The following is a 131,996-nucleotide window of genomic DNA, read 5'->3' on the forward strand; positions in this document are numbered from 1 at the left end:
ATTGTCAGAAGCCCTCACTTGCGGTGAGTTGTTGACACAAATGTATGCATTTCCATTGTCGGCCCTGCGTGCGAGGTGTACTTGAGTGAGACCACTCGTCCTTAATGTGCGTGAGAGGATAATTGCGATCCGTTCACGCCAGTTAAGAGCTTTCAGCTGACTGCACGCCCATTTACTCCCCGCTGTCAAGCTGTGACGATGACGTGTGGTGATGAAGATGATGATGATGATGATGAAGGACAGCGAGTGCACGTAATGTTTGGAAAGGAGTGTCTGACCTCTTTGTTCTGCTGCGTCTGCTGCCACCTCCAGCGGCGGCGGAGTGCCTCCCGCTCCAGCCCGTGGTCCATCAGCGTGTACAGGGACTTCCGTAGCATCAGGTCCCGGTCGTGGAAGCCCCACATCCCTGCAAACCAGACAAAGGCAGCACATTGGTTCGGGCTGGTTCCCACCTCGGAGTAGTCTCCTTCGGGCCGTCTCTCTACTGAGTCCCTAAGTATTCCGATATGGACGCAAATATTACAACTTATGTGAATTTGGCTTACGAAAATTCCATTCACTCGCGTTGAGCCTACAAAGATGTACCAGTTTTGTACCCATTTTTCATTTTGGGTGTAAGTGGATATTAGGACAAATATGCAAAATAGGCCAAATATTGCTTTAACACTGCTAAATGTCGTCTAGTATCATTCTATTCATCTGAAGGACAGAGGGCCGATGGCAGCTCGAGGCCGGAGCATCAGAAGCAGACAGTCTGGTTCTACTTATCCCGCCACACACATCTGTCTGCTGGCTAACTGCACTGGGCAACAGGTCCGCCTCACAGATGCTTCATAAAGCCACATCACCAGCTGTGTTCCATACACATGTGGCGCTCCGATTACACCCGTTGATAGCGCAGAGGCCTCTCCATGATCACATGGACTGTGCTTCTGGGGCTGTTCAGCCCAACGCTGACGGCCTCTTTTTGAAAACATCAGGATGGAGATACATGGTACGTGAAGTATATTATAGCTGGAGTGAGTGAGGGGTCTTGGAACCCTGCCTGGCCATCACTTACAGCCCAATTAATTTCCCGTGCTACAGCTCTTCAGCGGGCAACGCGGAGGCCCGTGTAATACGCACCGTTAATGCCGTGAGCTGCAATTAGCCGTTGAACTAACAATAGTGCTCCCATAATGAATGTTAATGGAGTGTGAACGTCTGCTGTAGTGGTGTGCCTGTGTGTGTGCCAGTGTGTGTGTGTGCCAGTGTGTGTGTGTGTGTGTGTGTGTGTGTGTGTGTGTGTGTGTGTGTGTGTGTGTGTGTGTGTGTGTGTGTGTGTGTGCTTTGTCTGGGACATTTGGGGTACCCACCCAGCGAGGCAGCGTGTAGCAGGCAATTCCCATCCCCGCTGGTTGCCAACGGTAACAGACTCTGGCAGTTTGGGCCCACCCTTGTCCACCAATTGAGACGACCTGGGGAGAAGGAGGGAGGTGGGGAGGAGGAGAAGCAGGAAGTGTTTGGTGTGCGGCTGTTTGGAGTACAAACACAAGCACAAGTGGCTGGGCCCGAGCACCAGCCTGCCCGGCGGTGAACTATGCGCTGTGGAAAACACAGGGCAACCAGCCCGACTGACAGCCTCCACCACCACGAATTACAGCACCTTTCCACATAATTTGAAGCCATTGTAGCGTGGGAGTGGCATGACAACTTTCTTATTATTCACTCACTTATGGGTTCAAAAACAGTTCAATCCGCCTATCCCCCAGTCTCACAGACATATGATCGACATGTTCCAATATGTTGATGTCTCAGGTATCGGTTACGCTTTAGGGGATCCAATCACGGCAGGCACATTAACAGTCAGGTGTGGACACTCCCAGGTCGGGTCTTGCCTCTTATCTGTTGTGCCAGAGCCCATCCCGGGGTGGTCGGGCTCATACTGTGATCGGATCTTAAGAGTATTGTGGCGGTCACCATCAGGGATGGGTGTGAACAGATAACTGGCTACTTTTTAAATTAAAACCACATCCCATGTCCTGAATTCAGTCACATGGCTCCCAGGAGGCATGAGATGCAACCATGAAAATTAAACGTGACAAATTACAAACTGCTCTTGAGAAAGTACCGCATGATTAGATCGACCGGTTCCGCATAATAGTACAGTAAGTTTCATAATCAAAATGAATAGGTTAGAACATTCGCCAAGAAGCACATAGATAACAGAAGCAAAAGGTCATATCTGTGATCTGACTACAAAACATAAAAAAAGATTCCAGGTGAAATGTGGTTGATGTCTCAAATGTTAGGTCTGACTCCGCTGTGAGTACGCTGTGTGTGCTGTGTTCCGATCCGGCGGCGCTGATTACAAATAATCAAATTGAAATGACAAGTTGTAATCTAGGCATTGAGTTTGTTATGGAATCATCATAACGTTGTTTATGTGCGTGCAGCTTCGTCTGTAAACCTCCTTCTGCTCGAGGATCAGTGCCTCGTCCACTCCGGAACCCGCCCACCCAGGTAGGGGGTTAGGCCCCGCCCACTCACCAGCATGCTCCAGCGCCACCATCATGGACTGCTCTATGAGGTCCCTCTCGATGAAGCCCCGGAAGTCGTCGCGGTACACGGTGAGGTCGGGCAGCTGGAAGGTGCACAGCGGCATGTCCAGCAGGTCGCAGGCGGTGGCGCCCGTGCTGGACACGTGCGAGCGTGCCAGCGACACGATGGTGGAGCTGGCGTGAGAGATGCCGCGCGATAGGCGCTTCTCCGTTGCTGCTGCAGGGGCGGGACAAGGTGGCCGCAGTGAGCTTGGAGGAGCTGTCATTTGTTAGTCAAAACAAAATGACTGTTAAGTGGTTGTCCTTGGTGTTGAAAAGCTTTTACTAAACACTAAAATAAGTTGTGAAATGGGGCCTGTTACGTGCAGACTAGACTGTAGCCCTGGTTCACTACGACATGGCACGTAATCCTTTGGACACACATTTATCATTTTATTTACCTAGTCTAAATAAAGCCTAAATAAAGATTTCAGATAGCACCATAAACACAGTATAAAGCAGGTCATAACCAGGCCTTCCTGGGCTTGTTCCATCCCTCCCAGCGCTTCATCCTCATGTATACGTTACCGCCAGTCAAACTAAACATGACTTAAGCAGTGGGAATGTCACAGGAATGGATTCTTTTGACAAGTAAATGTCAGTATGACTTAAATACAGGCTTTTTCCCTTCACACCGCACATGCTTAGCACCAGCATTCATAATTTCCTTGGCAACGGCACCGCCTCCCACTTGCTTCTAGAAGTGTTGCTATTCCTAACTTGTTTATGAACCACACACACAACAGGACGGCGGCGGGGGGGGGGGGGGGGGGCGGGGCTTCACCTTGCACAACTTCCTCCTGCCGCTGCAGCAGAGGCCGCCCCACGCGGGCCATGTCCTTCTCCGCCGGGGGCGGGTACTTCCTGTCCTCACCGAAGGAGTACGGCAGGTTGCCGGCGTGCACCTGTCTCAGCTGCTCGAAGTCGCTGAGGGCGGCCGTGATGTCCCAGTTCTTACCTGTGGGGGGGTGGGGGGGGGGCGTCCGGGAGACAGCAGGGGTTAGGTTAAGACAGGTGAACGGCTGACGCCACTACGTTGAGTGCGAGTTACGGCGCGTCACGACGCGGCCACTGCACACCGGCTCGGTGTGTGGATGATGTAAAGGCCACCAGCGCATTCCGCTGCGTGGGTGAACATCAGGATGGGGAGCAGGCTCCTGCGTGCTGCCGAGGCGGCGCAGTACGTTACAGTTCCCTCCTGGAGCCATATGGAGCTTATGCTGTTGCTAGGTAACAAGAGAGCGGAGTATTTGGTGTGTGTGTGTGTGTGTGTGTGTGTGTGTGTGTGTGTGTGTGTGTGTGTGTGTGTGTGTGTGTGTTGTATACCGTCTGTTAGTGTATCATTTACTTACCAGCAGCCTTGAGCCAAAGGGGGTAAACTACCATTTAGCTGGATGCCCCCCCCCCCACACCAAGACACCCACACACTTGAACTGACTTCCAAGAAACTAGCGTGTCTCAGAAGCCTTTTTTAATTAGAACTATTTATATACCATTATTATATAAGTGAGGTTTATTTTGTATGTGACCACCTTTTAACACAGGTAAAATACTATTGCATAAAGAAACACAATCCTGTAAATAATGCATAGTGTCACAATTTCCCATCATGCCTTGCGTGGGTACGTACCCTCCAGAAGATCCCTTGCCAGTCCCGGTTCGGCTCCAGTTGAACGCACAAATTCGGACAGGACTGTGTCCATATCCACGGTCATGTGATCATGAAGTGACAGGGCGATGGGGGAGCATCGGAGCGGAGGAAACTAAACCCAACTAGACAGACTAACTGTTCACTGATAACAGTCCTGGCCACAGCAGCCAGGAAGGTGGAGGAGGAGGTGGAGGGGGAGGAGGAGGAGGAGGAGGAGGAGGAGCCGCTCTCTACTCCACACTACGCTGCCAGTCACACCTGGAAAAGAGAACAATGCCGTCAAAATCTGTCGGTCACCGGTTCTGGAACCTGTGTGGATAATAGCTTAAGACAAGAGATGACATGCCGTGACGGGAGGTGAAAACAAGCCCAGCCCCCCACACCTGACATCATTGTAAATCAAAGGGCCTGGGTGGGGGGCTCGGGCCTTTTGCTTTGATCGAACTGACCTTTGACCTCTTTGACCTTGAGCGGTCACATCACAGTGTTGACATCGACACAACTTTATGTATGTTCTATTACATTTGCTGGAAGTCACAGTGAATACATTTTGGTAATGACTGTATTCCACTGGTACTTTATCATCCAGTCATCAGGTAATGGTCATATTTTGATACATTGTAAGAGTTAACTGTGTGATTAACTGCCATTTCTTTGACTGGGACATTAACCGCATTTGCAAATATTACATAAAGTGGAAATACGTAACAGCCACCCCACCCCCTCAATCTTAAGATGATGAATGACTCCAAGCCGCGTATTGAATAGTCATAGTGACGCTAAAGGATGCTTGTGGTCAGCTATTCACCACAAGGACAATTCATCTCAGTGGTGGCTCTGCTTCGTTTTAGATTCCACTTGCTAAGTTTACCATGACTCACTCTCTCCTCTGCACCTCCTCCTCCTCTCTTTACAGCTGACTACACTTATTTCATGTTATTGTGCGTTAGTACTACTGGGTCAACTCTAAGAAGAGGAGAGCAGATAGCAATGAACACAATTCCCTTCATGACTCATTTAATTCAGTTTAAAATGTATCCAAGTCACTTCCATTAAGGTGTTTGTTAATTATGGGGACAATTAGTCTGAGTGGGTGGACATTAAATGAACCAACCAATGACCCATTATCACAGCAGTGGGGCTTATATTACTTGGAAAGGAAGTGGTTGGTGCTTCGTTATTGCCAAATCCTTAATTATCCACTCACGCCCCTTCTAAGCTTACTTCCCATCCTAATATGCTGTTTCAGTTGGAATTGTAACGCAACATAACGACAGCTGAATATGTTGTGAACGTGGTCTTTCATTGTCTTGAGGGAACGATGTGAAGAGAGCATTAACAGTGTGTCCTCCATACACAGCTATTCAAAACAGGAGGATGCCATGTTATTACCGTCAACACCTACTGTACCTGTAAATAAAGACTGCCGGACATCTGACTCATATTGCAGATTTGAATGTGTTCCCAATGAAGCAAGGCAAATGCAACACATTTAAAAATACAACGTTACCAGTCCCAATATTTCCCACATGTACACTCCTTTGAATAGGAAATGATTTACAGAAAAATGCCCAGCAAATTCAGGAGCGTTATGGCAGGTCTGCAATGATGTCCTTACAAGATACAACCCCTTATCCCCTAGCCAGATGTGGAGGCTAATACATGGTAGCTAGCATCACACACCGGCGTCTTCCCACCCATACAGCGGAGGCCGAGCCAGGTAAACATAGACACACTGTTCCCTGCCTTTGTTCCAATCGGAGGATGGTTCAACTATGGCTTGGCGGTCGGGTTAGACCCTGCAGCTAGTGGGACGGCCTGGGCCAATGATTTGTTGTCCTGGCCGGCTGAGCCTTTGTCTGACAGGGAGGAGGGGAGGATGTTACGTAACTGGAGCTGCTGACAACACGTGGGTTGAGCTGAGCCGATCCCATTGCCAGAAGTGAGGCCTGGATCATTAGGGCCGGCATGGATGTCACCACACCCTGGTGAGGTGTCACGGTAGGTGGGCTGGGGAAGAGGGGCCCATGACAAGCACATCCGTGCTGCTGATTCCAGCTATGGAAGTGGGCTTGGCATGCTTGTTCCAAGCCCACATTCGTATATATTAAGTCAATGCCCATAGTTAAATGCCTTATTGTGCACCACCAAACTGCTGTGATGTGTTTTGTCTGGCATATACATTTATTTATATTGGCCTATTGTTGGTTTATAGATAGAATATTGTCATCCCAACCCTATATTGCGACAGGAAGGTCACAAGGCTATTGCTACATCAATAAATACAGCAAAGCATCATTAGATATTAATCCAAAAATCACATACGCAGCTCTATGAGCTAAGGCTCTTTTTTCACAGAAAAAGTACAGTTTAGGGCAAAGTATTATACTGCTTTAGTACACACACACACACACACACACACACACACACACACACACACACACACACACACACACACACACACACACACACACACACACACACACACACACACACACACACACACTTTCCACAGCAGAGCCATATTGAGAGGGAATTGTCGGCGTTGCTGCTCTGACATTGAGTAGAGAAAGATATGGGTCTGTGTTGTCGGTGTCCTAATGATGTAGAACACAGGCCAAGCTGCCATCACCTCTCTGTACTGCAGCCAAGCGCTAAAACAAGATGAACAAGATTAATGACCACGCAAGTTAAGTGCACGAGCTCCATTTAAAACTTTGAATCGCCGCTGTAACTCACGCCAGGCAGCCATGCAGTCATATTCAAGAACGTCAAATAAATGATGTTAAATAATAACCATCTGATTCAAAGTCGTCGCATCAAATATTAAAAACAACAACTTGCAAATAATAGATTGTTTACGTGTTGAGGATATGATAACGGCCTAAAGGACAGGCCAATTGTCCTTCCAACAGACTTCTCTTGGGAACTTAATATCTTCTCTGCATTAGCATGACAGTATACTAGATGACATATATATACACTAATCACACCAAAGAGATTTTATCCCATTTTTGTACTGCAACTTAATCACACATTATCTTCACGTGTGTAGACAGATAGAAACAGATCCATTCATCACAAATTCCCAAGTCATAACTAGGACACCATACTTCAAATAACTGTTTTGTTCAAGGTAGATATTGAGATGGTCAAAATAAGTATGGATCGTCAGTTGATCACACAAAAGCATTTTAAATAACAGACGTCCTAGAGCTAGCACAGAACACATGGGACACAGTGATGAGAGGGAAAACTGTGGTCGACCAGTAATGGCGGTCGGTGTAGAAGGTGTTGCAAACACCGATCCTAACCCTCAGTCATACCTCCCTGTGCATTCATGCTGGGTCACACAATATGGTGGCCTACATTTACAAAACACTGAGAAACAGGTACACTTGAGATGAAGGGAAACTAGCCCAGGGTGTCTTCACGTGAAAAGATTCTCCCCTGCATTAGCTATATCTTTGTTATTACTTGCCTTGTGCAATACCTTTATTTTTATAGCTTACTCAAACATCTTTACCAACGCAATACCTACCTACACTTAACCACTTGTAGTGATTCATGGAAAATAGGCAGCAGAGAATTCTTCCATTACCGTAAGGAGCTGAGGAAGGAGTCCTTGAGTGTCACTGCTCCTTAGTGTGTCTTTGTTATGCTTCCATTTCACCCCAGGACACAACTTTGCCTTTCCACAACCTAGCTAAACCATTTAAAGGTAACTGATTTAAGGACAATAAATCACGCTCTAAAAACAGAAGACGTCATCCCCGTAGCTCCGGGAGAGTGTTGAACTGACCGTTTGTTCCGTTGAAAAATGCTCAGGGAGAGAGCGATAACCAGCTCCATAAATGTGTCAGTGTTTTTTTCAGCTCAACTCAGATAAACTTTTCCTGTGATGGTGGTTAATATGAGGCACATCCGTCTGCCCTCATAACATCATATGAGTAATGAGATAAGGGGGCCTAAGCAAGCAGCAGTGGAGGCAGGGCTGGGCCACGCAGCCCAGTGTTGAGTTGGAGAGCATGACTGTAATGTGGGTTAGAAGGTGGATGCAGCATCCCTGCCCTGGTTTCCTGGAAGCCAGTGGGATAATAGGATGGAAATGGGACACTAAGAACAAGTATTCTTATTAGTCTGATCATTAATTATTGTGAATATTCTTTTGGAGTATCGAAATTGCTTAGTATTTATTTTATATGAACTCACCGGTACCTTGATAACATGTAACGTAACGTTAGGAACTTTTCTTTGAATCACTGATATTAAGTGATTTCAAGTGAATAGGGGCTATGCTGTCTCTATGGATCTCGACTGATTGCCAGACATTGGGGGCTGTTATCTCTGGATGTTCACAGACAGGGCTGGGCAGCATAACAGGCACGCCATCGCTTGGGGGATAAGGTAAACAACTTGAACGACTACTGAAAGATGACCAGAGATAAGATTAACAGCAGAGAGAAGGAAAACAGAAGGCGGGTGTGGTGACATCATGGCGGTCCTTCAGCTGGCTGGATCTCAGTGGCAGTGATGTAGTTGAAACCGGTCAGCCAACACCGACTGGACCATTACATAATCTCACAGCTCCCTCTCAGTAGCAGGAGGGGGAGGAGATGGGGGCTTTCTGTGGGGACGGGCTGCAGGGTGAAGGAGGAAGAGAAATATGCAGGCTTCCCTGGAGGTAATATCTGCTGAAGCGTTAAGAATGGTTGAGTGGAAGTATTGGCTTAAGGAAGGTTTAAATGGGTACATTTGGGTTGGGTGTAGGTCTTAGGTGAGTGGTGGGAAAGGATTGGGGAGAAAGTGTACATAGCTGCCCCAGGGACACCAAGCCTTTCACCCAGCTTGCCTCCTGGGTGTGTGCAAAATAGATAGACACTCAGCTTAACATAACAGCAGACTCACAGATCTACAAATCAACAGATCACAGATCGGGGAGTAATGCTATAGACACTGGGACTTGGGATTGGTGCCAAAACCCATACCTGATAATGAGCTGTCAGTGAGCAATTGTGCAATCAGCTGATACCTGCATACATTTGATCAACTGTCGTGTGTCATTGACTATGCCATGAGCATCGGATCCTTGCTCAGGATCTGCGATGGGTGCATAGAGAATTCTGCATTCCTCGGTGAAGAAAAGGGAACAGGAGGATGCGTTGGAATCCCTCCATCAGGGGAAAGTGATGGCTTTTGCCTGTATTTCTTATTCTTCTATTATAATAAAAAGATGTCACCATAGATTCACAAACACCCATATTAACCAATGATAAACCTGATAAATGACAGTGCTGCTGGTTGCGGGACGCAAGGTTTAAGTGTGATCCCTGTTTCCAGTAGGCCTCTTGCGCGTTCCAACAAAAATAGCCTACAATACAATATCACATATAAAAGGATGCACCATGTCCGCCAGCCACTTTTCGGTTGGCTGGCGCCATACTGTTGCTTCTGTTCTACACAATCACTGTGTAGGTACCTTTGATTATCAAGTCACGTGCTAATGTCACCTATAGTATAATCATTTGTGCATGACTGATTGCAGTGGCACAAGTAATCCAGAGATGATTCTGCACAACTACTGGATGCATGTAGGGGAAACACTGTAGTAAACCAGAGCTCAAGACGTATGAGTAATCGGACAGAGGGATTCTTTGGTGGCTAGTTGGAACAAAAGCCTTTGTTCTAATAGAGCACATGTTTATGCGGAGCCGGACAATGCTTTCTTTATTACAGCGACGTAATGAGCTGGGGGTAAACACAGCACGCTTCAGTGAAATAACTCAACACTGTATGGAAACAACAGCTACGCCACTGGAACACATGAGAGCCAATCCTGACATTTTCTGCAGTAATGCCTGGGACCGCCGGCTGGATGTGTCGTGTCTGAACTCAATGCCGGGTTGTTTTTTTTTAAGGGGGAAAGAGTTGCATAAGCGTACAATAAGCATTAGGATCAGAGCAGCGCGTAAGGTGTTAGACTCCAACAGAATGAGGCTTTGAACGACTACACAAGCTGACACGCGGCTCCCCCAATAAAATTGACTCAGCCAGGTTTTATACAAAACACAATGAACTCCAACCCCAGTGCTTTAGTCAGGTTAAATACCAGAGACATCAATAAAGGTCAGGAATGTATTGGCAAATACATCATGTATAATTAATTAACATGCAGCTTGTGAGTCTGCATACTGCTGTGCTCGTAAACGTTATCAGTGACCGTACCACCAAGGTCTTCCTGCTCCAGGGGAAACTTGTTTGGCCTGTACAGAGGTAAGGGGCTAATGTTTTTTTGCGCTTACCGACATCCAGAAAATCAATAGAGTAAATTAGAGTTTGGCCGAGCCCTCAGATGGATGGAAGTAGCAGGAAGGGGGGAGGGGGGGGGGTGGCAAATTGGCAAATAAATCAATGAATCAATGAGACCCAGTGAGGTTAAGTCTCTTAAACCAAGCTCAGCAAATGTAAACAACACTAGTCTATTAGTGAACACTAGTTTTCTTCTTTGTGTGAATCAAAGACCACTTAAACATTTCTTGGATGTTGCAGAACCCAACTTAATGCATGGCCGCCATTCGTGTCCGAGTTCCACACAGAGACAAACATTCACGTGAACACGCCCACAACGATGATGTCAGAGATTCCAGAGCCATGCCACCCTCCCGCAGCCCAGACCGGACCGGCCCAGCGGCTGTGGAGCTGGTCCAGTCACCGCTCAAATATCTGCCTGCCGGCCCCCACGACTCCCCCTTCCCCTCTCTGCTCCACATTCCTATGGCTGGCCATTCAACTAACACATCCATACAACAACCCACTTCTTCTCGATCGGGGATGAACACCAAGAACCAAGAAGGTTATTCCACTCCTGCAGGGAAAAGGATCGAGATTGAATGTTTATTAAAAAAAAAAACTGGCAAAGTAGTAGTACATACTGTAGCTTAACTGTAGGACAATTCAAACAAGCCAGTGCCCCAAATAACTCAACAAAACTATGTGAGAGATGGCCTAATTGGCATTCAAATTGTGGCTTAATCAAAGAAAACAGAGAGACCAAACCAAGCAAGTGACCTCATGTTGTAACACAGCCTGCTTGATCTAATTTTCCTTCTTGGTCAGTGAACTGCCTCCCGGCGGCCCGCACAGTTGTCCTACACTAATCCAGTGCCCACACTGAGCCTCGCTCCAGGACAGCACTTGTGCTGCAGTTGGACATTCTCATGGTTCATGGTGGACAACTACTGTACTCCGGCCTCTCACTGCCATACGCTGTAGGGTGCCGATAGCAGCCAGGTTCACCGAGTTCAAATGGCCAGGGACAACGCTCCCGAGTGCTGCTGTTTATTTAGCAGAGTGTCTGAAAGGTGATGTCATGCTGTAGCAGGGAACATTTGCCCTTCGGCTCTGTGATTCACTCGGTGCGGTGTGTTCCTGTGAAATCCATGCACAGCATTCCTGGGCCTCTCTCTCTCTGCGATGCTGGCTGGGAACTCCACCATGCAGAAACACCAAGCATTACATTTCGTAGGAGAACGGTTGCCCTGTGGGCCATCAGGTCATAGGAGATCACGGGTCACGGCCACCACACACCACTGGATATTAGGGGTAGGAAAAATAATTGATTCTTCGATGCATCGCGATTCTCTCTAGAACGATTCCGTCATTATAATCTAAAACAAATTAAATAAAAAATAAATTGTATTTTTTTTTTAATTAAATTTGTTCGCCTGCTGCAGAGTGCTACAGAAAACTCCTTTCTGCCTGCGGGTTCTCTGCACAGAGAACCGACTTTATCTAATATAAAATATTAGATAAGGTAATTCATCTGTTCATTGTCTTTAATGATCATCACACAAGTAGGAAGTGATTAGCAAACTCTGAGTAGCAAATTCAGATGACTATATATATTTTTGAAAATCCTGCATGGAAATGTACACAAAAAAATTGTCGAGATGCATCGATAATCGTTTTAGAATCTAACCGTTGACAAAGGTGACCTCTGAATCACAATCAAATTGAATCCTCCCAGTACTTCATCCGAGTCTCCTGAAGTTGCCGCGCAGGCGCACTGTGTAGACCTCTCGGTCCTATGCGAACTCCTCCGGCAGCGGAGCCAGCTCCTCCGGCTGGACCCCTCTGGCAGCGGAGGGGTCCGCATACGACCGAGGATTCCGCATACGACCGAAAGGTCGGAACAATGGAGCGTCGGAGAAATTATATGGACCCGAAGTGAACTGACAGCTGTCTACTGAAAACAACTTGTTGCCTCATACGGCAACAATCGCTTTCTCTTCCATGTCGCGTTTCAATCTGGACAGGGTCAAAGCCAAAGTTCCTTTCTCCCCATTCCTTCTCCACCATGACCAAGATAACCCCCACTACGAGTCTTTACTTGTTGTGGAAGTACCAGTGAGTCTGAGAACCCGCCGCAGTCTTTAAGATTTATAATATCAGAGAATATCCGTCAGTTCGGCTGCGGCGCAATGAATGAATAAAGGTCGAAATTACTACTTTACAACCTTGTTGATGAGCAACATTTAGAAAAACATGTACTTTTAATTCAGCCTTGGGTGAAATCGAAGTGTATTGTGTACTGAATGCATGTTGATGATGATACACTTCTTATAGGGGGTAACTAGTCTACATTTGGCACGACTCCGGCTTCCTCCATCTTCTGCGCCACCTTTTTAAATAAATCACTGTTCCTCACTTTCTGACGGAGACAACCATATATTTATAAAGAAATAAGAATTCTTTATATGTCTATGGCGACACCATGACAACAACACGACTACCGTCTCCTTCTACTTCCGGCTCACGGCCCCAGAAAAGAACTCGAGCATGCGCAAAACGCAAAATCCAATCCGCAAAATTCGATTGACCGTAAAATTAAAAATTAATTAATTAATTTGATTGACCGTATACATGCACGCTTAATGTGACTATCAATCGAATAATCTAGGGGTCTTAATCCGGAAATGTTCCTGACAAATAAGCTGTTTACATGCTGAACCCTTGTTTGATGTTAAAAGTTGCACTTTTGATTTTTGCTTTTTGAAATACAATAAACACTGTTACACTTTTTGAAACTATTTCAGTTTGTGTAGGCGTATCAGTGCTTTCTGAACATATTGAACACTTTAAAAAATACTGTGATAATACGAAAAACGTGATAATTTTGGTCACAATAACCATGAGGTTAAATTTTCATACCGTTACATCCCTACTGGGTATGCCCTTAGTTATTGAGCAACTTCCAACTGCTGGTGAATTCACACTGGTAGTGTAGGAAGAACAGCAGAAAAACATGTTTTGCTTATTCCGTATTCTTGGATTTTTATAACATAACAGGCCCATCTTGGTAGTGCAGAGCCGAGTGTTTCCAGATCTGTTCCCAGCAAACCCAATTGAGTCAGGCTTCAATGACAGCCTCTGGAGCAGAATGATGTGGAAAGGCCTGCTGCCACCCAGTGAAGACAACAATGACTCCTATACTGTGCTTTGGCTAGTCATGCAATGCCATGTTGACATCTGCGTGAGGGGTCAGGTGTTTAACCAACACTCTGTACAGCACATAAACTCAAACAGAGCATTCTATTTGGTAAATGATACAACTGTTTTTTTGTATGTTCTGGGAGGCTGGAAACTAAAAGTGCAGACTCAGTGTTAGAGAAGTCACTCTTCTAGGGCTGGCTGCCTCTTGATCGTTGTCCAGCCTTTGTGTCCATAACGTCTTTATGTCTCTGTCTCGGAGGCTGCCAAGCTTCCAACCGACTTTGGATGGAAAACTTTGAGATGACCATTTAAATCTGCACAATGAGGTTTATTCTCTGCAACATTTTTTGCCATTTCTTTTCAGTGTCTGAAGTACCAATCCCTTCCACCCACAGGGATAATATAATGAAATACAATTGCTTACTATGAATATGATTGTCCATCCCTTCAATAGATGGGATGAAACTGTAAATGAGGAATTATTTCAATTTATTCAGTAAAAGGACAGATCACATTGGCAAAGCTAGGTGACAAAGGAAACTGCAATATTACATATTGTCGTTTATAGGATTTGCACTGTTCTGCTTCAAATCCAGAACAGTATATGAACCTATATCCCCAATAAAAAAACAGCAAACTCCCATAAAGAGTAGACATTGGCCACTGGATCAGCCCTAATAGATTGATTTCCAGATAGAGCACGGCAAGTTGCAAGCACTTAGCCGTCCTCACATGTGTAAACTCAATGCAAAGCTGGCTGACGGGTTAATCCTGGAGGCCGACCCCAGTGTGGTGTTCTGCTAATGCTCATGTGAATCTCCACGTGCTGCGGGGCCGGGCACACCCAGAGGCGGCCATACGTCAAAGCCCCGTGTGATGTCATCCAGGGGGCGAGAGGCTGCTCATCAGGCCAGGGTGTGGGATTACGGCCCTTCGTGCCATGGGGACACTGGGGAGATAGACTGGGACTCATGTTCAGGATTCAATCCAGGAATCGCTTAATGCCAACTCTACTGTTGCACTGTTGAAAGTGGCATTTGGTTTCATACACCCAGTGAAAGTGGAGTTATTGGTCTGGGATAGCTCTCGCCGACACTCCCTCGTTCCCCAGCCAGGTACACTGACCAGTATGATGGAAGTCATAGGTTTATATGCCTTGAGGTGTTCAATGTCAGGCAGAAAAACACAGCGTATTCAAATTAGAATTTCCATACGGTGTGTTTTCTATCATTTGGTTGCTGCTTCCCAAGACAAGGGCCTTGGAAATAAATGTTTCAGCAAATGATGCAAGTTTGCCGACCAGAAAAATAGGACATAATATGTTATGCTGCAATAGTTTTTATCTGCTTTAGCCAATGATTTGGTGATTAAGTTAGCCTTAAATAAATTACATATAAAATAATTACTGAATGATAGAAGTATCTTTGAACAGCTGTCATGACATTGCTATTGCTTGGTCCATAACTGGATATTTAAAACGGCATTTATCCTTGTATTCAATTAAACTCAAATGATGCATGGATCATGACCTTTACACAGTAACCCTAGTATGAGGCTGACGCAGCACTATAACAAATATGTATACCTATACAACAGGTCAAAAGCACTGCAAACCAAGTGTGACACAGGCTTGAAACACACCACTTGCGAAGTCCAACCAGCCTACAACAAAAGGATACCTGAACTTGCCAAGATCAACAACAGACCTACCAGCCTACAACAGCACACCTAACTCTACAGAGACCACCAACCTACAACAGGCCACCCAACACCACACAGAGACCATCAGCCTACAACAGTACCCCTAACTCACCAGGCTGAGTGTAGCTACTGAAGTGCAGGTGAGGCTGGCAGTGATGGAGGTGAGGCTGTGATTCTGGGCCTCTCCAGCCTCACATAAACACCCCTGGGCGCTGGCTGGCTGCTGTGTCACAAGGCTGGCAGGCATCCAGCTGGGCTGGGGAGGGTGTGGCTGCAGAGAGTTTTTATGAGTTGCTGTCTGGGTGCGCGGGCCTCTCTCTCTCCCTGAGACAGGCTACCTATTGATCGCAACCTCACTGTTGTAGTACAGGGACAGAGCCTGGTTTCTCCCACCTCACACTGACATCTCTTCCTGTCCTCTTGCTAAGAGACACACTGGAGGATGGGAATTCACAATAAATGTGTTCTTATTGTGACCTTATTGTAATCAGAAACTTTGCAGGTTTGAGGTGCAGGGTGTGTTAATATTGCGCCTTACAGTTTACCACACAGTAGTCTTTCATTCAGCATGTTTGAGCTGAACTCGTCACATCATGTAAAAGTGGTTGGTTTGTCCTACTAACCTGGAGAGGCCAGCCACTATTTACTTATTAATATGACAGTTTGCAGCAAGGAACCTATGGGAATAGCCGGGCTGCTAATGGGCTTGGCTCTACGACTGACACTGGACCCCTCGCACACGCACACACACACACACACACACACACACACACACACACACACACACACACACACACACCAGCCTAGCAGCTGTTGGGGGTCGGCCCAGTGAATGGATGACTTTAAAATTTCATATCCTTCGGCTTGCTGAAGCAGCATGGTAGCCGGCTTAGATCCAATATGGCAGCCATAGTGCCAAAGCACAAAGAGGTTTGGTTATATGGTTAGAAACAACATGCTACAATGAACCAATGGTGGATCCAAGTCAACAGCTCACCTGTATGACTCGACCCTGGAAAGGAACATAACGGTCTGACTGCTGTTGTACTCTCGGCCCACAGGAAACAGTTCTAGAATGTTGCTGCCAGGCCTTCAGCTGTGACCAATCACATCAGCCTGAAGTTCTTTTCGCACCAACCCTTAACCCCTTTTATTACTGGGTACTCTATACACAACTTTAACCATGCCCTTCTTAATCCAGTTCATACAACACTAGACACAAAGCTGTCTTACTTCCAATAGATCATCGACCGCACCTTAAGAAATGCAAAGTGTGTAACAAATTAAAAATGCATCCTACAGCCTGTCACATGGTTTATTACTGGCTGCATATGAAGTCATTGGCTATGTACAGGTTTTTGTATCATGTTAAGATTCTCACATCAATGGGAGGTCCCAAGCTAATTATCTTGAATGAGTCAAGGGGCAATTATGTTGCATGATACACAAATGCATACATTACTTGAAGCTCATTAGTCTCAAATTCAGCATTACAACTCCAATTTGAACCCTCACAACTATTGTGTGTGTGTGAGAAACTAACTTGAATTAACAGTTGCCACTGTTCCAAAGTGTCTACAAGTTAAGACAAACTCACCAGCCACTGCCCATTTCAACAACAATGGTCTGTTGGTTGATACGAGTCACCCACAGTGCAAGACGCTCAATCTGGGCAGCCTCCCTTCCTTGCCACCCTTTGGGCGTGTGTTTGGCATTTCAAACACCCGGCAGTCACTGAAAGGAAACACTACAGGTGGGAGGGGACGTTCTCGACCACAGCACAACACCTCCCTTCTACAAATTCCACAACGCCTGCAGTTAAGAGTTTCTTATACCCTTCAGTGTTCCAGATTCTGGGTTTTAGTTAAGGAAGCAACAACACAATATATTAATTTGTATTTGATAGTTGTGTAAAGTATAATAAAGACTGGAACATGTAGATGAATTCCTAGGGGAGGGGGGCTCAGAAGCAGCAGACAAGCTGCACATCTAGGCCAAAGATGTCAGAAGAACGTCCACCTCTGTCCTGCTTCAGTGTTGACAGTATATTCTGTGCTTCAGCAAACAAAAGACTCCATAAATGCAGGACCTGAATAATTCAAAATAGAGCGTAACGCAACCCTGCCGTTAAAGTGATGTTAGAAATAGGATAAACACACGCAGTATTGAAAGAAGTAACATTAACTAAGGACTGCTACGATAGGGCAACGTTAGGATACCAACTGCTGCCAGCATGGGGTTGCACATACACGCGTAGTGGCTACCGTTGTCAGCTCCGTGCTGTTTAACACAAGCATAATAACTAAGGGGCTACGCAGGAGCATCGTATTGTGATTATTCTGCGCCGCTCCCTCGTTGACATCACCCGTGTCCTAAAGTAAAACTCTGGGTTATTGCGGTGGTTGATTATATCAATGAATCAAACACCCAATGGGACTTTCACTGCTTGTAATAAGCCCAGTCACTCACTCGCTGCAACTTTACAATAGACATTTGCTTTACGTGGAACTTGGAACAATAGTTGCATGAGGCTAACGCAATGCTAACCAACCAACTCCCACGTCTTCTGCTGTATAAGCTGCAGTTTCACCAGAGTGCTGATACCTTGTCCTAAAATAATTGAATTATAGCCAGCTATAGGAGCCGGGTATATTCGAGACGAAAATACACCTTACAAGACACACAGCACTTACATAAACATCTCATGTGATCATACGGAATGTGTTGGTCGGCGTTATTCACAGAAAATGCATTCGCTCAAATAACAGATTTTAACTTACTTGATATACAATTGGTGAAATGGTTTAATTATGCATATTCTATCAAACTATAGTACAAGGTAAATAGACAGGACCATGGCATCAGGCTAGCGAGCGGCTACCTCTAGCCAGTAGCTAACATTAGCTAGTGGAGTGCCCCTTGTCTGCTTACCTTAAGCGGCCTCGCAGATAACATTTCATCGGTTATAATAGTTTTCCAGGACTTGTGAGCTCCTCGATGCAGTCTTCGTAACAACGTCCATGAGAGATTCACTTTTTGTACTTTTCACGATAACCACTCGAGTTAGAAATCCACACTGGACCACCAACAGCAAAGTAATTCTTTAGCCACTTAAAACAACAACAACGTCAACCACAGCGCTCAGGCCCGCCCAATTAAAAACGCTGACCAATCATTGAAGAGAACATACTTCGCTGACACTCCGATCGACCAATGATGGACTTATGCGAATCTGAACGACGATGTCCAGCTTTATACACAGACACGGTTTAAAAGATGAGTAAACAAAGTTCAACATTGCAATGAATCCCTCAATTTACCCTTTAAGGCAATCGTAATCTTACCTTAAAAACTGAGCATTTAAACAAAAACAAAAAAGTCAGCCAATGTTTTAACCAGGGTGGTCCATCAAGCATTATTGAATAATACTAATCCATGTTCCCAAATACAATTATATAAATAAGATGAATATGAACCATAACTTCAGATATGTTTTACATAAGCAGAACCAAACAAATATTATACAACAGGCGGAATTATTTGATGGATTAAGTCATCTAGATGATGCATGTTGCTAAATAAAGCAAATGGCACAATTTCTATTTTTAAAAGTTTAATTTGACCCCTAGTAATAAAAAAAATAATCCAGTGACATAAAAAGCATATTACATAACCAAACAGAATTTTGAAAACCCCCAAAACAAATTCACTGTTAAAAAAAAACAAAAACAGGTGACTTCCATATTACGCAGTTCAGTTGGAAAGCTATATGGTTACCCTTTCTGCAGAAAGCTTTTATGTCACACAAAGTTACACAAAGAGACATTTACGTTTAACCTGAACATAAAAGCGCAAAATCGCTTAAAATGATGATCTTGTTGGTGGATGACTAGTTAACTGCCAGTAAGCCTAATGGAAAGCCTCTCTGGCCAATTACAAGCAGGCAAAAGAGATCAGCGCCGCCTCCTTTCTGGGCTCCGGCTACGCCTGCGTCCACCACCCCTGTAGAGATAAAGAAAGTTTTACCATAAAGCCAAGAATCAAGGTATGATAATCATTATTGGATGAAATAGACAGTAGCAAAAACATACACAATATGCAAATCAAACACATGGGGGTTATCCTAGTCCTCCGCCAAGTACTTTGGCAGAGGCAGCACAACCCAGAGCCACACACTCACCTCCTCTTGTTCTTGGGTGGCCCTCTGACGAAGCCCCAGTCCACGCTGATTGGCTGGCCCATGAGGTCCTGGCTGTTCAGACCCTCCATGGCCGCCTGTGCTTCCTTGTAGGTCTCATACTCTACCAACGCGTAACCCTGGGAAGGACAGAGCAACGGCAGGGCTCACACACCAACTTTCAAGAATAGTGTTTATACAGCGCCCTTCAAGCACAAAGGCCATTCAAGTGTTTTGTATTTAAAAAGGACAATAGTATAAAAAAAAGTTAGATGTATATATTAAAAGGTGAGAATAAATATGCCAATGAAGACAAGCTTTAATACAAATCTAGGGCAAACAAATTTTTTCGGATAATAGATAATAAATTGAATATTAATCATAAAATGGTAGCAATTGCTCTGTAGCTGTGTATTTTTATTGTGCACTAGTTTCAAGCAGGTGTTTCTGTGCTAGGATAATAAAAGGCTGCCCCCTAGTGGTTGAGATCGAATATACCATGCATTAAAACATTCCGCTCAGATGGAGCAGAAGTAGTATTCACTGAATCAAATATAATTTGATTCTTTATATTCACATCGGTGAAAAGACGGATGGATTACTTGTATATAGCCTAGTAAAGAGAAGCTTTAACTGCGTCCTTTTACCAAATATTTTGGTCAAAGAGATTTACTTTTCAATCCAAACTAGTTCAACACATATTCGGATATAGCTTACACATTGACTAGTTAAAAAAAAACCAGCCCTGCCATGACAGTTATGTATCTGTTGAAGGGACTATGGCCTTTAAATCCATAACTTAGCAAGCCAATAACAAATTAGACTTCATTCATAAGCCTATGCTTAGATATATAGCCTAGAAGCTAACGACTTATTAGTCGTTAGCACTGCGGTTAGTGGAAGGAGATGACTGAACCGAGAGCAATGCATGGACAGCAGCACTCACTCCACAAGTTTTTGCTCTAGTAGAAACGAGTAGGCTCTCCGCCTCATGCATCAGACTTGCTTGGAGTCCGAGTCGCACTACCTGATAGTTTGTAACTGTGCTCTGATTCCATATGTTAAGTTGTCATATCTCATATCATATCATACATCTAATCTATACGGAGATCCCAGATGGCCATCATAATTGTTACGGGTAACTGTTCTGCATCAGTCAGGTCAAATTTCTATACAAGACTCCCTGAAATGCAGTTCAGAAGGTTTCACTCATTCTCAGTTACTAACTGCACTTGGGTGACTGACGAGCAGTGCTGAAATTACTCAAAAATGTAAATAATAAGCCGGCAAGCTTAATTTCCAGCGCTGCCTACAGGGCCAACTTAAGTTAAAGACACATACAACAATATTACTCAGCCAAATGGTACCTCAGCTGATTCCTTTCCATCGGGAATTGACGCAGCACTTTTAAATGCGGGTGAACATAGGGAGGGCTGAGTGCATACAAATACTCTCAGGCAATGTTGCTATACAATTAAACTAAACATTGTATTGTCTATATGCTTATATTTCACATCAATCCCATTCACCAGGTATTAAAAGCAACATTCCCCAAAAGGTGAGTGGTAGTAAATATGGTGAACTGGCATTTTTTAAAACATTATATTCTGTCACAATGTTGGAGCCCATTTGTAAAATTTAAACAGTCTGACAGAAACTTTTACCAACTAACCTTCAGATAGCCTGTTCTTCGGTCAAGGTTCAGGTGCAAGTTTTTGATTTCGCCAAACTCTGCAAACTTGTCATGGATGTCCTCCTCTGTGGCTTCCTCATGAACTCCAGTCACAAACAGGATCCAGCCCTCCACAGCTACATAGGAGAAACAAGGAACAGTTTAATGATACACATCTGCCCTGATGTTCTGAAGTAATTTAAATGAAATGCACAGCTTTTATGTTTAAGACTATTATAAAATGGCTGCTCATACTAAGCCAACAAATACAAAGGAGAGTTTATGGTTGACTTGATGTGCCGTTTGTCAAGAGCGCCGAGAGTCCACACACGACCATGGTATTTATATAGTCTGCGTGGACGCACTTTGCTTGTGGAGGTTCTAGCACGGCACGGGTCTTTATCGTATGAGCAGTTCATGCACGGACACTTGCATATAAGGTACATTTTCTAAATTATCCCTGAACAAACAAACAGCTCTAGAGAGGACATCAGAATCCCTTACTTGTTAGCTATGAACTCTAGTTTTTCAGACTAAATACTATTTATAAAAATCTATCATCACTTGACTAACCGATGCTGTCCTAGATTACATAATTTTGGAAGAATATACTCGCATTTACATTCCAGTGTAGCTTCTCCCATGACTTGAGTGGTAGGGTTAAGGGGTGGAATACAGCTGGACGCAATCTGCAAACTCACCGCTAGATACTACTAAGTCCAATACATTGCACCTTTAACATTATACTTACAGCGTTGTGGGCCAGGCTCATCACCGTCCTGTTCCACTGTATCATAATCCTCCTTGATTCGGGAACGAGCACCTTCATCCGCTAATGATAGACAGACATGCATATTATTACATACATTTCATAAACCACATACAAGTTTGTTTTAAATCAAGGTCACAGAGAACTCACCTGAGCCAAAACCCCTTCCCTTCCTCCTCTTCGCCTTCTCCTTTAACTTGTGGATGCTCTCTGGAGATGAAATCACGAGAAAACACATTAGAATAGGGCTAGGTGAAGTTTCGTTGTAGTTTATTTGCTTCTTGTAACTTCCACCAGACGATCTTTTTTGCATATTAGGGAAATTGGCTCAGTTAAATACCTGTGGCTTTCTCCCCATTAAAACCACAGATGTGTTATTTGAACCAGCTGTTGCATACATTATGGCATTACTTGCTGACTCTTGAGAATAAACAATAGTGCTGTAACATTTGAGAAATTGGAATGTCAAAACTAGAAGAAAAAATATATAGTACATGTTCTGAAAATGGCACTATTAATTTACTTTCAAATGTTTGCAATATATGCAACGTTTATAATTTAGCTCCTTGGCACGATTCACTTCTTTTGAATAACGCTGATTTATTTAGCGTAAATAGTTAGCTCACTGGTACATTCCGAGGGTATTTACATGTACGCAAATGACCACAAAGACAAAGCATAATATAATAACCCTTTAAGTAGTAGAATTCATACATCGTAAATAATAATAATGGGTAGCGCTGGAGGCATGCTTAACGCATTAGCTTCATTGTAGCATTGGTTTGAATGGAAAATGATAGCACATTAGCAACCTAAGCATTAGCATGCTAAGGCCCTGCACCACGCACCCCGATGCTTCTGTAGCGTGTTTCTACAAAGAACCCAAAGAGCCAGAGCTCCACTGCGTGTGAAACCAATACAACCAGCACATTTAACCGACTGTAAATGAACTTAAAGTTACCATCACCATCCTCATCCATAGGAAAGTCTTCGCCTCCTGCTTCGTGAAGATCTAAAACGTCCGCCATGATGTCTGTGTATGCTGTTCTCTGGCGCGCATGTGTCTTGCGAACTTGTCTGTTCAGTGTTCACGTCGAGTAGGTACGTTCCACCAGAGTTGCCAGATTGTGGTAAATTAAGTATTTCTAGACGCAAACATTTCAAGATGTATTTTTTTTAGATAATAGAGGAATCTGGAATATATATATATATATATATATATATATATATATATATATGTCATACGTGAATAAAAACCCGTGTAATTTCCCATTTTATTCTGTGGTCTAAAAAGTCTATCTGTCATTTAATTTTTTACTGGTCTTCATGCAAAATATGGATATTCATTAAGTCGAGTACAGGGCTCTAATTGATGTGAGATGAAAAGTAAATTGTGAAGAAGTGAGGTTATAAGTTTGCTTACATAAGAATAATTACAGAAGTATCATTTCTATGGGTAAAGTTAAATACCAGTAGATGGCGTTATCGCTTCACCACTTTATTTGTTTTTGGTCGATACGGTTTCTTCTAAACATGGTGCTACACTGATACCAGGTTTCATGTAGGATTTTAATGTTCTGGACCGTTCTTCGCCGTATAATAGATTGTAGTAGACTTATCATATAGGACTACAAGCTGTTGGCCTAGGGCCGTCTTTCTTCACCCCTCACAGATTATTTTATATTTATGCCTTCTCACTTCTAAATGGTTTACAGACCAATCCCATATCGAATCCCACTTATTTTAAGAATAGCGTTGATGTACCTGTTGACAAGTAGTTATTCAGCTCACTAAAGACATCCACCTCACTTTGAGTCATCAAGCATAGAAGAAGCATACACTATTTTGTAATGTGAGTAAAAGGCTTGATTATAGGCCTATGGATTAGGTGAAGGTTAGGTAGGCCTACTGTTAAAAATGGCGAGAAGCTACGGTTAAATGAAGGTAGAATAGGTAGCAGCATTATAACATTGTCACTATAAATGTTTTGTAACATCAGGTTTGATTCTGTTGCTTTTTTCCAAATCGATTTAGAGAGAAAAATCCCTGGCTTGGTTGAGCCGTGGGTGGATGGTTTTAGATACTCTTCATTTCACTGCTGTGGTGAACAAGTTACTAAAAGACGAAACAAACAAAAGATGGCCTCATTGTATTGATGTATAGGTTTGAAAGGTGTGTGGTGATTATAGGCTCATAATTACAGATGGTTGAGTTTAGGTACTAAAGGTGCTGTAAGATTATCGATTTTTTTTTAGGTATTAAGTGGGGATGTTAACGTTCAGATATTAGGTTGCAGATGGTTTAGTTTAGCTATTAGGTTAACATGGTTATGTTAAGGTAGGCCTTACTTTCCAAAATAATATTCTTTAGGTATTTGGTTAGACTTGGGTAAGGTTAGGCATTGGGTTACAGATGGTAAAGTTAGGTAAGAGACGGAAGTTTATGTCAGACACGGTTATGTATGTATTAAGTTAGAGATGGTGACGTTGAGCCTTCCAGTCCCCCCGGACAGGACACACAGTACCAAACTGTTATTGATGCAAGACTCTATACAGAGACTCTGTCTCTATATAGTTGGACAGGAGAACACATCGGTGAGCATGTTGTCCATTCTTTGGCAACTCTGTTGGAAGTGACTGATGAGCCAGTAAGAACTCTCCCTCTTTCACTATAAAAGCCTGTTGCTTCTCCCTGGTCAAGCTACAGGTTCAGGTGAGTCTCAAAGAAATCCCTTTTCAGATTGTTTTTCCTACTTTTGTGGACCAGTACAAACAGTTAAATCAGTGCTGATAGGACTAGTAGGTTATGCTTTCTGTTATGTAAACTTGAATGTACATAAACAAATGTATGCCAAATATAATGTGTGGTTTTACTTTACACGTCGCCTTGAAAATGGGTTTGTGGTTTCTCTCATTCACCAGTTTGGTCAGTTTGGTCGGATACAGATGGTGAAGACCAAACTGGTGATTGAGAGAAACAAACTGTTAGGTAACCTAATCCGACCATAACATTTAAACAACATATAGTGGTAGTGTATGTAGTAGTGGGGTATAGTTACTGAATAATGTAGAAGTATACATGGACGTATTTGGTTAATTTGTAAAGCTTTTGAAAGACATTTGGATGGATTGAAGCATCAAGTATTTATGTGTGTGTGTGTGTGTGTGTGTGTGTGTGTGTGTGTGTGTGTGTGTGTGTGTGTGTGCGTGAGTGCATGTGTGTGTGTGTGTGTGTGTGTGTGTGTGTGTGTGTGTGTGAGAGAGAGTGTGTGTGTGCTTGATATATCACAAAAATGTGTGTACAAGTTCAAACAGGTTTGTAGTGTTTTTCTTCGGTAATCGTCATAACCTGAAGAGAGTCATGGCTTCATGACTTTATGGGTACAACTACATAATAGAGAAGGTTAAGGTACACCAGCACAGTAACTCATGCACAGGTGTGTGTGTGTGTGTGTGTGTGTGTGTGTGTGTGTGTGTGTGTGTGTGTGTGTGTGAGTCTATGTGTGCCTGCGTGATTGCAGTCTGACCTCTGGACTGAAGCCAGTCCCTGGGGGACAACTTCCAGGTGGAGGAGCTAGTGCAGCAGCCGTTGGCCCAGACCAAGGCCCTGCTACCCTCACAGTGATGCCGGTCATCGGTGCCTCCCAGTTCCAATCACAGATCAGGAGGACGAGGAAGAGGAAGAAAATATTGTTTTTCCTTGCTAACTTTCTATGTATAACTGTGTGTATAGCTCAGTTCCCAGTTCCGCACTGACAAAACAATTATTATTTTGTATACTTTGTGCCACGGCTGATCTATATTTTATGATCTACGTTTCAGATGCATTTTTCATTTGTTTGTGTGCATGTTTTCCAAGTTGATTGATGGATGAAAGGGCAGAGGTCAAGACATAAGGCTAGATTGAATTGTGAGGGCCGATTCATGGAGCCGTGGTCATTAAAGAAACCAGTCAATATGAACTCAAAATATTAAGCAGGGCTGAAAACCGATTTCTATAATTTGTTATTCAATATTCCTGAGTAGCCAGTCCACAATAGATGGAATCTCATCCAATGCCGGGAAAGGCCAGGTTGCAAGGACAGATATATCCTACTGTATGAATACATTTAACCAATGCAACAATTCACAGCAAATGGCACTGAAATAGTGAAGTCTCTGACCTTGAAAATATCAAGAGAGCCTAGTTTTATTGATTTAAATCTTTCAACATTTCAACAATGTTTCTCGACTACTTGATGCAGAATGATTTATATTTGACATAAGCCTACATATATTTCATATATATTCTCATTTTATAGCACTTAAACTCGCTGACAACATTAATTGTTGTCAGCGAACCAAAAGGATAATTTGGCAAACCAACAAAAAGCTATTTGTTTACAAAATCACGAACATTGGAGCTGTTGTTATCATAACAAAATCAGACATGTCATTTTTGGCACAGTTTATTAAAAAAAAGGCAGTTTTACAAAATACAGCAAAAATCTTCACAAACAACACTTTTTCTTTATTTAATTGGCCGCAAATTGTTACGTTTCTGGTTGTTTTTGCCGTTAAGCCGCAAGGAAGACGATGACTTGTTGTCGGTTAATTTACAGAACAACAAAATCACTAGTCTTCCATGCTGCAGTCGACCTTCATCTCGACCTACATAACAAACATCACTATTCATCTCCTACAAACCCGACTGGAGCCTATATTTCAAATAGCTCTCACAACCCACCAACGTATCAGGAATGAACCACTGACCATGGGCCAGCTAAACTCTAACCATCATCCAGAGAACGTTCATTAAAATGAGAGCACACTGGGCAGATTTTTTTGAAACATTCCAACCGGTGTCGATCTAGTGGTTGGCTCCGTTGCTAAGAGACAAGACTCACTCAAGGTGGCCTCCTTGAGCTAATGCAGGACACAACACCACCTCCTGAAACCTTGGATGCCCATTTTCTGCTCAAAACTTTCTGTCATCTTCAAACAAATTATTTCCACTGTCGCAAGCTTTTATATATGTTGAAGGCCGGAACATTCCAGTTCACAATGTTCTTATCCTTGTCCCACGAGGTTAGGGTCCGGTTGGCATCCCACCCAGAAAGCATCTGAACGACCTGCTGAACAAGAGAGAGAAGCCTAGAGCACACTTGAGGCTGTAACAATGGCGTCTGTCTGGGGTTACAGTTTGGTTGTTATTTTCTTTAATATATGCTTGATACAGAACATGAAGACAATAGAGCTATTATATCTTTAAGGGGAAAATCACTTGTTTTCCTAGGGCGTTTCTATGGCATTCCACTTTAGGAAAAAATATGTTCAAGTTATCTTTATTGGGCTTTAAAAATACACAGTTTTAGGGTTTCAGAAAACACTAGGCCATACAACATTATATAGTGTGCTGCTTTCAATGGGCTGAACCACTGTTGAAGGAAACAGTCAGAATCAGAGGCATTCAGCGGAGCAGTGAAGCCCCCAGACGAAGGCCAAGCAAGGTGGAGGTGGGGCTGGTGGAGGTTTGATGGGTTATCTCTCCGGACACACTGTGCGTTCTCTGTGCCTTGGCACGGGCACACACACACACACACACACACACAGATACAGACACACACACACACACACACACACACACACACAGATACAGACACACACGCACAAGCACACACACACACACTCATATTCAAGCACTTAATTACACACACTGAATTTTCTAAATTATCATTGATATCAAATTTGATTGATATCAAATTAACTCCCCATTTTCTTATTTTGATCCACATTATGAAATGCATAATTTTTTACGTTATTTTAATCCTGCCTCAGCATCAACACGACAATAGCCCAACACCCCAACAGAAAATGTTATATTCATTTGTGAATGAAGTGAGTGAATACGTTGAATTACTGCCTCTATGTCAGACAACAGTCATCCAATGCATCACATAGGCCTTGGTCGCTTTTAGTTTATCTGTGGCTGCTGCACGTACAGTAGTGGAGTGGTGTGGTGTGGTGTGGTAGCATTGAGGTGTGGTAGTGGTATGGTAGTGGTGGGTAGAGGTGTGGTGTGGTGTGGTGTGGTGTGGTGTGGTGGTGTGGTATGGGTTGCTTGTGGTGTGGTGTGGTGGTATGGGTTGCTTGTGGTGTGGTGTGGTGTGGTGTGGTGTGGTATGGGTTGCTTGTGGTGTGGTGTGATATGGTAGAGGTGTGTATTCGCTGTGGTGTGGTGTGGTATGGGTTACTTGTGGTGTGGTGTGGTGTGGTGTGGTGGTGTGGTGGTGTGTGGTGTGGTGTGATCTGGTATGGGTTGGTTGTGGTGTGGTAGTGGTGGTGTGGTGTGGTGTGGTGTGGCGTGGGTGTTTATCTGTGGAGAAGGCTTCTGGCGGTGCAATAACCTCCAACGCAGCCTCAGACAGAAACCGGTAAACACACACAACAATCAATTCCTCCACCTCTCCTATTTGGAACTTCTCCTTCACCTGAAGATTGATTTAAACAGCCTAATTCCTCTGCTCTGCCACAGTCTGTGCTGATGCTGGCTTCACGGAGAAGAGATTTGTATTCACAACGAATACATCAATGATAATAGTAATATCTTTAATGTCTTTAAACCTCTTTGTGTATTGATGGATAACAGCTTGACATGGATTACCTCCTCTTCAAGGTGGTCCTCACATCCTTATTTCTTTCTATATATGGAGAATGGACACTGGAATATTATACTTAAAAATGTCCAGTGCTGCTCTATTATAGCCTTGAAGATCATATGTATGAAAATCCCACATTGGACGCAGGCGCAAACTACTGTACATGGGAGAAGGTGCAAGCGTTAATTAACGTATGTAACAGTGCACATTTGCACTTATATACACATGTTTTTTTACTTAATTATATCAACAATAATTTCATTCTTTCGTATTTTCGCATTTTTCTTGTGTGTGTGTGTGTGTGTGTGTGTGTGTGTGGGTTTCGTGTCTGGTCCACAAATTCACGTTCATCCAAGAGTGTGAACTTGTATTCGCTTCAATGCACACATATGCTTCATATGTTTTTACCGGCTCTACGTTTCAAACCCGGTATATGATTGAGAGTTCAGGTCTAGAGAGTACATTATCTGGATTGTGCGGTGTCACGCCTGTGTAACACAGTATTCAGGGCGGCTGCGGGAGACACAATCTGTTAGAGACACACAATCAATGACACAACTGAAAATCAGTTGGAGACACAAACACACTAACACACAAACACGGTCAAGACCAAACTGGAAACACATTCTGATGGTCATGGAATAAAAGCAATAATAAACCAAAAATGAAATGGACATACCAGAGTTATTCATTTTTACAATACATTAGTCTACATATGTATATGCAAATGATTAATATTACACACAGGAATAGAAGGCTCGATTTGTATCGCCATGCACAATTGCTGTACTTACTAGGCACCTGGGGTCATCCAGAAGGTTTTTCTGATTGTGGGTGCTTGAGGAGAAAAAAAGGCTTCTTTGCTGAAAATAGCAAATGCTGAGACTACACTAAAAACGCTGCCGACCAATTAGAACATTCACACACAAAAGAAGCCGCATAAAAAAAATGTTGGACGCTCGTCAAAACAATGCTAGCCACTGGATTGTTTTTGAGGTTGAAATGATGGGCCAGTCCAGAAATGTCCCTGGTTTCCAGAGACACCCAGGAGCTGTTCCCTGTCCTTTGGCCACTGGAGAACACTGATGGATATGTTTTGCTGGCATGGATTTTGCTTTTAGTCTGAACTGACAGACAGCCCACATTCACACAGGTGCTTTTCAAGGAAATTGTGTAAAAGTGACGTCACTGAAAAAAAATATCTAGACCACTACCCTTTCAATATAAAAGTCCCTCCCACCAACCCATTTTTCTCTTTCTCTTTATCTCTCTCTCTCTCTCTTTCGCTTTTACAATCGGTCAATGTAGTTTAACCTGTCTAAACCTGCTTTCTGTCACTGTATACATATACACAAAGTCCATTTTTTGTGTAATAAACATACATTTACAGTATGAATGGGTATCTGTATATCTATTTATCTGTCTGTCTCTTTTCAAAATATCCCAAACATATATTACTTAGTTTCCTTTACTCTCAAACTGTCTCTCTCTCTCTCTCTCTCTCTCTCTCTCTCTCTCTCTCTCTCTCTCACACACTTTCTGTCTCCCTCTATCTCTCGCTCTCTTTCTGACCCATACACACACACCTACAGAAAAATACAGGTTAACACCACACAGAGTACATATTAAGTACACGTGTGCTATTTTGCTGCTGACTGCGACCACTGGACTCAACGCCACAACCATCCTCATTGGTCTTCATTTTGTTTGTTCATGCCGGCGTAGATTCATAAATGTGACTCACTAAATTAAGCTCACCCCAAATTTAATACTCATACTGCGATGCGCAGTACAGCTTCCTCCCTAATGCTGAAACACCACTTTGTGAAATTACAGTACAATTTAGAAGTACAAACAGGCAATTCGGGTGCTCAGCCTCGGCAACAATGGAGTGCCGGCCTTGGTGATGGTTGCTAGGCAATGAAGGAAATACAATGTCCTCCTTGGAAACCAAAGGCCCTTAAGTGGACCGACAGGGACGAGAGCACATATGCTCAGAAAATAGAGCGACGCAGGGAGAGGAGAAAGAGCAAGCGAAGCTGTGCACTTCTGTGTGGACACTTTGGACTGAAATAATGCTGTTATGGTTATAATGCGGGTGGGGGTTGCGGGGACGGAATCGGCCAGCGGCCAGCGCACGGGAAGGAGACGAGACATGTTCGAAGACCCTGCTGGATGCTTGATGAACTGCGGACGTGATTGTATCGTGAGCCGCCCACTGTGTGTTTGCAGACTGTATGGTGTTGGGAGATAGGGGGAGATGATGTTTCCAATGGAGCAATCTATTAACCAATCTGTTCGTCAATAACACCAATCAATAGTAGCCTGTGTCTGGCTGGTCGGGTCGGCCTTCTGAACCTGTTGGTTTATTTCCCCCTCAATCCACCCCTCACACAACTAGCCAACCATCCTTGCATCCACAATGCATCCATCCATCATCTATCCACCATCCCACCATCAATCATTTCATTCAGATTATGATTAAAGATATCACTCAAAAAAAAACTATATTTATTATATATTATATATTTTATTATAAAAGGTCAAACGTAAACCAGACTTCCCCTTTTTGGTATCATAGCATTCACTAATAAAAGCGCTTGACTGATTTTAGACAGACATTAATAATGGAGAACTTGAATAGGATTTGTGATAAAAACACATCAGCCTCTTTTGCAACCTCTCAGAACCTCTATCTGGGATCTGTATCCAACTATATGCATCCATATATCTATGTACGCATGTATCTATCTATCTATCGATGATGAAGAGGATGAGGATTAACTTCTGGGTGTGTGCCGTCCCTCTCAGTGCTCCCTAACAACCCTGGAGCTACAGAGGAGCCCTGAACCTCCTGCTCCCCCCATCCTCCTGCTGCTCCTTCCCTGATCCCCCCCACCCTGCCATGCCTTTCCTCTGCTGTGTTGTGGATGGACTGGAGCATCCACTTCAACCCACCTCTATTATTTGCTACTCTTGTGGCCTGGCCCCTGAAGTGCTCCACTCAGTTAGGGCCTGTAATGTAGATTCCATTTTAGCTGCTATTACGACCCCATCCCATACCAACAAGCAGGTACCCTCTCTCTCTCTCTTCCTCGCTCTCTTCCTCTGTCTCTTCCTCTATCTCCCTCTCATTTCCTTCCATCCTCTCCCTCTCTCTCTGTCTCACTCTCTCTCTATTTCTCTCTCTCTCTCTCTCTCTACCTGGGGGGGGGGGGGCAAAATTAAGGTTGATAATTATTACATTACAATTTTCAAAATATATAAATGAATTACAAACAGGTCCACCGTTATTATTTGTCAATTGCGAATTACACTCCGATTTTTGCATCGGAGGTGGACCCCGGGGGCCAGGGCAGTTGCTAGGAATTCTGGGCCCCCTGAAAGAATATCGGTGTGGGCCCCTCTACCCCATTCATTGTCACCTTAAATGTTCTTGTTTTTCAGTGTTCTTGACGGTGCCTGGTGTAATACACCCAATTTGTTTCCTTTTTTACATTTAATGACTTAACAAGTCAGAGTATTATTATGTAAATTATGTATTATTAATTGTCTTATTCTCATTTCCCTGATTTGAACACGTTATTACACCTCTGATTGCAAATACATTTTCAATTAACCACTCAACAAATAGGTGTGGGTATTTTATTGTATTTAACAATCAAGCACTGATATGCAAAAAACAAAGTGTCCTGGCTCAAGATACTCCACAGGTAAATATGTAGCATTTAACTTAAATGTGCAAGTGAAACAAAGAGCACATGGAATACGTTGTTGTAAAACAAATATCAAAAACAACAACAAGCCTCATCTAATCTCAATTAAAGTTTAAATTGGCTTGTTTGTTCACTGTAAGTCTCATCGCTCACTCACTTCCGATGAGGAAGAACCATGGGAAGAACCAGGCACATGCACACATAGGGCCCTAGGGGTGCTTGAGCCCCTGCCCTTTTTGTGTGCCCTCTGAGTGTTCTTCTTCCAACCCCCCGTTAACAATAGCGCTCGTCCTCGTCCCCCCTCGTCCCCCCCCCCCCCCCCGAATAGCCCGGAATAGCGCTCGAAGAACGCACCGTGGTGTGGACCAAACCATTTTTTAAGAAGGGGCCAAGGGGATTATTGAAATTCTTAAAATTAGAATATTGTATGATTTGTGGCTTTGTTTTAATTCATTCATATGAATATATATTAGTTCAGTGTATGCTAAATCATTTTGTCATAGAGGCTACTGGGGGCTGTGTGTGGGCCCTAGCGGGTTGTGGGCCCAACCTTTCCCCCCTATACGACGGCACTGCGTAGGGCCCCCAAAAGCTTAGCGGAGGTTCTGCACACACACTCTCTATCTCTCTCTTTCTCTCTCTCATTTTCTCTGTGGTCCCATCCATCTCTCCCTTTCTACATCTTATATCTCTCTTTCTCTCTCTTTCCTCTGTATCTTTCTCTCTTTTTCTCAACGTACACAAGTTGATCTGTTTTTGATATTCCAGTGTGCATTACAGTTTTTCTCAACCGTTTAAACACGTTTTCTGACTATTTCAATTTCTAAACAGAAAAGAGTTAACCATTTTGTCAAAACTACACAAATCTCTTTCAAAATGAAACACTGCAATCAAACCCATGTTCTCTCTTCTCAAAACTGATTATTTCCACCAAAACGATAAACACAGCTATCATATGAATATCTCTTAGAGCAGTGGTTCTCAAATGGGGGTACGTGTACCCCTGGGGGTACGTGAAGGCACTCCAGGGGGTATGTGAGATTTTAAAATATACATATTTTTTTAAAAAGTAGCATCCATGCAAAACTCCTTTAAAAATAATTATTTAAAAAATATTTCAGGAAAATATAAGTATAAGTTCATAAAATGAATTTTATATTCAGTAGGCTATTCAATTTCATTATCCTTAAAACCCAGAGTCTCCCTCATACCAGGATGGTTAGACCCAACCTGTCATATGCCACCTGGCATCACCTGTCAATCACTTGGATCAACGATGGAGTCGTGGTTGAAGCGTAGCAGCAATTCTTTTGAAAACACGGAGGGACAAGTGGCAAAGGAGGCCAAAACAAAAATGCTTTGCACTGGTTAGGGGGTACTTGGCTGAAAAAATATTTCACAGGGGGTACATCACTGAAAAAAGGTTGAGAACCACTGTTTTAGAGAGCATAAATTAAACACTGGTGGGATCAATTTAAAACACTTCCATCAAAATACTGTTTACATATGTTTTGGCTTCATGAGGCCATGTTACATGTTCAAATGTATACAATTGTTTAGAAATAGCTTCCTTTTTTAAAGTTTACAAAATAGGATTAAATAATAGGGTCCAATCCACTAAACAATGGCACAAAAAGTATTTTGTAAGAAATACATTTTAAATGGAATTATGAAGGACATTGAGAAATCTGTTATGTGATTTGGGTGGCAACAATGGTGGCACAATACAAAGGCCACTCCAGCCGTATCCAACGTATTGTTCAGGAACACGCAGGAGGGATCTGCAGGGAATAAATGCAAAGGTGTTGAACTCTGTAACACTTGCTATCTTTTTAAACTTTATTACAGTAAATATCAAACAGGGGGGGAATTAATGGGAGATCAGGTCTAGAGAGGGGGAAATTTTATTTTCAAACTATCTATGCAAAACACGTGCTTAGCCATCTCTATCTATCTAACTTCTATCTATCTGTCTGTCTGTCTGTCTGTCTGTCTCTCTGTCTATCTATGTGTTTATAAATTTATCTATCTATCTAATTCAATTTCAAATTCAAATTCAGAAAAGCTTTACTGGCATGGGAAACATTACATTTCTAAAGGAGGTGAAAAATCAGGCCAAAAGAAAAATAGGAATTAAGACAAATATATAAAGTAAAAAACTCAATATATTCATATACAATGAATTGAATGAGAATAAGAAGAATGAGAATATTGTATACTAAATCAATAAAAGTCAAATATGTAATACTAAGAGTATATTAAAAAAAAGTCCAGTATAAAATATCTCCTATAAACAGATAAAGTAAAGATACAATGTACACACAGTGTATTTACAGTGTGGAGGAACTGTGCAATAGTGTAATCCTTGTGACCAGACAGAAAAAGTTCAGTTTCATAGTTACAAAGATGTGCGAGTGGTTAATGCCCAGTGGGATGAGTCTGTTCATGAGGAGTTTGAGGTCCTTCTCTCATTATGACAGGTCACGAATTGTGCTGCTGTAATTACACATTGTTGTAGTTCTCCCAACAGATATGGCAGTTTGTTAGCCTCTGGAGTGTTTCCAAAATCCTTGCATGGCTGTGTAATCCGTGAGAAGTGTGTGTTCCTGACGTCTTTGTATGACTGGTAGGTAGACATTTAGTAAGTGGAGCTTGGCTGGTTGGTTTGGTGTGCAGCAGGAGCACAGATGTCTATCTGCCTATCCATCTATCTCTCACTATATCTATTGATCTAACCTGCTGATATGCTCTCTTGGCTCACGTGAGTGTGGATGTGAATATATGCTGCACAAATAAAATGATTATCTTCTGGGTGCGCGCAGTCCCTCTCAGTGCTCCCTAACAACCCTGGAGCTACAGAGAAGCCCTGAATTTCCTGCTCCCCCCATCCTCCTGCTGCTCCTTCCCTGATCCCCCCCACCCTGCCATGCCTTTCCTCTGCTGTGTTGTGGATGGACTGGAGCATCCACTTCAACCCACCTCTATTATTTGCTACTCTTGTGGCCTGGCCCCTGAAGTGCTCCACTCAGTTAGGGCCTGTAATGTAGATTCCATTTTAGCTGCTATTACGACCCCATCCCATACCAACAAGCAGGTACCCTCTCTCTCTCTCTTCCTCGCTCTCTTCCTCTGTCTCTTCCTCTATCTCGCTCATTTCCTCCCTCCTTCTCCCTCTCCTTCTCCCCCTCTCTCTCTATTTCTCTCTCTCTCTCTCTCTCACTTCTCTCTCTCCCTTGCTTTCTTCCTCTCTTTCTCTCCCTCTTTCGCTCGCTGACACACACACACACACACACACACACACACACACACACACACACACACACACACACACACACTCACTTTCTATCTCTCTCTCTCTCTCTCTCTCTCTCTCTCTCTCTCTCTCTCTCTCTCGCTCTCCCCGGTCCCATCCACCTCTCCCTTTCTCAGTTTCTTCGATTTTTCTCTCTCTTCCCACTATATATCCTTCTCTCCCCCTCTTTGCTCTTTTTCTGGACTCGTCATACTCTCAGTCTGTCACTCTCTCTGTGGATCTATTTCTTGCACTTTCTCTCTCACTCTCTGGACATCTTTCTCTCCCCTTTTCTTGCCTCTGTCTTAGTTTTTCTCTCTCTCTTTTACACACTCTCTCTCAATTGCTCTGTCTGTCAATCTATCCGTCCTCCTCTCTCTTCCTCTCCGTCTCTCCATCTCTCAGTCTCTCTATTCCCCCCTCCCTCCTTCAACCACTCCATCTCCCCCTCCCACATCTCCATCCCTTCATCCCTCCTCACCATCCCTCCCTGTCTCTCTCCCTCCTTTCACCCATCCTTCTCTCCCTCCATCCCTCCATCCATCCGTCCATCTGTCGGCCCGTCTGACTCCTGGGTTCCCATCCCCTGGTCTGAGGACCCCAGGGAGCCCTGCTGCAAACTGCTTATTCAACAACCGGCCGCCGTAAAGATATGTAATGACATTTTGGAAGCAAAGAGGGCCTGTGTGGTTTTTAACTCATATTTAACGGCTGTCAGCCTAAAGAGCCTACTATCCTAAATGGGGATGGGGAAGGGGGCGGGGGGGGAGCTGGCTACCTCTCTCCCACTTAAGACTGAGAGCTGTCTGTGCCATGAGATCCATGATGCGCAGCCTACTCTATCTATTCATAATGCATGCGCTATAGTATGTAGTCATAATGTATACACAATGTATCCACATGAAAGGTCTATGATATGTACACACAATCGAACCAATCATACCAAGTATATACCAAGTACACAATCAATGAGTATAATGTACTCAATACTATAATACTACCACCTACTATATATAGGTGCACAATCTAGACATATGTGTGCACTAACCATCTCTATACACACACTCTATAAACAAAATAAAAAAAACAAAATCTATCCATGCATGTACACAACAAAACAAGATTATGAATCAATCATGTTTTTTTGTTGTTTCTTTTACAATAATATTACGGTCCTGTACTAGCTGCAAGGACAACCATCCAGTTATTCAGTCTGGGTTAAATAAAGGACTGCGGACCTTAAAACAATGAATAATTGAATTTTCAGAGTATAGTGCCTGACATCAATCAGCAATGGCAGCCAATTCATAATCAATCAGACTGCTTTTATACAATATAGTAAAACATTAAATACACTCAACGTAATCCCATGGGTTAGTAATATCTCTGATCAGATGTTTGGATTCAACAGCACTGGGCTGTGTTCCAATACTATTTAACTCTTTTTCAGAGGCTTTTATCCAAAGCCATTTACATTGAATTCAGCAACATGTCACTGAGCAGCAGGTAGGGGAGGAGATTTGAGATTTGAACCCACAACCTTCTGGCACAGCCAGAAGTGTACGTACTAATAACCTCTCTGTACAATGGACACAATGAGTGGGGAAGTAGCTCTACTTCATAACACTTCTTCGTAGGTGAGAGGGTGACATCCAACATGACACCCATTCACCAAAACAACCAAACCATCACACAGCGGTCAAATCCAACATTAATATAAACATTGTCTGTCATCGTGGTGAAACGAGAGCCCGCGTTTGAAGAAGACAGAGAGAGATAAAATGATCAAGACCAAAACCGAAAGAACCGGAAAAAAAAACCCAGAGCGTTCTACAGCGACTACAAAATATTGATGTGAGGGAGGCAGCGTCTGCCATCCCTCTCGGAGTGGGGTCCAGCCACTGAAATGTAAATAAATCTACGAGGGCAGGGGGTGGCTGGGGGCGGTGCAGGGCTCCAATTACCTCTCCTCACAATCAGCAGCCTTCTCATGGTGCCCTGGAGGCCCATTCCTGTAACGCTAGCATGCTGCAGAGAGACACAAATCACCGTCCATGCTCCTTTCCTCCCCCAACCCCCCCCCACCCCAAACCCCCCCACCTCCCCTCGCCTCCCCTTCCTCCCTCTCTCCCGTGCTCTCATTCTCTCCCCCTCCATTTATTTGACTGGAAATCTCCACCTCAAAGATTCTGTTCAGAGTCCCTGTGGTTGCTGCCTTTTCTATTTTCTTGGTCTTTCATTCATTCTTTCATTCTTTCTTTCTTTCATTCTTTCTTTCTTATTTTCTTTCTTACACAGGACACAGTAACACTCAAACACACAAACACACACACACACCAGACACACACACACACACACACACACACACACACACACACACACCAGACACACACACACACACACACACACACACACACACACACACACACATACACACCAGACACACACACACACACACACACACACACACACACACCAGACACACACACACACACACACACACACACACACACACCAGACACACACACACACACACACACACACACACACACACACACACACACACACACACACACACCAGACACACACACACACACACACACACACACACACACACACACACACACACACAACCCATGATTGTGTTTTTTAAACCTCATACAGTCTTTTGTGTGCAACAAATGAGCTGCTATGTGGTGCAAACTTCACAAAATACAATATCAAAATACACACAACAACAAATACCCTTTGTCCCAAAATGCACACAGCACAATCATTTTTAAAAATGCAGTTTTTTGTTGGCTCCAAAAGGATGGGGCTGTCGGATAATGACGACAAGCGTATCATTTTACCCCCTGGTCGCTCCACACACACACACACACACACACACACACACACACACACACACACACACACACACTTGCACACACACACACACACACACACACACACACACACACACACACACACACACACACACGCACACACACACACACACACACACACACACACACACACATACACACACACACACACACACACACACACACGCACACTGTTGTTGTTGTTGATGATATCTTCCCTGCTGATCAATGGTGGTGTTGAGCTCCAATCGACCGAGGCGGTCTGGGGGTCCGGGAGGGTTCTGTTGTGATCTGTACAGGCCAGCCAGGTCAGGGGGCTCGCAGGGGTTAATAGAGGGAAGGTAAACACAGTTACACATGATACAACACAACACAACATGGTGGACCACACACCTGCAACATCACTGGGTCAACCAAACCACTCTTCTTCCTCCCCCTCTTCCTACCTCCTCCTCCCTGTCTTCCTCTTCCTCCTTCTCGTCCTCCTCTTCCTCCCCCTCCTCCTATACCTTCTCCCTCTCTTCCTCCACCTCCTCCTCCTCCTCCTCCTCTTGCTCTCCATCTCACCTCCTCCTTCTCCCCTCCTCCCCCTCCTCTTCCTCCCCCTCTCTTTCAGGTGAAATGAGGATCTAAGTGTCAGCGTGGCTAATGCTGGCTTTCAAGGAAAGGCTACAATGTACCATGCAGCGGTCTTGCTATCTTCTTCAACCCTCATCCCTGTCCCTCTCCCCTGTCCTGTCTATACAGCCACAAAAGCCCATTGAAATTATTTTTCAGGTGCACCTCTTAAGAGCATGTATTAGGTAGGAGAAAGCATGTATTTTTGTTATTTTCTAGTTAAAACCATTCTACATGCTTTGTGTGCTCTGTATTTATATGAGAGCGCTTTAAGCTTCCTGTTCACAGATGAGAGAGGGTCCTTCGTCCCTTTACATCAACTGGGAGCCCCTGCTCGGGGTGGATCTGGTGTTCCGTAGTATAGTCCAGGTTGACCCTCAAGACCATTCGGTCTGTATCTTAGCTCTGTAGGAGGCTTCCCTGTAACATGGATGTGGATCTAGGACCCAATCTTTATAAGGTACCTGTTTAGGAAAGGGTCTTAAGTTCTTAAGTTACCCTTTATGGGGGAAATTCTTTCTCTGCTTTTGACCCATCCGGGAGCCGGTGAACACACCCGGAGCAGTGGGCAGCTGCAGTGCAGCGCCCGGGGAGCAAGTGGGGGTTTTAGGTGCCTTGCTCAATGGCACCTCATCCGTGGATGAGAATGTAGGTGAGTGGTGCACAGCCACTCTTTAACTCCACAACCATATTTTTGCCTACCGGTCAATCAAACCGGTCGGGATTCAAACCTGCCACCCTCCGATTACCGATCCAACTCTTTAACCAGTAGGCCACGGATGCCAGAGTGGCTTGAATCGAGGCAGCTTGTGAGCGCAATGTCAGGCGACTTTTATAAATTGCCATGGTTGCCATGGCAACCGTAAAGTATTGTGTTTTAGGCGTACAACGCTGCCCTGTACTGATAAATTAAATTAAAGTGCCTGTGCAAAAACTTTCACCAACCACTGCCTGGTGACAGTTTGAAATTATAGCGTTTGAAATTATATATAATTATATCTTTGCCAAATTACTTTGACTGCACGGTGTTACATGAAACACACATACAGTATTTCATGATGACAAGATATTCCATCTTAGCAAATGAAAGATTTGGCTTGCTTTTTTATTTGATTTAATGTGCAGAATAATTGACATCATAGTTAACCTTCATGAGTACAGACAGAGATATGAGTTTGGCTGCAATCCCCAGCACAGCTCTCTCTCTCTCCCTCTCTCTCTCTTGCTCCCTCTCTTGCTATGTCTCTCTTCCTCTCTCTTCCTCCTTCTTTCTCCCCTCTGCCTTTCTCTCTTTCTCGCTCTCTCTCTCTCTCACTCTCTCTCTCTCTCTCTCACTCTCATTATCTCGCATCAGATGTAGGAGCCTGGGCTCCGCAGCAACTCTTGTCCTGTGTGTGTGTGTGTGTGTGTGTGTGTGTGTGTGTGTGTGTGTGTGTGTGTGTGTGTGTGTGTGTGTGTGAATATGTGTGTGAATATGAGCGTGTGTCTGTGTGTGTGTGTGTGTGTGTGTGTGTGTGTGTGTGTGTGTGTGCATGTGTGTGTGTGTGCGTGCTCCCTCCTGGATCCCCCCCCCCCCCCGGTCCACTGTGTATCTTCAAGCCAGTTGTCAGGACGTGCGGTGCAGCATCAATCTGCTGTGATTACTGCCAGCAGACAGGGAGGGCCACCCTCCCTGTCTGCTGAACTGCTCCATCCATCCTCCTCAATTGGCAGCTTTATGGGTCAATCAGAAGAGGTCCTTTCAGCGGGCCGAGTGGGCCTGCGATGGCACCCAACAATGGGCACCATTTGACATTTGATGTCGCCCCCAGGGCTAGCTATTGTGCTCCCGATTGGCCGTCCCAGCTAATTAAAGCATTCTGCAGCGTTAATGCTGCCTGTGCCATCATTCAGTTACCTATTCAGCGATTACTGCCTTCATCTGCTTCCCCATCCATTATCTACCGGTGCCGTGATGAATATTTAGACTTTTATTTATTTTTTCATTTTTACACTGTTGTTGTTTTTTTTCATGGCCTCCTGACTTTCGCAAAAATACAACGGTGTAAATCGATGTTTTCATTTAGTGAAAATACTGGAATAATAATTGAGCAATCATTTTCTATAATTTTTTATTTTAGAAAGTTTTGGTAGTTTGCTCACCCGTCAACTTCATCATCAGCCCCAATCATTTCTACCATTAAATATTAGAATTATCCTCATCTCTGTCATTCCTTCCAATGGCCTTGGAAATCGAAGATGAACTGGGAGGTTCCCGACTAAAACGTCTTTGCAAATTAGTCAGGGCGTTCACAGGCTAATCGTCAGTATCTTCCTCTCCCTTTATCGATTTCTCTGAATGTCAGTTTTTTCAGCTGCTTATTCTACTTCGCTAAACACACACTCACACACACACACACACACACACACACACACACACACACACACACACACACACACACACACACACACATACACACACACATACACACACATACACACACACACTGATAACCCCCCCCCCCACACACACACACTTCCACCAAGGGGTAGCCCATGAGAGGGCTCAGGTGGCTGGTCCCTGAGGGCTGGATCTGGATTGTCTAGGGTGCCCTTGGTGTCTAGGGTGTCTAAGGTATCTAGGGTTCCCTTGGTGTCTAGGGTGTCTAAGGTATCTAGGGTTCCCTTGGTGTCTAGGGTGTCTAGGGTATCTAGGGTTCCCTTGGTGTCTAGGGTGTCTAGGGTATCTAGGGTTCCCTTGGTGTCTAGGGTGTCTAGGGTATCTAGGGTGCCCTTGGTGTCTAGGGTGTCTAGGGTATCTAGGGTTCCCTTGGTGTCTAGGGTGTCTAGGGTATCTAGGGTGCCCTTGGTGTCTAGGGTGTCTAGGGTATCTAGGGTTCCCTTGGTGTCTAGGGTGTCCGGGGGGGTCTGGGGGGTCTAGGGTGTCTAGGTTGTCTGGGGTGTTTAGGGGGTCTGCTGTGGTGTCTAGTGTTTCTTGGGTGTCTTAGGGGTCAGGGGTGTTAAGCCTGCCTGGGGGATCTTGACCGGCCTGGAGGACTGGACCTGGCATGACTTGGAAGGATTACTCAGACTCCACCTGGTCGCCATAATAAATCCTGAGTTATTCAGATCACACAACCATCACCACCAGCACAGCCAAACAACCAGTAAAACCACAGCCACCAGCAAGATTGTTTTCATTTCCTACGGTGCCACCATTGTTCAAACCACTACCTTCAACCAGATGAGTTTATCTATGACAATAAGTGATGATATTAGGTAGGTAACTATTAAGTAAGTCAATTAAATAGTTAATACTCTATGTATTTAATACTATGTATTTATAGCAGGTAGGGCCATTCAAAGTGTAACACACACTAAACTCATCAGTCACAAACACACAAAAGTCAGGCACAAATGGAACCAGCACTTCAACACCTTAGCCAGGAGCAGCCCAGCATCAAACCAGCAACCCTCCAGACTTCCTGCTCCAGCTTCTGAGCTACTGTTTAGCATAATGTGGAGACCAACAGTGCATACCCCTTCACACTGCACTGCAATCTGTTTTAGGACAGGCATTGTGTTCAAGGTCACAGTCCACACAAATAAAAAAATATAAATTAGAACGCACGCACGCACACACACACACACACACACACACACACACACACACACACACACACACACACACACACACACACACACACACACACACACACACACACACACACACATACACACACACATAGACACACAAAACACTCATTCACACACATCCGGGATTAATAAACAAATTCATACAGATAGAAACGTTTTTTATCTTAAATGATTATTATCTTATCTAAGGCACAAGTTATCCTACTAATGCTTATTCGTTATTTCTGAGTCTCATACAGCGGTTATAAAGGAATCCAGTCATTAGGGAGCATCTTGCTCCAGGGTGCTCACAGGCAGGTAGAATATGACGAGGATAGCAGTATATTGTCACAGTCTAACTCTATCGCATGGCGAGGACCAACCCACCTCAGAACCAGCTTCATCACGTCAACAATGTAATGTGCAGTTAAACAGAGAATTTCACATTTTAGTTTCACCGTCACATTTTAGTTTTTCAGTTAGTAGTAATTGTATAGTAATCGTACCCCCAACATCCACACTCCTGCAGCCTGCCCCCCCCAACCAGACCGCCGCACCCTACCAGCATCAACCACCACTCCCAGACCCTCTCCTCCAGCAGCCTGACACCCCCACACCCTGCAGCGCTGCTTGGGTTTCTGCTCATCTGCATGGGGCCCTGGCGAGCCTCTGGTATCCACTGGCAGCCCACTAATGAGCCAGCGAGACGGGCAGATATGGTTTCACCTCCCCCTCCCCCTCCATCCACCCACCCCTTTTACTCTGGATCACTCCATCCCATCGATCCTGGGTTTACCCCTGTGAGTTACACACAAGCACACACACACAGACACATGCACACACACACACACACACACACACACACACACACACATGCACACACACACACGCACGCACGCACGCACGCACGCACGCACGCACGCACGCACGCACGCACGCACGCACGCACGCACGCACACACACAACACACACACACACACACACACACACACACACACACAGGCATGCACACTTGCAAGCACATGTGCACACACATATCTGCATCTCGTATTAGGATCGTAATAGGAGCAGGCACATGTGTGAGTATGCATGCATGTACAGGTAAGAACACAGAAGGTTGTGTGATCGAGACCAAACAAAAACACAAAAACAAACACACAACAACAAAGGTACATACACACACAGACTCTTAGGCATATACATTTATATGAACAAAGATACAAACACCCATAGACACACACACACACGCACACACACACACACTGACACAGAGACAAAGGTCTGGGAATTACAGGCTGGGTGTTGATGATCCAGCCACAGAGGCATGTGGAAAATAAGAGGAGAGGAGAGGAGGAGAAAAGGAGAGGAGAGTAGGGGAGGAGTGGAGGAGAGGAGAGGAAGAGAAAATGAGAAGAGGATGAGAGTAGGGGAGGAGGGGAGGAGAGGAGAGGAGGAGAGCAGGAGGAGAGGACGGGAGGAGAGGAGGAGAGGAGGAAAGGAGAGGAGGAGAGAAGGAAGGGAGGGAAGGATGAAAAGAGGAGAGGAGGAAGAGAGGAGTAGAGGAGAGGAGAGGATGGGATGATGGTAGGCGAGGAGGAGGAGAGGAGGGGAGAGGAAGATGAGGTGGAGAGGCAGTTGAGGAGGGAGAGGAGGAGGAGGCAAGGGGAGGAGAGGAGAAGGAGAGGAGGGGGAGGAAGAGGAGAGGATGGGAGGATAGTAGTAGAGGAGAGGAGAGGAGTGGTGATGAATCTGAGACGGTTCCACCCTTGTTTTGCTTGGTGGTATTGACCGGCCGAGCGGGATGTTGTCTGATAAGCAGGGCGTGTGTGTGTGTGTGTGTGTGTGTGTGTGTGTGTGTGTGTGTGTGTGTGTGTGTGTGTGTGTGTGTGTGTGTGTGTCTGTGTCTGTCTGTGTGTGTATTTTGTTTGTGTATGCTTTTGTTTAATGTATGTCTGTTTAATTAATGTGCGTATATTGGTGTGCATGTGTGTGTGTGTGTGTGTGTGTGTGTGTGTGTGTGTGTGTGTGTGTGTGTGTGTGTGTGTGTGTGTGTGTGAGTGAATGTTTCTCTGCATGCAAATATGTAATATTCGAATGCACGTGTCCGTGCAATTGTTTACACGTGTGTTCCAGTGAGTGCATGTGTTTATCTGTGTCTTTGTCAGTGTGTTTCCGTGTGTGTATGTGTTTATCCTTGTGTGTGTGTGTGTGTGTGTGTGTGTGTGTGTGTGTGTGTGTGTGTATGCGTTTATCCTTGTCTGTGTGTGTGGCCCTGAGATTGGCAGATAAGAGCACGGGAACATGGGGTGGGTGTCGCTGCGTATCTTGTTCTATCTGCTTGTACGGACGCCCAGCCTACCATCAGATAAGAACCTGACCACAAGGAACAGTTAACCCCCCCGAGCGGGGACTCTTCGACCGTGGGTCAGGACCCGGGCTGGAGGCCTGACACGGAACACTCTGAAAGAAATGGAGCACATCGGAACTGGTGATCCCCTGGTTGGTTCCAACTGACACACTGAAATGGTATTTTGGGGTCCCCAAAGGTTTCATGGCCCCCTGCCCAAGAGAACAGTGGGGCGGGGGGTCCCTTGGGAACACAGCAGACATGAGCACATTGCTCCCTGGGATGGGGGAACGATATCCGCAGTGGGGCTCTGAACACTGTTTAGATTTAGAGAGAGAGAGAAAGAGAGTGAGCGAGAGTCTTACAGGGTGTGCCCAGTAAATAATATTAAATGACTAAATTATCTTGTTTGAAAACTTCAGCCAACTGTCATTAATCAAAAGGGGAAGAACAGACAGAAACAGCTGATTAAAGTATCCTCGTACATAAAAATGTCTTCAAGCCATGTATCAAAGGCGTGTATTGTGAATTCAAAACACATAATTAAACTTCAAAGGAACGTAATGATTGTGCCAAATCAACTGCACCTAATGTGGTTATAGTTACAGAAAATACAGTGAAAGGAATGGAAAACTGGTACAGCATTCATCCATGTTTTCGACAGTTTTCTAGATGGAGATACAAGAAACTTATAGACAAGCTACATTTTTTTTAATTGCGACCATGCACTCAGCTGCAGTGTGATAAATGCATCATGAGAGAGTCCATACATGGAGAGTCCATACATGGACTCTCTCAGTATACTGACCTCTATTTTTTATTGGAGTGGTCATATTGAGTTTACTTGCTGTAACCTTCGGCAGTTGGTTCATAGGCAAAAACCCACTGAACTTATCGGAAAAATGTAGAGCCTAGAGAGCAAGAAAACAAGGGAGGGAGGGAGGGAGAGACAGACACGGAGGCAGAGGGAGATGCTGGACAAAAGGCTGTCCCTGAGAAGAGCCGAATGCATTGCGCGCCTATCCCTCCTCCCGCCCCTCCCCCTCCCACCACCCCTACACCAGCCAAACCCTCCAAGGATGATAGGGAGGGCTGTCAGCTAATAACTGGAGCGCTGTGGCGCCTGGACGCTTCCTCGTCTCAACAGATCCTCCTTCTACTCCTCCTCCTTCTTCTTCTTCTCCTTCCTTCTTCTTCTGCTGCTCCTTATACTCCTCTCCTTCTTCTCCTTCTTATTCTCCTCTTCTTCATCTTCCTCTTCTTCTTCTGCTTCTCCTTCTTCTCCTTCTACTACTCCTCTTCTTCTTAAGCCTTTTCTATTTGATGAAAGGTTACAAATTGCCAGTTTTTAAGGTTCAATGGTTAAAATCGGAAGATCGAATCGGCAGACAGTGACGGACTGGACGGTCTGGCATTTGGGCAGATGCCAGAAGGGCCGCGGCTTCTCGTGGGCCGTTTGGCTTCTCGTGGGCCGTTTGGCCTCTCGTGGGCCGTTTGGGCTGGCCAATCACGGAGCGGCATGCTTGTTGGGATCGCGCGGCCCCACCATCGCGATGGCGGCCCCGTCAACAATCGTGTCCGCGCGCAACCAACCCCCCCCGTCAACAATTACACCCGCGGCCGGTTATAATGCGCAAATGCCCAGGCCGTTTTTTGCTCCCAGTCCGTCACTGTCGGCAGACAATTGAAAATAATACAAGAAGAAAATATTGAATAAGAACTGATTCCTATTAAAATCCAACCTCTTTGGAGAACAACTGTCGGGGTAAACTGCAGAGTGTGTAGAGATGAAAACATAAATAATGCCAATAATAAACACCTAAGAAGAACATAAGCCTTATGACAATGATAAAAAAGGTGTCCTACAGTAGAGGCCATAGTTTAAGTTTAAGTTTAAGATTGCTCACTACTGATTACATAAAGCTTACCAAATAATGTTACAAATAATGGACACTCAAAGAGTAGGAAGCTTGGAGCAAAGACAAAATTCTAAGCTTGATAAACTGTATGAAGGACTTCAAACAGTTTCTAAGAGCGCCAGTTTGAGTGTGTCCGTGTGTGACGTCCAGACATTTTCGGAATATGACGAGAAGATGAGCGATGAAGGCTCATCATACGGTTGTTAGATGGCTCTTAGACAGTCATTAGTGATGTGGCTAACATGGCTATCATGGCAACCATCTTGGAGGTCCAAACCATTGTGCTTAGCTTAGACTTTACAGGGGAATGAATAGATTTCAAAACCAAACCACTTCAATTAACTCTGTTACATTTTCGTCCCTTCAGTGTAGGACATAAGGAATCAAAGTCAGAGGCTAGTACTAAGCACCCGAGACAAGAGAGAGGGGGCGGGGGGGTTCTTTAGTTTCCATTGGCAACGGTGAAGAATAGCTAATACTTGACAAACTATCTTGAGTTTCTTGACAGTTTATTGAGTTGGTCAAACCGTTTTAAAGAGAAGTTCTTCAAGGGCAAACATGGGGGCGGACAAGATGGAACTGGAGACTCTTGTAAGGGAATCCATTGTGTTTTAACTCCCTGCAAGAGCACTGAGGATAAGTAAAAGCCGATGACTGTAATACACAGAGTGCTCCCTTGCTCCAACATTGGTGCCCTATATATTTATCACTTAAAGCGGGAAAGCATTTTCTTGTACCTGGTCCAACACAGTTCGTCCCCACCTGCTCCATTTATTTAGCACTCTCTCTCTCTCTCTCTCTTTCTATCTCTCTCTCCCTCTCTCTCTCTTCCTCCTGCTTTCTTGCCATAGCACATGAACACAGAGTGGATTGGTTATTGTTTTAATTTATGTAATGAAGCCTACCACCTCTATGCCCCCCCGCCCCTCCTCCACTCCTCCACTGCCCCACCCTGTATTTCCTTTCATCCCATCATCTCTATCACTCACCCCACCTCCTCCTCTCCTCCTCTCCGACCCCATCATGGAAGCAAACATGCATATGATGCACACGTATGTATGTACAGCTTGGCACATGTATGTTGATTTCATTGATTATTTGCAGGCTATTAAATGAATGATAATAAGTGGATAAGACATAATTTATTTATATATAAATATACAAGGTGAGGGGTATTCAATAGAGTTATGTTGTTATGCTGACATCAACATATCTATTAATCATGGTTTAGAGACGCACATTCATCTCAAAATGAATACCATTTTGTTCTAATTAAATCTTACAGAGTGTAGCAGGTCCCCCCCCCCCAACACACACACACACACACACACACACACACACACACACACACACACACACACACACACACACACACACACACACACCTTTTCATATCTCGACCAATTTCGATGAGTCCTTTTTATATTCATATTAAATCATATTATCTTTGATGATGTATATATTCCAAATAGACCATAAACCCTTCAATAAAAACAGCTTGTTTACATCAGTTGAAAAATTAACCGTAATAGTGCTTTAAATCCAGAAAAAACACAGCTCCCCTGGTACTTGTACTTACTGTTTACGAGGACATTGACCCAGCGTTCAAAGTCCAATGTTGCGTCTATGTTTATATGTCCATGACGATGACCACATTGCTTCCCAGAAACACAGAATCCTCTTCACCTTTCAGGTTCAAGTTATGTGCGTGATTTGTGTGCACAAAAAAGTTTTTTATAGTGTGCAAGTAGTTTGTGCATGCAAGTGTTTAATGTGCACTCATAACAAACTATTAAACACTGGGTCAGTCTCAAATTTGTTCTTGTTGCGCAATAACCAATAACTAGCATTAGCATCAGGCTGGGAGCTAGCTAGCATTAGCCTTCTAATTCCAGCCACACACACACACACACACACACACACACACACACACACACACACACACACACACACACACACACACACACACACACAGGGATGGGGGGGCTATCCATCAAGCAGAATGGGGCCCTCTATGAATGGAGCCAGTTTTATACCCAGGGGCCACAGCGGCCACACAGGGTGCTCCACCCCATTACCCTGATGGTCAATCGGCCCACGAGGCAGGTTGTAATGTCCCGACCGCCATTACGGCTCAGGCGCTGAATCGTCGTTTTTGCCGCTGTTGACAGGGCTATCTGATGGCCTAATTACCCAGAGCTCCCTTCCCCTCTCCCCCTCTCTTCCTCACCCCTCTCCCCTCTCCCTCCTGGGCTTTGGAAGCTCCTTGGATGGGTTGGACATACAAGGAGTGCATTATTCACACACATAGTGTGGCTGAGTGAGAGGTCTTCAAACGGAACATCTAGGAGGTGGCTGGTTGTCTTCAGACAAACGTATCGTGGAGGACGCTTCAAAGTTTTAATGGGAGAATGGCTGAGATGAGATGAGCTATGTCACATCCCACCCCCCCTTGTTTTCACTCCCAGTCCTTGTGTTTCCCTGATTGTCCTCACTCACCTTAATTGGTTTCACCTGCGCCTCATCAACATTCCCCTCCTAGTGTATTTAGGCCACGTTTACATGACGACGGTCTGAACAGAAGACGCAAAAGTGGCGTCACGTCTTCAGTTTTTATTCCACGTTTAGACAAGCGTTTTCGGGAGGAAATCTGCATGCATACGGTGACGCAAAAGTGTGTGGAATTCGATTGGGTATGCATGCCAGGCGGCTAGGTGGTGCTGTGATACACTATCACACAACACCGCCATGTCTGAGCGCATGCGTAGAATCTTCCTTCTTCTCTTATCTGCGCCGCGAAAAACAAAACACCGCCGGTAATAAGAAGAATTTCGTCTGGTCAGACGAAGAAGTGGAATCATTGCTTCAGGTTACACTAGACTACATATACTGTACATTTCGTGGAAAGACTCCTGTAAGTTTATTAGAGCTGCCAGAGCAGCTTGAAGGTTCTACGCATGGAAATAATCCGACATGTTTGTTTATTTCCCTGTACTGGCGCATGTATGTGACGTAAATGCGTATGCGACATGAGCAGATCTGAGCAGAGTTTTGCGTGTTGGCAGTGTAGACGGAAACGCTACGGCGGAGCGTATTCCAAGTTTTCCACTCTGGAGGGTGGTTTCAGATTTTTGCATTTTTAAGCCCCAAAAACGCTGTCACCGTCTACACGAAAGGTACTTCAGATAAAATATTTTGTTGTTTTTACCCGCAAGCGTCCTCGTGTAAACGGGGCCTTAGTCAGCGTGTTTCCATTCCGCTGTGCCAGTTCATCTTTATTCTTTGCATCAAGCGGCCCGGCATTTTTCCAAGTAATATCTCGATTCTCGATTCACAAATCCTGATTCCTGCCTGTTGAACCCAGACTCCGCCTTTGCCTTCTCCCTGCCAGATTTTTGCCTGATCAACGACTGTTTTCCTGTATACCGAACAAAGTCCATTCTCTCTGCCTCCTGAGCTGTGCTTTTGGGTCCTTTGTCTCCTGTTGCTCACCCAGCTGTTACCAGCTATAGGTGAGCCATTTATGCGGCGGTGTTCTGTGGTCAGAGCATACATGTATGTTGACTTACATTTTTGGTTTTGCATAATTTAAAATTTGACTTAAATCATTTGTATTCCCAGATTCTTTAGGCACTTTGACTGTAACCGGCATATTATAATAAAATGAAAAACGTGCTTAGGAGTCTCCAGACTCTCCACAAAAGTTTGTAACGCTGATCAAAAGCATCTAAAATTATGTTATTCTGTCTTTGTTAATAGTCCATTGTCCAATCTACCGAGACAATTCAAACACAATCTCCTGCTCTATGACACACGCGTCTCTTTGGTGCAGTGGTATCATTTGGAAATAATGGGTAATTTCACAGTTAATTATGCTCTCATTTGTCCGTTGGTATTCAATTTGATTATGTTCTCATACATCTCCCAGATTGATGGGAATGTATAGGGTTAATTGCAATGGTAGCCTTTGAAATCTATTTAACCCCGTAATGTCAAAGATAAGCACAATGGTTAGGACATCAAGGGACAGAATCGCCAATGTGATGGGTAGCATTAACCACATCGCTAACTACCATCTTACTGCCATATGCTGACCTATCATCTTATCTCCATCTGTAAAATTCATGCAATAGCACACAGATACTCATTGAAACAAACCCATGAACACAAACACACACGTGCGCGCGCGCGCACACACACACACACACGCAAACAACTGAATATTCAATATTCAATATTTTCAACATTTTCCAAACTCAGTTTTAATTTGTCCTGTTGACAGACAGGAGGTAAAAGGACCACGTATTTTAAATCACCTGAATGACTAGTGTTGAGCAGTCTGCAGACATTTCATGTCCTGCAAGGCCAGCAGTACAGGTTGATTTCACCCCAATAGGAAATTAATGAGATATTTAAACAGCTGCCATGGCCTCCTATGAAAACACTTCCATCCCTTTATCAAGTCATATCTTGTCTCTTTATCTCTGTCTCCGTCCAGAGCTGTCTCTGTTTCTCATTTCTATCTTATTTATCTTTCCTCTCCACCTAGTTTTCCCTGCTCTCTCTCTCTCTTTCTGTCTCACTCTTTAGCACTCTCCCTCTATCAAAGTAATCCATATTGTCCCTTAAGCTCTTTACCTCTCTATCTCAACTTCTCCCATCTCTCTCTCTCTCTCTCTCTCTCTTTCTGTCGCTCTTTAGCGCTCTCCCTCTATCAAAGTAATCCATATTGCCCCTTTAGCTCTTTACAAACTTAACAAACCAACACTGATCCTTTCAAGGCTAAAGTGTGTGAGTGAGTAATTGTGTGTGTGTGTGTGTGGTGGCTTGCGTGCATGCATGCATGATTGTGAATGTGTGTGTCTTTGTAAGTGCAAGTGTCTTTTTGTGCGTGTGTGTGTGTATTTCTGCGTCTGTACGTTTGTTTGTGTGTGTGTGGGTGTGTGTGTGTGTGTGTGTGTGTGTGTGTGTGTGTGTGTGTGTGTACATGTACACATAAGCTTAGCCACGACCAAGCTTACCGAGGCTAACTTAAACGTTGCCAACGGTGTATTCTAGGACACTCAATGGTCGTTTTTTTGTGCTGGATATCGATCGTGGATCCTCGCTTTCAGAGAAAAATACAAACCTTTCACAGAGAGTTATAGGCTGTGTCCCAATTCAGGGGCTGCATCCTTCGAAGGACGCATTTGAAGACCGCTTACGTCACAGCGGCGCGTCAAGTGCTGTCCCATTTCGAAGGCTCCTTCAAATGCGGCTGAGATATGCAGCCTTTGTTTCCCGGATTTGGAAGGATCCACCGGGTGGATCCTTCATGGCCCAATGTATCCCAAGATTCATTGCGCGTTGGATTTTTTTTCAGGAATGGCGCGGAGAGAGCGGAAGCGGCAGCTGCAGCGAATACATATTTAATGACAAAACAGTAAAACCATTTTTTTTAATACAAAAGTAAGGTTGGGACCATTTTAAATATGTAACTTTATTGTCAAAGTTCAATGACATTAACACTAGACAAATAACGTTAAACTAATTAACGTTAAGCCAACGTCTTCTCTTCCTCTTCACCCGCCGGCTCCGGCGGTGAATCTTCTCCCACTCCTCCAATGAAAGATAAAACATAACAAATAAAATTATGATTTCTGGCTCCATATTTCTCCTCTGCTGTCCGGTTTGAACCGCAGCTGTCAGGGTTGCTAAGAGACAGGAGTGGCGCGTGGTCACGCAAGGTAAATGATGTTAACAGCTGGTTACGCAATCCGGAAATGCTCTGTAGGCTAGACCATCTCATTTAACAACGCTTGTTCGGCCTTCGGTGTGGCCTTTGCGGTCTACGAAGGCCACACCTTCATAGGCCGCATCCTTCAAAGAATGCACCCCCTGAATTGGGACACAGCCATAGCGTTAAAGCCAATACTTGGTTGCAGTTTTTGGTTTGCAGCTATCACGGAAGCTAACAAGATCATGTTCAAAGAAACAAAGAGATATCCAATGAATTGCTGCCCAATTGGGTCTATGCAAGTTCTATGCAAGTTCTATGCAGTTATTCTGAGAAAGAACCCTTGAGTTGATATATATATATATATATATATATATATATATATATAATATCTAATACTTATGGTTGATGCTACAGCATAGGGTTAGTAGAGTGACTTATTCCCCTATTTAACCACATTGACACTACTACAGCAATGGCTCATGTGACATAGTGGCCTCTACAGAAATCAAGTTTAACAACAGCACAGAAAAATATAACACTAAATGGTAACATGGGGTACATTGTAAATGCACCCCGATAGTTTGTTTTAACGACATAAAAGTATTTAAGTACAACATAAAAGTATGTAATACTGCTCCAAAAAAGTATATACATTTTTTTCTTGCCCTCTTGGGGGCTTGGGTCAGGGGGGTGTCATAAATATTTGGCCTGTTAAGCCCTTTGAGACTGTAATGGTGATTAAGGGGTATACAAATACAATTTAATTGAATTTAATTATTATTCTTTCACATATGCAAAATAGGTCTGAATATATATCATTCAGATCAGCTTTGGGGATTAAATCCTCTGTTGCCACTAATATCAGACACAGGCTTAGCCAGCATTTCAGGGGTTAAAATGTCTTCTAGTGTTGAGTCTTAGAGGACAAAACTGATCTGGGTGAACAAATCATCCAAACAAAACAACCAAAACAACCATTGCTAATATCATTTGGCAAAATTACTTTACTGATTCTGTGAAAGAACATTTAGCGTGAGTGCGCCTGCCACAAACGTCAACAATGACTAAAAAGCACTTAGGTCTTTTGTAATCAATGTGCATCTGCCAGTATGGAGTCTGTGGACAACATAACTGTGAAATGGCCCAAGACGTTTTAACCCCTGAAATTCTGATCGGGTCAGTTGTTAAATGACATGGATCTTCATAGACCATCCTGAATTTGGGTGGCACAACATGATTTAACCCCTAATTCACCACAATTCATTCAATATAGACGACATATCCAAAAGACAGAATCCAAACAAGGAACTGGGTTTTCAGAAATGAATTACTGTATAGACATGAAATCTGCTTTGGGCCATGCTAAAGTATCTTGAAAAACATTAGAGGTACATATTGACAACTAGGATGTTCGATGGCGACTACTTTCTGTCTTTAACCTAATCTAAATCAAAAATTTAGGCAATGCTGTAAATCCATTGGATTTACAGTAGGTGAGTATACAGGTACAGTATATTCATGTCACAAAACAACCCACCCTTTTAAAACAGATCTGAATACACCTGTAGAGAGACACTTGTTGTAGTCATAACACTGATATTGAACATAAAAATATATATTTTCCTAAATGTAAGGTTTTACGTGTATGCACAAGCATGTTTTTTGCATGTACAGGTGTTTGATGTGTGTGTGCATGCAAGTTCTGAGTGTGTGTAAGTGCTTCAATGATATTGTCCTAAACAGTCTCCCATACTTCTAGGGTCCTCTCACAACTCATAACAATGAAAGGACAAACAGCACCCCTAACTCTTAGAAATAGATCTTACCATCACACATACACACACACACACACACACACACACACACAATCTCACTTTCTGTCACACACTCACTCACACATGCATGCACGCACGCACGCGTGCCCACACAGACTCTCACTCTTTGTTGCACACAGCTTGCTCACACACACACACACACACACACACACACACACACACACACACACACTAATCCTCTTCTCTCTCAGAGGTGTCTGGTGACTGTTGAACACACTGATGGCAACTGTTGTCGAGCTCCTCCCTTAATTATGGAGAAGAGAGAGGGAGGGAGCGGGGAGAGGCAGGGAGAGAGAGAGGGATGGAGAGAAACACAGAGTGAAAGAGGGTTAAAAAGGGAAGGATAGAGAGTAACAAGGGAAGGGGAGATTGAATGAAATGGAGGGGGGGAGGAGAAAACAGAAAACGAGAAGGGAGAGTGGTAGTAAAATGGGAGAGAGGGAAGGCGTAAGATAAGACAATAAGACAATAACAAAGAAAGGTGTGCAATAGATACAATTAGATACAGAGAGAAAGTAGGGGGAAGGTAAAAACAAAGAGGAACAGATAGAGAGGAAGGATTAAAGAGATAAAGGGAAAGAGAAAGAGAGCAAGAGAGAGAGCAACAATTAGAGTGACAGAAAGCAAGGGAGACAGAGAGAGCGAGAAAGAGAGCGAGAGAAAGAGAGAAGAGAGGCATAGTAGAGCGAGGGGGGAGAGAGCAAAAATTAGAGAGTGAAAGAGCGAGAGAGAGTGACAGAGTAAAAGAGAGAGAGAGAGAGAGAGCAAGAGGGAGGGAGGGAAAGAAAGAGAGAGAGGGAGGGTAAGAAGTGAGGCTGCAGCCCACCAGCAGTCTCCCCAGAGGCCTGTATGCAGCCTGCCTTGCCTCTTCTGCTGCAGCTCAGTTCAGACCTGGCTCTCAAGCAGACCCTGAGCAGCCTGGACGCCCCCCGCCCCCCAATCTCGGTGCCCTCAGACCCTCAGAGAGCTAACTTCCCCACTGTAGTCTAAACCTGCATCTCTCTCAGCCTAGTCCCGCTGGTGACCAGACACCAGGCTACTACTGCAACAACTACAAACACCAGAACCAAGACCACAAGCAAGACCACAAGCGCCACTTGTTCCGAAGGCTGGAGTTGGAGGTGGAGGACTGTCGTTTGGGAGGTGCTGCTGTTTGTGCCATGCCTGATACTACAGCAGGCGGCCCCAGGATGGGGCCGAGGATGGGGACGGCGGCATGGGTGCTGACCCTGGTCCTGGTGAGCGTGGGCCCCCGGCCGGGCCTGGCGGGCTGCCCGGCGGCGTGCCGCTGCTCCTTCGCCATGCTGCAGTGCCTAGAGGCAGACGGCATCGCCAGCGTGCCCGCCCTGGCCCCACAGGAGAGCGAGAACGTCACCGAGATGTGAGTAGCCCCGCAGAGAGGTGTTTTCACGGCCGGCCGTCGGGGGATGTGTGGTCAGGTCGCTCACTTTAGCGACGTACGCGCTCTGCCCGCGTGGGAGCACTCAGGTAGTTTGTGTTGCGTTGTTTTGTTTGTTACTTGTTTTATTGCGTGAGTTAGTATTTGTGTTGTTTGGTGTGAGTTACAACTTATTTATTCTTTTGCGAGTCACCACTTGTGTTGTTTGGTGTGAGTCACCACTTGTGTTGTTTGGTGTGAATCACCACTTGTGTTGTTTGGTGTGAGTCACAACTTGTGTTGTTTGGTGTGAGTCGGTCCTCTGATTGTTTGGTATTAGCTAGTAATGTTGTTTGGATTGAGTTCGTTCTTCTATTTGTTTTGAGTCAGAACAGTATAGTTGCTGCTGTTGTGGTAGCTGTAGTTGTTGTGTGGAGTCAGTAATGCTGTGTGGTTTACCGGCATGTGCTTTGGATGTGAGTCATGTCTTGTTTGGAGTGTCATTAATTATCTGTGGTTAATACAAGTGCTGTTGTTTGGTTGGTGTGCATCCGATTTTGTTTGATGTGGGTCACTACTCTGTGATTCAAATAAGTAATTTTGGTTTGGTGTGAGTAATCTTCTCTATTGTTTATGTAAGTACTTTTGTTTGTCAGAACTTTCATTCGTTTGAATCAGAATTACTGTTTGATCTGAGGTACAATTTGCTTACAAAAGGTACTTCCTTTAAATTTTTTGGATGTAAATACAAAAAAAACTATACACCAGTACTTCTGTGCGGTTTAAAAAAGTACTCCTGTTGAGTGTACACCACTGCTTCTGTATGGTTTAATGAAGTACTTTTGATGGATGTAAGTCAGTACATGTGTTTGGTGTACACCAGTACTTCTGTTAGAAGTACGGTTTAAATACATACTTTTGGTAGGTGTCCTTTTGTGAGGTGTAAGTCAGTAAGCGAGTGTGGGTACCTCTGTTGCATTTAAACACCTTGGTGGCATTACCATGCCAGCGAGCGCTCGTGCTCAGCTTATCAATACAGTGTTTTACTGCTGCTGATCGGGGCTGGCTCAGAGTGGCTCATGGGACCTCTGTCTCTGATCCATGTGGCCAGGGGCTTTGCATCCCCGTATAAAGGTCCAGTCACTCACGCTAAGCATCTAGCTTAGCACCACCACAGTACTATTGTATAAAGAAGGACCCAGCAGTAAAATACCAATTGCTTTGGCAGAAACGGCACACGTATCTTTGAGGAAGTAAAACATCAGGTTAATCATTTTAAGTGATGATAAATCCATGGCATCAGGTTATAGTTCAGTATTTGCCATCATGAGAGCCATCAATAGCTTATTAGAAAATTGATTATGGATCGCTATATTTCATTTTAATCCAATTCATTCATAATTCAGTACGTTGAGCGAGTCTAGCGGGAGGCAGAGGATGTAGACCTACTGCATCCTATCATATCCTAGGGCTGAAGCATTCCTATGTGGTCGTATTATCTGTTTCATTTGAAAGGTTACATTTATATGCATGCTTATTTACTGAAGCACACAATTGGTCATTAAAAAAAATAATAATAATAAAAAAAAAATGTTGAGGATAATACTTTAATTTGATCTGACATCGATAACTTACAATCTCTCCGACATCAGATATTCCCTGAAAACTGACTGATGTCAAACTCTTTAAACGTTTCTAAATCAAAATTTGACAAATGGGTTATGCTTTTGGGTTTTTAATGAATAAATAACAAATGCAGAAAGGTATTTTTCAATTACCAAACATCTGCTATAATTTCCATTCCTACAAGTCTAGGAAGACCTGGTCAGCATGATCAGTCTCAGTCTGTTCTGAGCATATGTTAGTCCCCCCCCCCCCCAACCCAGAATTACTGGGGTCCCAATCTCCTCCAATTATAAACTCATGTTAAAAGTGCAGTTCTACCTGCCAATATTTGACAATTAACATCCTCGCTAGCAGCCAAACAACATAGTGGTACAAAAGTGTCCAGTTGCAGTAGTTGATTGCTTGTGACTTTTCTTCCAAGAAACATTTAATCACCAGACACACACAACCATGCAGGCCAGTGTGTGTGTGTGTGTGTGTGTGTGTGTGTGTGTGTGTGTGTGGTTTCAGTGCGCGTGCGTGTTTGTGCACAAATAGTGAATCAGTACACATCACCTGTTGTTGGTAATGGAAGCACTTAACTTGAGGAAAGCAAGGCATGTAAAACACTCGTTCCCAAAGGTGTTTAAATGAGGCAAGTTTAGCGTTTATACATCAACGTCAAATGTTCAGACTATGTGAATAAAGACCAGGGCTAGCTGTGATTGTCAAGTTCTTATGCAACTTGTCCACCACGAGAAAGAAAAGGAAAAGAAAATCCTAAATGTCACTCTCGCCTGCACAGCGTTTTTCTCCCCTCTCCGCCGTGCTGAACGGAGCAATTAGCCGCTAATAAAGGAGCAACAACATCTGTGGCAAATGACTCAAGTCAATTTCCTTCCATTCTCTCTGGCTCCTTTCAACAAAAGAACCCCCTTTATCCAGCAATTTCTCCCTCCCCTCCCCTGTCCAACACTCTTCCTCTCTGATACCGTTCCTCTCCACCCTCTCCTCTCTCCCTGACCCCCCACACACACCCAGCCATACTCCAGGTGTGTCCGCAACTTTTCTCAGAGAACCATTCAATCAATGTGCTCCTGAGGGAGCTTCTGTTTCCCGCCATGTGGGGGACGTGTGTGTGTGTATTGGCGGCCCACGGCGGGCCCATGGGCCTTACTCGCCATCTTGGCTCTCAACGGTAGCTGTGTGAAATACATAATTTGTCAAGAGTTATAAATGCAGATTTAAGAATTTCCAGCATCCCCCCCCACCACCACCACCCGGGAACAATAGATACAATAACCTACTTGGCTCTATCCAATAAGCATGGCTAATGGGGAATCCTGAGCCCACCGGCACGGTAACCACATTACTGCTGTAAGGGTCAATCCTAGCAGAGTACACATGTTTACCCTCTGTCAGCAACACAGTGTCTGGTTGTGTGTCAGCAACATACGCTGTCTGGCTGTCTTACTGTCTGTCTCCTGTTAGCAGCACATTGAATCTATCTATTTATCCATCCATCCATCTAGCCATCTATCCATCTATCTATCTATCTATTTCACTACTGCCTTCCCACCAATGTATCTCCTAATAAAATAAATGGCTCGATCTCCCCCTCTCTTGCTGCAACAGAGGGTCAGAATCTCTGTCTGGAAAAGCAGGCTGCTCAGCATGCATGGAGACAGACATGATCAGCCAGTCCTTTCAGAACTGTTTATGGAGCAGCATATACCTTGGCCCTGCCGCTGGGAGCTTAACAAACAGTGCCTACACTCTCTTCAATGTGGCTCCCTATGTTTTTACATAATTAGAGGAATTCAGATTGAATAGTGAGCAAAGTTTAGGACTGACGCTTCAATACTGTTAGCCTTGTGGAGATGCGTGATGTGGAAACATCCCGGTGCCTTGCTCATCACTCATCACTTGAATATTTTCACTTCAGTCACTTTCATCGGCTTGTGACCTCACAAATGGAGCTCACATTCCTTGTGCAAAAAAACATTTAGCATTAGGCACTTTTATCCAAAGAGACCTACAAGATAGGCTGAAAACAACTTTATGACTGTAACAATATAACCTTAGTTATAATAACTTTAAGGGTGCAAGTGCAAAAACATTTTACTACTCACTAATGCTCATTTACGTACATAAAGCTCTGAAAAACACTGAACTCCACCAGTGCAGTTAAGACTATAAGACAAGTAGAAGTACAGGGCATGGATGAGTTATCTGTCGTGTCTGCATAGCTCTGCAGGTAGATGTAGATGTAAAGTGACCCAGGAGGAGGTGGAAGTGTTTCCCGCTAGTCTGTCTGGCATCTCGCTAGGAAAAGGTTTTTCCAGCTCAGCCTCCCCACAGTTCATTAGGCCGGGACATGAGCTTTATTGCCGATCAGGTGGGAACACCTTGTTATTGATTAAGCTGTTTGTTGTAATCATATGATATTGTTGTGCTACGCACAGAACTATCTGTCTCCTGAAATCGTTGCTCCAATTGTTGCTTGGCAGGGCAAGATGGTGTCTGACAAGACTCTGGGTGTTTGAGTCCCAGCCAAAATGTTCTGGCTTCGTAATGACCAATCTTTTGTATTGACTGTCTAACCCCTCGCTGCTCCCTAATGACCTGTCTCTATATTCACTATCTTACCACCTGCTCTTTATTCAGTGTCTCACCCCTACCTGCTCCTTAAACATATGTCTCTGTATTCACTGTCCAACCCCTCCCTGATCCTTAAGGACCTGTTTCTGTACTGTCTAACCCCTTCCTTCTCCTTAATGACCTGTCGGTATTCACTGTCCAACTCCAGAATGAATCAAAGAATGGATGAATGTATGGATGGATGTTTAGATAGATAGAATGGATAGATGAATATGGATGGGTCAATGTCAAACTTATCCACACACCCTTTTTATTTTTCATTTCAGAGGTTTGCCCAAACCTTTGAAACATATTTCCAACACTCCTGTTTGGAGCTGTTTGTGTGCATCTTCCCTTTCCCACTGCAAGACTGTTGATTATTTCTTTGTACAGTAAATGCTGCAGAGGACAGCAAGTGGGAGGCCATGGTGTGTTTAATCATCAACAAACCCTCCTCTTCTCTGTTTGACCCAACAGATACATAGAATACCAAGCTCACCTGGAGAACATCACAGAGCTAGACCTAGTCTACTACCGGGAGCTGAAAAACCTGTGAGTAACCTTTCCAATCTGTTTGTACTAACCTGTTGATGTATATGTATACAGGTACTTTATGTAACATGTGAGGTGTTTGTTCTGTCTCCCCACACATTGGCCTGCCCATAGCATGTTGAATTAGAGGGAATCAAGGGAATCAAGCCCCACATGGCAGTATATTAAATACAAGAGTCAGAATGTTCTGTTCTCAATTTGTTCTCTTGATCCGTCCTCTGTTCAACAACATCACATGAATCTGTTCTCACCGGCTTCTCCCCTCTCTCACCCTTCCCTCTCTGGGCCATGCCTCTTAAAAGCTAGCTGTTGCTGTTTAGATTGCGTGAGATCATATCATTTCAGTGGTAAAAATTGAAAAGGTTAGGTCAGTTCTGCCAGCCTAGTGGTAGTGGAATGGAAAGTAATATATATATATATATATATATATATAAAATATAAGATAAGATCAAATGTAGGCCTGCTTTATAAATCCCAGATTGTAAATTAGGCAGAAAGTATTAAAAATAAATAATTTGTAAAATAATCAATATAAAAAAGAAGAAGAAGAAAAAAATATATATATCATATATAGGCCTATAGGCATATATAGCCTACTGAAACTATATGTAAATAATGTTGAAATAAATGTAAACGTAAAAAGTCACAGACAATGATCCTACTTGTACCTAAATAAAACCATGCATTGTGTGAAATAAGCTTCTTGGAGCATGGACTCTCAGTAGGCTACTCAAAGACACACAAACCAAAAAGCACAATATTTGCTCTGAGGTTAAGTGGAGTAAATCTATAAAGGACATACTTATAGTCCACCCTCATATTGTCCAATCAAATTGTTTCCCTTCAGAAGGCCATAGGGGTAATTAGAGACATATTATATACAATCGACTCTAATCCCCTCCACGCTTGTAGAAAAGACCTCCATACAAACCCTGCCTTTTGCCGATGTATTGTAATTTAAGGACATTATACCTCCTCATCACAATCGCTCAATATTTTTAAAGAAAATCTTAAAACATAGCTAGCCAGTTTAGCTTGTGATTCCCTGTGTATTTTGCTGTAATTGTAACAAATCAGTGTTCCAATTATTCATTTGATTCCCTTGTTAAGCACTGTTTTGCACAGAAAGCCATTTGATGTGATGAATAACATTGTTCCTCCTCCTCCACCTCCTGTAGCACGGTCACATTCTGTAAACTACGCCTCATTTCCCCCGGAGCCTTCCAGCACAACCCCAAGCTGCAGTATGTGTAAGTAGCTTGTGAATCAAACATAACTACACAAACACAACATCTTCCTATCATGAGCCCTCTCTGGAGGCAAAAGAGTCAAGTAGTGGTTAGGGGGTTTGCTCCCAGCCTAAAGGTTCTGGGTTCAAAGCCCCAACGTCCATATTAATAAAACAGCCATAGGATAAAAGCCTCTATGATGTTGTGAGTGCTGGCTAGGGAGGGGAAGGATTAGCCCTTTGTACCTGTCAATCAAATAGCCCATTATGCTGTTTGTACGTCGTTCTAATCTGGCAACTGAGTACAAAGAGAGTTCTGTCCCAAGCCGGGGAATGGCTTAGTTAGAAAGCAGTTCTAGCTAGTTTAGTTTCTCAACATCAGATCGTTTTGTTGTAAGTTTTTGCAATCTGTGGGCCTTGGGATATCGTTCAATCAGTCGGGAGACATGAATGTTGACAGTGCACACAAAGGCCGATCTTATAAGTTTGTTATGTTTGGACGTTTCATTAAGTACACCATCATCATCCCTCACCACTTGTTATGGTTTCCCCCAATGGACGTTTATCTGATAAACACATTGGCATCTGATCTGACATTCAAAAGGTGCTTTTTCACATTTTAATCAAAATCAATGTTCTAAAGCAAGACAGGACTATTCTTCAGACACCTGTCCGTCTTAAAGGTTAGGCTTTTTTAATTTTTTGGTCAACCCCAAGCCTACTTTCCAGTAGACAGCCAGCATATTGACAGTAGCCATGACAACTTGGTCTTTCATTTGGCGAGTAACTTACTCTTCTCTAAGACTCTTTAAATCTTAAATCCTTCACAACGTGGTTGCCACGTCCCCTTCACTGTAGGTGAAGGGGACAGAAATTTTCGGGGGTTGTGTGTTGAGGGGGACGAGGGGGGTGGGGGGGGTGAGAAATTCGAGACAGGCATTCAACAGTCACCTTTTACTCCCTCGCACAGGCGTATTATCGACAGCTGATGCATAATAAATACACTCCACTAAGGGTCCATTATCACTTAATCAATACCCGAGTGTGGGGATGGGGCGGTGAGGGGGTGAAGGTGGTGATGGTGTGGCGGGGGGAGACAGATGTGTCTCTTAGATTATCAAACAGCTCGGCCCGGTTGCTCCTGCTTGGGAAACCCACCCGCTTGTTTGCTCGCCCCTGTATTCATTTAGCAGACGCACCGTACAAACACACACACTATTCCCCCTTTCTTTGGCCTTGGGTCTAACCTCCATGTAACCAGCGCTGGAGGAACGGTAAGGGTATCATCCCGGCTTCTCCACCCTCTGCCCCCCCCCCCGCCCGCCCGCCCACCCCGCTGGTAATGGATCAGACCCCAACGGCCCCCACATCTGACATGAACTTTCGGAGGGCAAGGAAAACAAATGGTTGATCCTCGCCGGGTATCGGGTCGAACCCTGCCCGGCTCCATATGTATCGGCTTCCACGAGGGGCCCTCCCCTGCTGTCGCCTCCTGAGGCCTCTGAGGCTGGGGAGCCGTCCTCTGCCTACTGCTGCTGTCCTGCTGCTCTCCGGATGGAGAGGAATTAGAAAACGACATGCAGTGTGAATGCACTGTTATATATTCACAAAGCAGCAATTAAAAAACTGACTTTTTGAATTGTGAAAAATCGCCTTTTTCATTGTTTCCCGAGAAGCTTTGATCGACAACTCCCTGTTTGTTTCTTGAAAATTGATTCTGCTGTGAATTGATTTACTTTATCTCCATACAGATCGCACAACAGCAAAGAAATACATCAGAATCAAATCAGAAATAAATAATTAAGTAAAAAGATAAAATAAAATAAAAAACAAAATCCATCAGTTGACCAAGCTGCTCATCAGCGGTGAGGTGTTTTAAGCAGAGGTAATCATAGGGGGCGCGGTGATGAGCTCCTGCTGGGACCGTGAACGCCCCCTCCCCCCCTCCCCCCCGTGCTCTACGTGAAACATGGCAGCAGGGCTATTAGATGAGAGCCCGTTCAGAAGCTATTAACAGAGGGGTTTTTTTTTCGCAGGCTCACATTGTTCTGAAGCGAGCAGTTGAGTCTCAGTATTCCTACGTCTTTAATGAGGTCTATAGATGGAGCGATGGGGTTTTATTTATTTCTCCCTCTACAAGTCCAAGTGCTCTTTTTATTTTTCTTTACAAACTTTACTTTTGACTTTTCATTTAATGGAGAAAAAAAAGTTATATAAAGAGCTGGGTTTTAGGCTTATCGCAAAACTAGTGCAGCTGTATAGTACAACTACTATAACTATAATCGAGATGCAGAGTTTTTTCCTGTTTTTTTGAAAATCTAAGTGTATTTTTTTTCCACGTTTTACCATTTTACCTTCAGATCCAGATCTACTAAGGAAAAAGTAGTTTAGCAATTTAAATTAGTTAGAGTAAGTGTGTCTTTGTCACCCAACAAATGATGGAATCACATCCCTCCTATAGTCTAGACACACTATTTCATCTGGAAGTAGGCTAGATGCCACTGGCACACCAAAGCTCAAAGCTGTCTCTCATTGTTCTAAATCCCTTTACACACAGGTTTACTGTTCACATAAAGAGCAGGGAAACTTTTCCTCACCAGTCTTTACCAAATAAAAGACAGTTTGCCATGTTTCTCATATGTGGCGCTGCAACAATATTTGCATTCCAAAAACAGTTCAGGCTACTTAGTTGGTTGTCAGGGCTCATCATGTGCAATAATCACAAGGTTCAGGTCTGATTCAGCTTCTCGGAAACACAAACAAACAAGGACAAAAAACATTTCAGGGCTCTGTCCATCGAGTGGTGAAAGCATTTCAGTGAAAATATTTAATAAATCTGTTGTTGTCTTTGAAAGCAGCGCCAGGAATAGATTTCAAAGCTTGGTTCCACCTGAAGTTGTGAGGGTGCACTGAAGAACCGTTTCCGAGGTTCCGTGGTTTCTTTCCTGCTTTTTTCATTTGTATATTGTGTGTATTTTTGTTTTCATTGTGTGTATCTGCTTTGTTGAGAACAAGAGCCTCTACCTGGAACATCATGCAACTCCAGGCGAAGGATAGACCCACAGTTTGGCGGCCATTTTAACCCGGTTCTCCGTCTCTCTGTTGTCATAGAAACCTGGCGTCCAACGTCCTGGAGCACATCAGCTGGAGAGTGTTTCACTTTCTCCCTCTACTCAACCTGTGAGTCACCAAGTACTTTCAATCCACTCTCTATCACTAGCACTATCACCATCTCTATCCATCCACTCTCTATCACTAGCACCATCAACACTATCTCTATCCATCCACTCTCTATCACTAGCACCATCACCACTATCTCTATCCATCCACTCTCTATCACTAGCACTATCAACACTATCTCTATCCATCCACTCTCTATCACCATCTCTATCCATCCACTCTCTATCACTAGCACCATCACCACTATCTCTATCCATCCACTCTCTATCACTAGCACTATCAACACTATCTCTATCCATCCACTCTCTATCACTAGCACCATCAACACTATCTCTATCCATCCACTCTATCACTAGCACCATTAACACTATCTCTATCCATCCACTCTCTATCACTAGCACCATCACCACTATCTCTATCCATCCACTCTATCACTAGCACTATCACCGCTATCTCTATCCATCCACTCTCTATCACTAGCACTATCACCGCTATCTCTATCCAATATCCATAATCTATCCATATATTCACTATCTATCACTAGTACTATCTATCCACTATCTAGCACTACCACTATCCATCCATCCACTAAAGTAGGTACTATATATCCATTAATTATCACTAGTACTATCCATCAACTATCTATCATTAGTACTATCCATCAACTATCTATCACTAGTACTAGCCAGCCATCCACTATCTATTATTACTATCAATACACTATCTATCACTAGATCTATCCATCCACTATCTATCACTAGAATTATCCATCCCTGTGTGTCTGTGTATGTGTATGTTTGTGAGTGTGTGTGTGAGCAGTGCATGTGTTTTCTTTGGTTCATCACTGTTTGTGGAATCCTTCTTGTACCTTAAGTTCATACTCAGATGGATCCCTATTATTATTACTACACTATACTACAACAACACATCAACACATGCACGCTTCAAGTTTGAAACCACACAGGACCTCAACCAACAGGTCTGCTAATGCAGAACCAAACAACATACATCCCTCATTAGGGACACGCTCAGCCCTGTATTGCAGAGGCAGCAGAGCATGTGTACGCCCCTGGAGTCCCACTACGGAGGTAATGTCTTACAGTAGCAGCTGAACCAGGGAGACGGCATTAAAACCAAAGCAGAAAAGACACAAAGACCGCCTTTCAGAGCTTTATGGATGCTAATGGGATGAGTCAAAAAGGTTGATGGACTTCAAGTACCTGCTACAAAGAGCTGTTTTCCCCCCAAAATACCATCTTTAAATTACATACAAGAACTGGAGGTTTCCCGTGGCAACAAGCTGCCTCGCTGCTAAGCCGAAATACAAAATACAGTCATATATTTTTTCCCCTACAGAGTAGGTTAATTCTGAATTTGTATTGAAATAAATTTAATTTTTTAATTTTTTTAATTCAATCACAGTATCTAAAAAGTACTTAAGCCCTTTACAGTCTCCTTGTTATTTTCCAAATGTTCAAATCTATCCTGTGAAACGTAGTTTAAATGTACATTTCACCTGTGGTTGCACTATGCAACTTCTAATATATTAGATATTACACATGACTATTTCAAGTTCAAAGGGTCAAGAACTGGCCTTTTGATAGTTTTTCTAAAAATAACTACATTTACAAAAAATAATAATTGTATGCTTTCATGGTTCTGAGCCTTGTAAGTCACCACGGATAATCTACATGGCTGAATTACTTAATCTACAGAGACGATGTCAATTCAATATTAATGAATGTAATGGTGTATACAGTACATGAATATATATTCCTGAAGGCCATTCTATTCCTGGTCCACTACTCAGAGTGCTGAGGGACAACCCCCTGGTGTGCTCCTGTGAAATCCATTGGCTGCAGCATTGGGAACGCAGTGGGCGGGGCGACCCCGACAACCAACCAATGACCTGCTTCTCCTTTGGACAGGAAGTACCTCTGAACATCCTGCCTATGGACAACTGCTGTGAGTGCAGCTCATGGTTAAGAGATGTTTTTCATACCAATGCTGCGAGGTCTAGTGTAGTTAGAGGGGGGGGGGATTTTATGTCATTCAATCTGGAGCGCAGGTCTGCTATGGAGGAGTATGTTGAATGGTTTATGGCTCAACGTTATAAAATAGATGTTCTGTGTCAGAAATGCATCTTATACATTCATCAACTTTTTATTTTTATTATTTATATATAATTTGAATCATACATAGGACATGGGGATACATTTAATTGTGAAATGGAAGTAAATCCTTAATTGAGGGTTGATAAATTGCCTAATTAATTCCCTCAGATCAAGCCCTGATTTGATTAAAATTGTTTTATTAAAAGATTGAATTGGTATTATATTCAAGGGATATGACAAGATATTTGTCAATTTGCGATTGCCTTTCATAGCCAGATTCAGAAGTGTTTTTTTTATTTCATCATTGAGCATAATTTCATCATTAATTCATCATTGAGCATCCAGAAGGGGAGTTTGCTGGGTTTGGCTTCGACACACAGAATCTGGTACTATATTTTGGGCAGTGTGATTATCAGGCTACTGTGATGCAGCCTGACAGGTTACCCTCAATGTAGACCACCCAGCCAGCAGAAGCTGACACTATTGTTGTGCCAGCAGTGCTTCACAGATCAAAAAGCCTCATAATTACAGCACTGAAAATAGTGCCAAATTATCAGTGTGTTTGTGGAAAAACTACAATCTTTTGTTGTTACTGGCACTTGTTTTGAATAATAAACTTAGTGTATTCTCCCAACATGAACAGGAGCTAGGCTGCTGTAACTCAATGCAGAGTTAGCGGCTAACAAAAAGCAAATGCTAACCCAGCAAACTCCCCCTCTGGATGCACAATGATAAATTTGGAATCAAACAACTGGTCTTCTGGGTAAGACTAATTCCGGATAGCTATTAATCTGCACTCAAAACTCATTCTACGGTGGCAAGATGGAGGATTCAGAAGACGACTTGTAGACGAAGAAATGTATTTCTACAGTTCTACAGTATAGGTTTGATTTTAAACCTTTACAGAAACTATGTTTAAGGACTTTGCTGTCAAGACAGGATGTTGTCGCTTGTCTTCCCAATGGCACGGCTACATTTTCCAGACATTGAACTTTTGGTCGAATTGGTCGAAGCAAATTTCGAACACTCAGCACAGATTTGTTCTTGACACCATCAGACATTAGATGTTTCTATTAGTGACAAGGTTAAGACAGGCAAACGGCAATTTAAAGATATCTCTGCATTATTCCTTTAATAATGTTGTATCTCTCTCTCTCTCTCTCTCTCTAGCTCTTCCGGAAGTGACCATCCTCCCGTCCGCCACTAAGATCGAGGAAGGAGGCAACCTGATGTTTGAGTGTCATGTGAGCGGGACCCCGCCCCCTGTGGCGAGCTGGCGTACAGAGAGGCTGTATTCCCGCCATGTGGTCGAGGTATGCCACACAACACACCAAGGCGCCGTTGGTCGTCCAGGGTGGAATTAATGTTTAGAACATTAAGATAAGAATAAGATAAGATAAGTTCCCCAACACAAAAAAATGAAAACAGCTGATAACTTTGACAGTTAATTTACTTTACTTACTTACTTAAAAAAATATATTTGAATACATTTATTTGAACTTGAGGTATGTATTTTGTAAATATGAATAAATATATTTCAGGTATTTCTAAGAAATACATTTAGTATATTTTAATAAATACATTAGGTCCTATTCTCTATCTTTTTGAAATAACAGTATTTCTGACCGACAACAACTGTGTTCAATTTGCAGTCGATTTTCAGTCTGCGCACTCCACCATTCAGACCTCAACACAACACCTTCAGCAACAAATATAGAAGTATAATAACAAAAAAATCTCCTTCTAACACTCCCACCCTCCCTTCCCCTCCAAATCCTTTCTCTGCACTTGCTGCATCCTGTGGAGAAAACTCCTCCACCTCATTCACCTCCACCTCCTCCTCTTCCTCCCTCTCCTCCATGCCCTCATCCTCCACCTCCTCTTCCCCCCTCTCCTCCATGCCCTCACCCTCCACGTCCTCCACCTCTTCCTCCCTCTCCTCCATGCCCTCACCCTCCACCTGCTCTTCCTCCCTCGCTACCCCTTTCCCTCCTCCACCTCCTCATCCTCCTCCCCGAATTCAGAGGAGACTCATGGGCTCCACCCTGGAGCTGGTGCTGCAGCTCCTGGAGGTCTCCTCCAAAGACAACCTCCACAATCTGACGTGCGAGGCGGAGAACCAAGCTGGGCCGGGAGAGGACATGGTGCAGCTGGACATCGAGTGTAAGTGGCCCCCGTAGCACAGGAGCCGGTGAAGGGTCTGGGGGGGTCACCGGGTCAGTGGGGAGGGGGGGGTGGGGATGCATGAGGGGCTGTCAAGCTTAATGGAGGTGAGGGCGAGAGCACACTGTGCCTCATCTCTGTGTTGCAGGCAAGGTAGACAGCAGCATAAAGGGAAAAGCTCTCCATGTTGAATTTCTGTTCAAACAGGCTGCTAAAAATAATAAGCGCAGTGTTCCCAGCCAACCTTTTAAGAGTAGTTTTGTTTTGGGGGGGGGGGGGGCTGCCACTCAAGGCTGGGTGAACCAGCGCAGTGGACAGCGCACTCCTGTGTCAATCGAGGTCGGCTCTCCATTCGTGCCGAGGCACACGGAGAGAACCACAAAAGAGAAGGGAGAACCACCCCGACCCTACTCCCTGTTCCCGGACAGCCTCCCCTCACCTCCAGGGTCGGGCCCTGTACTTATGATTACAGCGTTCACTCGACCCGGGGGACTTCAGCGATGCTGTTGTCTACTTTGCGACGCCGCTAATGCATGCTGGAAATTGAACAACACCCAGTGACAGGCCCCAGCGGACCCCCCCAACCCCCCCCCCCCCCCCCACACACACACACACACACACACAAGCACCACTGCAGGATGCATTAGCGATACATTACTGAAAATATTGCCAAAACAATATCGTACATCACCACCATCAACTCAGTGACGGTCATTAGAAGACAAAGCCCCCCCCCCAAAAAAAGGAGTCCGGGGTAACCAATAAACAGGAGCCAATGGCACGGGTATCAGGGGACGGATAATAACTGCCCGGGAAAATAGGGGACTAGATAACCCGCACGCTAAGATCTCATTTGAGCTCGGCGCTAATGGATCCTTACCCGCGAGTCCGGAAAACCGCTTCATCCACGCTGATTGGCGGGCGGTAAGTGCGTTAGTGCGTGTGCTAATCCATCCACATCGGCCCTCCACGGCTGAGGGACGCTCGTTAACCGCCAGCCCTTTAATTAGGCTTAATTAGCTCGTTCAACAGTCAGTGTTTACAGCGCTGAGGCTACAGTGGCTCCCATTACCCCCCCCCCCCCGTTCTGCTCGCCGCAGTTGGTGCGGAAAAACCTGCCATTGCTCTGACATCTCCTTTCAACATACAAGAGAAAAAATAAATATGAAAGATGCCTGGGTGAACCACTTGGAACATAATAACTTTTTTTCATTTTAAGCCCCTTCATATGCTTGAGGACTGCCTACTGCTACTAGTAAATCACTGTTCTTTAATGCTTTTGCTACTTTTTTGATGCTTTGAATATGTTTGCTTCCGACATACCATGGTTTTTCTTATTCACACCAGCCAAGAACACACCAAGAAATCCCCAGTTATTTATCCCCAAGAAACTAATTTCCCCTTACTGTGAACAGTTTGTTTTCAGTGAGTGATTAATTGAACTATCTACTAAGTAATCCATTTGTCTGGCGTTTGGCCATGAGCAGAACTCGATGGATGTCGTCTTTGTCAATATTGTTATTCACCATTTGTAAATTCTATATATTGCTTCCGTAAAATTCGCCCCTAAAAGCCCCTCACTCTCGGGGTATAGGTAGCCTAATTGCTACCGTAAGTGCAGTCGGGCTGGCTAAACAAAGGTTAGCTTAATGCCATCATCAGCAGAGCTCCTTTTCTCTCTGCACGGGCAGAATTTACCCCTGCTCTTAACAAAAGCGACCGGTGGAGGAGACACGGGAGATGGCTCAGGTTTGTCCTTAGCCCAGCAGATTCCCACCGCAGGGTCAGGGGTTAAGAGAGGCTGATTTGCGAGGGTCTCCTCACCCCTCCTCCATCTTGGCTCTAAACGAGGCCATTTCCTGTAGCATCAGGTCCAAAGCTGCTTCCAGGTAGTGGTCTTGTGGTCAGGAGCGATAAGGAGGACCAGGATGTATTATTCATGGCGGGTCAGTACAGTTACAGATGGAAGAACATTGACTGGGGGAAATTCCGCCGGATCCTATGGCTGCTATGGGCCTGTGACATAATGTTGAACATGCTTAAAGTGCACATGCAGCAGAAAAGGAAGAAAAAACATGTGTGGGTCAGTGATTTGGAAGTGGTTTTCTGCTTAGTCTAGGTCGCTAGTGCTCTTTGGTTATTACAGCTGAGCTCAAATTACTGTATTATGTAAATGTACTTTTATATGTAGCACGATTTAGGATCGGAAAGTTAGGACCGAAAATCATTTACAATTTTCAGAGACACACACAGACACACACACACATCCAGAGTCTCCTCATTTTTGCCACTAACTTCCCCCATTAGAGAACTATGCTGCTAAGTGCCTTGCATCCTGGCTCACAAGGGAATTGCACCAACATCCTTTTTCAAACTTGCTTGTCCTCTTACTCTAAATGGTCTTCTCTGGCTCTAGCAGTGGCGAAGGTTGCTTGGCAACCAGAGTGGTTGCTGGTTCAACTCCCTTAGCCAGCCTCTTTTGGCAAAGTGTTTTTGAGAAAGGGACCTGATGAACGGAAGAGCATCTTCTCTCTTCGACCGGGAGTGAAATAGACTGTAGAAGGGGCTAGCAAAGCACTTGATGAATACAATCTATTTCACTCAGAGACAGAGAGGTCCTCGCCAGTTCCGGACGCCAGTTCCGGACGCCAGTTCCGGACGCCAGTTCCGAACGCCAGTTCCGGACGCCAGTTCCGGCGAAGATGCTTTGAGAGGACCCTGTCCCTCCAGAGGAACACAGAGGAACTTAATGTTAAAGGATCTCTTCTGCTCCAAGTCTAACCCCTCTCCTCCCCCATACAGTCCCGGTAAGCATCCTGTTCCTGCGAGAGGCTGAGCAGCAGCACCACTGGTGCTTCCCCTTCGCCGTGGATGGTAACCCAGAGCCCACCATTGAATGGCTGTACAACGGACATGCGCTCACCGAGACCAGGTACACCTACACCCAGTTGATCCCCGACACGGACGACGGCTCCGTCAAGCATGGCTGCCTGTTCCTCAACAAGCCAACCCACCTGAACAATGGTGTGTACACCATGGTGGTCCACAACCGACTGGGCAGCGACCAGGCCAACGCCACCGGGCTCTTCATGGACAACCCCTTCCCGGCCTCCGACCCCGAGGGCATTATTCCCGGTGAGTGGTCGCTCTGCAGGAGGAGAATGCACTAAGGTGTATTTTAGGGGCAGGGGATGGACGTAGACAGTTTTTATGGTCGGTTTGCTGGAAGGGGTTGAAGTACATACACCTGTTGCATGGACCTGCAACCCTAGTATGGGATGCAAGTTGACGGGGGAGGTGTGGGGCAGTGCAGAATATTCATACTGAAATGTCTAATAGATAAAGGCCTGTGATGGCATCCTAGTATACCACTTCTGATATTTTCCATGGAAACTTATTGAAGTATTTTTACTCCCACCATTCCTTTCAGTGTCTACCTGACCTCCATTCTATGCAGAAATGCAATGAGTTTGCAGCATTTTATACTGATAAAATTTAAGGCATCAGACACGGCATAAATGTCTCCACTTTAAACAAAAATGTTGGACTACCACCCTGTTCAGGCAAAAGTAACGTGGCAATAACATGCTTTAATGTCTTTGAGAATGTTTTTGACTGCCTAGCAACAGACATATTGCAAATAGTTAACAACTCTCTCCAATCAGGCAATTTTCCAAAAGCCTTGAAAACTGCAGTTATTAAACCCCTTTTAAAAAAGCGGAGCCTAGATGCCTCTATTATTAACAACTACAGACCAATGTCAAATCTACCCTTCATAAGTAAAATCATTGAGAAAGTTGTCCTCCAGCAACTCAGTGACTTCCTGGCATCAACTGGTTGCTTTGACACCTTCCAATCAGGATTTCGACCCCTTCACAGCACCGAGACTGCCCTTATTAAAGTTGTAAACGACATCCGTCTTAACACAGACTCTGGCAAAATCTCAATACTAATGCTACTAGACCTCAGTGCTGCATTCGACACTGTAGACCATACAATACCTTTGGACAGATTAGAAAACTGGGTGGGCTTTCAGGCTTAAATTGGTTTAGGTCCTACCTACAAAATAGGAACTACTTTGTTTCCATTGGTGACTTTGTTTCAGAATCAACAAACGTGGAGTCCCACAAGGTTTGATCTTAGGACCCTCTCTATTCAACATCTACATGCTCCCACTAGGGCAAATCATGCAAAATAACAATATTGACCATCATTGCTATGCTGATGACATGCAAATCTATGTATCGCTATCACCAAATGACTATCAGCCCATAGATCTGTTGTGCCAGTGCATTGAGCAAGTCAAAGACTGGATGTGCCGAAACTTCTACTAACTAAACTAAATGAGGACAAAACCGAGATAATAGTATTTGGTGCTAAAACGGAAAGGCTTAAAGTAACCCAACACCTTCACTCTCTGTCCATGAAAACCTCGATCAAAGCCAGAAATCTAGGGGTTATCATGGATTCAGATTTACATTTAGACAGTCACATCAAATCAGTGACAAAATCTGCATATTATCACCTTAAAAACGTAGCAAGACTTAGAGGGCTCATGTCCACCGAAGACTTACAAAAACTTGTACATGCCTTTATCACTAGTAAGCTTGATTACTGCAATGGTCTCCTTACAGGTCTCCCAAAAAAACCTCTAAGACAACTACAGCTTGTTCAGAATGCTGCTGCTAGAGTTCTGACAAAGATCAAAACATTTGAACATATTACACCAATTCTTAAATTGTTACATTGGCTCCCTGTATGTCAGAGAATTGATTTTAAAATCATGTTGCTAACCTATAAATCCCTACATGGTTTAGGGCCAAGATATTTAACTGATATGCTTCCATTACATAAGCCTTCTAGACGACTAAGATCTTCTGAGACCAATCTGTTAATTATCCCCAGAGTCAACACGAAACATGAGAAAGCAGGATTTAGTTACTATGCAACAAATAGCTGGAATAAACTCCCTGAGGATTTAAGACTTGGCCCAAGTCTAATTTTATTACTAACTTTGCCTTTATTATCAATTTTTACCATGTTCTGATACCAGAGAGACTGGGTTAGAGTCCTAGAATCGGGTTTGATTCCCAGAGAAAGTTGCCTTGCCTTGCCTTATCATAGATATATATACTGACTACATATCGCGTTCGGCTTCTAAGCATGCGTCAACAATGCCGCCATCTTGCCGCGGGGTAACCACCCACCTGAATGCATGAACGTCGATGGGGCAGAGGTCCTTTTCCTGTCTAAATCACTCTAAACATACATACACATGTCTGACATAGGTCAGACGTGTAATGATAGGAAAAAATATAGATATTTTTTTAATTTATTTTTACTAGCATTACCACAAACACACGTTTGACCCGACCCGATTGAAGATTTCCTTAAAAAAGGGCGTTTTAGAGTGATTTTGACTGGGAAAGGACTTCTGTCCCATCGACATTCATTCATTCAGGTGGGTGGTTACCCCGCGGCAAGATGGCGGCGGCATTGACGTATATGTACCACTGAACAGCGCAGCTCAGGCGATATCTAGTCAGTATATATATCTATGTTGCCTTATGGCCCTGTATTTATGTACCGCTCATTCAAATGTGTTTTTGTGTTCCCTCTCCCTGCATGCTAGTCTTTAACATGGATCCAAGTAAGACCCATTTTACCTTCGCTGAAAAATACAAACTTTTTGTTCTGTTAACAGTCAGCATTCTCTTTCTGTCTGCTTGTGAAAGACGTGGGTTGTATTGAAGGGATCTTCTTCTTTATGTTGTTTAGTTTCTACCAACGCATCCAACAAGCCTGTCACAGAGAGCAAGGAGAGTCGCCTGTTTGTGGTAAGTCTGGTGAAACGCCTGCAGTCCTCTCTGTGTCCGTCGCCTCCTCCTATGCTGAGGCAAAGATAGTATACTACAAAGATGACCCATCTAAACAAGATATTGTTTAGAAAATATTGAGCAAATAATTATATTTCAAAGTTGATATTTTTAAGCAGATATGATATTCAAAAAATCAAGCACATGCAAAACATTCCAAAGATGACGTCTTGAATAAAAGATAGTAAATTGGCAAAGTAGACACACTTTGATGCAATTGTTTCCTATTTGAACAGATCTCCGTGGCGGTGGGCCTTGCTGTGTTCGCGTGTGCTTTCCTCCTCGTCATGCTCGTGGTGATCAATCGATGCGGACAGCACTCAAAGTTTGGCATTCACCGTACGTTGGCATGCCACTCATTCAAAGTCCAACAGCCAGAATGTTCCTTTGTTATGGCATTCATTAAAACCCTTCTGTTTAGCAGAGCATCACTGTTTTTTGGTTTACTTCACTCTACTTTTAATAGTATGCTTTTATTCTTTTGAATAGTTATAATTAAAATAATAGTACTATTTAATATGGTGATAATGACACTATATATGCAATATATTATATTATATATCCATATTTTTGTACATAGATTATTACAATTGGGTAGCTGAGACAAAATTCTGTGCAATTCCAGGGAAACAAGATTTAGGACAAATAAATATATAAACATCCATAAATAAATATGAAAACATCTATTCTTCACTCTTAAAAATGCACCATGAGGAACAGATCCACAAAATGTATTCAAGTGTTTTGGATTGACAATACAGCAGGACAAAAACTCACTCTCAACCTGACGCCTGCACTGGGCTCTCTCTGAAAACCCCAGTGTCCAACTGTGCTGAGAGCAGACACCGGCAAATAATAGTTATATTTTTTCCTCTAGTCACTTCTTAGATTGCCCAGGATTCAGTGGGGACCATTTTGAGGGTCTCTGGGCGCATATTGCAGAGGAGGCCCACTCATACAGGCTTTCCACTAGGCTGTAACTTTGCACGCTGTGAGCCCTGCTGTCGGCAGGTCTTAAGTGCCTTAATTACTGCATGCACAAGTAAACGGCGTCAGAAACCCACCCCTAGCCAGGGCCACTCTGGCTGCACTGTGGTCCATTAAAGAAGATGGATGGATGCATGGATGGATTGATGGAGGTCTGGCTATAGGTCCTCCTGAATACCCCCACCCACCGCCACCACCAACCCACCGACTGTTGCCGCCACCCCCACCCCTCCCCACCCCCACTCCTATACACCTCTCACAAAGAGCCTAAGTGGGCCTGATTGCCTAAGTGGACCCCCTCCTCTCTCCACTCCTCCATGGCTTTTTCCTTGCCCTCCCTCTCTCATTCATTCTCACTCTCTCTCTCTCTCTCTTTGTCTCTCTCTCTCACCCACTCTCTCTCACCCTCTCTGTGTCTCTCTCTCTCTCTCTCTCTCTCTCTCTCTCTCTCTCTCTCTCTCTCTCTCTCTCTCTCTCTCTCTCTTGTTCCATTCTCTGGAGCTGGGTTTGGACTCTCTGGGTTCTGTGGTTTTTCCATGCTAAGTGAGGTCTTACAATTTGGAGCTTTTAATACTGCAGCCTCGGGCCGCTCAGCGATCAGCCTCCTGCCACGGTCGTTTGGACCTGTTTTGCTCAATGGTGCTTGATTTCTGCATTGTTGATGATGGTCATTATTACTGTCTGTCATCATCTGTCGCCATGGGATCAAGGAAATGTCGCCAGGGAGTAGATGGGTGAGATGGTAGTTTCATAAATGGCCTCTGGATTGCCTCGTTTGACCAACAATGCAATCATAAACGGCCCGAGAACTGATCATGAGCACTTCTCCTCTTCATAGCTATGAAAGTAAATGCATCTTTATAGCCTTCCGTGCCTTCCGTGTCCGCAGGCTCCTCGGTCCTGGGCACTGAGGATGACCTGGCGCTGTCGCTGCGCTTCATGAACTTTGGGACCAACCCGCCCTGCACCGAGGATGACTCGGGCCTCTCCAGCTTCGTGGAAAACCCTCAGTACTTCTGTGGCATCATCAAGGACAAAGACATGTGTGAGTTCACAAGAGCCGCCAGTCCCAATCATCTCTCCCTTAGCGCCACACATGGTCCCCCCACCCCGCCACTGTGTGTCCATTCAGCCGTCTAAAAACGGCGTTGGCTGAGTGTTAGCCGAGTGCTCCAGGGTGAAGTGGAGGTAACAAGCTCATAGTGGAGTTAGAAACACAACAGCATCACACCACCCTTAACACGACCCGCCGTACCCGTTGTATTTACCCCAGGTAGAAACCTGCTGCTAATTATAGTGGAGGTAAAAGTACAACACACACCAGATCACACTGGGCGGCTGTATAGCGCAGGAGGTAGAGTGGGTCCTCTTAGCTGAGTGTTGAGGTGTCCATGAGCAAGGCACCTAACGCTAAATGCTCCCGACGAGCTGGCTGTCGCCTTGCATGGCTTGACTCTGCCGTCGGTGTGTGAATGTGTGCACGGCGGTTGAATGTGAGGCAATATTGTAAAGCGCTTTGGATAAGCGCTATATAATTGCACCATTTACACTGCACTTTACATTATCTATGCTAATGAGCCGAAACCGTTGTCTTGGTTGGAAAGGTGTCCAGAACATCAAGAGGCAGGACATTGTGCTGAAGTGGGAGCTCGGCGAGGGAGCGTTTGGCAAGGTGTACCTGGCCGAGTGTGCCAACCTCAGCCCCGACAGCGACAAGATGCTGGTAGCCATCAAGGTGTGTACATGGGATTGGTGTCTGGCCACACCAACATTTAATCATGAAAAGAAATTGAACTATGACCCTTTAAATAACCTTTGAAAATGTAAAGTGGTTTAAGGTCTAAGGGATTGCTCTATGAAAATTTAGGAATACCTAATTAATTGTATGGTTGTGTGTTTTATTCAATGTAAAAACTATGAATGGAAGCAAATCTGAGGAAGGGAAGGGAGATATCTTGTTGGGTTTCTTGTTTTCCTTCTGGGATCATGGGCATTTTCATTGCTGTATTTAACAATGAATAGCTATTAGCTCATAGTTATTCTCGCTAATTCTCGAATGTGGCTTTCAGCGTGTTAACCAGAAGTGCTTCAGAGAATCAAATGTATTCATCATTTGTCAACTTCAGTTGCACTTAGTAATACAGTCCCAGACAATGTTCATAATTGGCTGCATGAACTCATTCCACCCGGCTTCCTCCCGCTCGCAGACGCTGAAAGACGCCAACGAGTCGACCAGGCAGGACTTCCAGAGGGAGGCGGAGCTGCTGACGGTGCTTCAGCACCAGCACATTGTGCGTTTCTACGGCGTGTGCACGGACGGAGAGCCCCTGGCCATGGTGTTTGAGTACATGCGGCATGGAGACCTCAACCGCTTCCTCAGGTAAAGACCTCCAAACCGTCAGGCTCTGACCGGTGTTCAGAGCAGACAAATACGGACAGGACACTTTGTTTCACCAAACTATTGTCAGCGGGGAAACCAATTACGTATTTGAGTTTGGTCAAGCATGGAGCAGAAACATTACAGTCATTAATAAAAAGATAATGCTCACGCTCAAAAGATGTAGATGCAGCTCTGATGGACAACCACACTGTGATGTTGCTATTAAAAAAATCTTTGTAGAGCTAACCTTACAGATTTATGGTGAAAATAAGTGCAATGAAAAGGTATTCATTGCAAAATATAGTATAAAACACAGGTTCATGTTTTTTAAGAGTTAATTTAAGTAAAGACTTATTTTATTTGTAAAGCTCTTAATCACAGTCACAGGCACAATGTTTTATGACCCCACTCTAAAGGGCCTGTGGAAAACTCCACAATCCCAAGGGAAGAAACCGTGAGAAGGAACAGAGGTGGGTCACGGCTAGTTTAGTTACTAGCCGTGACCCATCGGTAATCGTCATTGCCCCTGAAACATTATGCATAGTATTAATTTTCGACTGTATTCTGCGTTCCTCATATTACCTGTGAAACATTGTTGATAAATCATGAAGGAACCTGAGGGAAGATTAGCGGAAAGGGTCCTCGACCAGATGCTCCTGACCTCCCAGGTCCTCAGAGATTAGAGTACGAGAGTATGAGTCCTACCTGCCCTTCAGTCTTCCTCATTCTCAGAGTTTACCATCTGCTCCCATCCCAGAGGCTGCTTGATGATGAGTAGATAATGTCCACATAATTCTGTGCAATATGTCTGGCTAATGCTCCCATTCAACCCCAAAATCTATCATTCCCCCCCATTGCCAGAAGCCCAACGGAGGCTCCAGATATGAAGACGTATTTAGATTAACTTGGGAACACCTGGGTAGAAAACGCCCCCAAAATGGCAGAGACAGACATAGTGGGCGGACTAAAATCGCATTTCCACAAGGCAGTATTGGCAAAAGGTCTCATTGGCTCACAGGGCAGCTGCTCTCCCTCCCTGCCACCTGCCTTTTAAACTAATACTGACACAACTTCCTTTGTGAGGAGGTTGGGGGGATGGAGCAAAGGGTGGGTGGGGTGTCCCGCCATGGGTGGAGGAGAGTGGACGATTAGGATGGATGAAGACATATTAGGCTCATTTACGGCGCCAAAGCTCCCAAGCAAGGAGTGCGTGTTTCTTTATTTCTTCATGGCATTCAAGGACAACTGTGGAAGTCTGGAGAAACACACTGGAGAAGTACTTCTCCTCAATTGCATTATTGCTAATCAATTGAGGGCGTATTACAAGCTGTACGTCTCCTGTCATTTGGTTCTTTGTTAGAGGGGTGGATGATGATGGTGTAGAGCTGTAATGGTTTCAAGATCTCATATATGTCCAATCTGCTAATTGGAAAGGCCAGAGGTCAGAGTTGTGTTAGGTCACCCACAGTTACCGTTCACCCAAGGACCAATCAGAGATGGTCAGCAGGTCTTGTCAAAAGCAATAGCACAGAATGGCTGATCATTACTATCATTATCATTATCATTTTTTTTTATAACCTCTCTGAATCAATGTAGACTCCAGACAACTATGAAGGGACAAGACTTTATTTTACTAATATTATGATGGATTGAAAAAAAAATATTGAATCACCTTCATGTGCTGGCATTTTAAGTGCACTCAATTATTTGTGCGGTGAATGACAAACACCCTCCATGGTGTAAGAGTGCTCAGACCTCAACTGGAGCAGGCTAGTCTAGTGTTTAGACCTTACCCCCCACCTGCTCCTTAATGACACTCACATAGCACTCGATAGAAAGAGCCTGCTAAATACCTAAATAGTGACAATAATGAACAGTCGTGCGCTCCCTCCACCTTGAGCAAGCAGGTGGCTTGCTTCACCTTGCAAGCAGGTGGCTTGCTCCACCTTGAGCAAGCAGGTGGCTTGCTCAAGGTGGAGGGAGCGCACGACTGTTCATCCACCCTACTGTTCACCCTCCTACCTAAGACACATGTTGCCATTCAGATGTCATCAATGACATTAAACCTCACTGTCAGAACAAAAACCTCCTCTGCCCAGGGCCCACGGTCCGGACGCCCGCATCCTGGAGGAGGTTAAGATGCCCCCACTGGGCCAACTGACTGTCCCTCAGATGCTGCACATCGCGGGGCAGATCGCCTCGGGCATGGTGTACCTGGCCTCCCTGCACTTTGTCCACAGAGACCTGGCCACACGCAACTGTCTGGTTGGCGAGGGGCTGGTGGTGAAGATCGGGGACTTTGGCATGTCACGTGACATCTACAGCACAGACTACTACCGGGTCAGTGGCTCTTCAGTGCCTCTCTCTCTCTCTCTCTCTCTCTCTCTCTCTCTCTCTCTCTCTCTCTCGCTCTCCCTTTGTCAATATCTCTCGTTCATGCCATCTCTCGTTCTCTCTATTATCTCCCTCCCCCTTTATCTACATCCTTTATCTGAATCTGCATCCATCCGTCAGTCTTTCCATCTACATGAGATGCATCAATAATTATATAATTAACTGACACTCAAACACCATCATCAAAATATATAAATTAACCAATCACAATGCTGCTTCCTGCTCAGGTGGGTGGGCGGACCATGTTGCCCATTCGCTGGATGCCCCCGGAGAGCATCATGTACAGGAAGTTCACCACCGAGAGTGACATCTGGAGTTTTGGCGTGGTGCTCTGGGAGATCTTCACCTACGGCAAGCAGCCCTGGTACCAGCTGTCCAACAGTGAGGTGGGTCTACTGGGAGGACCAGGTGGAGGGGTGGGTCTACTGGGAGGACCAGGGTGAAGGGGTGGGTCTACTGGGAGGACCAGGGTGAAGGGGTGGGTCTACTGGGAGGACCAGGGTGGAGGGTGGAGGGGTGGGTCTACTGGGAGGACCAGGTGGAAGGGTGGGTCTACTGGGAGGACCAGGTGGAAGGGTGGGTCTACTGGGGGGACCAGGGTGGAGGGGTGGGTCTACTGGGAGGACCAGGTGGAGGGCTGGGTCTACTGGGAGGACCAGGTGGAGGGGTGGGTCAACTGGGGGGACCAGGGTGGAGGGCTGGGTCTACTGGGAGGACCAGGGTGGAGGGGTGGGTCTACTGGGAGGACCAGGGCGGAGGGGTGGGTCTACTGGGGGGACCAGGGTGGAGGGTGGAGGGGTGGGTCTACTGGGAGGACCAGGGCGGAGGGGTGTGTAGGAGGACCCAGCAGCCCTGGGATAGGCCGTGGAGGATAGGGACCAGGATGTAACACCAGACAGGTGTAACCACAGTAACAGCAGAAACATCCTGTTTACTGACGTTATTCAACTCTATTCATGTTAATATCAATCATTAATGAGGAAAATAATTAATAATTTCATATTAAAGATGTATGAAAGTATGTCTGTCAGACTAACTTAAATATGTATAGAACTTATATATATATATCTATAATATATAAGAGTTTGGCATAATTTATATGTTTTTAGGGGTAGGCTGGTAATGACCGTGATGGCGTATGTGTGGAGGCGTTGTGTTCTTCATAAGCTGCCAAGAGCTTCAGAGAGAAATTGTAACCACTCTTGGATAAATTTAGGAAACACTCACATGTAATATGGCTGTGATTAGGTCCTTTTAAGTCTATAAATGATTAAACCCCAGGTAGCTGAAATAATGGATAATAAACACTCTACCGTCAGTTTAACAATTACACAAACACACGACTTTTGATCTATAGTTCATAGCGGTGTTGGACAATATTGAACAAAATTTAACTTGGTTTGTAAGCTCATGTCTGCAGTAATTTAACATTTATTCATGCCGATATCAAAAAAAGCTCACACTAAAAAGGTTTGTGTCCCTTTAAAGTTCTCCTTTAAATTCCCCTATAAATTAAAGGTTTGATCTTGCATCAGTCAGTCAGCCTGAATACTACAATACCTTTGATAGTTCCTTTACAATAAAGCAATAGTTCCTCCCACTAAAGCCAATCAAATCTTGAGTGGTGAGATTTGATTACGTCTGTTTTGTCCCACCCACACATCCTGCCTTTTTCTTTTTTTTTACATAACCCAGATGCAAACAAATCACTTTCAGACACATCAAATCACACTACTGTGACTGCCTCTGCAAGAACACAAGTTATGACCACCTCATAGGAACGGAACACGGCTTGCATCTGGAATTTTTTGAAAAGCTTCATACTCGCATTCAGGGCTGCCAACCAAGTATTGTAAAGAAATGCAAACAGAACACAGTGCAGTCCTTTAAGGCTGTGATAAGGGGCCAACAATGTTGAAAGATTCTCATCTACATTTGATGAGCTGTAGTTTGAAGCGACCACAATGAATGGATCAGTCACCACTTTACTCAGAAAAACTGTTTGAGTAATGCACAGCACAATCAAATACAATAGGGTTAGGGTTAGGACTAACCCTATTCCCACTATTTTGAAGATGTGTGCATTGTAATGCAACCGTCAGCCGAGGCTACAAACAGTCGAATCATCTCAAACATTGACTCCCAGACCCTTGAATTTCAATGAAGGAGGCCGATATCAAGTTTAGAAATTTGAAAAGGCTAGACCTATATAAAAAGTGAATTTAGGGTTGTCAGTAGGCCTACAGCATAAACATATATCAGACTAAAAATAGATGAAATCCACAAAAATAAAAAGGTGATACAATGTTATGATCAGAAAATAGTATTGTAGTACTTGAATTGAAAATATTTGAAAAAAAAAACCTTCATATTATCCTATTCTCCAAAAGCTCCTAGAAGTTCTTGCAGCACATGCTTGCTGTGTTTGAGTGTTGCTCAGACCTTGCAGGTGTGTGAGATCAGCTTCAGTGATGTGTGGAGGGTGTGGCTGTAACTGAGAGGTTATGATTAGCTAATATTCACCTACAAGAACCATTTAAGGCAGGATTACCTGGACCTCATTTCATATCATTTGATGTTGAATTGAGATATTAAGATGTACTGTAGAGCTTTCAGTTTGCCACACTGTTTTATCTGGTTTCAACCACTTTATACTGCTTTAAGCATTTGATCATCAGCCAACCCTCTATACATCTATACATATATTATATTTCATTAAACGACAATTGAGATTGAGATAATTATGAAAATGATATTTTCATAATTATAAAATGATTATGAAAATAATCATTTTATAATTTTATAGCTATCATAGCTATCATATAAAATGATAGCTATATATATATATATATATATATATATATATAGCTATCATTTTCATTGTACATTTAACTTTTCTTAACTCACTTTGGATAAAAGCTAAAGTAAATAGCATGTTGACTGTAATATAACAGCAGACTGACTCAGTCAATTATGTTTTTTTTTAATAGTTTTGAGCATTCATCATTCCATCACAGATATGAGAGAGGACATGTGTGTGTGTGTGTGTGTGTGTGTGTGTGTGTGTGTGTGTGTGTGTGTGTGTGTGTGTGTGTGTGTGTGTGTGTGTGCGTGTGTGTGTGTGTGTGTGTGTGCGTGTGTGTATATATATATTAAGGGCTCTTCAGAGCTCGATAAGCTCTCTGATTGGTCGATAAGTTGGTAGTTATTAAGAATGGTGGAGCAGTGCTTTATGCTAACTCACTCTGAACCAGGAGTCTGTTGTGACCACAACTGGAGCATTAAGGCGTCCTGGCCTCTCTCCTTTCAGGAGGCGGTAGATCACTTTCCTATTCACTCGATCCTAATCTCATTGGATGTCATCTTCGCCCCCTGGCCAATGAGGTTTAACCTCGTTAACGCCATCCATGCATCCCATCCAAATAAGTGATGGTGCTATTATCAGCCCATACACATAACAAATGGGAGTCATAAATCAGACCAAAAAATCCACTGGCCTGCCCGGCGGCCGCTGCCTTTTTTGGGTCTGGTATTGACTGTCTGGAGCTGAGAGACTGACTGGAGGACACAGCGACCCGGGGAAAGGTCACTTGTATGGGATGGGAGTAGGCCAGGGGTCAGGTCCAATAGGTCAAATGGAGTGACACACTGGGGCACACATGCAGACAAGCACGCACACACACATGCACAAGCACGCACACACACACAAGAACATATACACTGACAATGATTTATTTACAGAAAAGCAAAATGCGACAAGGGACCATAATAAAGACAGACCTCTGTTTGACTAGAATATGAAGTCCTAACTTGTTCGTTGGTTTTGACTTTATTTCACTAATCCCTTTGACGTATTTTCTCAAATGGAATTAATTTCAATGTCAGTGGTAACAAATGTGTTCTTTATGCCTAATGCACTATAATATTTGTCTCTTTGTTTGTTTCTCCACCCCCTCCTTCTGATTTACTCTCTCTTTGTCTCTCTGTCTCTATGTCTCTCTCTCTCTCTCTCTCTCTCTCTCTCTCTCTCTCTCTCTCTCTCTCTCTCTCTCTCTCTCTCTCTCTCTCTCTCTCTCTCTCTCTATATATATATATATATCTGTCTCGCTCTCCCTCCCTCCCCTAGGCAATCGAGTGCATCACCCAGGGTCGGGAGCTGGAGAGGCCCCGGACGTGTCCTAAGGAGGTCCACCTCCTGATGCAGGGCTGCTGGCAGCGGGAGCCCCAACAGAGGCTGGTCATCAAGGACATCCACAGCCGCCTGCTCGCCCTGGTCAAGAACCCCCCCCTATACCTCGACATCTTGGGATAGAGAGGGTGGGTCAGAGAGGGTGGGTCGGAGGGGGTGGAGGGCGGGGAAGAGGAAGATGGAAGAGGGGGGATAAGTTCAGAGGGTAAGCTGGGGGAGAGGGGGGAGATGGAGCTTTTGGTTCTGAGAAAGATATTGGGATAAGGTGTGGGGGGGGGGGGGTGGTCGGAGGGAGTTATTTGTGAAGAAGGCCCTATACCTGTATGGATCCTGGGATACAGAGGGAGGCTGGGAGGGTATAGAGGACGGAGGGAGAGGGCATCGGTTCAGAGGAAGGAAGAGGGGACAGGGGGGGGGTTGTTTATTGAAGGCTGTAAGATGTAACGTTGTTTTGATTTGATTGAATGTCATCAAAACCGTATGTCACATGGTGACAGTAGAGTTCAATTCCCTCCTTGAACATCCACGTAACCGCAAGGAAGGGTTCATAGGATCTATCCAGTGGCTCTGTGTTAGTTCTTCGTACATTAGCATCCCTTGGTGGATGAGGAGGAGCAGGCCACGGTCCCAAGATGGTTGGACGTCAGGGGGCTCAAACCCGAGGGGAGAGAGAGCCGTCTGAACAGGGACTCAGACGTCTGACGAGATGGACCATTATAAGTCTGTGATGACAAGAGTGGGCCCTTCAGCGAGGCACACGCCTGGTTGCATGCACCACGGGCTCCCACCGACTGGCTAGAAGATCATTTTTGTATGAACTTAGAATATATATACGTATATATATATGGGATATATATATAGTATTTGTGAGATGTTTGAATGAATCATAGGTTGGCGTCTGTACTTTAGCATTCATTTGAAGGAAGAAGTGGCACTCCTCTGTGCATACTGCATCAAATATAATGTTGTATTATCATATTTGTGATTTCTTTTTTAACAATCCCAGACAAAATGTTTCCTCTCAGCATCGATTCAGGTGTTCTACACTTATAGCTACAGCCCACTGTTGCCTGTTTCAATACCTGTATGAACGGGAAAAAATAAGGGGAAAAGGACAATAATCATAATTGGTTCGATTATGGTTCAATGCATAGCCTGGCCTATCAGTCTGGCTTTGGCTGTCTGACTCAGCGATAAGCTTTTGTACATATTGTCCCTGTTTCCAATGCTAGTATCCTGACCTCGGACACAAAGCACTGTATTGAAATCCAGTAAGATGATGAATGTGTTTGTGTGTGTGTGTGTGTGTGTGTGTGTGTGTGTGTGTGTGTGTGTGTGTGTGTGTGTGTGTGTGTATGTGTGTGTGTGTGTGTGTGTGTGTGTGTTCAAATCTTTGTATGTAGGATGTGTGAATGTCTCTGTATGGGGGATGTGTGTGTGTCTTCATGTGAGATGTTTGTGTGTTAATATATGTATACTGGATGTGTGAATGTCTCTGTATGGGGGTTGTGAGTGTTACTTTATGTGTGTGTGTGTGTGTGTGTGTGTGTGTGTGTGAGTGTCCGTACGTGCGTGCATGTGTGCGTGCGTGTGTGTGTCCGTGTGTGTCTATATAAGGTGTGCGTGTGTGTGTGCGCGTGCGTACGTGTGTGTGTGCATGCGTCTGTGTGTGACTACATATGGTGTGTGTGTGCGTGTGTGTGTGCATGCATGTGTGTTTATGAAGGACACAGTGGACACAGTGTCATGTTTGGTAACAGATGGAGGTGGATGTCCAGGAACAAAGTGCTGCTGGCAGATGGTTCTGGAAACACAGACAGCGCGGCCGCTTGACCGCTGCACACCACAGTGTGAGACCAAATACAAGGCTCTGCCTTTAAGGATTCATCCTCATTTACTTATCAAAGCGCTTGTTCGAAGAGAAATGCATTTTTTCCTGTGGAACCACTTGTGATGCCTTGAAGTGTAAATACTCTCTGTAAATATATGATGTATTCATGTCAAAAGAAATGTCTCGTTACCCCTGCCACTTTGTATAATGTCTTCGCTCAAATAAAAAAGCAAACTATATATATATATGTTTAAATCGTATGTCCCGTTCATATTTCACTTTCATCCCTCAGACAATCAAAGGGTTCAAGCAAACATGAACCTTGGTTGTATATGAGCCGCATTAAACATTTCTAAAGTTATGATTTGAAAAAAAAATTATAATAATGGATAATAAAATATTTCATATGTTTATAATGTTTCATAATGTTTCATATTTCGTCATGTTGTTCCTAAAAAATTATCGAGAGAAAAAAAATAGGGGAAAACAACCATCTCTACAGCAGCTAACTTCTGTCCTGTCTCCACGCAATCCCTCTCCTGGGAGTGGTAATGGGTTGTGAGTAATGCTATCATCACCCCCCCCCCCCCCCCCACACACACACACACACACACACATACATACACATAAACACACACATACATACACACGCACACACCTCTCTCCACCACCCCGTTCACTCGCTCTCTCTCGCTGTCCTCCTTAATTTTCTCTACATTTCCTCCTGTTTGTGCTGTCTCCTGTTCTCTCTTGTCCTCTCGCTCCTTCATTTTCTCATGTATCTTCTCTCTCTCTCACTCTTTTTCTTTCAGTCCCTCGTTCGGCCCCATCTCTCTCTCGATCTCAGATTTAACGAGGAGAGTAGTGTCTTGGCTCCTTTGTGAGGCGGCAACCAGGTACAAGGCCAGGGAGAATAAGTTGCTTCACTTGCCATAGTACACACTGCAAAACTTTTTTTTTTTCTGTTGTATGGTTGCGCGCGCGTGTGTGTGTGTGTCTGTGTGTGTGGTCGTGTCTGATAGTATCTCCTATACAAAAGGTGATGTTCTAATTTAGATGAGGGACATAGGGTCGTGTTGATATATGCAGACCTCATTCGCATGTTTAATCCATTCATGTTTAATCCATTCATTTCCCAGTTTAAATGCGTGAAAAGAAAGAATTAATCATTTTATTTGCCACTAATCTCCGAGAAAATGCAGTATGTTGATATGATTTTAATTAAGAATGTAATGTTATATTGATTATGATTATTAAGATTGCGACCATTGTACGAAACAGGTCGTGTTTAGCCTATAATCCCTCCCGCGTTCGGCCAATCACATCGACAACACGCATCACAATGTCTTATATTAAATACATCTCCTTAAATAAGTGATTAGCAGGTAATCATTGCTTTGTGTCAGTATTTACGAGCCATAAGCATAAGTGTATACAGCGTAGCCTATATATCTATATATATCTTCATATTGATTAACGAGAGAAACACCTCATAACAGATACTCTTCTGCCCCCTTCAGGTCACGTTGAGAAACACAATATCACACATACACACAAATGGGGTGAGTAATTTTTAATCATATCAGTCTCCAGACCATTAATATAAAAATTATTATTCCGATTTTGTAGAAACAAGGATAACAGTCTTACAGTTTATGGTGGGCCTTTTTGTTTTTGGAACATTTTCAACCATTGTTTGTTATAAGAAATGTTTATGTAAAGTATCTAGGCACATTATCAACAGCAATTTCACATTCATCCCTCAGTACTGAATGTCATACATATACAAGAGGATGTTACACATAATATGTGTGTGTGTGTGTGTGTGTGTGTGTGTGTGTGTGTGTGTGTGTGTGTGTGTTCTATGTCTAGGTGATACATCATACACTATGCTCTCTAACCCTCATGAACAACCGACTTCAAACCTTCAACAGAATCAGTTCCTTATCGGACCAACATATCACTTACAAGTTCGCTCTCACAGGAAGACCCTCCTCACATACTGAGCTTCTACACAAAACCACAAAGACTGTGTGTTGTGAGTATGCTAGTGTACAAAGAGATGTTTAGGTGCTATACTGTGATGTTAAGGGGTCAATATTTTATTACCTAGGGGAAAATACATATGTTTTTATAAAGATATCTTTAAAAATCTGATGTTTAACACTCAGAGTTAAACTGGATGTCGATAAGTGGATCCATATTTAAAAGGGATGCAAGGACTAGTCAAGCCCACACCTGGTGGTAATGTAATGGGGTGGTCCTTTAAATGATGATCAAACTCCAATCAGCTCTGTGAGGGGTATCTAGATGTGAAGAACAATGCAGGCGTCCATGGGTCTCTGTGCTGCTAAGTGCTTTAATACTCGTTGAAGGGTTTCATTAAAAGAGGCACAGTACATTCAACCCTCAGCCAGCAGAGCTCAACATCACATTAAGACAACATTTCTTTTCACAATGTTTCCCATTTTGGTCATAAAAAGAGACTATACTCTAAATACATATGAAGTTATACAGGATATACACCAGCAATACATATAAATAGTGTCAAATACTCAATAGCAATAAGAGATGGCACAGGATCTTTAGACAAAATGTAAACAGTACAACAATACGAAAACCACAGTGAAGGGTACTTAGTCAAAAACCTGCAATGACCACCAAAAAACTGTGATACCCCAAAGCCACGAAAGGTTGGTTAGCAAATGATCCACCTCAACGTGCCAAATTCTAATTTTCAGTCCACTTGACACACATTAAAGCAGCATTTTCCCTCCCCGGTGACCTTTTACGCCAAAAACTCTCGACGAAGCAGAGAGAAGGAGACACATTTGAACATAGAAAAAGCACAACGTTGCCATGGAAACATAACTTACTGCTTTAATCATGGGTCTCTTAACTACAATTATTATATATTTTTTTACTTGAGGAGGTAGAAGCTTGGGCTTCATAGCAAGACAGCCAATCAGAGCGAAGCACATGTGGACAGGGAAATCAATTTGAGTATGTGCAGAGTGGAATCAATACAAGTATAAATATATGTATTGGGGACAGGGAAATCGAACCTGCATTGTATTATGTAGATGTCAATCAGATTGCTAATGCTGCTCAGAACTTAATCAACTGACAGCACTAAACAATTCTGCTGAAATGTAGATAGAAAAATATAACACTGTTACCCTTAATATTAAAATACGCACCATGTTTTCCTTGGCCCAGAGTAAGCAAAACGGCACACTTTAAATGTTAGTTAAATAAATCCCTGCTAATCCCTAATTAATGACTTTCTCCCCCAGTGGGAGTGTTAGCCATGTGGCCCACTGGGACCTACTGTGAATGCTGAAAGCTCGGTGGACACTTCCAGAACAAGTATTTTCTGAGGTTTCTTACGTTAGTATGAGAACGCTTCATTTAACCCAGAGGCTTCCAAATACAAGGAGACCAAGATGGCGGCGGTACGTCTGTGAATCTCACGTGAACACGTGTCATAAGCCCTGGGTCTTCAGCTTTACACATAAAACAACAAACAAACAAAACATGGAAGCTTCATTTGACATGTCTTTGTACTTCCACAAACACAACAAGATATCTTGAGTATTTAAAATAGACAATGTTACAAGGTCAGGTTGTACCACCTACATCCTGCCGTTATGTTACAATATTTAGAGTCGCTTATCCCATGTGAGATGGGCGGGGTCTACTCATTGTGGGCGGGGTCTTCTCCATGTGTCGCCGCCCCCCTGCAGCGCCCCCTTAGGTGGGGCTTCCAGAAGAGGGGGGCGCTGAACACAGCGATGATGCCCAGGTTGAGGACCACGCCGGCGGCCAGCGCCCCCACCGTGCCCAGGAAGGTGGGCATCGCACCCTGGCTCACGAACCACGCCCGCCGTGACACCATGTCCGCCAGCACCCCCTCCATCTGGAAGTGGGTGCCCACCACCGCACACACGTGGAACAGCTGGTGGCTGTGGCCTGGGGTAGGGGGGAGAAGGGGGTCACATGGGAGGGTTAGACGTCAGAGGCTCGCTGCTCTTGAGGGTGCCAGAGAATACCGTGTGACCGCATGGGTCACCTGGCATAAAAACATTCTTTGAGTCAAGCTACGAAAGCTCAGGCCAACCAAGTCGCACTGCAAATACCGAAACAATAGAGAAGACGTCAAAACATTTGAGGAAACTTCATCAAAAAAAAAAGTTTTTCTAGTTTATACATCTTTATATTAGAAATGGATAAATTTAGAGATGTATAAACAAAACAAAAAATGTTATTCCCATAGCTGCATAAACATGACAAAAACACTCCACACTTTGGTTTCTTTTGCTGGAGATGTGGAGGAGGAGGTGGGAGAATATTTACCGAAGTAGTCGAAGCGTCCTGGGGCCAGCCGCTCTGGGAAGTGTGAGGCGAACAAGAAGCAGGTGAGGACGGCGAAGAGGAGGTGGTAACTGTGGTTGACCAGGGCCTCACTGGGCCCACAGCTCCCCCAGCAACACAGGAGGAGCTACAGCAGGACACACACACACACACACACACACACACACACACACACACACACAATTATTGAGGAGTACTCAAAACCAACAAAAACGAAACAAATGCATAAAATGCATAATAACAAAAAATAGTCTGAACCGAATAAAAAAAAGAAAAAAAAAAGTGAAGAGAACATTTAACTATTAGGCAAATTATTGCTTCAGGTTAAACCAAGGCTCTGTTTATAGGTTTGTTACTCTGCAATCTTTTGAAAGTATTAATCTGAACACTGATCTTACATAACCGTACAAACACCCAGGCCAGTCCCAATTAATGAGCTGAGGCCAAAGAACAGGTTGAGTCCACACTTTGTTCTAGATTTGTTTAAGATAAGTACATATTTGAACACAAGGAAAAACATTCAGTCAACAAAAGTCCCAAGCAAACAGCTCCCAATTATTTATTTTTAATCCACATTTCATTTTAATTGCAATCCAGATAGATATGAGTGATTTTTAAATTTCCCATAGAAGGAAGAGAATGGCTATAAAAAAAAAGCAAAAAAAAAGAGAGAACAAAAACATTGGGATTAATATGCAATTTGATGAAATGAAATGAATGAAATTAGAGGAAACTAGAGAAAACTGACACAACAAACTAATCCACCTCTTAATCCATGACAGCCAACATAAGTAAACCAGGTTCAATAGGGGATATTATGCCACCAGAAACGCAGGAAAAGGGAGCTTTTCCAAAGGCTTGTAATGGCTAATCACACTCCACACCTGGTGGCATAATATCACCACTTTTAGGGTTATTGATGAGATTCACTCACTCTGTAGAACAGCGGGACTGTGTCGAAGAGGAAGGGGAACACGAAGGCTCCCGTCCGGAGAACTTTGCTGCGCTGAGGGAACTGTAGCTCCAGGAACCTGTAGAGCACAAGAGAGAGTCAGCACACACACACACACACACACACACACACACACACACACACACACACACACACACACACACACACACACACACACACACACACACACACACACACACACACACACACACACACACACACACGGCTAGGTGTCGAATGGCAGAGTGCTAGATAACAGGGGGTTTCACTGTTATACAAACTGGAGATATTCAGTGGGTGCTACCCATGTATGAACAGTATCTTTACCCTTGGGAAAAACATAGCAAAACCTATGTTCACACTGCAGTGTTTGATAACACCGGTGGTGTGTTTGTCTTATGTAATATGCTTTGTGTTGTTTGCCAAAGGGAAGATTGGCTCGTTTGCCCTGCTTTAAGAAAGACCTTATTTACTCTGACAGTTCTCACTAAGCAAATTAATAACTACGTTTAACCCTAACCCTAGCAGCAAAACATTGCACTAGCCTGCACAAACCCTGCACCATTTAAATGTGGCCTCGTTCACACAGACCCACAGACAAACTGGATTAAAAGAGAAGAAGGCAGATGGGTCTCATGATTCAAATCAAAAGTAACGCCGCCAGGGAAAAAGCCAAGAGTTTCAGCAAACTTTGGTCAATGTTTGTGTTTCTACCTAAAGGAAAGTACTGGGGGTCAAACAAAACACAATCTCTAATAACAGAGATATGTGAAACTTAGGCGGTGGTTACTATACAGTAATATTGTTTTAATACATTTTCCAGTGCTTGACAATGACAATGACAAAGCTTTATGGAGCATGTGGACAAACGTCCCTGAGTCAATAAGGGAGGTTCTGCAAGCCTCTCATTCAAAAAAAAAAAAAAGCCAAGCAGAGTGATAAGATTTGACCTTGACATCAACCACGCCAAACCCCCTTCACTTATCTAAAAGAGACCAATCCCCACCCTGCATCTTAACCAGCTGTGACATTAAACCCAAACACTTTACCTAAATATAATACAAAGGCTCTATTATGGTTAAAAACAGAGAGAAATAGTGATTAGGTTTTCAACTGTTTTGGCTCTGATGCCATCGCCGGTGTATCTCATGGACGACCAGCCCCTGAAGAGAGGGATTATAGGCTTCACTCATTCTACCCTGTTCAGCAAAGCAGTGATTCCATAGTCATCAAATTCACTGGCTGAGGGTTGTGGGCTGTAACAGGCTTAGGCAGCTGGGCAATGAGGTTTTGTTAAGCACACTTTACCTACTTTGACTACCCTTATATACAAAAATACTTCACAAAACTATAGTTCCGGTCCATGAATCTGATTGGTTCAAAGCAGTTGTGAAATACCGCCAATCTCAAACTTTGCAAGCCTGTGAAGCTTGGACAACAATGTTGCAGTTTTGAGGAACTATATTGCTTGGCGGAAGAACGGCCAATCAATTCAATAATTTTATGTCACTGTGGTTTATTTTGTGAAATTTAACATGGAAGTCTATAGTAACCACTTTCTAACAACTCGGTCTTAACCATACCCCCTTGCTGTTTTGAAATCCCTGTAAACCACAGCCTTTTGCGGCTTAATTAACTGATTATTTACATGCATGTTGTGCATTGCACGTTATTCTAAAATAAAAACCATAGGGAACAACATAGCTTCTAGGGAACAACATAGCTTCTATGGAAGTTACACAAGGATTGTGTAATTTCTGTTCACACAATTAATATTGAGACAAACCTAGACCCATTGTATCACCTTTGATGTGCCCCGGCTAGGAACAGCTCCTCAAACAGGTGAGCTGGGTTTTATCATCGTACCGTAACCTGGCCCAGGTACCCAAAATACTGTGGGAGTGTTTCTCACCTGGAGTAGCAGGAGAGGCTGGTGCAGAAGATGGTGTTGCCCACGGCAATGGGGACATAGTGGTGATGCAGCCAGCTGTTGACCCAGTCGTCAGGCATGACATAAGACCCATATGAGATGGCACAACCTGCACAACCACACCGTAGTATTATCGACAGATTTAAATAAATTTAAGGCATTTCAACCAATCAGCACACACTTTATCCAAAGCGACTTTAGGTGACTTGAGATACATGTTATTTATGAGCAGGTAGGGGCTAGGATGAGAAATGGATCCTAGTACCTTTAGACCTTGTGACCTAGGTCACTCACTACACTATCCTGCTGTCTGTCAAGCTTTCGCCCTGTCCAATGTTAAACAACGCCGCGTCACTCACTGTTAAATAGGGCTCCACAGGGAGCTTCACCAATTCATTCTTTGTACAAAGAATGAGGTCATCATTTTTGAGTAAAAGATTTTATATTCTTTAGTTTTTTATATACCGTCAGAGTATGGGATTAGAATCAAACCTGAAAAAAAGTCTCAAAAGGCCTTTAGGTCTGTGTTTGAAAACTCGACACCTTGTAAAAAAGGTTTTGCAACATTGAAAAAAGAGATAAAAAAAGTCAAAAATCTGCAAACATGATTTTGTGTTCTATTTTTCCTTCTTAATTTTCACCAACAGATTTTCAAAGTTTAAAGTTGGTTTTGAAACCTTGTAAATAGGGTTCTGCAAACAGGTGTTCATACATTGAGAAAAAAGTTTTGAAAGGTTAAATATTTATTTAGAAAAACGTGTAAGGTGTAAATTTACACCATTAAATTGTATTTATTCAGAACTGAGTTTTCAACAATGATTTTACAGAGATTTGTCCACACGGCGACAAGTTTACGAGTCATGAAATTATTGACATAGTTCTGGCGCTGATTTGTTTTTGACACTCAAAAAAAAAGTGTAGAAAATGTTGATTTAACACCTCGCGCCTAGAGGTTGGACCATTTTTCTCTAAACCTATTGGTTGCGCTGTGCTGAAAGTCCAATTACATGTACCGTTGACCAGGCTGTGCGGGATTGACAGTGATCAGCCAATGACAAGAATAACAAGCGGCGAGGAAGGCCGAGCTCCGTGAATGACCAACAACGTGCGTCGCGACGTACGCCGCATTGGTCGCTGTGTTGGTCGCTTGGCTGGCTGATTTTGGTCGCTGTGTATTTTGTGGTGTATTCAAATAATGTATTTTACACATTATATATAGCCTATATGTTTTGTGAAATGTCATGAAGTCTAATAAGATCCATTATGTACAAAGTTCTTAGTTGTAGCGCCATATAGTTTTATATATGTAAAACCACGGTTAACACTGTGGGCACAGTGGCCGAAGCGGTAGCGACGCCATCTTTTTAATCAAGAGGCTGTAAACTTGTCCCTGTGTGGCCAAATCTCTGAAAAGTTATCGCTGAAAACTCAGTTCTGAATAAATACAATTTAATGGTGTTAATTTACACCTTACAAGTTTTCCAAAATAAATATTCACCCTTTCACTTTTTTCTCTATATACAATAATACACTGGGAAAACAGTGTCAGATTTTAAACTCTTTTAAAACTCAAAAAATTGAAACTTTGAAAATCTGTTAGTGAAAATTATGAATGAAAAATAGAACACAAAATCATGTTTTTTCAAAATCATGATTATGTCTGAGTCATAACTGTCTTTCGAAGTCATTTGAATAAAATGGCATGTATGGAGCACATAGCAAAGGGTGCATGCATGTAAGTGCGATGTTCACTGCAAGTGCGATACCCATAGCAGGAGTAATAAACACCAGATGATATGTTAAAAAGGTGATTTGAATATGTAATATTTGTTATCTACGTAAATTCTAACAGAGCCTGCACTCGACTACAGGGCAGGGCAGAAACAATGCAAACACATGCAAAAGGCCTGTCAGGTCATACCTGAGCTGGTACAAACATGAACAAATATGTCACATTTCTCGAAGTAAAAAAAAAAAAAGCATTACGTTTATCTATAACTATTGACCAAAGTCAATAGTTGAATTTGATTTTTCACAGTCCAAAAACAACTTGTTCACAGTTAAAGAAGGCTGCCCTAAAGGAGAGCCCGTGTGGAGAGTTGGTAGACATAGCGAACAGTGCTGCCGCACCTGCAGCAACAGGCACATTGTGAAGAAACAACACTGGTATCTTCACACTCGTACTTGTGCGGAGATAGGGAACATGTGCCTAAGTCTACAAGATGATTACACTTAATACTCAAACACTATTACCAATTTAGGACTCCACAATGAATCTTAAATTGTTAAAGTGTGCAAAATGAGTAAGGTCACCTTAAGATGTGTCGTTAGCAGATGTCCCTTATCACCTAAGCGATTAACAAACAAACATTCAATGATTAACTATCTATGATCACAAAATAAGTATTGAGGGTGTTTTATAATCAGAAACTGTGTTATCCATCCTTCACCAGCTCTTAGATGCAATATAAATTGAGGGATGCTTTTCCTTGATGTATTTTGCTTTAGTTTCCTTATTCAATGTGTATGCACAACCTAGTACTCAAAACGTACAATGTAAATGTGGAGATCTAAATGTATCTTCAACAGTGAATTGGTACCTAGACCTGAAAACCTAAGTGCTGTCTACGGTTTCATTCTTATCATTAGACCAATGGCTTCTTTAAGGACCGATCAGTTTCTACCCAAACAGGAAATTTCTTCCACTAGCCGCATTGAAAACACAGGCTAGACTCATTTTTATGACCCAAACAACCAGATGAAGAGGAACTGCTCGGTTCCATATTTCATGTTCAATTAACCAAGAAGTAGACTGGATAGGTTACCGCATCATTGGCTTAGGTTGGCCTGATGAGGTTGGCCTGATGAGGTCCCAGGCAGAGTGCTGACTTTAAGTTAGAGATATATTTTATGGTACATTTCTGGTGGGAAAAAAGGTTTGCAAGGTCTCATAAAGGCCCTGCATAGACAAACAGAATGCTAAATAATGTGTACCAGTGACTTTAATGCTACTAGCTACAGATCCAAGTTGGGTCCCTAGAATTTTCAGCGAATCGATTGAGGAGTCAAGCACGCTGACATTTAGCCCGGTAACCCAAAATGACGTCTCCAGGCTAAAGTTACAACAACTGCAACTAAGTTATTAGCAATCTTTTAACTTCTGCAAATGAGGAATTGTGGGTTCCATGCAGTGCAAGACAACACGTGGACATTCTTGACCAACTATTTCATGACCATGTGCTTTCAGTCAGCACAAGAAGTCCCCAAAAATAAAGTGTGAAGGTTAATTTCCAGTAACATACCTCTCAAATGAATGTACTCAATGTAGTCTCATTTTAATCCATACCATAAAAACCTCTCTGGAGATAGCTTCTAGCTTTGGATTCAATGACTGAACTCTGAGCCATGTGAAGGTCCAAAGAGGAACGTTGTAATATAGATTGAAACAAATCCATCACTCCATTAACAGCATCATGAATGAACGAATGACCGATTGAGAGAGTGAATACCCAGGCTGTAGAGGCTGAGAGCTCCGTAGTCGAAGAAGTAGCAGATGTGCCGAGACTCGGGGGACATGGTGCTGAAGGTGTGAGCACAGCTGGAGGTGAAGGGGTACACGCAGATCAGCAGCATGTACACCAGCAGGGGCCAGGTGTAGCTGTCTGACAGGAAGTTCATCGTGGAGCACATGTTGCTGAAGCGCCACAGGAAGTACCTGGGAGGCGATGAAGGAAGAGTGTTGCTGGGCTTGATAAACACAGGCTTAGTGCAGAGCACAGAGGACGGGTTATTGATAGTTCAGTGCTGCTTCACAGTGTGGTGACAGCCTAACTGTGAATGGACATATGGATGACAAATTCAAAAATAACGGCATACAATAATATATAAAGATATTCTGCAGTCAATGAGAGATATTTTTATGCATGCTGTATTAGTCATTTATAAGGGAGATGGAATATGAGTAAACGCTTTTACGCTCGTAATATGAGCAGACTGTTTATCAGTATGAATTGACCATTGTTGACTATTATCAATTATTCTATTTATCCAAGGCCACTTGGAGTGAATTGAGATATATACAAAATATATATATTCAAAAGTTAGCAGGTAGATTTGAAAGGTCCAGTGTATAGCGTGTAGGTGGCCACTAGCGGGGAGGTGGCAGATTGCAACCAACTGAATACTTAATACCGAGACACTCCCACTTATAATCCAATAAATAAATAAATACAATTTCATCCACAAACTGCCATTCACTACACTATTTTACACTTGGATTAATAAGTGTGAGAAAATTCATTAGAATTGAATCCTCAAAATATTTAGGATATCTTGGCAAAAGTAATGAATGAGCATGCTTATCTTTAGTAGGCCACATGAGGAGCATCAGGGAGAGGGTTAAGCTTCTCGGGAAACTTACATACAATGGCAAGGTGTGTGATGCATTTCATATACACTACCACTCATTATAACGCTTCTACACAAAGACGGTACTACAGCATTATCACTAATGGGTCGTAGCCATGGGGATAATAGCCCAAAACTGATTTGTACAGGAACAAGAACACACCACGTGGGCAGGAAGTGAGTCCAGATGTTGATGGTCTCGTTGGTGAGCTGGAAGCTGCTCAACAGGCAGTCCTTGGCGGAGCTCTGGGGGTCCCGGTAGCCAGAGATGATGCCGTCCTCCCGGAACACCTGTGGAGCACGGGTCAGGCGATTCATTTTTACACAGGGATAACATGCGGTACGATCGGAGACATGCTCACATGATGTCTTGTTTAAAGAGACAACGTGGGGTCGGTGGTGTCTTGTAACCGGAAGCTTGTGAGTTCGATCCCCGGCTCCTCCTAGTGTCGATGTGTCCCTGAGCAAGACACTTAACCCTTAACTGCTCCTGACGAGCTGGCTGTCTCCTTGCATGGTTGACTCTGCCGTCTGTGTGTATTAACCGTTGTAAGTCGCTTTGGATAAAAGCGTCTGCTAAATACACTAAATGTATTGCTGCACAGTACAAGTACAGTTTGTTTATACACAGTGCAAATATGCTATTAATGTAATGCACATACACAGTACAAATACAATGTCAATGTAATGTACATACACGCTAGACATACACAGTCTGAGTAGTCTGCATACACAGTAAACAACTTCTACACCCAAAAACACCCCATCCCAGAGTGGATGTCCATGTTATCAAACAGACTACATTGAGAGAAGGAAGGCAGAAGAAACCAACAGGGAATGGAAGGACACAGGAAGTTCCTCTCACCTTGGGCACCTGGTGGGTGTCCAGGAGCTGGGGCAGTTTGAGGCTCAGCATGTCGGCGCGCATTCGCAGGGCCCCCTGGCCCCTCTCGCACGCCTCACGCAGCCGAACCCGGCACTCCCGACACAGCACGCACCACATGGGGCCGTCAAGGGCCTGGGCCCCTTCCCCGGGACCCGCCGGCTCCCACCGCAGGCAGCGGCCCCAGCCCCATGCCTGGCTCCAGCCCCCGGCACTGCCCCAACTGGCCACACCGCCCTGCCACACAGGAAACACTGGGAAACAAACACACACATGCAATAGGTCATCAAACTGTGTGTAAGAGATGTATGGCATTTGGTGGCTCTGGTACCCCCAACCCCAGCAAGGTGGATCTCATGCTCTACCTAGCTCTTTGAGTGAGTGAATGTGTGTGTAGTCCTTTGGTCATGTCTCCTATGATTTATATGTGAAATCATTTGTTGTATGTGAAACAAACAAGATATTTGGTCGACAACTGGTCATCGGTCTACATGGGTTAACATGGGTTACAGCTCAGGGACGTGGACGCAATGTCTTTGTTGGACCGGGGCAGGACAATCTCCCTTTGTCTGTGGCTCTGGAGTGCCAAGCAGACATCTACTTTGAGAAAGCCTGCCATTGTCACGGTCGCAGTGGGCCGTGGCTACGCGAGAGCTAGTATGGTAACAGCATGTTCCTGACGGCCAGCGCTCCACAGACAAATCCTTCCTCTGATGGGAGATTGGGGGAAGGTGTGGGGCGGGCTGGCAGAGGGGTCGTCATTGAAATGCCTTTGTTTACAGGCCTACAGCAAGTCTTTGCATGCTAGACACTCCGGATTTCTATGACGGTAGTTCTAGAAAGAATGTTCTCGACATGTGCTTATTATTATTATTAACTCTGCAGAGATATTCAAGGCTGAAAACCTACCTCTTTAGTCATATGTTTGGCTCCTATGGATGCCCTCAGCTGCTGTTGCTGTTTGCTGAGTATGCTGCTGTTGAAAAGCACTAGATTAGCAGTTGTCTTCGTGTTTTCTGTGCACCTTGTCCCGTCTAATTCATAATTCTGTGTGTTTAAGTGTGTTGCGGTGATTGCAACTGGATACCTAGTCTGTTGCGGTGACTGTGACTGGATGTTTGGACTTAATCCTGGCGGTTAACCGGCCAGCATCCAGCATAGACACCATTTATCTATATTTTAATACCTTAATGACTTAAATGTTTGTTTGTATGCATTTCAATGATGGCACCCATTACACTCCTAACCATCCCTGAAAGTAGGGATCCCCCACTCTGCGTTCCTTCTCAATATTTCTTCTTTGCTAATTAATGGACTCTGTTCTTGCCCTTCAGAGGGGCTAGGGCTAGGGGGTGTCATAAATATATGACCTATTAAGCCCTTTGAGATTGTAACTGTGATTTAGAAATTAAATGTAATTCTAGATTGTGAGACTGCAAGTGCGTGTGTGACTGAGTGTGGGAACGAACAGGGATGATACAAATTTGCACTTTAGGGAACAGAAAACACTTGGCTGACAAAAACACACGCAGTGGAGCACATACAAAAACATGCGCGCTAACAGCGTGACCAGTCAAAGGTGGTCGTGCACGACGGGCTGAAACAAGATGATGATCATGACCATATGTTGGCTAAGAGCGGTGCTGTCTGTGGCATTTACACTACATGCCATGGTAACAAAGTTAACTTTAGACTGTACGCGTTCACCTACAGTAAAGACATTTTCCTCAGATCTGACACTCTTTTCCCCATCTTCTTCTCCCATTTCCTAAGTTCTCCTCCATTCCCCTCACTTCTTCTCTCCTAATCTACACTCCCTTACTGTAGTGGTAAAATACAGATACAATCCCAAAACTTTGTAAACTTTCCCAAAAATACATTAAAATACTAGCTCCCTACTACAGAAGGGAGCTAATGGCCTAGTGGTAATAATCTAGTGTTTGCAGAAGAGACACATGATGAAACTAGAAGAGTTTATAGTAGATTATACATTACATCTATCTATACTAGAAAACACTATCATTCTCTAGAGTCTAGAGCAGGGGTTTTCCCAGTGTAAGCCAGAACCTTCTGGGAAGTCATCCTTGGAAACTGTTTGGAAAAAGCCTGGGACTTTCAAAACATACTGCAGGAGATGAACCATCTGTCTATCCCCATCTACAACGTATCACGTAGCTAACAAAGTTCCTGATAGGACGCTGATTGGTCCGAACCACTGTGGTTCAGTCTCAAGTGCTTAACCTGAAGACTGGCCAGATGGATTTAAACTAGTGTTTCTAGTACAGATATAGTAGTTATTCAATAGTATTTATAGTAGATCCACGGTGATCCTCTAGACCTGTATATCATGGTAAGTCATACTGAGTCCGGGCCCGGCTGAGATGGAGCGACTCCCAGCTGCAGTCTCTGGTGACAGAGTGGGCTTTGTAGGAGGACAAGACCGTGGAGGAGGAGGACAAGGCCAAGGGACAAGAATGAGGGCACACACACACATTCTCTCATTACACACACACACACACACACACACACACACACACACACACACACACACACACACACACACACACACACACACACACACACACACACACACACACACACACACACACACACACACACACACACACACTCTCTCACACCAACGGACACGCAGGTCTTTGGGTTCGCAGTAGGGTGATGGCGAGCAGAACATTCTGTTCATTAACGAGGAAGGAAGTTAAAAGAGATTGATCAGGTCAAATATTTGTGTGTGATTGAAAGAAAAAGTGTTTTGTTCTCAGTGTGTCCTCCTTTCGTCCACTATAAAAGGAAGGTTCGTAAGGAGAAAACATTGATTCCCTGAAAACTGATTACAGAGGGGAGTTGCAATACAGAGAACAATGAGTCACTGGAAAGTTAGCATCCAGCAGCCAATAAATGGACTAGAGATTCTGTTTCAGCTCCAAATAGCGTGACTGAAACGTATAATGCAATGCAGGCTTTGACAAGGTTGTTTTTGCATGTTTTCAAAGGATAATAGTTTGTTAACCCCTTCTGCGCACGGTTCACCCCAACAGTGACAGCATTAAACAGGAAATACTTGTTCTCACTTTTTGTCCTTCTGTTGCAATAAACCGGTTTCTATGCGAGTAAAGGCCCCCTTATGTAATGACGCGTCTTCCTGAGCATGACACACCAATGAGCCCAGTCCTCTGTGAGTCATCCCAACTCATAGCTGCCTGTCCCACCAGGAAGTGGGCTTCTGATTGGACAGTTGTGTTGGGGCCCCGCTGTTTTCCTGTCAACAACAAGTCCTACAAGTACGCTGATGGTGAGCAACACACACACACGGACACCACAACCCACACCCAGGGCTTTAATACATTCCATTCAACTTGCGCACTTTAATATCACTATAATATCACTGTCATATAGCAGATGCTTTCAGCCAAAGCAAGATAGTGTGGTTTGAATTTTAGATACATGTTATTAATTAGCAGGTAGTTGTTAGGGCATCTTGCTCAAAGACGCCCTACAGGTAGACTGCAAACCCAGAACCCCCTCACCACTGTGACTATGCTGCACCCTGACTCTGCACCCGTCTTTACAACAACACATGGATGGCTTACATACACAAGCTACCCGATGGGCCATGGGTTGGGGCGAGAATGTTGAGCCAAGTCTCGGGCCCCCCAGGGAGCCTCCCTCAGCGCTCTAAAAACATGTGGCTGTCCAACGAGTCGGGACAAAGACAAAGATGCTTGAGACGTCAAGAACATTTGAGAAAAAGGGAGTACACAGACACGCACACAGACACACACACTTTAAAACAACATGTTGTGGAAAATAGGGAGTTGTTCAGAGATAACGTTTTCTGATAACTGCCTGCTGTGTTCAAATTTACTGGCAAGGACACTTTGCTGCTGGTTTTCAATAATTAAATCTTCGAGAAATATTGACATACTGGTGTGAGACGGGAGGGGTTTTCTTGCACGAGGTTAGCATTTCCCCTGATTAAGTATTTGCTTCAGTCAAAGTCACATTAAGCGGTGGCCTCTGTTAGCTCTGGGTGGGGTCTGTCTCTAGGTGGATTCTGCGGTTGCCCACTTTGCTTTAAACTTTTTCACAAGAGTGGGAATAAGGCAGGGCGTTGGGTTTGAGAGCTGCCTTCACTGCACATAATGCGTGTTTTCAGTCCAACACTTTAACAACAAAAAATCGACCATATTAATAAACATGTTGAAATTCAGCAATTCAATATTATTTCATCATTTAGAGTAGACACTTTTATTCAAAAACTTAAGATAGTATAAGCCATTTAAGGACAGGTAGGGGTTAGTTGTTTTGTACAAGGATAGAATAAGGAAATTTGGGTTGAAACGCATAAAATCTTTCAGCTGGGTCTCAAAGACACTAATCCCTCGACCCCTATAGTTAAATAATAAAACTATATAATGTCATTAAATATCTTGTCTAACTCAAGACAAAAGGTATACTATTTAAGCTACCCTGCCTTTCTTGAGTTTGAGAGAAATGTCAATGAAGATTTTAACCAAAACTCGAAAATGACCAGACCGACTGCCCATTCAGTTGGTTGCCAGGGTCAACAGCAACAGTCATGCTCGGAATGTTCCTCACGCACACTGGCTAGCCTGCAGACACTTGGAGATGTATTCAGAGAGAGGCGTTTTATTTAAATGAAGCCAGGTAAAGAGTGCCTCTCCATTTCACATCGTCTTCAAAGAAAACAGGAGATGCCATTATCATGCCTTGGAAGGTCAGGTAGTTCCAAGCACTATGCGGTATAGCTTCAAGGGACATAAACCAATGTTTTCTTTTCAGTTAGCCCCTGGCTGATGATTGTTGGACTTTGTGTGTCAGTCTGACCGTCTGTTTTAGAGGATTCAATTATGCTGATCTTGGAGAAATTAAAAATACAAATCTGATTTATGCAGTAGGAGTGGGATAATGCGATAATTGGGAAAATTGGTAAGGGAAATGTTATATTTTACATTTCCTAATTCAAGTTTCCCTCAAGGAGAGATTGAAGGCAGGTGATTCTAACATCCACAAGAAAGACCACATACAATATCAATCATAAAAATGTCAAACAAAACATTTACGTCATTTACGTGACATGAAAGCACAAACATACTTTCAACAATAGAAGAGGGTTACTGATAAAGAATTCCTACCAGCAAAGATGTAGCTGGGCCTATATACACACACACACACACAAACCCAAAACACACAAAGACCTGGGACCCACCTCACAACGACATGCTGGACTGGATTGTTTTCCACTTTAAACCTACACATCAGGTACAATTTCTGGGCAAAATGAGTATCGTCCACCTTCCAATAAAAGTGACATGACGTCACCTTTTCATTAACATTCACAAAAAAGACCGAACATTTCGTCCCGTGTGACTGAAGTCTCACGTTTTTGTTGTTGTTGCCCATCAACTTTCCTTAAGTCTCGCAATAACTTAAAAAAAAAACACTACAAGGATAACGTTCGTGCATAAACATTATTGTACACAACCTGACAAAACAACTTATTTGAGCAAAATGATTAGGAAAAACAAGGTGGCGTGTTGTGCAAACAAGCTGCTCGAGAACTTTTTCGCGAACCTACGTCGTGATGTTTGATGCAACGAAAACCGAACTCGTACTTACCGCCTGCGTCTGTCATGTGTCGGCGGGGTACGCGTGCGCCACTACCATACAAATAACGATTATTCGTATTCCGCCGTTACGATGCCAACCGGGGCGCGATAGCAGCTCTCCGTGGTTGTCTGTCTTGCCTCCACTCGACCGTCCGCCAACTGACGCCGCGCCTCGAGCTTGACACACAGAACACCAGCGAGCCAGTAGGAAGCTCTGCTCGGCGCTCACGTGGACTACTACACAAACAATAACACACGGCGTGTGTAGCATGTGGATTCTCACAAATACACTGTGATACTGTACGTTGGTTTCTTCTTACTACGGCAATATATACCTGTATCTATTTCGTTGTATTAGGCGTGTCAGAAGAACCAATGTATGTTACCCGATACACGACTGAAAGTAGTCGCTTACCTGACTAATTTGTTGTTTTTCGTGAATTCAACACAAAATACATTATGTAACCAACCACGTCTGTTAAATTATTAAATATATGCCTTGCCTATTCAACGACAATGACTGATGAATGAATAATGTTTTATAATTTGCCTTCGGGTCGCGGACCTCCAGGCTCACACATTGATCATTAGCGCATTACTTCAGCGCCAGTAGGGCTGTGTTTTGTTTTGATACATTTTGATTCGATTCAACTTTAATACATTTCCACAGAGAAGAGCAGGCATACTCGAAATGCAGTTGAGCATCTAACAAAAACGTTATAAACGTTATAAAAAGTAGTAAAGTGTATGGACAGGTACATATCAATACACTAGGGAGATATAAACAGTATGGACAGTAGTACAAAATAGTGTAGTTCAAATGTTCACTTTAAAAAAGTGATAATTGAGATTGGCAAAAACAATCAACGTGCCATCGAATTTCGCTTCCAAACTGGACACAACCTACTACTCTCCTTAGTAAATAAATAGGACCCTCATGGCTAGACCCAACCCTGGGGAAATAAACCTTGATGTATGAGCAGGAGACATGGCTGAGGACTAGGGCAGCTCCTGCATCTCATCAGTGTTCATCCAACAGGCTACATTAGTGTGTTGTAATCTGGGACATGCCAGCATCATTTAAATGCATATCATATTATGCAATAAAGTACAACATTAAGAAAGTAATTTAATGGTTTGAAGAAAGTAAAAACAAAAAATGCCACTTGCGCATAAAATCCACACTGGCAGGACACTTAAAAATTACCTTTTCATCGACATTCTAATGAAGAAAGCTCCTTAAGTCATTTGATGGTTATCAACTGTTCACACCCCAGAGTTGATACGGACCTAGACATGAAAACCGCCCACCCTTTCCATGAAGAAACTAACATAAGAAGTCTGAGCCAAAGATCTATCTGTGGTTATTCGGTCCATAGAGTCTGAGGATTTGGCTATACTCAGCCTGGGGCAGTTTGCTTAGTCTCTGGCGGGCATGGGGCCCACAGCAGAAAGGGGCATGAGAGCTAACCGTGAAAGCGAGGAACAGCCGAGACCTAGTTTCAGAGGGAGCCAGGTTTTTTTTTTTCCTTAATGAGTTGGTTGATTAAGGGTAGTGAAGTTTTAATAGTGATAGAACTGAAACCGGTTCAATTCAGAAGCAGTTCACATATCTCCGACACAGATCTGATTGAGACTCCAGTCAATAAAACACAGACGAGGATGTTAGACAGGCTTCTCTTTATTGTTCAATGTGAGGCAACACACACACACACACACACACATAGACTGCCTTTCCTCCACGCTGTGTATAACAGATCAGTTGCTATGGAAACGGTGATGGTAGACAGGCATGGCATCGAGGGGTTCACAGGTGTCAGTACTAGGCCCACTGCAATTTCCTAAGGGTTGGTGCACAAGCCCCGTTCCCCTCGGGGACAGCATTCAACAGATGTCGATGATGATCACGGCCGTTATCAAACAAAACAACTTTACGAGTCCACCCGGAGTTACTAGCACTACAGTCTTATTCAGAAGAGTAAGAGCAAGTTATTTGTTTTTTCGGTGGAACAAAACACAACAATCTCTTCCCTTCCCTTGACATTTTTTCGCATTTCATTCACAACTGCTTACAAAAACAGAAAAAAGCAAAAGTAAAGAAAATTGATGGGTACAAAAATAAAATCCAAATTAAAACCACAATCGGGCACAACCCGCCATTTACATATGTATACATACATATATATACATACGTATATATACACATATAGATATATGTATATACATATAGATATATGTATATACATATAGATATATATATATACATATAGATATATACATATATAGATAGATATATACATATATAGATATATATATATATATATATATATATAGATATATATATATATATATATAGATATATATATATATATAGATCTTTTATCCTACACAAACAGCAATACATTAGTCACTAGTAACAAAATTACATCGCAAATAATGGAGGGTGGGAGAAAGAATAGATTAGCCACATAGGAGAGCATAATCCCAGAGACTGTGAAGCCCACCATCTTGCCCCTCTCATAGACGGATCACCAGGCCCTGTCTGAGATTTAAAACCGGTAGCTTGGCCTGCCGGAGTTGTTAAGTTAACAGTGTGTGCGCTTTTCTTTTTCTCTCTCTTTTTTCAGAAAACACACTTTGCCTTCCACAGCTTGGCCTTGACCAAACCCCTTGGCTACCGGACGCTGGACAGGAAGCTCCCTGCTCTCAAACACGGGACAGGAAGGAGGAAGCAAAAAAGACAAACACAGCTCTACTATATACCTAGATGGATGTATCTGAGCATGAGAGTGTGTAAGTATGTGAGCTTGTGTGTGTATGTATGTGTGTGTTTGCAAGAGATTCGCTCTTGACGGCGCATGTACTCTTGGTCGCTAACATATACAGTATATGCCTGGTTAGGGTGTGAACTGGCAGCATTTTAAAGATGTGTAGCATCCCTCCCACCCCCACCATTTCCTCATCCGGACCACAGACCACTAGGGGTCACTGTTTATGCTGGGGGAATTTTTTTTTGAGCGGGAGAGAGGGCGTGAGGAGGTAGGGGGGAAGAGATCTACCGTTACTTTGAGCTCCGTTTCACCCTTCATCTCCTCCACTGTATTCACCTTTACAGCCCTCCTTAGCCTAACTCCTTTCTCCTTTTCCATCCATCCTTTTCCTTTTCGTCTATCCTTCCTCCTTTCCTTTGAGTTGTTTTTACCTCTGAGACGGAGATACACACAGAGCAAAAGAGTGGGAGAGAGAGAGAGTGATAGAGAGAGGGAGCGAGTGTTTGAATCGATCGGCGGTCCACGGCGCCGAACCCCGCCCCGCTCGGACCTCTCAGCCAATCTCCTTCCACTGCCGGTAGAACTCCACCATGTTCTTCAGCTCCATGCCCGCCGCTCTCGCTGCCTGGACTGCCGCCTGGGGACCGAGCAGTGCACCAGTCAATTTCCCCACCCATCACATCAACACCGCTTTTCTACCCCTTTCCCACCTTTTTTTAGGGTTAAAGCAGAGTGAACCCTCTTTCAAAGAAACCAAAACTGCCAATCATATTTACCAACCGGTCTCCCTTCTGTAATTTATTTCCATAACTCTTTCCTCCGTCAGAATTTTTTTCTGGTCCTCTACCGTGCTGGATTCAAGGCAGGCAACTAAATTGAGATAGCCTTCCTTGCCATCACAGATAAACTTTCAGCAGCTTTTGTCACAGTGAACCACAATCTCTGCACTTGCCCTGTTCACATCCTACCTCACCGATTGCAGTTGCATAGTAACATGGAAATAATCTGTAGGACCCTTGTAGTCTCACTACTGGGGTCCCTCAGGGTTCTGTCCTGGGTCCCATCCACTTCTTTCTGAACACCAAGTCACTGGGTTATGTAATTCACTCACATGGCCTTTCCTACCACAGCTATTCAGACAACAAATTATATTATTTCTACCTGGGTTTTATACTGAAACCCAGGTAGAAGCACAAATCTCTTGAGTTTCTGGCCGTCTTCTCTCATTGGATGTTGACACAGCACCTGAAGCTCAATCTGGACAAGACTGAGCTGCTCTTTCTTCCAGGAAAGGCATCTCCCATCCACAAGCTCTCCATCAATAGACCACTCTGTGGTGCCTGCTACTCTGACTCATAATCATCTCATCGTGACATCTGGTAGTTTAAACCAGTGTGAATAAACACACGTTTGTATAAACACAAGTCAAAAGTCAGCTAAATTCAACAGCTGGAATTGACAAATTTATCCTTGTTTAGAGTTTGATAGGACAGGTTTTATGACAGTTTGACAGGCATGTTTATATCTGGGAGACTGACCTTCATGGCCGCAGAGCGAGAGCTTAGCTCTTCCACAGCGTGACCGGTCAGAATGGTCACCATGCCGGCCGTGTCATCATCTCCGTTGCTCTGGGAGATGGTGAGTTGGCGGCAGCTGTCCACCATTTTGTACAGATGCCTGGGAACAGAGCAGTCAATCAGGAAAGAATAAATAACAAAATTTATGAGTTAAATTTAATTGTATTGCTCCTTTTAATATCCAACTGCTCACAGTCACTTTTGTGCATGATCAGTGTAGTGGGCAAATGTTTGACACTTGTGCATTGGTTACATTGTTTTTCCTCTTTTGCCATTTCTCATTTCTCATTGTGCTAACACAATAACTCCGATCTGTGCAGAAGGTGCATTTGGATGCCTCCAGCCATTATCCCTATGCTGGCTTACCATGCTTCAATGTCCTGCCGTTTCAGCTTGTCCCGTTCAAAGCTCCGCCCCGTCTCCTTCTGGCAACGGATGTATCTGGGCCGAGAACCGAAACAGGACCATTGAGTCATTACATCAGAGGCATGCCACCTGGAAGATAGCTTTACAACAGAAAGGACAGTTTGATCGATTTCCCCTCACCTGTTGCCTTTGCGGAACTCTGACTCCAGGAAGCGAATGCTGTCCCTCGCTCCCGCATTCTCCTTCTTCAGCATGTCCAGCCCATCGATCACTAGAACACACAAGAGCAGTAAGAGACCTGGAACACTTTGGCTGAACCAGCTGGGACTAAAATATAACTCCTGCTGTTCACAGCTCGTGACAATTAACATGGGGATTGAATGCAGTACCTTTTGTCTGGGCTGATTTGTGCCCATGTAATCCAAGGGATAGGTTAAGATGTACTTTATTAATCCCAGACAAGAAATCAGGGTAACCTGTGGCCAGGTGTTCAAAGAGGGAGGGGCCTAGGTATCGACCTTTGCCCAGGGGTTCCTACCTGTGCGTGGGATGATGACAATGAAGCAGCCGCTACTAGCCAGCTGGCGGATGAGGTTGAGGTGCTGGCAGAGAGCTGCTGTGTCTGGGACCAGGTAGGGAGACATGGAGGACTGGGCCTTGGGTTGCTGCAGGCTGCCCTCTAGCTGGGAAACCTCCAACTGCAGGTGGAGAACCATAATGCATGAGTCACGAGCAATACACACAGAAGGTGTTAGGTGAATATACAAAGGTTACTATAATACAGTGACTAAAATTCAAGTGAATGAAGTGAGTACTCTGACTGATAAAGGAAATATGGTAGGAAGTTCCAGCATAATTGTTTTGTTATCTTATCTGTTTCTGCAGCAAATGCAGATAGCCTACAAAATGTTTTGAAGATAAAATCAAAACACACATGAATCTATCTCACCAAGTGAAGAATTTAAATACATCAATAGATGCAATGTAACCCATAAAGGAATGTCATCATTTAAATTTCCACCATCTTTATTTTACACAGTGCCACTGGAGAGGGCTGTACATTTTGGTCCATACACCACATGCACCACAACCAGGATAACGGCATGAGTGTTGAGTGATGACCTCCTGACCTGCAGTCTGAGCTGGGCCATGTCCCGCATCAGGCGGTTCCGACGAGCCTCCTCTTCTGCCTGGACAAACAGGAGATAAAAGATATAAAACACATTCAACCAGTCTCCACAGTATCAGTAAAGTACCACGTCATGCTGCGTTAATAGCATCCTGGATTTCCCTTCTCTTGGATTGATTTAACACTACTTAATTTAATAAATATTATAGTATAAGTAAAAGTCAGTGACTGAGCGGTCACTTACCATGCGGAACTGGGCTTTAGCCTGCTGCACCAGGTTGTCCTGCTCTGATTGGCTGATGCTGGTGAAGATGCCCGCCTCCGGGTTGAAATGCAGCACGTTGCCCTGGAGACTGGTGAGGAAGTGGCCAAAACTGCGGATGCAGCACACACGCACGACACACTGGGGGACAGAGAGAGGAACGAGAAGGAAGTGCAGAGAAAGTTACGTATAATACAAGACCATAATGTAGTTTGACAACTGTGATGAAGAAAGTACACACACGCATGCGGACATGCACACCCTCTAGCAGTGTAGTCTCCATGGTATATGAATATGAATGTAGGCTGCTGAACATCTCCCCAACACAAAGGTGTGAATCTCCTAAACCTGGGCTGAAATGAGATGTCGTGTGAGTGTGAGAGTGGGTGCGTGTGGTTGGGTGTGTGTGTTTGTGTGTGTACTTGCATATGTCTGTGTATGGTGTGCGCGCATGTGTTCCTGTGTGTGTGCTTCCACCTCTTGCAAGGGGCTGAGCGAGGGCCGGGGGCGGGAGTAGTCCAGGCGGCGGTGGGCGAGGCCCAGGGCTGGGAGATGTCGCAGAGCCAGGTCCTCAGGCAGCAGCAGGCTCTGGACCAGGCCGGGCTGCTCGCACTCCCCCAGAAGGGCTGCCACCTCAGGGCTCAGGGCCAGCTCTGAAACACAGCCAGCACCGGTCAGCCTGGAGGTACGATCACCGCTGACGCCTCCCATGGTCTAACCATAGTCACAGTCTTACCGCGGGGGGGGGGGGGGGGTCTTCACAGGCCCACTCCTATCCTTTACCCAGCTTCCCTCTACATCTCCAATGTTTACTTCATAAGTCTTACACACCAACAGGGATAAGGAGAAACCAAGCTATATCCGCTCATCGCAAATTTGGTCATATCGTGATGAATGTCTGATCAAGAAATAGATAAATAAAATAAAAAAATTTAAATCAATGATTTATAAGTGGTAATTGGATATATGAAAACTATTTCAAGGAACTGAGCCATAGAATAACAGCCTTGGGACTACTCTGTAACCATGACTAACCATATTACTGGTCAGCCGTCAACAGATCTGTTAAGACCACAAGGGCTGACAAGGTGAGGCACACAGAGGAGTGGGCGTAAGTCTCCTCCTGTTGGTCCACATTCACCTGTTGGAATGTTGACCAACCGCATGACAGTTTGAAACATGTAGCGTTGCCAAGGAAACACACACACACACACACACACACAGTGTGTGAAGCGCTTAAGGACATAAAGAGTACGGTGCAGTCCAGTGGTGAGGATGTTCAGGATTCAATCCCCCATCCTTAAGCCATATGCCCTAACACCTACCTGCTCCCAAAGGAGCTTATATACTGTTTAGTCCAAAATGTCTTGGCATAAAAGAGTCTGCCAAACAACCAAATGGTAGATGAATAGGGAGAGCGCATAGAACGTCCTTGACCCGCCTCTTAAAGGTGTATGTTCACACAGGGTTCAGGACCTGATTCGGAAGAAGAAATAGAAATGGTTTACATTTTAATACAACCAAGCATTAGAGCTGGTTAAGACGAGACCCTACGATAAAAACCAGAATCTCAGAGCTTCCTACCGTACAAATCCATTACACGAGCCCGTCTCAACGAGAGAGGGGCAATAGGCAGGGTGTTGGACTCACCTGCTTCCAGCATCTTGCTTCCGTCTGGGAGCAGGTTTAGCAGGACTGACAGTCTGTTCCACAGGCTTTGGGAGCTCTGAGCAAACAACCAGAGATCAGATGATCATCAGTCTGTATAATAGTATATTACTTACTTAAGAACAGTATATTAATAAGCTTTCTTTATATTGCACCTAAAAGGATATTCAAAATTTACCCTTAAAAATATCATGGGACATAATACTGACAAACATTTTATAATAAGAGAATCTTGCTGCATGGAGAAAAATCATTATATTTGTATCTTACCTGGGCACACATGAGGATTATATCTGTATTGGTTCTCAGCCAATCAATGAAGACCTTCACCACTTGAATAAGGCCCTGAGTGGTCAGGATCTGCATCTTCTCTGACAGGGTTTTTTCACTAGATGCTGATGGGTTGCTGTGCTGGCTGCCTTCTGAATCAGAGTCCAAATCTGTTGAAAAGAAGGTGCAGTAGAGTATATAGTATATAAAGTATATAAAATGCCTCTACATTAACTAAATCATTATAGAGAAAACACCATTGTAATGATTTAATGATTATCAAAAACTGAAACTGATCAGTCGACTCCCTCTTCATAGTTCGAGGACAGAGATTGACAGTTGGTTTACCAATTTCGTTGGTTCCATTGACGGTGTGGGGAGTCACGTCACTGGGGGGCGTGTCCCCTGCTGGGGGTGAGTTCACCGGGGTAGAGGATGCAGTGGTGGTGAGAGCAGGGGAGGGGCTAGTGGCGTCGGCGGACCCCGGGGGGCGTAGCAGCATGTTGCTAAAGGTGGGGGCTAGGCGGAAGCTGCGCTTGGCCTGGAAGAGCTGTGAGGACATGGCCTGAAGGTTGCTGCTGATGATGCTGGCGTCGTTGCCCGGCAACAGCGGCCCATTGGTGGTGGGAGGGGTGTCGCCGCCACCGCCTTCCTTGCGTTGCTGCTCCTCCGCTCCGTCGCCTTCCTCGTCGTCCCTCTGCCCCTGCTGTCGGGGCCGTCCCTCGGGGAGCTCCGAGCTCTCGGCCTCCTCGATGTCCTCCAGGTCAGAGCGGGATTCCTGGCTGTTCATGTCCGAGTCCGTCTCAACGTCGAAGGCGGTGCCACCCTCCTCTTCCTCCTCCTCCTCCTCCTCTTCCTCTGAGCCGGTGGCCCAGCTGACCTCGTCCCGCTTCACCTCCTTCTTGGAGGAGGCGGAGTTGACGGCAGGTTCGACGGGGTCGACGGAGCTCCTCCCACCGCCGTCGTCCTCTTCCTCCTCCTCCTCCTCCTCATCGCTCTCGAAGCCCTCGCTCAGGTCGCTCTCGTCCTCCGCGTGGACATCCTTGCGTCCGCAGCGGCGCCGGCGGAGGTGGGAAAGGCGCGTGTACTTCTTTTTTTGCCGCCGTTTCTCCTCCTCCTGCTCCTCCTTCTCCTCCTTGCACTCCTCACCACTCTCCTTCATCTCGAGGCCCTGACCGCCGGCCTTCTCCCCGTCTTCCTGGGCGTCCCGGTCAGGCTGCAAGGAGCCGTTCACCAGGGGCTTTGTCCCACTGGGGTCGGCCAGCGGCTGCAATAGGTCCTGCGTCTCTTGGTCATCTGGGTCAAGACATACACCCAGAGTCATACACCCAGAGTCAAACACCCAGAGTCAAACACCCACACCCCCAGCCCCACACACTTAAGGTCAGAGTCTAAACAAATGGATCAATTTGCCTCTTTTCTCTGTTTGACTCTAGAATATTGCTGAATAGAACAGACTTCCCACATCATTGTCATTGAGAAAACACTTTACAAACACACACATCGTTGGTATATTGAGGATGCATCACTCTCCGACTGAAGTGCAGGATTGTTGTGTACAAAGAATCAGGCCAAGCATCCCCACTGGGTAGAAACTGTGGAGTAGCCTGCAGTCAGTATGGGTATTTAGTCAGAAGATTCTCCCCATAGGAAAGCTGCACTAAAGGTCACCCTGACCCTTAACACAGAAGTATTTGTCATTATTTACATCTGTGGAGCAGCCTGGAGCCTTCCCTCTTTGAGTTTGACCAGGTGACTTCCTACTGCAAGCCTGATTCTGAGGAAGCTCCAGAGGAGGTGCTCACCTGCGTTGTCAGCCTGGAGTGCTGGGACCTGGCTCTCTCCGTCCTCCAGCTCCGCCTGCAGGCGGATGTTGACGTGGTTGACCAGGTGGGAGAACAGGGCCAGCGTGAAGGCTATGGACGCGCTGTACTGCTTCGACCCTGCAAGCAAACATCAAGGCATGCGTGAGCCCGACTCAAAGGGTACTGGCAACAGACTTCCAGAACTTCCGACTTGCCGGGACTTAATAGAAGGGTAAATGTGCACTAGCATTCTTGTTCATTTTACATTTAGGTGACATTTCCCTTTGAGATGTTAGTCTTTCATTAATTGTCTTTTAACTGTGGTATGGCAGTCTGAATTAGCTTTATGTGTGACACAAAACTTGCCATACAAAATGATTACCCCAAAAAATGTACCGCACCCCACACAGCACAACAATCATGACCAATTTGCACCCTCCACCCTCACCCAGGTGAGCACCCACCCCCTCACCTCCTCTCTTGAGACTGTGCACAACCATCAGGCAGGTAACCACCATCTTGAAGACCAGTGCGTCGGGCATGGTAGGGGAGGGGCTTGTGGGGTCTGCATTGTGGGCCAACTGCAGCTGCTGCGGCAGTTCCTCCTCTTCCTCCTCCACACTGGGCAGGTGGGGGCCCACTCCGGAGTGGGGGGGCGGGGGGAGGTAGAAGAGCACCAGGTTGAAGTCCTCCAGCACTGACTGGCACAGAGACGTCAGCTCCGCCTCCATCAGGCTGAGGGGGAGAAGAGGTCAGCGGGAGATGCATACATTTGAGAGAGAGAGTGATAGACAAACAGAGAGAGAGAGACACACTCAGAGAGACAGAGCGAGAGAGAGAGACAATGACAGGCCAAGAGAAAGAGTGATAGACAAAGAAGGAGACAAAGAGAGAGACAGAGAAAGAAAGATTCATACGCAGCCAGATGAGAAAAGAACGAGGAGAGGTCAGGTGAGGAGATCAGGATGAAAGATAAATACATGCATGAGGAAAGACGTCGAATCGTCTGTAAAATCTCACCTGCTCTTGGGCTGCAGCAGGCTCTGGAGGTACATGAAGCTCACCAACAGACGCTTGATGTCTCTGGACCTGGGGAAAGGGTCAAAGGTCAAACACACATGCCAGAAGTGCTTTTAGTGACAGTTGGCATAAATCAAATAGTTGTTTTAAAAAAGGAAAGAAAGAGGCATAGGAACATGATGTACAGGGTACTTGCCATGTTTTGCCAGCATGGTCAAGCTTGGTGACTTAACAACAAAACCTTGTTTTTACATTAGCACAGGACGATAATAGTAAAACGAGGTATAAACAGTAAATGAGTCGTAGAATGTATGCATGTATATAAAGTTACATTATAGAACCTTTAGTGGTTTAGGTCTGTTTTAAAGGGAATAAACAGATTGGTTCGTTTTTTGTTCCTCAGTTAGAAGTTTCAACAGTTTTTCCCGGACGTTCAGAATCCACCCACTGACCTTTGTCGCGACGGGGAGAGCTTCTTCATCTCCTGCTTCTTCACCTGCTGGTACATTTTGGACGCCTTGTCAAACAGGCGCTTCAGATTGCCGTAGGCGCCCTCGAAGGGGGTCTCTGATTGGATGCTGGGGGACACACCGGAAGAAAGGAATGTTATGATTCAACAAAAGTGCTGTGGTAAAGTGAGTGAAGTCTGAACAGAAGAGGTTGTCGTTATATGGAGGGACATGATTGGACTATATTCATTAGGATGAATATGATTGGACACTTTATGGACTGGTGTTGGTGAGGACAGGAAGAAAAGCTCTCACCAGCGCAGGTAGTAGTAGGTTGCCTCCACGTTGTAGAACTTGCTCCCAGCCAGAGTTCCTAACTGGTTAAAAGGCATGCCTGTACAAAGATCCAACTAGTTAAGGGAAAATATGATTTAATTTTCATGAATCGAGTTAAAAAAAAAACATCCTTTAACACTCCTAAATGTTTCCTTTAACATAAAGATCGTCTGGTATACGGGGAAATATTTAACCCGATTCTTCAGGTCTGTGCATGTAGATACAAGCATACAAATGCTGAAGTGCTAGGGCTTTACGAGGAAGTCACTCACCGACATGGGGCGTCACAGACAGGGCCTGGTGGTAGAACCTCTCGGCCAGCTGCTCCGCCTCCACCCCTGCCAGCTCGTTCTGGTACCGGGCTGGGGGAGAATTAAAACACTGCTTTATTTGTACAACCCAACTTGACCTAGCAGTCAGGGGCATAGATGTTTAAAGAGTTAAACAGATGGTCAAATTGGAACATGATTACCACTCTATGCCAACGCTTTGCTGCAGAACACAGAGTAGAAATCTCCCTACTCCCAATCTCCCAACATGTGCTGAGTCCAGAAGAAAAGCTGGACTGCTAACTTAAATCAGTGTTGGTCCAACTTAATCAACCATATCACCATAATAAAAGACATCCTGAACAAGGCACAAGGTCAAGTTGATCCCAGACAGGAAATTTAAGTTAGATGGAGGACAAACTGTGACAATAAATTTATATAAAAGATACCGAAAAAAATGGTAGTAGAAATTTTTTGATATTATCGACAGTAGAAAACAAATGAGTTAATATCAGAATACAAGTGAGTTAGTGAAACTATTTCCTGAAACAAGCTGGTAGGAAGACGTGCCTTTTACTAAATGCATGGACATTATTGACCATATACGCAACATGACGAAAGCTATATGTGAGAAGAGTGGTTAGAAACAGAGGCCGATAGAAAAATATTATGATGTTGGCGTTACCTAGATCTCCGAGGTAGACCAGGCAGCGGTGGCAAGCCATCTGGGCCCACTCCATCTCCTTGGGGGAGGCAGACACTGGCTTCTTACGACCTGCGGAAGACATTTTGGTCAGAATGGTTGGTCACCTCTTATTTTTTTTTTACTACTTCACAATTGGTCACCTCTTATGATATTGAAATGTGTGATGAATATAAATTATTTTTGGACATACATTTGCTTAAACATAACATTGTTCTTGAAAGTTATTGCCATACAAATTGTTCTTATTTGAATTCAGGGAAACAGGTTAACATGTAGTTTGTGGTATAAACTTGTTATGAAAATTAATTAGAAAACTGAAAAACATTTGAGTGTTGGGTTCGGTTTTTATCAGTAACTTTGTGCATGTCGTGCCCTCATGCCTCTCAGGGCCTAAGTGCATGTGTTGTGCGTTAACTGACCGATGAGGGGGTCTGTGACGTGGGTCCAGTCGATGCAGTCCTGAAGCTCCAACTGGTAGTGGGACTGGATGTACAGCAGCAGGTGCTGGTAGAAACCCACCCCGGCGATCAGGTGGGTCCTGTAGGCACACTCTAGGGCACTGCGGCTATGGATGTGCTATAAGATGGTGGGGAAGGGAAAATGTCAAGACAATTAACAGGCTCCAGGGGCTTTCACAGGCCCAGATTACATGCAACCTACCGACCCGGTCACTCCAGGGCAGTGTTTGCCCTAGACCGCCGGCTGATAGTCATGTAGTTGTTGTCGCGAGACAGAATGCATATCTAAACCAACAGCAGTTTTACATCGATGAGGTATATTAGACAGTTGTGAATGCGTTACAATTCAAATTCAAATCATTCAGGCAGAACAAGTAGAACAATGCATGACCAGTGCTATGTCCAATTGGGGCACAGTCACAAAAACCTGGCAGGACTCAAAGACTTGTTGAGAAGGAACACATAGGAGGGAAACAAATAACAAAGAGATAAGGCAAATACGAACACTTTGAATCTGAATCTAAGACAAATAAGTCATGTTCCTCTTTCCGCCCACACAAACACAAACACAGCCATGCGAAATAACAACCAGCTGACACAGAAATTGGAACAGCCATACACTTTCTGCCAGGTTCCGGGTAACCAATCCAGCACAAATGTCGCGGTGGCTTCATAAGCAAACATAATTTGACAACTGACAGGGTTGCTAGGTGAGTCACATCACGCCATAATCATATGCCCCTCTTGTTTATGAGTCAGATACGATATCATATAGCAGTTGTCGTATAGCAGTACCTTCTTGTTGGTCTTGATGACCTGGATGACCTCGTAGTAAACCTTCCTCCACAGCAGCTCCTCCGCCTTGCGCCCGTAGTCCACAGGGTGGAGAAACATCAGCTTTACACACAACTCCCTTAATCTGAAGACACACGCACACACACACATTAAAGGTTTGTGGAACATTTAAAAAACAAACACTCCCAAAACACAGTGCTGTGTTCATCAAAGCTAATGCATTGCCACACACTACGAGCAGAATGGCTCGTAGTGCTATTCTGAAAGTGCTATTATGAAAGCAAAAAGGTGTGTCCCAAGGGGAGGACTGGCTTATGAGAGAATGTAAATAGTACCGCAGAATCACAACACATACACTTTGAGGTACTAAAAATGTTGGGCATGATGAAAGCTTGACAACAACAGAAGTCCACAGTGTTTACACTACGTGGCTTTACTGATGCCAATCAGGAGTTTATAGTATCCTTTCCTAAACAGCTGGACTTACTTGTTGCGAAGGCTTATGTTCTCGGGTTTGAAGACCTCCCTGTAAGATGACTTGCTGCCAATGATGACATCTAGCTTGTGCACAGACTCCACCACCGCCCTGGTTGACGTTGGAAGAGAAGAGAACAGCATTGCTGTGTGACTTGGCAAAAAAAAACAAAAAAAAACACCAGTGAATTATTTCGAGTCAGTGTGGTGACCATGTCCATCGCAGAGCGCTGGACATCCCTTTCTCTTTCGACTGGTTGATAAAAAATGATCACTCAAACATTTGGGAGGAGGGTGAACAAACACCAGCTAACTAGCAAAATCATATTGGGGAACACTGAATTTCTGATATACTGTGAGGCTGCTCTCTCTAGATCACCCAATATAGATGCTCATGATCAATCCTTCTTTACCTTAGACAAAGCTGTTTGAGTGACTTCAAGCATCCCGTCAGCGGTGTTAACAGCGTTAATGATCTACTAACGCTTGTACAATACAATACAATAACCCAGGTTGGTTAGCACAAGAAGACTCCCTGGGCTAGTTTGTGCAAAACGGCCTTGCTTAACGTTACTCACCTGTACAGACGCTTGATGAGAAGTACTTTCGCTTCTGGCTCGCTGTCTTGCCCTGGTCCACTCATCTTAGCAATCGTAGTGATTTTTGATCAATTCAGTTAGTAGTCACTCAACACCTCCCCGACCCAACACTCGTGCTTGTTTCCCGGCAGTGACAACCGTGTTGGTAGCCAGACACTGTTAGCTACCCAGCTAATATCAGTCTATCTTATTCTTTCTCCCGTTATTATGTCCTTTGGCAATACCCCCTCTACCCATACGTCCTGGAGATCAGGTAGAAGGGGGCGCCGCTGTACGTATAGTATTGCTGGTCAGCTAAAACGCTCTAATATCTTGCTTGTGTTGTTCCCTCTTCCGACCATTGCTACGAAGGCGGCCATTATTTCTGAGCAGTGGCTGGCCAAATATCGCGAGAATACACATGGTTCTTGCGAGATTAAAACGGGGTTGCCAGGGATTCCATAACCCCGAGAAATAGCAGTAATTTGTGGTTCAGGGTAACCAGTAATTCTGATTTAGAATAATGATTTAGTACAATCTGATTTAGAACAATTATGCAGAAAACATATACAAATACAAAAAAGGTAACTATATTCCCAAAGGACATTTTGGAATAGAGAACCTTTGAATTACGGACAAATTAGTCAGTAAATATAACTGTAATATACACAATATATAATATAAACTGACTCAGTGTAGGAAGACACGCATTGGAATTGTCTTCATCAATGATACAAATTGCTACTATTACCAATTTACCTTTATCAACCTAATTTGAATGTAATGTCAAACTAATTTGAAATGTACAAAGTAAGCGGATATGTGGATATGTCTCCCTCTGCAGTTTTCTTTAAACAGCCCAGACTGCCAACATAATTGGCAACATTTACCTTTGGTATACAAGAGGTACAATTTTGAAAATATCATCATCAAGTTGGTCTGTAAAATCAACACAGCATAGATAATAATGAATAGATAGTGGGAGAGATAAGTGTATTTGTGTGCGTGCCTGTGTGTGTGTGTTTATGTGTGTGTGTGTGTGTGTGTGTGTGTGTGTGTGTGTGTATGTGTGTGTGTGTGTGTGTGTGTGTGTGTGTGTGTGTGTGTGTGTTTGTGAGTGTCCTTGTGTGCGTATGTGTGTTGAGGAGGACCGAGATAGACTGTTGGCTGATCTGCTTTTCCATTCCGACATTCAAACATAATTGAATAAGATATGTTATTGTTATATTATTATCATGCTGAAACATGATACACTGTACTGGAATGTACTGTAGCATCTATTTCTGTAATTATACTAATATACTAATAAGCAAACACTCAATAACTATCTACATATTTTTTGGCTAATTTCCTCATACGCAAAATCATGTTTTTTCTATTTGTATCTTAAAATCACCCGATCATAGCCAAGAAGGATGCCCTTTCCCATGTATCCCCCATGTCTTAAAAAATGTTGAATATCTTTTACAATCATTGAGAGCTCAAAGGGCAAAGACGGTCCTGTTTTCCTCCATAAGAGATCACCTTTGTGTGTGAGGGATGTAATATTGATATTTTGGTGACTGATAATTGATTCTGTATTGTTTTTGTATTAAATATCAATCTATTATTGAATTGATGGATACTGTTAAGTCAGTGTAAGTTCTTTCTCTGTCGCATGTATTTTACAGTCGTATACATAAGATAGAACACATTCCAACACCAACTTAAGAATTTAATTATTTGTTTATTTATTAATTTATTTACATATTTCTATCTCCAAGAATCACCCAGCCGAAAAATATAAATTCCGGTTTTATTTAAAAAGAAAAAAAGAAATAAACGATGGAATCATCATCAACTGCATCAAAGGAATTATTCATCAACAAAATTAAAGTGGCAAAAAATCATTATTACAATAATAATTTAATGATCAGAATATCCACATTCATAATAAATCCGTATACAACTGCAATACACTCACTCACCACTCGTTCAGTAATATACATAAAATCACCAAATGTCTTTCCTTTGGAAAACAACAATAGAAGATTCTAGAGAGGGGAGGGGGGCTATGGCTTGTCAAGGTGGGGGGGGGGGGGGGGGGGGGTGAAGATGAGTAACCGGCGCCATTGATGGGTCAAAGGTTATTAAGTATCGTAAAAGGGGAAGGGAGGAGGGGGAGGGGGGGTGGGGGGCAGGAGGAGGCACACTTACTCAAAAGGACCAATACAAAAACAAGCGATGGGAAATTGCAAAAGTACTTCCATGAGCAGCGTTGGCCAGCCGAACCAGACCTTCAACTGATAAAAGGTTAGCGGTGCTCGTTGAGAGGGGCGGAATTTACGGAACTAAATTTTAAGGAATATATATATATATATATATTTATATATAAGGGTTGTCTGAATAAATATACCTCTGGATCACAACCATCGCAAACATACACAGCATGAACTGAAAATCAAAATTGTTTTTTTTGAGCTTCAAACAAATTGTAGATCGGGATCTGTGTAAATAACTGTCCTCGTCTATCTATGTACAAACATTGCTTGGTCACCCAAATCTCCTGCAGGAAAAAAAGCTTTGAGTTGGTCAACATGAGCGCACGCTTGAAGTGATGCGCCTGACAGCTTGAAGGACGCAGCAAAGAGACAGCAGCCCTGGGTGAGAGTGTGTAATTCTGCACACACAGTGCCTTTCACAGCTGTCCATTCACCTAGAAAACCATCTCCTCCACTCAGGATTCGTAAACCGAGAGAGAGAGACAGAGCAATAGAGCGAGGGCAAGAGAGAGAGAGAGAGAGAGAGCGAGAGAGAGGTGGCGGCAGAGAGAGATACAGTAAAGGGGGAAATAATTATATACGCTCTGTATGTCTAAAAAATAACAACCTGTATAGACATACTATATATACACATTTATCCAGTATATACACACACAATTTGATTCAGTACACGCACTTATATACAGACACATTCACTCATTTTGGCAGGGCCTCTAATGTATCTCTCTCTGTCACCAGGGATTCAAAGTGAGGAATAATGGGGAAGGGGGGTAGGTGGGCTGGGGGTTTGTAGTTTGAGCATCTCCATTTAAATAAACAGCTTTAGATCGGCTCCCAGAATGCTGTAGTGGGTTCTCATTGAAACCAAGGATTCATCCATTCACCTAGAAACTCAGAGGAGACCTTAACATGCCCTTGGAGGGGAATCTCAAAACGACCCACACACTGTGAGGACTGTCCTTCTCCGAAGAGCATCAACATCGTCTGTGAACGGAGAGCCCCGTGGCAATTGTCGGGTAGAAAAAAGGGAAACAAAAGCAAACCCAAATGTTACCCATCGTCCGTGTCCTCGCGTCGCCCGGAGAGCGATGACACGCCAGAGGAAGAGGGGTCGCAGGTCAAAGCAACGTTTTGTTGTTGTCAGTCAGTGAAGGAGGAGCAGCTGGGAACAGGTTTGTTCCTGTTTGTCAGAAAGTTTTCTAGGGCACAGTCCCACACCCTCAGTGTTCACTTTAAGATTGTCTAAATAAGAAAACGTAGTTTGTATATAAAATGGATCCTTTATGAACTTCCATCAGATAGAGGCTTCCGACTTTATCAAGAAATAAATATCTGTTCCGAAAGATTTACGATGTAGAGTATATATCTATATATATATAGCTTTGTATGTACTACAGTAAGAATAAGCAGTATCATACAAATATAAATAGTAACATTCTGTCCAGTTTCAAGATTGTGTTGAATATTTTTTCTAAGCAGATTTTTTGTGTATAGGCTGTGCATATTTAGATTCCTTTAAATCAAAGTCAAAAAAGAGTTCCTTAACAGAACGGCTAAACTATGAATTAAGAAAAACTATTGAAAATGAAAAATAGCACGTAGGTTTAAAACTAGGAGTTTAAGTAGGTGTCTAAATAATAATTAGAAAAGTTCTTGAAAGAAGAGATGACGTCATTAAAAAGTAACATGGAGAGAGAGAGAGAGAGAGAGAGAGGAGTCAAGAAAAGCTTAAAAAATTGCTTTTCGTCTGAAAACAAAAAGAAAAGTCAAGCACCTTTGAAATACGTGTCACCTACAGTACAATACACCTCTCTCTCTCGTGTTGTGACCCCACCTGACCCCTGTGGCCTCAGAGTTGCTTCGCCCCCACTGATTCACTATTCTGCATAGCTAGTCTTCACATGCAAGCCAGGCCGGCGAGCAGATGAGACGCTCGGCCTGTCCACCGAAGAAAAGTCCTATAATATATCCAATCACGAAGCGCCAGATGCATAAAAAAACTCCAGTGGATCCAATCAAAGAGAGAGAGAGAGGGCCCAAGTAAAGGAAGGTCAATAAATAAATAAAAAAGGAGCACCCAGCAGATCCTTATCCGGTTTGCTGGGCGTTCGCTGCACCATCCTTTGAGTAAAGGGACTGGGACCAATGGGACCCAAGTACCCCCTTCGTCAGCCAATCGCGTCCCGAGAGAGGGCCCTTGACATTTGGCTGTGCCACCCTTTGGACTTCACACGGCCCAGCCAATTAGGTTCCAGGATGTCCTCCACGAAGCTTTGTGAGTGGCTGAGAGAAGAAGAGCAAAAAGAGGGCAGAAAGAGAGAGGAAAAACGAAGAGGAAGGAGAGGAGGAGGAGGAGGAAGAGGAGACGAGGGGACTTGATCAGGGGCTACTGAAGCAGAGTGAGGAGATGAGATGGTCCCTGGGTTGACCACAGGTTTGAAGGCATCCTCATTTCAGGGAGGTTTCTCATCAGCTCTGAGGAGAGTGCTTGTGTACCTGAGTCTTTCCACTTTATATTTCACTGAGGTATTTTTTTACGACCCCTCAACGACCGAGCGTCCCTCATCTCTAGCCTCACTACGATCTCACCATCTCTGCTTGTGAAATACTTTACACATCGAAAGAAGTAGCCCTACAAGCTGTGTGGAAATAGAAGACAAAGATTTGTTTTTACTTCTGGCTCAATGTTAGCATTACAAACACATTGCTAGTGTTGGATTTGTCTGCAGTTTCAGCTATTTACTGAATCTAACCCCTTCTTTCTGATTTTATTGTAGTTTTCTAGAACTGACCAAGAGATACATGGCAATGTGTCGTTTTGACCCTGGACCAAAAGAGAGGAAATTCATCCTAAAATTTAAAACAAGCTGAAACAGAAGGGTCTGAGATTCTTGTTCTGCATGCCCCTATTGGGAGTATTCACTGAGCTGGTGCAGAATGAGTACAGAAACAGTGACACAAATTCACATAAGGACAGGTTACAGCAGACATTTCATACAGAAAGAAATAAACAAACACAAAACAAGACAGGGAAACACATTCAACAGACGGTTTGTATCTTAAGAACGGAGAAATATATTAAATCCCTTTTGGAAAACAAAATAATAGATTAAATAATACCTAGGTAGTTATGCATACAATGTAAACGCTCACAGTATCGTACGATACTTTGGATAAATGCATCTTACAATACCGTGAGGTAGTACATTCTTTACATTCTTAGCATTGGCATATCTTTTTACTTTGGATTTTCTTAGAAAAGGTACTGGACTTTTAAAAGTATTCATCCTTCAGTAAAGAACAGCGGTATTAGTGTTGAGTGCAGGATTTCATGTTCAGCCTTTGAGCCCGGCCTGTCTTTATTCTGTGTCAGTGTCGTGGCTGTCCTACTGGGAGATCACTGATGAATGGTCTAGTTGTCTCTGGAGTTAAGAATGCCAGTCAATGAGCGTCGTGCCGGGACCTTCAAGGTTAAAGCGCGGTAGGCCTTTGTCAGAGGTTTGGCTGATACAGAGCTATTTATTTCTAATGAATGCAACTACGGCAACCAGAAGCTAGAAAGAACACATAGTATAAATGTACAAACTATTTATAGATTTGAAAGAGATTCCAACCTCACAACGGTCAACCGTTTCCCCTAGACACAACCCATCAAATGTAGAAAGTGCAGTTAGAGTGTAACAAATGACAATTCATCAACTTCCCTTATTATTATTTTGCTAATTAATATAATTAAGTATCTCTCAAATGAGGAGGAGGCCAGTAGAAGACAGGAATCCCATGTAGAGAGGGATTAAAAGAGGAGAAAACAGAGACAGAGGCATCTGTGGATTGTTATTTGCAGTTATATAACCTCAAAGCAGAGACCATTGGAGGTACATACTTTATGATTTACATTCATTTGATAAAATTTGAGATAAGACGCGTTTTTCCTTGTTTTACCTATGAGTTTCCTACATTCCAGTGTCTGTTATATGTTGTAACCATGTTCGAAATTTTGTATGCTGCTGTTCTTGGCAAGGTCTCTCATGCAATATATATAATTTAATATCAAGAGACTAACCTGGTTAAACAAAGGTTAAATAAAGAAATAACCAAATTATATGTCTGGTTTAGCTTTGGTTTTTTACTATGAACTGTGACATTTTGAACTCCTCAGACAGATGGACAGACGGAGACAGGATTAGCAGACAATGAGAGACATACACACAAACTGGAACACAGAAGCGGAGACAAAGACACGTACACGTACACAGTGACATGACCTTGGAGAAGACAGGGAGGAGGAGGAGGAGGAGGAAGAGGAGGAGGTAAGATGGAGGACGTAGACAGACGAAGACCACACTTGGACCTGGGAAATGGCACCATTAGTTTCTCTTTAGCACCAGTGGATCACATGTCAGTTCTGCGATTGAGAAGAGAAAAATTGTATGAACTCAGTCTCCTTGCAGTCTCCCCCCCCCCCAAAAAAAAGGAATAAATACAAGTAGTCCCTTTTTCAGCACTGAGTCAGTTTTCTTATAAAAGCGATGGTATTGCTGCTTTCTCCCACTGTGACCTCATCATATCATAGTTATTTGAAGACCCTGTTGAATAACGCTCAAAGGCACTAAAAGGAAGGACTACGGTACTAGGTCTACCTGACCACCTACAGGTGCAGCTATCACACCTGTAAGCACAAGGGGAAAGGAGGGGGGGGGGGTGGGCGCGAGGGACATGGCCAGCTGTGAGTGTGGCCGCGGCACTGGACTGAAGTTTGATTGGTTTCTAATGGAGCGTTCCGTTTTGTTCGTTCCGGTGAACCTTTCCTCTCCTTCCGTTACGCCGCGCCGGCACATGGGACGCTGGTCGGCATGGTGTTGTTATTATGGTTACGGTCTGCCTGTGTGTGCCCGGCACTATCCCCTAAAAACAGTGTACAGTGTGTCGTCGGGGGAGGGGGGGGGGGGAGCGGGGGGCGGAAGCAGTCACCACCTTGGCCTGCAAGAGTGGTGCTGCGCCGGAGCCTGTGGGCGGAGCCACTGAGGAGCCCTTAGTGGTGTGCATGGCGTGTGTCACAAAGCGCTCTCCCCAAACGTTTCTTCTCTCTCTTGCTCTCCAAAAAGGGTTCATGACTAGAGGGGGGGGGGGGGGGGGGGCGGGGTCGGGGTTCGGATGGGCCAGGGTTGGGTTCACAGAAAAAGCAACCCTTTTTGTTTATTTGGAAGAGTGTAGGCACAGTATTTTTGTTTATTTGTTTATTTGTTTATTAAGTTCCTCTTTAATTGGGTCCTCTTTCTCCCGAGCGTTGCTTTTTGACCTGCTCCCTCTTCCTCTGCTGTTGCCATGACGCCGAGTGCCTGTGCAGTTGTCACGGGGGTGGACATTTGGTTGCCATGGAGCTCTCCGTTCAGACTAGGTGGTTGATGATGTCGTGGTGGTGGTGGTTGGTGCAGTGGTGGTGGTGACGGCGGTGGTGGTGGTGGGTTGTGACGCGACGTGAGGTAGCAGAGAGGGAGGGTGCGTGTCGTTCTGAGGGGGGGCGCAGTGGGCGGGGCTATCCGAGGACACGCCCAGGGGAGGAGTTCCTTGATGGTGGTCCAAGCCTCTTCCATCTCCTCCTCCTTCTCCTCCTCCTTGTCCACCTCCCTCTCCACTTTCTGTTTTCACACTGGGGTCTGCTGAACCCATGGAGGAAAGCTTGGTTTCCTAGTGAGACAGAGAGAGAGGGGGGGGGGAGAGGGGGGCGGGGAGAGGGCAGGGAGGAGAAGGGCCAATCGGAGGACGATGGAGAGAGAGGGTGGGATGCGTGGAGGGAGGGTAAAGGAGACAGGAGACGGGGGAGAGTGACAAGACAGATGAATCAGAAGGCGGCGTGGGAGGTGAAATGGGACGGAGGGAAGACGGAGAGAATCATGTTTCCAGAGTTGACGAGGGAAAGGGCAGAGAGTGTAGGGGAGGGATTTGGAAGCATGTGAAATGAGTGCAGCACCAAAAAGAGGAGAAGTGTGGTCGACACGTGAATTCATGGCAGGAACAACAAGAAGGCGGGATGGGAGGATGAGAGACGGCGGTGAGGAGGGGATCGAGAGGAACAAAAACAGAAAGACAGAGGGAGAGAGACAGGCAGAGAGAGAGACGAACACACAAAAAGAGACAAATGGGGCACAAAGTTAATGCGTGACGTACACCGACATTGATGGCAAAACAGGAAAAAAGGGGATACGGAGAAAGGAGGGATGGAAGGAATTAAAAAATCCTGAGGTCAAAAGCGTTCCTGATCTTCCTTGTGCTGCCGAGTAGCGCTGATTTTTGTTTTTCCGCAGTGACCGGGGGGGGGGTGGGGGGGGCGGGGGGGGGGTAAAACGTCAGGAGGTCAAGTGAGTCATTCTTCCCCAAAACGAAAGTACAACTTTTGTACAAGATCCCCCTCTAAGCCTCTATGGAAGTAAGATGGACCGGAGAAACAGCTGTGAAGAACACTGGCGCTTACGCACACTTAGGGGGGAGGCTCTACACGCACACATCACTGTAGCACATAGTGTTAGCATCACAACGTAGCAGAGCATGCAGAGCTTAGATTTAGAGATTAAATTTAGAGCTTAAAACTGAAATTGCAGCGTAGACATAAACTTAGCTTTATTTTAGAGCCTACATAAAGAGCGTTAACTTAGAGCATCAAAGTAGAGCTTTTAATTTAGAGTTTAAACTAAGAGCTTCAACTTTGAGCCTACATTTAGAGTTTAAACTAAGAGCTTAAACCGAGGGCTCAAACTTAGAGCTATAACATAGAGCTTTGAAACATAGAGCTTATACTTAAAGCATAGAGCGTATAGCCTTTATTTAGAGCTTTGATTTTGAGCATGATCAAGGGAATTACATTGAGAGACACCATTTTGAGCTTGAACTTAGCTCCGTTGGCACTACGCTACACAAAGCCCAAACAGTGGCCTCCTCACCAACCAATACTTCCAACCCAAGCTCATTGAAACCCAATGAGTCTCTGCTCAGAGTTGGGTTTGAACTTTGGCTTGGTGCAGTATCAGTGTTTGGTTTGGCCTGCGTTTCTTACCTACGTTGGCGCAGAGTAACCTCAAGCGTATGTATTAGTCTAAAGTCGTAAACAAGGTTTGTTTTGGTTGTAAGTTTGTTCACTCCCAGTCGGTTTCACTGTAGTCTGCATGGATTAGTGGGAAGAGAAAACATTTGGATTATCGGGCCGTGAGACAATTCAAATCTTATACTGTATAGTTCTTATAGATCTATAGTGCGGCGGTTTTCAATGTGTAAAGGGCTTTAAAATAAAGTAATAGATAATATTTTTGAATAAAAAATATTATTTGGATTGAAACGAAATGGGGATGGGTGCCTGACGTAGCTGGTGGTTTGGTCTGCATCCTGCATATTCGACACCACACATTAAACACACTACTGCATGGATGTGTCCACTGAGACAAAATGGGGGTTTCGGAAAAAGTTAACTCAATACGAACCAAAAAAGTCCACCTTGCAAAAATTGGATGTGAATTCACAGAACTTTTCTCTTCTCAATCAGGACCAAAACAAACAAGAATCGAAACATTTGCATTGGCTTCATGTTTTTTGGTGATTACTGGTGCTATGGATGAGAAGTTGTGTATTGGAGTAACAGGATGTCATTGAAATGACCACAACTAACCACAGTTCACTACAAAGCCCCTTCTGGCTTAATATGCATGTGTACATGATTACACATGATTATTAAGCAGGGAACACATATTATGTTTGAACAAAGCAAGGTTTTATTATCTTAAATGTAACTGACATTCTCTTATTTTAACAAACACACAAACATACACAGTTTGAAGGCACAGTTCGGCTGTTTCGGGCCCATAGTAAAGTTATTAGAGAGAGGTTATTTTTATACTAATGGAGTTTAAGGTTGTTCCAGCAATGACATAAAACATTTAAAGACAAACACATGGCGTTCTCTTATCCTATCTTGGTTATTAGTAGATATCTATTAGCACAGCAGCCTTAAATACAGCAAAACATAATGTGAAGCAAGGATAATTTAAATGAATAATAACAAAAATGAAGTCAAAGCACATTGGAAATCAAATGAAATAAAAACACAGAATGACACTTTCTCAAACACAGTGACAGTTGGTCCTAGTTATACTTGTCGGACAAAAGATGATCTCAGCTAACAAACAACATAAATGTTACACCTATACACCAAACAGACTCACACACAAAAAAAACACATTTACACATGGATCAGTGGATCAATATCGGGACAGAGTGCGTCAGATACGGAGATTTCGTCACAGGTTGCTGTGTTGTCGATGGACAGGAATAGGAGCACACATAAAGAGGAGAGAGAGGAGGGCGGAGGAGAGGGGGCTATGGATGAGTGAGACAGAGAGAGGGAGAGAGAGAGAGAGAGAGAGACAGAGAGACAGAGAGAGAGCGAGAGGTGTGCTGTATTACCTGGAGACTCGGGGCGGGGCGGGAGCGAGGCGGGGCTGCACTAGGATAGACTGACGACGCCCCTAAGAGAAATCACCGTATCTCGTCAACACAAGAGGAGAGGAGGGCGAGAGAGGCAGACACAGAATAGGAGGGGAATTAAGAGAGAGAGGTAGAGAGAGAGCAGGGGAGAAAGAGAGGAAGAGATAAAGAGAGGGGAGGAAGGAAGGACGAGAGGAAAGGAAGGGGAACAGGAAAAGAAAGAGAGGGATAGATAGGGATAAAGCTCAAAGGGAGGGAAAGGAAGGAGAGAGGTGGAAGATGGAAAAGGTGAGAGCCGGAAGAGGGGAGAGATGGAGAGATGGAGGAATGTTTTCGAGAAAAAGAGAAGGGATGACAGGAGGAAAAGGGATAGAGCGAGAGCGGGTGTGAGAAAGAGAGAAAGAGCGAGAGAGAGAGAGAGAGAGAGAGAGAGAGAGATAGAGAGAGAGAGATAAGGGGGGGGAGAGAGAGAGAGAGAGAGAGAGAGAGAGAGAGAGAGAGAGAGAGAAAAAAGAGACCAGAACAAGAGGAGACCAAGAGGGGAGGTATTTGTGCATTTTGGGGGAAAATTCAAAGGGAAAAAGGGTTTGAGGGAGAAAAGACACAACTCATAACGCGCTAGACAAACAACATTCACCAGCACATACAAATTACAAACATACACTGTAAGTACACAAATATAATAAACACAACACTTAAATAAAAACACACCAGACACACACACACAGACACACACTCACACACAGACGGTTGCAGTTGGTTAGAACTCCGCCGGATACAGCGGGAAGCTTTGATCAGGCTGCCATGCACAAGAGCCGTAATGGAGGACATGCAGAGGAGGGAGGCGTTACGACGCACATCCCCTCATCACAAGGCTGTCATTCAGCCCCGGCCGCCCAGGGCCGAGCCCCGGGGGAGCCCTGGTTCAGGAGGCAAGGAGAGAGAAGGTAAGACACACCAACCAGCAGGACACATGCACCTGTCTGCATGTACACACCGGTAGAGGTGGGAGGCTG

The 131,996-nt window shown here is 44.1% G+C and overlaps 5 protein-coding genes across 9 annotated transcripts in view; 1 reads left to right on the top strand and 4 right to left on the bottom strand.

Annotated features, from left to right (window-relative positions):
- otud7b (OTU deubiquitinase 7B) overlaps positions 1-18,610 on the bottom strand; it is a 30,843-nt gene extending 12,233 nt beyond the window's left edge. For 2 of the 4 annotated variants that reach the window (XM_084471252.1, XM_084471251.1), the window contains exons 1-6: positions 18,355-18,610; positions 4,210-4,488; positions 3,364-3,537; positions 2,530-2,757; positions 1,356-1,457; positions 279-406 (exon numbers count right to left, since the gene is read on the bottom strand). In XM_084471252.1, the coding sequence (XP_084327378.1) occupies positions 279-406; positions 1,356-1,457; positions 2,530-2,757; positions 3,364-3,537; positions 4,210-4,294 (717 nt within the window). In that variant the 5' untranslated portion in view covers positions 4,295-4,488; positions 18,355-18,610. Of the gene's footprint in view, positions 1-278; positions 407-1,355; positions 1,458-2,529; positions 2,800-3,363; positions 3,538-4,209; positions 4,489-18,354 lie in introns of all 4 variants that reach the window. The other 2 variants (XM_084471250.1, XM_084471249.1) reach the window with 1 other exon arrangement.
- A 396-nt stretch (positions 18,611-19,006) lies between these two features.
- On the bottom strand, positions 19,007-23,104 carry rbm8a (RNA binding motif protein 8A). 2 transcript variants are annotated; one of them, XM_084471676.1, is made up of 6 exons: positions 23,003-23,104; positions 22,192-22,251; positions 22,024-22,104; positions 21,273-21,409; positions 19,604-19,740; positions 19,007-19,425 (listed from the first exon to the last, which is right to left on the bottom strand). In XM_084471676.1, the coding sequence occupies exons 1-6, from the start codon at positions 23,067-23,069 to the stop codon at positions 19,377-19,379; spliced, it is 531 nt and encodes a 176-aa protein (XP_084327802.1). In that variant the 5' UTR covers positions 23,070-23,104; the 3' UTR covers positions 19,007-19,376. The 2 variants fall into 2 exon arrangements, with proteins under 2 accessions (XP_084327802.1, XP_084327803.1); XM_084471677.1 differs by having other exon boundaries at positions 23,009-23,088.
- A 32,654-nt stretch (positions 23,105-55,758) lies between these two features.
- Positions 55,759-85,412, top strand: ntrk1 (neurotrophic tyrosine kinase, receptor, type 1; the record flags this gene model as incomplete). Its single annotated transcript, XM_084471468.1, has 16 exons — positions 55,759-55,984; positions 60,704-60,778; positions 61,957-62,028; positions 65,118-65,186; positions 66,997-67,151; positions 68,471-68,613; positions 69,325-69,463; positions 72,266-72,598; positions 75,242-75,300; positions 75,576-75,678; positions 77,216-77,371; positions 77,931-78,061; positions 78,534-78,706; positions 80,806-81,046; positions 81,328-81,486; positions 85,227-85,412. The coding sequence occupies exons 1-16, from the start codon at positions 55,764-55,766 to the stop codon at positions 85,410-85,412; spliced, it is 2,415 nt and encodes an 804-aa protein (XP_084327594.1). The 5' UTR covers positions 55,759-55,763.
- A 3,294-nt stretch (positions 85,413-88,706) lies between these two features.
- paqr6 (progestin and adipoQ receptor family member VI) lies at positions 88,707-105,458 on the bottom strand. The gene is made up of 8 exons (XM_084471464.1): positions 105,325-105,458; positions 99,649-99,920; positions 98,947-99,074; positions 97,886-98,091; positions 94,359-94,485; positions 92,429-92,525; positions 91,477-91,621; positions 88,707-91,092 (listed from the first exon to the last, which is right to left on the bottom strand). Exons 1-8 carry the CDS (start codon positions 105,338-105,340, stop codon positions 90,818-90,820), a joined length of 1,266 nt encoding a protein of 421 aa, XP_084327590.1. The 5' UTR covers positions 105,341-105,458; the 3' UTR covers positions 88,707-90,817.
- Positions 105,459-107,656: 2,198 nt separating this feature from the next.
- On the bottom strand, positions 107,657-120,627 carry smg5 (SMG5 nonsense mediated mRNA decay factor). The gene is made up of 22 exons (XM_084472087.1): positions 120,248-120,627; positions 119,683-119,781; positions 119,196-119,319; positions 118,362-118,518; positions 117,922-118,011; positions 117,240-117,329; positions 116,947-117,025; positions 116,635-116,760; positions 116,183-116,251; positions 115,635-115,897; positions 115,163-115,300; positions 113,706-114,653; positions 113,358-113,527; positions 113,070-113,145; positions 111,897-112,072; positions 111,402-111,560; positions 111,159-111,218; positions 110,567-110,726; positions 110,209-110,299; positions 110,029-110,103; positions 109,624-109,762; positions 107,657-108,722 (listed from the first exon to the last, which is right to left on the bottom strand). Exons 1-22 carry the CDS (start codon positions 120,310-120,312, stop codon positions 108,639-108,641), a joined length of 3,438 nt encoding a protein of 1,145 aa, XP_084328213.1. The 5' UTR covers positions 120,313-120,627; the 3' UTR covers positions 107,657-108,638.
- Between the last annotated feature and the right edge of the window lie 11,369 nt (positions 120,628-131,996).

This window comes from Micromesistius poutassou (genome assembly GCF_964030765.1).
Source record: "Micromesistius poutassou genome assembly, chromosome: 8".
Classification (NCBI taxonomy): Eukaryota; Metazoa; Chordata; class Actinopteri; order Gadiformes; family Gadidae; genus Micromesistius; species Micromesistius poutassou.

Bases quoted from the DNA above. Each gene is read 5' to 3' on its own strand.
- rbm8a (XM_084471676.1), bottom strand. From the start codon at position 23,069: ATGGCGGACGTTTTAGATCTTCACGAAGCAGGAGGCGAAGACTTTCCT. The intron at 21,410-22,023 runs GTAAGTATAATG...TCTCCTATGTAG, and splicing joins TGAGCCTGGCCCACAACGCT to CTGTGGAGGGCTGGATCCTG. The intron at 19,741-21,272 runs GTTAGTTGGTAA...TGTCCTTCCCAG, and splicing joins GAAGAACAGGCTATCTGAAG to GGTTACGCGTTGGTAGAGTA.
- smg5 (XM_084472087.1), bottom strand. From the start codon at position 120,312: ATGAGTGGACCAGGGCAAGACAGCGAGCCAGAAGCGAAAGTACTTCTC. The intron at 118,012-118,361 runs GTCAGTTAACGC...TGTCTTCCGCAG, and splicing joins CGTCACAGACCCCCTCATCG to GTCGTAAGAAGCCAGTGTCT. The intron at 117,026-117,239 runs GTGAGTGACTTC...ATCTTTGTACAG, and splicing joins GTCTGTGACGCCCCATGTCG to GCATGCCTTTTAACCAGTTA.
- paqr6 (XM_084471464.1), bottom strand. The intron at 94,486-97,885 runs GTATTCACTCTC...GTGGTTGTGCAG, and splicing joins TCTCAGCCTCTACAGCCTGG to GTTGTGCCATCTCATATGGG. The intron at 92,526-94,358 runs GTGAGAAACACT...TGTGCTCTACAG, and splicing joins AGCCTCTCCTGCTACTCCAG to GTTCCTGGAGCTACAGTTCC.